General features: G+C 38.9%; 1 protein-coding gene across 1 annotated transcript; it reads right to left on the bottom strand.

Moving 5' to 3' along the window:
* Nucleotides 1–34,255: 34,255 nt before the first annotated feature.
* Nucleotides 34,256–100,615, bottom strand: TMEM200A (transmembrane protein 200A). Its single transcript, XM_081044378.1, has 2 exons — nucleotides 100,151–100,615; nucleotides 34,256–37,213 (listed from the first exon to the last, which is right to left on the bottom strand). Exon 2 carries the CDS (start codon nucleotides 37,195–37,197, stop codon nucleotides 35,725–35,727), a length of 1,473 nt encoding a protein of 490 aa, XP_080900504.1. The 5' UTR covers nucleotides 37,198–37,213; nucleotides 100,151–100,615; the 3' UTR covers nucleotides 34,256–35,724.
* Between the last annotated feature and the right edge of the window lie 43,564 nt (nucleotides 100,616–144,179).

Below are 144,179 nucleotides of genomic sequence, written 5' to 3' on the forward strand. Positions count from 1 at the left end.
TTCAAAACTAAGCATACTCTCTCTGTTCAACAAAATATACCATAAGCAGTAGATAGTGGTTAATGTGGGTTTTGACTGATAGCAACAACAGTTCTATAAAACAATCAGGATAACCAGTATAATTCACTGAATATCTGTAGGCAGAATAAGTGTTTGAAAAATTTATGACAGAAAAGATTAAAACCAGTGTACCACTGCTATCTAATCAGAAAGACTGCTGACCTGTTTTGTGAGGCCAGTTTCAGTTTACAATGTTAGGTATAAAAGTTACATATTCTGATGATTTGTATGATTCCAGTTTCACTAGGATGGAGCTATGTTTTCCAGAAGCCCCTTCTCTGAATAGTTCGATGCTAGCATGGGCCACAAGAGGTATTTGATTGAGATTGGGAAGGAGGAAGTGCAGCAGTAGCCAAATTCTTTTATGCTGGGAGATATGGTGACTCCAGCTGTTGCATATTCTCACTTACCTGCTGGTTCACCTTTGTGGTATGGGGCAGGCCTCCCTGAGCATGCAGCCTCTCCGGATCCTGCCAGATCCTACCTCAGTTTCTCTGACTTCTAGGCCAGGTGCATGTTTAGCTCTTAGTGGACACCCACCAGAGTTAGAAGCTTAGAGCCAGTGAGAGACCATCCCAATTTCTAGTCATCTTACGGCGTCCAGGTTTTCTTCTTTCTCCCCATATTCACATTCATTTTCCCTTCCCAGTGACCTCAACCTCTAGCACTAAATATGAAGATGACAACTTCACGTAGATTGTTTGACAAGTTCCCACAAATATATAAGGTCAAATTCTTTTAATAAATCCTAATGGTTCTGTTTCTCTGAGTGAAACTTGACTGATACAAATTTTCATGTTGGAAGTGTTTCCTCAGAATAGAACCTTTAGGAGAGACTCTCTGAATTAGTTTTACATTATCTGGAATTTATTCTCTGATTAGATTTAGAGTTATTAATGATCCTGTTCCCAGTGATAACAGCTGATGAAGTGAAGCAATGAGCTCAAGCTCATGGAATTCACTGGTAAGATTATATTCTTTATCACCCTGAAGCAGTTAGCCTGATGGAATGCTAGAATGGCTTTTTGAAGATTCCATTATGAATGGCAACACTAGGGGTGGGGTAATATCCTCCAGGATATGGTATATGCTCTACATCAGCAATCAATAAGTGGGGCCATTTCTCGCAGAGTGAAGATTCACACGTCTAGGAATCAAAGGGCTAGAAATGGGGTAGCTCTTCTCAGTAGAGATCAACTAGTGAAATTTTTTTTCACTATGTGAAAAAATGAAATTTTTCACGAAAGTGAAATTATTTTCCTGTACCATGATTTAGGACTCTGATAATCTCAGACAATTTAGTTTCCAAGTAAGAAATGCTTCCCCGAGACAGCATAGCAGTGGTTCCACAAAACTGAAAGTTGAGACTGACATCTACATTTTTAGGCAACTTGTGCCAGTAAATCACCTGGCAAAAAAAAGGGGGGGATTACTATATTGGCTGGGATGCTTGATCTTGATTATTAAGGGGAAATTGGCCTTCGATGCAATGGGAGTAGGAAGGGGTATGTTTGGGATGCAAGAGATTTCATAGGGAGCCTCTTAGTACTCTAATGTTCTGTGGCTAAGTCAATGAAAAACTATATCACCTCAATTCAGGGGAGACTGCTAATGGCCCATACCCTTCAATAATGAAGGTTTGGGTTACCCCATCAGGCATGGAACCACGGCTGTCTGAAGAGCTTGCTGAAGGCAAAGAAAAGTGGGCAGAGGAAGATAGTAGTTTTAATCACCAACTATGACCAGATACAGAAATAATGCAATAGTTTGAGTATTGTTCCTTATTTTGATATAAAAAAATATGTATTTGTCTTCCCCCTACCAATCTTCTAGCATATAACATAAGCCAGTAGGAGATGACTATATATCTTAGTATTTAAGTTACAGGATATCAGTCAGGGAATGTGACTCAGCTAGAAGAGGACTGAACACCACCTCAAGATAGGTAAATAGAATTGGTATCTTCTTGGGGGGAGAAGGTTACCATGTTTTAGTTATATAAGGGATCATTGCATTTGTTAAACAGGACCATGATCTTGTCTATATTTATGAGTTAAGTATGGTTAAATGAGTTGAGTATTGATGGTAAGTTAGTAATAGGTAGAATATAGAGGATTTATATTGTGTGAACTTAAAGTTGAGACTACATCTCCCAGGAGTCCTTGCATAGTATATTAGCATGAGTCACAAAAGATATTTTACCCAAGATTAGAAGGCAGAAGAGTCAGCCATATTCCTTTAAATCTCCGAAAGTAGGTGTAGAGGCACCAAGTACTATTGCAGCATATACACATCGATGCTTGTATGTTGGCTCACCTTGTTTTCATGGGCAACAATAGACACGTAGCTGCTCCAGCTGCCACTATCTCCTCCTTCACCTACTCTGACTCCTAGGACAGGTGTGTGTTTAGCTTTATCCTAGGACATGTCATCATCAATTCGGAGGCTTGAGCGTGTTGAGTAAGCAATATGGGTTCCAGGTTATCATGAATTGCAGTCTGAGCTTCTGGGTTCATTTGTCTTCTCTCTTTTCCTCACTTCACATTCTTTTTCCCTTTCCACCTGCCTGCCCTACTGACTTCAAACTTTAGCAGAGCTGTAAGAACAAAAGTTTTACTTAGACTGTTTAGCTATTTAGCTCTGATAATTGTGTAAGGTCAGTTATATATGATTACTACATGTATATGTGTATATATGTATGAATACATTTACACACATATGTAAATCAATATAAATACCACACACACACACACACACACACAGAGTTAAAACTACCAGCATCTAACATAACACTTGACAAGTAATAGGCAATCAAAACACATATGTTGAACTCAGACAGTAAATTGAACAGAATTGAAAGGATTGTTATGAACATACTTAACATTTTAAAACAATACAAGTTTCTTATCTCAATTTTGTAGGTTAGAAGTCTGGTGGGCTTGGCTGAATTCTCTACTCAAGCATCAGATGGGCCTGAACTATGAGAGTAATGCTGGAAATTAACAAAAGATTATGCATTCCAGAAGTATCTAGAAAGTAAAATTGCTAGGAGTTTGGATGTTGTGGGTAGGAGAGAAGGAAAGGGAGTGCTCTCAGGTAATTTCTAAGTTTCTGGCTGGCGGAAGGTACCTAAGAGCAGGATGGTGGTACTGAGACATGACATATAGGGGAGCAAGCAGGTCTTGGAGGGGATAGAAAGGGAATGAGAGCTTCCATTTTGGACAAAGTGCCTACTGTACTTGAGATTTACGGGGAAAATGCACATCCGTGTGTGTGTGTGTGTGTGTGTGAGAAGATTTTTTTTTTTAACATGATTGTGGGGTAACAATTTGGACGGAACAAGGGAGCAGATTTATTGTTGCACTTGCTTTAGCTACTTGGAAATAAACAAAAAGAATACAATAACCCCTAAAATGAGTTTGTACAAATCTCATACAGATTGTTGGCTGACACTTTGTTACTGATAATGCTTAATCAATTAATGGGTTTCATAGATTTTTAGATGCAAATTTCATCTGACTATAATATCAAATACTGTTTAGGTGTGTTCAGCTTTCTGACATTCTTGGAGAATGTTTACCTGCTCATAACTTAAGTACAGAAGTAATGGAGGTTAAAGGGGAGAAAAAGAAGTTACTCAATACATAACAAATAGGGCCATTCTTCTCCCTATATGCCACATTCACCTCACCTTCAGGACCTTCATTTTTTTCTTTTCTGGCATCCAGGGTGTTACATATAAAGAAAAAAACAGAAACTTCACAAGGAGATTTAGAGGCAACCGACACAGCATGTACCACTAGTAGGAGAATTAGAAGATTAAAAAGCAGCTGTAAAATCCTGCTGCCATTACCCATCAGAGGTTTCCTCTGAAGTAGAAAATTAATGGCAGTGGTCAAATTCAACCTTTTCCAAATCGGAGGCTACCATCGTTGATAATTGTGTCTATAAAGCATGACCTGTTTAATACATTTTCAGGAATTAGAATAGAAAGTGAGTGTAACTTAATTAAAAACATAATTGCAATATGAATTAATCGTGTTGCAAGAACTGGATTTTTCCTGCTGTGATAGGCATGATCAGAAACTTTAATTTTCTTGCTTTGTGCATTTTAATAACTCAAAATCAATTGTGCTATTTCATCAAAGGGATAATCTTGTAAGAATTGTTGCCTCTTAACTATATTTTTTTCCAGAAAGTTAAATATAGCACAATTCTGTTGCATTAATATATGGCACACACAGTCACACACATGCACCATAGAAAAGGTTTTTGTGCCCACAGCATCCACTTCACCTTGGCTTCAAACATGACCCATTCTCTTAATCCTCAGAGAAATAAACCAAAAATTTTCTGTGTGTTTTTTCCAATTTGAATTCTTTTTTATTACTTGGGAAAATGTTAATTACTTCCATTAAAAACAAGCAATAAGAAAGAGTTTTACCCTGGACCAAAAATGGGAAGAGATTGCTAAATTAACCATAAAATCACGAGGTGTTTTCACAGCTTCGAGAACAGTCCATCCAGTTTGTTTACCCATTAACTGAAGGGCCGATGTGCAGAGATGAGGGGCTTCAGCCACACACAGGCTCATTCTTTCCCAACTCCTCATTATCAGGGCCACCATCCTGGCCTGGCCCTGTCAGCTGGACGGTAGTAATAGCCTTCCAACTGATTTCCTTCAAAACAGTCCCCTCCTGAACCTGTGCCTGCAAGGTATCCCTGCAGGATTCATTTTCCTTAAGTGCTGCCTGATCATGTCCCTTCGCTGCCCAGAAGCTTTAATGTACCCCCACCACTTCTCAGATCGCACCCAATCTCCTCCCTCTGCTGCTGTAACAGCCGTCACAGCACCGTCCTACCTGCCTGGTCCAGAGTCCTCTCTCACTTCTCCCTCACCTCTCGGTATCAACCAGACTCGCGTCTTCCTCCTGCTCATGGAACTCCCTTCCCTCCCAGTCCCTTTCTTGCCTCCATAACTGTGCTGCTTTGTCCACGTCAGTTGCTCTCCCTTCTTAATTTATGACAATTTTTGTTCGTCAAAAAAATGCCATCAGCCATGAAAGCGTCTCTGCACCGTGGTCTCTTTCATGAAGCTGCTTTTTTCTGTCCACGTCCTTCCTCTACTTGAGCCAGATAAGAACTTTTTATGCCTCTTTTGTGGCATTTATCTTATTCTGCTTTAGATATAGTTATTTGTTTTTTTCAGAATAAAGTCTCAATGTCTTCAATCCGTGCTCCTTTATGCAAAAAAAATTTCCAATACCCTCATTGTAATGTTTTTTGGATTTTACAAGAAATTAATTATCATAACAAATAAAAAAAGCAATTATAATGTTGATTACACTTTTTAAAACTTTAATGGCCCCAACAGAATCCATCAGTTGATAATTATAACTCAGTATAATCCATGGATATAAAATGTATATAAAAGCGAAGCATAATACCAGTCATACAGTAAATGAGCAATAAATGTTAGTGATTTTTATGATTATGAATAGCTCCTCAAGAGCAGGACAGTCAACTCTTGGTTGTTGTGATAGTCACAACTGCTGGTTTATTAAGTGATATGATTTTTATTTCATGGCAAATTTAAGATCATGTCTTCTCCATAATGATAAGCAATAGCAAGAATCCACTCCACATTTCTTTGGCACGTCCATGGGCTTGAGGAATAAATGAAATAGTGGCTGAGAGGGGCCAGTGTAAGTTAGTGCTGTGTGGGGAGTACAGTACTGCTAAGTTGATTCTGGGCATTTCTGGGCATCACTGTGGGTTCAGATTGGATTATTTTCGCATTGAAAGACATAGACAAGATGCTCTGATCAGGAGGTTAGCAAATCAGGCAAATAGCCATTTCAGAACTTTAAATTGTTCAGTCAGTCACCAGTGTGGCATCTTGGGGCTTGGATAGGAAATATGTCACATGATTCAAATAACTTGTTGAACCCACACAAGAGAAAAATATCTGTGTTCTCAACTCAGTGGTCTTAAATGGGAGTTACATAACAAAAGGACAAATTAATGATGTCAAACACACACTTTACTGCAGTACAGAATCATCTGTGGTAAAATATGTGCCTAGAATCACCCAAAACAGAATTTTTCTGAAGTTTTCAGTTGTAATTATTAGGAAAGAAGGCTCAGAGATTGAACCAACATCAAAAGATAAAGTTGAAGACTAAACTCAATAATTTCTGTTTTCAAAAGATTGTGAGCATTTCCTTGTCAGATGGCTTAGAAAAGTGGTCACGCAGAGTACATTAAATGTTATTGAAAATACCATCAAACATTGCAGAAAATACTAAATTGTCCCCCAAAATTTATTTTTTGTTGTTAAAAAAAACCACCTGCATTCTGCAAGAAATGAGGCAAAGCATGTAGGAGTAAGTACCCTTTAAATCAGTGCAAACACTTGCACGGCTATGGCGCTAAATAAAGGACTAGGGCTTCAAAGCATCACATTAACTAGGTTTTGAATTTTATCAAAGAATTGAGTCTTCTACATCTTATTTTTAAATTGCAAAATAGTATGACAAATAATTTTCATTAACTGGATTAAAATTTTTAAGCAAACACCCACACCAGCTCCCAGCAATTTTACAATGTGTTATCTGTATTTCTGCTCTGACCACACATCTTCCAGTGGTGGGCGACTCATTTGTGGCAGCAGGCTGAGTTTGTAAAAAGAGCCTCTCTTCTGTGTCCCGCTAACAGAGGAGGTAGTCGTGCGGTCTCCAGTGTTTTCAGTTAGGAGGAACTAGCCTGGGCCTGGGGTCTGCGGGCTGGAGGAAGGCTCCCAAGGGGAGTGGACCTGGGAGCTGAGATCTCAGTGATGAGAAGGTGCTGGGGGAGCGGAGGGAGTGGGGAATGTACCCTTGGAGGCAGGAGAACAGGGAGCAGGAAGGTGTGAAGGGAGACTGGTTGAGAGGCTGGGGAGTGACAAAGAATCTCTCCTTGACCAACTTCAGTCAGGCTCCTCGGAGCCCTGTTCTTGACTAGTTCTTGAACTTGCCCTCCTCGCCTGAGTCCTGTTTTTGACCTGCCTGGCCCAGTTTTAGAAGAATCCTGCTAAGTTAGTTAAGAATCCCTCGCCTTTAATATCTGATCCCCCTGGCCTGCTTCTGGCAAGAATTCTGTTAAGTCAGTTGAGCATGAACCACCCCCACCACCTTGATATCTCCTCTTAGTAATTTCCTGTCACTGACCTCCTTAACTCTGTTCATGGATGATAAATTCTCACCGTACTAGTTGTTCTAAGAATTGAGACAGTTTATTGTGATATTCTTGCCTGTCCCCTACTGTGATAGTCTTGACACCTAATAAAGTGAATTCATAATTGGGAACCACAAAATGGAGGCCACCCCAGTGTCCAGGCCCACATCACGATGTACACACATGTCAGTCTGCACTTACAGGAAACACCTGTCCAGGAAACCTGACATACACTCGTCTCAACCCTCGAACTCAGGTTTCCCTTAGATAAGAGGCATTTCTAGCTTTAAAAGGAAATTCCCAACCTCCTAGCCAATCGTGACCTGTTTCCATGTTGCCTCTTCTAACATTGTAAAACTTTCTCTCGCCCAAAATCCCTTGGGAAAAATACCCCACTGCTTGTGAGGCACTGTACTCCCCCAAACCATGGATTGTTTTTCCTTGAAGAGGGAGAGAGTGAGGAGAAAGAAGCAGGGAGAAAAGAAGTTGGGGGAGGCAGCCTGGGCCAGATCAGGCAGGGGTTCCTAGGCCACATTAAAGATTTTGGTCTCTATTAAAAGAGATCAGAAAGGCACTGAAGAGTTTTAAGCCACATAGTGACATGATCAGATTTGCATTTTTGAAAGATCATTCTGGCCTTTAACAAAGAGCCAGTGTAAAAATTCTTTACAGTATATTAAGGGACATGAAAGAAAAACAAGCTCATTTATACCTATGCAAATCTGCACCACAAGAGGCAGGGATGTGAAACCTATGTCAGCCCACAGCTATCAGTGCTCCTCAAGGCCACGTTCCCTTGCCTCAGTCCACCTGCAGCTAAAAGATGTAGCAATGATTGGCCGTGACCATCTCAGCTACACATGTTCTCACGTGCTGGGAGTATATTCTGTCGGGGTATCTGCAGTCACTCCAACAGTCCCCTTTGAGACTGGTGGGGGGCTCTGAGGGATGGTGCTTGCTCACAGGACAGTTTATATCCCCAGGTTCTATTATAAGATGTGGTGACAGTAAGATATTATTTGAGAAAGTGCCTTTTGAACTGCAAATCAAATACCTAGTGGTCCAGGGGGTAGGGGGACAGGATGTAACAACACAGTGAAACCATTAAGGACCATTAACACTTTAGGCAAAATAGGTTCCTTGTAGTCAGCAGAATTAAGAACATTTGTTGACAAAAATAGAACATAAGAATCAAGTTTTGTGGGTGAATAAAAGTAAGTTTTGGATATAAGATGTCTCATATCATGAAACCGTGAACATGGAGAAGATGGGACAAGAGTACACCAGTATCTGAAGGGAGAGCCTGATAGCCCTTGACAGTGGACTCCAAATGTGAAAGGAAACCAGAGACCCAAAAGAACCAGGTGAAAAATATAACCTGCCAACTGTCAGCTGTATCTACAGGATGGCATGTCCTCATGTGAGTGGTTTATCAGTGATTATAAATGTATTAGAGAAACCTCTGAATTATCTCATTCCATTCTAAGATATTACTTCATCCTTATTTGCAGGGACAGATAAACTTACTCACGTGGCATCCCTTCTGCTTTTCAGAAGAGCACTTTCAAGTAAATTTTCTTCTGATGTTTGGAATTTGCCTCAAAAACATAAGTATGTCATCTCATAACTAAACTTGACTCACCACAACTTTGTCTCTGATTTAAAAAAATAAAATTATGTGTATGTATGTATGTGTGTACATATGTATTCATCTCCTTACATTACTCTGTGTAAGATTTTCCCATCCTCTGCTGAACTGTGGGATGTTGCTTTTCCATTCACTGTCAGCTAATTAGTAGAGCAGGTGAAATTTCTAGCATGAAAACACAGTTAAACATCTGGAGGGAAGCATTTTGCTTCATAATTTGGCTTCCAGCTCCTTTGAGATCTTAGTGTTTTATGACTTGGTTATGGTATGAAATCTTGTTCTATAAGTATTTGAAAATAGGATTGAAATTTGACCAGTAGGTACATGAATTGTGTCTGACAATGCTTTTCCAGTGAGCAATGGAGGCATTTGAAGAAATTGAGCTGGATGCACTTCCGAGTATGTACTCTCTGTATGACTGGGATAATGACAACAAACAAAAGGACTTGCTGTCCTGTAGCTACAATCCAGTATCGTAACAGCTAAAGAAGCAGTCGTTTCTAATCCATTATATTAAAATGGGCTGCAATCAAGGCCTCCTGGTGTAGTCAGCCCACAGACACAGGTATTTTAAAAAGCTGGAAAACTAAGCAAGAGTACCAATATCACATGAATTGTTTCCCCTCCTACCACTTTTTCTGTGGGTGGCAATCAGTAGTGGATATTGTGGGGCAATTGACCTTTATATAAATGAATAAGCATTGATTGGTAAGAATTTTGCTTTTATTAAGCAGTAGGAATTGTGGCTTTCTATTTGGGTCAAGCTTGACGCAATTAGAGTTTTAATTAGAAATAAGCCAGCTTTCATTAGCTGTTTGTCACTCTTGTTTGATGTCAGTGGAAATGGTCCCACTTTTGATTCACAGTTTCTAGTTCCACCTCCAACCCACCCCCTATGGTCTGTTAAATTGGTTGGACTAAAACCTAGAACATTTAGTATTGGAAAATCACCTTAATAGTGAAAAGAGACTGTCATAGGCCAAGCACACAGGTCATTATACTATGGACTTCAGAAAACCATCTCCTTTGGTGGGAAGTGGCTACTCAGAAGCATCCGAGGTGTCCTTTTGTGGTCCCACAGTTCGTAGACAATAAAGTTGAACTGCACAAAACAGAGCCCCTTCCATTCCTGCCATCGAATCCCCAAATGTGGCAGATTACTTCCTTCCCCAGTAGTCTCCCTGCAGCCCAAGTTATCAGCCTGCCCTGTGACACCGCTCCTCTTGCAGGCCCACTCAGTGCCCTAGATGATCTAGGGGGGTAAATAAGGCTACCTGGTGGGGTCCAGAAGGCCAGCTGGCCTCTGACGCAGTGAATTCCTAGAGGGAAGAAACCCTCACTGATCTGTGCCTCCTCACCACACATGTGCACACGTATAGGTGCGCACGCGCACACACACACATATGCACCCTGCTACAGGGCTTACTTCCTCACTGAGCACATTGAAGATATCTAATGCAGCGTTATAAATTGACTGATAGATAAGATGGGCCAGGGAAGGTCTTCCTGTCCCCCAATATCACCCAAATTATTTGTCATCTGAGAGAAATTCTGTAATAAGAGATCTAGTGTTTTGTGTTAAGGTGGTATTCTGAAAAAGCTCTTTAAATTTGAAATGACTTGAATGAAATAACACCAAGTCATAAGCATTCATTATTAATATTTACTGAGTGTTACTATGTGCCCACGCCAAACACTTTACAAATATTTAAATCTCATTCCTATTCCCCAAGGCTTTTGCTATTATCCCTATCTCATAAATGAGGAAACTTATTACTTTCCCCAGGGGAATTTGTATAAGACCACATGAACAGTAAGTAGCCACATCCTAGCAGCCCAACTCCAAAGCTGGACTTCTAAACTTGACTCTAATTGATGAATTCATTCATAAACTAGAGTACACAAGAAGTGACCCATGTTCCTAAGAAAGTAAGACAGGAAATGTGTCAAAAGGGGAGAAGGAGAGGCCTGGGCCATGCAGAGTGAGAGATCCAGGAAGGGAGGTCTGGGGCACCTGTGGAAGAAAGAGTTAGGTGCAAGTAAAGGAAGGCCTATGAAACAAGCCGCTGGTTCTTACTGGGACCTGTTTGATTTTTCACAACAGCCAGGATGTGGAAACACCTAAGTGTCCATTGATAGATAAACGGATAAAGAAGATGTGCCATATATATATGTTATTCAGCCAAAAAAAAAAGGAAATCCTGCCGTTTGCAATGTGGATGGACCCTGAGGGCATTATGCTAAGTAAAATAGACAAATAGAGAAAGACAAATACTGCACATCCTCACCTATACATTGAATCTAAAGTAACCAAACTCATAAAAATAGAGAGTAGAATGATTGTTTCCAGGGGCCAGGGTTTGAGAGAATTGGGGAGATACTGGTCAAAGAGTACAAACTCGCAACTATAAGATAAATTCTGAGGATCTCGTGTGCAACATGATTATAATCAATAATACTGTATTGTACACTTGTTAAGAGAGTACATCTTAAATATCGTCACCACACATACACACAAATTGTAATTATGTGAGGGGATAGAGGTGGTAACTAACTTTATTGTAGTAATCATTTAGCAATATATACATGTATCTAATCATCATCACACACCCCTTAAACTTAACATGTGTTATATGTCAATAATAACTCAATAGAGCTGGAAAACAAAACAAAACTCCAAAGAGATAGCTTGGTATTGCCAGCTGGGATTGGCTCAGGTAGATTCTTTTGAGGTGCAAAAGGTCTGTGTTTTAATTTCCTACTGCTACTATAAGAAATACACAATTTTATCATCTTACAGTTCTGGAGGTCGGAAATCCTAAAATCAAGATTTTGGCAGGGCCGTTTCTTCTGGAGGCTCTAGAATCCATTTGTTTGCCTTTTCTAGCTTCTTAAGGATGCTTGCATTTCTTGACTCGTGGGCCCATTCACAAAGCAAGCAGTATAGCATCTTCCATCTCTGTTTCAGATTCTTTCATCACATGGCCTTTTTCTGACTTTGACCCTCTTATCTCCATCTTAAAGGATTCTTGTTATTACATTGGACTCATTCTGATAATCTATCTGGAAGTAATCCATCTCAAGATCCTTCATACAAGATCCTTAACTTAATCACATATGCAAAGTTCCTTCTATTACGGTAACATTTATAGGTTCTGGGGATTAGGATGTGGACATCTTTGGGGTGCCATTATTCATTCTACCATAGTCGGTAAAAATCCAAAGTGCTATAAATCCAGTCTCCTGTCCGATTGGTAAAAATCAGATCGGAAATCATCTGTGTTGTTGAAAATGTGGAGAAATGAGAATTGTTCCATGCAACCAATAAGTAGTGATAAAGAGGAATTATGATCAAAGTTTTAAAAACTTGTATTTGCTTTTAGCCAACAATTTTAAAAGCATACATTCCTCCGATTGTTCTGCTGTTTTAGGTGCAATCTGCATGGAAGGGGAGGGAAAGGAGGGCATTACTTTCCTACCTCTCTCAGGAGGAACCTCCTCATCATTTCACCCCACTTCTCTCCATGACTTTGTGGCTTTGCTCCTTGTCTTCGCTACAAATCAGCAGCATTTTTCCTGCAGTTCTGTCTGTCACTGTTCTTGTTCTATGTATATACGAGTATAAAATCTGTGGTTTTGAATAATGGCATTGAGGTATAGTGTTCTCATCTCATTTATCCCCTTTTCCCACTTTAAACTATGCAAATTAGAGCCCTGTTTTAACACTGCTCACAGAGTCCATGTATCAATTAGACTGTGTTTGCCTACAAGCACTAGAACATCTAAAACTTAACCTAATCAGGACTTTGTCCTCCCCAACAAGGAGTCTGGGGCATGTTAGGCTGGACAAAAACTGAGAGATGCCATCAGGGCCCAGATTGATACTGGCTGCTCCTGCTTCCTTTGAATGTGGCCTCATGGTGGCAAGAGTGGTAGTGCACCTCTTGACTTTGAGTCTATGTCTCGGGTGAAAGGGAGGTGAGCTACAGGACAGAAGAGAACGCCAGCTTGCTGTCTTTTCTATAACTTGTTCCTAAAACTCCTCTCAGTGACGTCTGCCTGAATTTCACTGAGCAGAAGTGGACCATATTGTCAGTCCAGATACAGGAAATCCTGGGGAGGCGAATGTTGTAGTTTTCTAGATTCCTGTAGTAGAGGAAAAGGAAAGGGGGATTGTGAATGGCTGTGGTAGCCAAACCATAGTGTCTGCACCAGCATGCTCCAGACATGCTTTAGAGGCAACTTTGGTTCTTGTGTTGGAAAAATCTTTATCAGGATGGAGCTGCTCCGATGATGAATTCTGCCTGCATCATAGGTGTCCTGAAAAAGCTAATTGTTGATAATGAGCGCCACAGTATCTAGAAATTTGTCAGAATTACAATTCATTGAATTATGGAAAAGTAGAGTATATTTATACCAGTACAATATCCCCTAGATATCTTGGCATTACAGAAAATGGGGGGTGGGAGGGATTAAGAACAGGAAAATGCATGCAAGATTATCCAGATTTACTCTGATTTCGCAGTCGAGAGAATAAACCAGAGCAGTGGTGACAGGTAGCCATATAGTGCGTAGCACAAAGGGGCTGGTGTCCGGAGCACCTTCTCTTGCCATGAGCCACATGAGGTCAGCCCCACAAAGCAGCATGTAGAACTGCCGGGCTCCGCCTCTTACCCGAGGGCCCTGCCCAGGGAGCTACATAAACTGGTCTACACGACCTCAGTCTTTTTCTTTCGTACCCGGAAAATCATTTCGTGCAACTACTGCTATTTCAATCAACACATTCTATTTATATTTTTATAAATGCAAATTTGATTTTAAGGGGGAAAATTTCTAAGTTGGAAGTGAGGAAATTCCAGTGTTTGTGTGTATGTCTGAATGACAGCTAAAATATACTCCATAGACTATGTATCTACTTGTTAAAAATATAAATAGGAACATCTTGAGATGAGTGTTTATTTTTAAATATTGATGGTGCTAATATCGTCAGTGAACCACAAAATTAATATGGACAATTTTGCCAAGTAATGTTACCATAGTAACTTTACATTCAGGTTCTCATATGCTTAGAATTTTTTTCATTCTAGTAACCTTTAGTACTAATTTTTTTTAAAAGAAAATGTAATTCAATGCCTGCATGATATACCATCTAGCTTCCTGTCAGATAGTAAACAAATAATCATAACAGTTCTATTTTCTAAAATAATGCTCCAACCAATGTCAAAGTACTAATTACTGCTTTGACACATCATTTTTTAAAAGCAAACGAATTTGAAAGTCAGTAATTTAAAATATGGCTGGAGTCTTTGTTAAAAATAAACTTGAAACTATACAAGTCAGTAAGACCAGTGCTGCTGTTGCGCTTGCTCGTCGTGTAGCGATGGAACCTGAACGTCTCTGGGCTTCGATGTCCTCGTCTGTAAATGAGGCTGGTGGACTAGACGAGCTCCGTCATGTGACGCTCACAGTCTGTGCTTCAAAGCCAGTGTCTGGTTTGCATTGTCTTTTTGGTCCTGAGTACTGTTCTCATTGTATAAGTCTGGGAAGCCGAGACTAAGAATTATGAGACAACTAATTGATTACAGGAATTAGACTTTTCATACTTATGGGGAGGAGGAGGGCGGTGGGGGAATCTGTGGTCTCATAAGGAAGTTGGAGGATCAATGAAGTAACTGCCCGGTCAAGTTGAGAAGCCAAACACATGCAGCCGTGGAAGGGGGAGCTGGTGAAAAAGTCTGTAGTGGGTCCACAACCAAGTGTCCAGAGATGGGCTTAGGGCCACTGTTGGTCAGCAGGGTCAGAAGTCAATAAAAATGGCTGAAAGTGAAGCAGAGGAGAGGAAGCTGAAAAGGGGACCTGCTGGCATCTCTGACCACAGGACCTTCAGAAAGGGACACTGCTGCTTCACTGCCGCCCAAATCTTGTACAAAGTTCTCTGTGGGCCAGTTCTAACCTGGAACCACTCAACAGGGGGAATTCCAAATGGAGCTTAATTAAGTCGGTCACAGAACAATTTAATGCAAACACAACCCAACAATGTGGTGGGATCTTTGTTCTAATTCCCTCAACTATGTGTTCAACCCTTGTATATTCTGTGCATCTTTGTAAATACTTGATGCAGAAAGGTAAGTTACAAGTATGAAAACATCTGAGGGTTTAGGGACAATCTTAAAGTGAAGGTTTGGTCTAGAATTAACCTCATTGGCTGCTCACACCAGCCCCTCCCTCCTCACAGATGCCCCAGCTGTGGGAGGAAGAGTAAGTAGGAGGTTTTGAAGAAATGGCACACAGAGCCAGAAGGGCAGAGGAGGCAGTGGGAGGAAGTAGCAGGTGGAGAGACAGGATAGAGAAAGAAAAGAGAAATGAGTTTGGCAGAAGGGAATAGGAGGTAACAGAGAAATAGTGTTTGGAAGAAGCAAGAACAATGAAAGTTGGAGAAACAAACCCTAAATATACATCTGGCTGATCATAAGAATTACCTTGGGAATTTTTGTTTTTCATTACAATGACATATTTTATACATCCCCAGGAATATAGATTCCACATATTTAAAGATTGATGCTTATAATATAGCAAATACCCACTATCCAACTTAATAAAAAGAATATTGCCCATTGTTAAGCTTCCTGATGCCAGTCTCAGACTGCCTCTCATGCCCAGGGACAGTAGCCTCTATTCTGACCTAAGAGCCCAGAAATGTGAAGTGGTTTTTCAAAAGAAATGAAAAGGAGAGTAAATGGCATAGGTGAAAGGCGGGTGGAGAGGGTTTCACTGAGTAACTTTCCTTTCTCAAGAGAAAACATCAGACGGTTTCTATGTACTTCTGACCGTCACCCAGATCCTCAGGGCTTCAGAGGCCACCTGGATGGTCTCTGGCCATGTTGATGAGGTGTGAGTGGGCTGGCGGGCATTATTGTTCTTACTCAGAGTCCAGTAGATTATATTTCAATGTCTTTTGCATTTTTCCCCCCAGGTAAATTCTTATGCCTATGGTTATTACACTTAAGCTAGAAGAGTTACCTTATCTGCAAATAGGTACTTTCTACAAATAAGAAGCATTAACTGAGATAGTTCTTGTATATGGAAATTCAGTATTTAATAGTCCCACTGAAAGCTGTTATTTTGTAAATGATAAATTAGCAGAACATTTCAATAAAGAGGGGTATTGTTTCTTTGCCTTTTCTGGGACTTCTAGATTGGTCTCGTTGGGTCCTTTTAGCTTTGTCGGTTCTAAGCAGACAATAAATAGAAGTAAATCATAAGAAAGGACATTCTAAGCAGGTGACGAGGAAGCACACAGCAGAGAAAAGAAAGGTGGAGGGAGCTGAAGCTGCCCCTCCTTGAGGAAAGGATTTTCCAATTTTAAATCCTTCCCTGTGTGTTACAGTTTGCCTGGCACAGAACCGTTTGTTGAATTGTTGCGTTGAAATGAGATAGTCATAATTGGTCAGCAAAGCCTCCACAGCTTTCTGGTTTAACCATCTTTTCTATCATCTACTTTGATTCCAACTCCACTGTTTCAGAACTGCTAGCGGAGTTGAAATCCACAGAGAAATCTCTCCAGCATAAATGTGTCTGCCAAATTCAGCAGTGACTCAAGAGTGGCCACATAGCAGCCAATCATCGTCCTTTAAGCCTGTGATTATAATTGCCTCTAAAAGGTCAGAGATGAGTCAGCATTTTCCATCCTGTATCTCTGTACCCAGGTTGTCTTGATGCCGTACAGTAATGTTCTGAGACTGAGCCCACATGGGTGGGGAAGGTGGTGAGGAGCCACCTCGAACAGGCTTGGCTCATGGGGAAACTACAAACTAAAGGCAGAATGTGCTGTACTTTGGGCCCAGGTCTCGTTAGGTCAGTGTGGCATAGGGCAGGTTTTCTCAGCCTTAGCACCATTGTTAGTTTTGAGTAGATAATTCTTTGTTGTTGGGGACAGGCCTGTGCCTGGTGGCATGTCCAGCAGCACCTCTGACCTCTACCCACCAGATGCCAGTAGCGCCCTCCCTCCCCCCCCCCAACCCACCTTGAGAGTCAAAAAATACCTCCAGACATTGTCAAATGTTCCCTGGGGACAAATTAACTCCAGTTGAGAACAGCTGTTATAGAGAATGTGTCTATAATTTTTCTCAAAATATTATTCTAAACCACTTGTATCAGAAACACCTGGTATGCTCATTAAAATAGAGTCCTAGAGGCCGTTCCAGAATTACTGGAATCACTGTGATGATAGCATTTGCATATTTGAGGAGCACCCTGAGAAATTCTGAAATACTTGAAGCTTGCAATGCATGGCTTTCCCTGGGTGCTATGTGCCTGGTTAGTTTGGGGAAGGGGCTTATGCTATCAGTTCTGGGTGTAGTTATAGGGAGTGTGGCACACAGACATTCCTCTGGGCATTGGAGGATAGCAGCTGCCTGATAAGATGAGGAAGAACTGAAAGAAGAACAAAGAGTAAAAATGAACAGAGCCTCCCTTAAAACTTTCCTTAAGACTGACTACCGGTCACAACAGATAAGATTTGTAATGTACCTTCTACACATTTAATGGGCCTAACCTTACGTAATCTTCTCAACAGCCGTAGGTAGGAGGAAGGCACTCATCATTACTTTCCATTGCAGATGGGAAAACTCAAGTTTAGAGGAAGAACCATAACCTGAATACAGGTCTCTCTTCTCTAACTCCTGTTCTTACCATTACATGATGGGCTGCCTGGCTGCCAAAGAATTCAGTTTGAAAATACTCTCTAGGGAACAAAGGTTCACGTGCTTCTGTAGATCTTGCAGTTAATCTTTTATACAAGAATGGCTTTTGATTTGGTTCACGATGTGGGCTTCTATTGTATCAGCATAATATCTGTCTGCTATCTCTGTGGGCTAGTGGGTAAAGAAGCAGAGCTGTCTCAAGGGTAGGGATAGGGGGAAACGTGGATAGAGTAGCTGGACCATCCCCCAGGGGGCCTGCAGAAGTAAAGAGCCTAGACCCCAGGGACTGCGGGACAAGAGGCAGTTCTCCCAGCTGAAGCAAATGTAGACCAGAGACCTTTAAACAGTTCAGAGCCATCCGATTTCTTTCTCTATACTCTGCCCTTCTGCTGCGTACTCCCTTTTGCGCCTTTTTCCCCCTAAGACATTCTCTTTCATCTGAATTCACTCACTTAAAAATAAAAGCGAGGTGAGGAGAATGACTTCAAGTGATTTTTCCAACTCTGCATCCCTGCAGTGAAGGCAGAGGCTCCAGGGCTTTGCAGAGACCCCAGAGAGGTCTGTGAGTCACCGTGGGGGAGAGAGAAGGTCAGGGCTGGAGGGAAGGTGGCTTCTGAATAGAAGAGGCTGAAAGCTTGCTTTATTTAAAGCAGGAATAACGGGGGGTGGGGGGACAGAAGTACATGGTATTCTGATGGAACCACAGTCTTAATTAAAATCCGATCACGTTAACATTGGAATTTATTTGTATTGGTCTACTCTGTACTTCCATGATTCTGTTACCTGTTATCTTTAACATCTTTTATTTCCTTTCTACTTTTTTTCTCTGGAAAACACGGTGCCTTTAGAGGCAGGATCTAAGGTCGTGACAATGCATGTGACTTTACTGCTGCTGGCACATTGTATTTGTTTGTGGTCCCCCGAAATTCAGGTTCCCCAAGTCACATAGAAAATGCCAATCACAACATAAAATTGAGCTGTAGTTTGTCTTCAAAACACAGTCAGGCCTGAACAGTGGGACATGCCCGAGAGGGCCAGCACTTGGCCTCAGGCCTGGCCATAGACAGCTACCAGAGAATGGGGTCACCCTACCGCTCCTCCTTTTCCTTTCTGCTCAAAGTCATCCTGGAAGCCACCTGCAAATCCAAAATGCTGTCACTGAGGGCTTTTCTGTACTTGCTTCAGATTGCTGCATGTTTGTTCATCCTTGGAGGAGAACTGGCTAAAAGTGAGCCACTTAACACCTGCTTTTCCTGTGCAGAAGGCAAGTCCATGGGGAGGGAAAGGCTTTCATTCAAAAACAAACCATTGTGCCATGTACTTTATAAGAACTCCACTCCAACAACTGGCACGTGTCTTTGTGACCCTGTATTTGAGACAAAGAAATAGCCATTACACAATAAGAAAAATACTTAACGTTGAGTAGGGATAAAAGAAGTAGAACTTCCTTTGCTCCCACCCAAAGAGATTCATTTTCTACATACACACAAAAAGACAACTGAACGAGTGATGTCAGGAAACCCAGATTTCCGTTCACCCAGTAGAGAGCAGCCACTACCAGGAACCCAGCCTCTGTAGCTTAGTTTCATAAAATCACTTGGTTTTAAAGAATCACATCAATCATGTCTATTTTAAAGGCTTCCCCAACGGAGTGGCCACTCTCTGAATAGCCACCTCAAGGATAAAGTGCTCTCTTTAGGAGAACTGGACTAATTACATTCATGTCTAATTCAAATGATTCCTTTTATCATGATGACAGTGGACTTTGAAATCAGTTTGAGATTCTTTAGGGATTTTCCTCAATAGGAGCACAAAAACATGACAGGGAAGCAGACCTAAGTACTGTGTCCCAGTGCTGGCAATGTTTTTTGTCCCCATCCTCCCCTCCTTTTATATTGAAAGCATTAAAAGAAATAAATAGAACAACTTGTTGTTGAGTTTCAAATTTTGAAGGAAGTAACGGACTTAAATGGGATTCATTCTGTTTGGTCACATTTTCATATCTGGAGATACCCACCGTCTCTGAGAGTGCTTTTTTTTTTTTTTTAAACTGTGCCTTTTGCCTGGAAATAAGGTTTTTCCTTCCATCTTCTTGCACAGTATCCTCTGAGCACACAGTGTGTAAAGACCCCCTTCTTGGTGCTCACCTTCCCTAAACCTTGTCTCCTCTGCAAGCACCAGGCACCAGCTACGATGTCTTCTGAACTTAGTGTGGGCAGCTCTCATTACGGGACAGGGTGAGAGTCCCAGTGCCCACAGCTGCGTGGCCCTACTACGTGGCCAGTCTGGAATTGATGCCTTCACTCTCCTCACACTTCTCCCTCTCTGTCCCGCCACACGTTTCCCTGCTTCCTATCCCACAGATGATAGCAACAGGTTTCTAACAGGGCATTGTGCCATCCTGAGGTCCCATTCCAGTCCCTGGCAAGGGAGAAGATCAAGCCAATTTTGTACATGGGCTGAAGGGAAGATGCCTACATAGCATGATTTTTTTAAAAAGCCTAGAAGAGCTAGCATTTTAGTTTTTTAGTCTAATGGGTTAATCAGATATTTTAGAAGACACACAGGATAAAAAGAACTTGAAGAACTGTGACAGGGATACAAACACACGTTAATTCAAGGGCCAAGAGCCTATAATTTTGCCCCAGGCCATCTTTCAGAAAAGGCTTTCTTCCACCATCAAATCCACGGAGGTGTAAGACCATCTGCACACATCCATTGTTCCAGTGACTCTTTCTAGGAAATCTTGGTATCTGCTAAAATATTTATTGCTTCTGATGAAGACAGAAAAATCAGAGCCTTTTGCTCACGTATAAGTCACTCTGGAATTTTATTAATTTTAATGAAATTCAGAAACTTTAATGTCAGTTGAACTGGATTGATATCTCTGTTGTGAAGAATACATAAGGTTATATTTAATATTTATTTTATTTTTTCCTTGAGGGAGTTATAGCTAGACCTCCTCAGTCTATTTCTATGTAAATACAGTAATGATGTATTATGTATGCTTAAAGTTATGAAAATTTGATGTAACCAGGAGCTTCTTTAGTCAGCAAAAGCCCTTTGGACCTTGAATCCTGGTAACCTGTAACCAAAAGACAGGTTGACTCAGAACACCTTTGTAACTCAATTGTCTGAATACAGATTAATAGTTGGAAGTGGAGAACAGTTTTTTCTAACATCAACAAAGACAAATTTATGACTAAGGGTTAACATTTCAGGATTACTCTGCCATCCCACCTATCAGAGGCCAGCCTGTGCTGTAGCACAAAAATAAATATTACAGTTGCCACGGAAACTGAGATCACCTTGGAGATGATTAATACCAGCAGGGCTCACAGTGGAGTCGCCATCATATCATCGGCCCAATTAATCGTGATTGAACAAAGAGCAGCAAACACTTTTTTAATGAACATTAGCCCAAATCCTCTTTTCCAGATCATGTAAGAGTTATCGTGGAGTTTTTTTCTCTGTGAGTAAAGAAGGCTCTTAGTAAATCATTAGAGAACCAAGAGAAGGCTCTTAGTAAATCATTATGTTTTCATTTACTGAACTTTTTATTAGCTCAATTGTAGGATGTGTTGAATGACTTGTTCAGGATGCAGAAAGGAAGGTTTGAAGATGAAACTCCACCTTGTAAAAGAAAACTTAACAAGCATGTTTTTTTCTGTTTTGTTTTTTCTATTATTTTTGCCTTTTGCTATGAATCTTTTGAGACTCTGGTATCTCTAGATGATTATAATCTTTGAGGTTTTAAATGTTTGTGGTGTTTACAGAGCTGTCCTTGCTTGAGGGAGCTTTGCCAAACCATTAAATACATGATAATGTTGTCAAGAAAGTCTGTTATTGGACAGGAAGAAATTATTATTGTTGAAACAAAAGCATTCTTAATGGAATGCTGAGACAATAAAAAATCTGTTACCTGGCATGGTTGGTTGGAGATTAGCTATCCTGGCTTTAAAAGACAATAAAATCATTATCAACAAAGAGACTGTTCTAGTCACATATCTTGCTCAGAAATGTTAGTATTTGAAGGAGACATAATAGAAATAGTTATATATTTTCAGGTAAAGAGGATTACATTATGAAAATATTATTAAAAATTGATGTTAAAGATGACTGTTATGAGGCCTATAATTTATTTTATAATAAATATTTCTTCCTGTACAAAATGATATGACTATAGATGTATTAATAATGATGAGTAACATGGATTCTGTAGCAGAAAATCCCAGAAATCACAGAGGTGTAATTCTATAAAAATTATTTCTCAGTTCCAACACAGTCCAATTTTAACAGCCCACTGAACAACTTAACATCACAAAAAGAGACCTCAGAGCTTATGTGCCTCCTTACAAAAATCCAATGAGAAGTACACAATACCATCTACAAAATGCTCTTGCCCAGAAACTTCACTAATCATATAAACCTACATAGGGCATACTGGGTAGAGAAACTTGTCAGATAACACCAGAGGGATGCAATTAGTGAAATCTGGAATGTGGAACATGATAGAGGACAAATGGTCTGGTTTCTTCAACAAAGAAGTTGCAAGAAAATTAAAAAAAGGAAGAGGAACCTAAAGATTAAAAGAGACTTAACACACTTATAAATCAATGATAATGTGTAGATCTCATTTGTATTCTGATTTGAAGAAAGGAACAGAAAAAATGATGAAACAATTGGGGAAATTTTAATGCCAAGTGAGTATTTGATAATATTAAGAAATTAATGTTACTTTTGGTGTGGTAAAGGAGAACTCACCTGGGTGGTGAACACACAATGTGATAATAGACAATGTAAAACAGAATTGTACACCTGAAACCTACGTAATTTCACTGACCATTGATTGTCACCCCAATAAATTTTAATTAAAAAAAAAAAGAAATGAGTTTCCATTGCTAAAATTAGTAGCTTTCTAAAAGCAAAATGGTCTTGACAGGTAAGTTTCCACTTGTGAAATCTGTGGTATTCACGACAAGAGAATTGGCTAAAATGTTTTGGAGTTATCCCTATGCTTGTATAAATAGGTTTGAAAGTCCTGGAATCCCTTTTATTTCATTCTTCATCTTGCATCCTTGGGGATGATGCCTGAGGTTTTATTCCTAAATTGTCCTACATCCAGATATTGGTTCAGAGGATCTAGTTGCATCTGCTCGTTTCTGAATAACTGAATCCTGATTCTAGATCAGTGACTCTGAAAATATATTTCTGGGACCTCCAGGGGCCCTCAAACTTGAAAGAGTTTCGTGATGTTAAAATTGTTTTCCTAACAATAAGGCTATGTTTGCTTTTCTCAAATCTCATTCTTTCAGGAATGTACAGTGGAGTTTTCCTGAGGCTACATGCTATGTGAAAATATCATTGCTCTGACAGTTAATTAGATGTGTGTTTATTTTTTAAAAGTTTATTTTCCATTCATTTTAAAATTATAAATAAATACAACTTTGATAAAAATAAAAACTGAATTAAAAGTAGATCAGATAGAAAAATAAACAGATTAACATGTGGCCACACGAAACAAATTAAAAAAAAAAAAGTTTATTTTCCAATACAATAAATAGCCATCGATATAAAACAGAAGAAAATCTCTTTGGAGTTTTCAACAAATCTTAAGAGTGTAAAGGGATCTTGAGCCCAAAAAGTTTGAGTACCACTACTTTAGATTGTTATCATGTCATTTTTAAATGAAACTGCCATGCAGGATGTTGATTGGGTTCAGGACGTACTACCCCAAAATATGGCACCTTGGCATATTGAATATCTTACGCTGGAGGAGTTAGCAGGAAGGTCATTGTGACCTCCCCTCACACTGGCCCTTCTTCCCCTGAAAGCAGGAGATCAATTTCCCATGTGAAAGGTACCCTCCTTGTACAGGAGGAAGGGAGATGTCCTTATTAACAGAGAAGGGAATTTAGGGCAGAGATGGCTGTATAAACAAACGTTGTTACCTTTTCATCACGTACTACCGATAACCCAAACTTCTGTGTCTCGTCAATTCTTTACAAATTTATTGTTTCTTTGTCTAAAAGGCATAAATACTACCTGTTCTGGTCACTTCTTCAGGTCTTTAGTTTCTTGTGAAGGCTCCCATGTACATACAAATTTAATAAAATTTGCATGCTTTTCTCCTGTTAATCTGTCTTTGTCAGTTTCGTTTTTAGACCCAGCCAGGGACTCTTAAGAGGTTTAAGGAAAACATTTTCCTCCCCTACAGTGTAATAGGAGCATATACAAGTACATTTTTGGAGAATTAGGACTTTATCAAGCTTGCAAAACAAACTGTTTTTCTCCTAATTGCTTATAAATGTCTTTATTGTCACAGAATTTGGTAGCAGACTTGCCTTCATTATAATCTGGTAGCAAGGTAAGAGCCTAGCTACACTGACCTGTAATTATTGGTGAGTATTATAATCAATCAAAAAGAACTTAATGGTTATTTGTGCCTGCATTGGCTTAGGTCAGTTTGTATTAGTAATGAAAACCATAAAGCATATATGCTCAGGAGACTTGTAATAGAGGGTTAGGAAGTTGGGAGAGGAATGAGGCTAAACTAGGAGAACATAGAATGGAATCCAAATTCAGGCAGAGAGGAGAGGAGGAGGAGTTGGGAGGAGGGCTGGTGTAGAAGGAATGTAAAGGGCTAGGTGGAGAGAGGTTCTAGGTCCCACAAAAAGCAGGTGATACAGGACTCAGGTTCCTCCATTCCCAGCAGTGAAATAGTTCTCTGGCAGCTAAGCCAAACCTGGTTTCCCCTTCTTGCGAAAGGATTTTCCAGGAGAACAGTAGAGCCTGCAGAGGCATAAACTCCCCAGGTCCCACCTGCTTGGGAAGAGAACAAAGATATTCAGTCCATGTTTAGAGATAAAAGGCTTAAAATCAAAATGGAATCACTTAATCAATTAACAAGCATGAATGATCATTTTAGATCTTTTCCTCTTGGGAGCTCAGGGAGTGGATGGAATTGCTCCCAAAGGGCCGTGTGGAGAAATAGAATGAGTTGAGTAGCGAATTTTGAACTGAAAAGAGACATATGCTAAAAATTTCATTAGGGGTCTCCTCTGGGTGGGGTCGAGTACACTTCCTTGCCTGGAAAGGAGGAAAAACAAGAAAGTTAGAATATACTCAAATCCATTCACTTAGAGATGATATTACTTAATTTTTGAGTTTCTGGATCATCTCGGAAACAGTCTTTTCAAAACCGTTTGCCGTTGGTCTTCCTGGCTTCATCCAACCTCCTTATTCTGTGGCCACTGTTTCCACATTCTCATTCCTCATGTTGTGAGCAGGGTGCAGTGCATCTGCAGGCCAGACAAAGCCAGAGAGGCAGAGAGTGACCAGGCCAGAATGGATGGTTCATGTTCAGAGCGGTGTGTGCTAGAGGTCATTGCACAGTGGTTGTGCCCATGCACGAAAGGGGGATTTGGTTATGTGAGCTTTGTAAGCTGTGTAAAATACGGGCAATGTCTGATTTGGCTTTGTTTTTGCAGCACCTAACTCAATGCCTAGTATACAATGGGCTCTCAAAAAGTGATGGTTACAGTGGCCATCTAAGGTGGGATCATGGGGGATATTTCACTTTCTAAGTTATACAGGTCCATTTTGTTGAGATGTGTTTATTTTTATAGAGAGCACACATTATTTCTATAACTGGTAATGTCATGCAAATAATTTTAAATGTGTGAATCATAACTGAAGAAAGTCCTGAGAGCAAAGGTGAAGTAGTAGCTTGGAGTGTCAAATTGAAAGGGAAATCATAGACATGGTTGAGAGACTGGACAAGGAACAGTTAATGGCAGGAAAAGCGAGAGAGGGAGATGTGAAAGACATAGCTCTGATAAGAATCGGTATTCATTGTCCAAATGAGGCAGGACCCAGATGTAGATTCAAGCAATGCCTTGGGGGACTGGAGGAAGAAGAGGGTAACAAGAGACCGATTGTGTAGGGGCCTGCCCAGGGTGGGAAGCCATTGCAAGGCTTGAGACAAGAGATGTGATTGATCTGGCTGCTATGTTAAGAACAGACCCCATGGAAGCAAGGATAGAAGTAGGAGACTAGTCAGGTGGTTATTTTAGAATTCCAGGTGAGGTATGATGATGGACTGAATCAGTGGAAATGGTTAAGAAATGTTAGGTTTGTGGCTATATTTTGAAGGCAGAGCTAAAAGCATTTGCTGAAAGATTGCATGTGGGATGTGAAAAAAAAGTCTAGAGTCAATAATGATGCTAAGGTTTTGGGCTGAGCAACTGGAATGACTGCATTGCCCTCAACTGAGAAGGGTAATACTCCAGATGGACAAGGTATAGAGGGAAAGATTTGACTTCATTTGTCTATTAGACAGCCAAGTGGAAAAGACACGAGTCTGGAATAAACGGAAGAGTTTGGGAATCATGGCCATTAGATAGTTTTAAAAGCCAGAATAAGATGGAATGTTATTCAGCCATAAAAAGGAAAGAAATTTTGCCATTTATGACAACATGGAGGGAACTCAAGGGCATTGTTTTAAGTGAAATAAGTCGGAGAAAAACAAATACCATTATGACCCTTCTTATATAGAGAATCTAAAAAGAAACAAAAATGAAAAACAAAAACAAGCTCAAAGCTCATAGATACAGAGGCAGGTGGTGGTGGATGAGAGAAGTAAAAATTAAAAAGAAAATAATCAAAGATTGCAATGAATAGTGACAGGCTGCCTAATAAAATTGCTGTTCTGACTCATCATGGAGAAATACAAAAACTTCTCTTTCTGTCCCTCTTCCACCATCTCCCCTTTTCTCTTAGGTCACACTTACAGTGGATGTATAGCAGTTAACTAAAATTATTTCATTAAAGAAAAAAAACAGGCTGCTTTTTTAAATAAGCCACAAGAGGGATATTTGATTAAGTTATTAAATAAATAATTTTTATATTACCATAAACAGTGTATGAGTTTCAGTTGCTCTACTTCCTCATCAACACTTTTTATTTTCTGTCTTTCTTATTATATTCTAATGGGTGTGGTGTTTCACTGTGCTTTTGATATGCAGTTCCTTGATGACTGATGTTGAACATTTTTTCAGATTATTCGCCATTTCCATATCTTCTCTTGTGAAGTGTCTTTTCAAATCTTTTGCAAATTTTTAATAGGTTGCTTATCTTATTATTGAGTTGTAGGAGCAGTTTATAAGGAAAATATAAAATAAAATACTAGCCATTGGATCACCAAGTGAATGAGGGTAGATACAGAAGAAAGGAAAATCAAAGACTGAAGCCTAGAGTATTCCAGTGTTAAGTGAAGATAGGTGAAAACCAGCCATGGAGACTAAGACAGGACTAGTGAAGTAGGAAAAAAAAAAAAGCAAAAAACAAAACAAAACAAAAAACCAGGAGGCTGTGGTGTCCTGGAAACCAAGGATATGGGAAAGAAAAACAAAGGAAGCTGGTAAATTAGGTAAGATGATTACTGAAAATCAAATATTTTCCCATTTTCCTTGCTATTGCCTTCATCCAAGTCCAATTACTCTTTTTCTCCTTGCTTCCAATAGTCCCCAAAACACTCTGAAGATCACCACCAAGTTTGTATTCCTAGAAAACTTCTCTGAATGTATTTCTTTTATGCTTAGGAGGTCTCACCACTACCCCAAGACCCAATTTCTTTGCCTGGTTTTTCAAGTTACTGTTACTCTGAACTCCATGTTCCTTTCCAATTAATCTTCTGTTTCTCTCCAATTCAAACTCAGTACTCTTGGCTAGCCGCGTGGCCAGCAGGCTTTACTTTTCCTGATTCTAGGTCTTCACCGTGGCAGCTATTGTCCCATTCTTCTGGTATCTATCCCGTTACTTCACACATATAAAAGTTCATGAAGAGTAAATTCCTATTTCAGGTTTACATCTAGGAAATGAAAGTAATCTGCAAGCTAAGGTGATGGGATTCCTGGAAGACTAGAGAATGAGGAACATGTGCTATACCAATCATAAGACCTTCATAAATGGACTGTAACCTGTAATTCCCACGAAGCACTAACTGAACGTAATTATTTTGATACATATTCATGAAATTGAAATATTATGTACACCTGGGTAATTGTTTCATTGATGGCATACCTTCTTTATTTCAAATAGGGCTTAGGCCTTAATGTTAAAAGGAAAACGTGGGACAAAAAGATAATATAAAGTTAATGTTTCAAAAGGCCATTGATCAACTCTACAAGTACCAAATTCCTTTTGCATTTCAGAAATGGATTTTCTGTATTTTATATTTTTAAAAAGATAAACACAGCTTTTCAAATTGCTTTTCTTGTTCATCCTAGGATCAAATGACCAAGAGTACCACTGGATTAATTTCTCCTTTATCTTTCTACAATTGGTTTATAGGCCAGTCCATGCCTTATATTACAGTAAAATTGAAAATTGTATAACCAGCCACATATTTTCTCCCTTTCTTATCATAGAGAATTTTGCAAACTGACCCATAAGTGTAGGACAATAAAATATAGACTATTTTTCACCATGAAATAAAAAGTAAATTAATTCTACTAATACGCATTAGGAGCCTAATATGTACCAGCATTGTGCAAGACTGATGCATCTTTATGAATAAAGTCTGAAGTCTAGAAGAATAAAGTCTGAAGTTTAGAAGAGGGTCTACAAAGAATATGTTAAAATTAATTCCAGAATTTCCTGGAATTTCGAGGAAACAAATAATTCATTGATGTACCTGAATTTGATAACCTTCATTCTTATCAAGAATCAATTATCGGTTGACTAGAGCAACAGGAATGAGATAACCAAAATAACACATACAAAGTCTATACTTAGAAATACCCCACATCACACCTTTGCCGATACTCTCCCTTTTCTTCCATTGTGAGACCATGGCAGAGTTACCATTATGTTGTGGAATGGTCAGTACTCAGTTTTACCTCTCTAACCTGTCAACCAGAGAACATAGCCATAAAACTTGTTAACAAAAGTAAACAATGAAATCTATAAATAAGATGTTGAAAGAACTTGAATGAGCCATAGATTAAATACTAACTAATAAATATTTGAGAGCAGGCTATTCTTTTAGGAGTATATTCTTTTGGTTTATAAACATACAATAATTTTATATAAGAATTTCTTAGTGTCTGTCATTGCCAGAACTCTGGAGTAAGAAAAGAATGGCTTATATTAAATTTACTTTGTAAGTTGCTAAACATCTTGCCAGTCAACATTAAACACAATGTAATGTTCACATGCCAAAGAGAATATATTTCACTTAGATTACTTCATGAGAGAATTTTTTTCCTGTCTGTTAAATGATAATGAGCATGCCATACTGTAAAGGATAATTAATTATAGCCCATATTGAATGTTCTTCATATTTTTTGCTCATAGTATATATTTTATTTGACCTTTTTAATGCCCTGAAACAGTTACGGAATATAATAACGAATTCATAAAATGCAAGAGCCTTTGAAAGATATTTCCTTAACTCTTCAGCAGACTGGCGGAAATGTTAATTTGAGTTCTTGGGTTATTAACATTGTAAATGATAACACAAGGTAACACATTTGGAATTTGGAAAGGCTTTAGGGAAAAATACATATGTAATGAACACAGAAAATGTCTGAGTGTAGAAAAAAGTGACTTCCTTTTTTTAAATAACGGTCTCTGTGAACAGCTTTGAGCTATTGATGACTCATTAGTTGACAACCTCCTTAATGATTACTTCACTAACCCTTAGGGTGACTGACTCAAGCTGGCTAATAAACACTGTTCATGTCCACGAAAACATATTTTAAAATCAACTAAGAATAATTTCTCACTGCTTCAGGGATTAAAAGTTATGAGCTTGGTTTTATATCAAAATATTTATAAATGGAATGCCTTTGGCTGTGCATAGGTTTTCAACAAGCAAGAAAAGCTTAGCACATCCTCTCCTCTCTCTATCCCCAAAATCACACACTGCTTTCTTCCCTTCCCCTCATCTTCCTGCCTTCCTTCTAGTACATGTGGTTTATTGAGTAGGGATGCAAATGACTCATTTTAGTCCCATAGATCTTGTTCCAAGATAATATAATGGCTCAGAAGGGCATAATGGCATAATTTTCATGGCAGTTACGTAGTTAATATATCAAAACACAGGAAATCGACATATAAAATACTAACAATTCTTATTTCAAACTCTGTGCCTTCTCTAATGTCAGTCCCCTAGTATATGACCCCCTCCTGCCCACCACACACACACTTCTAAGCCGTGATGAAAATTTCAACACTATATTGTCTGCCTGAAATTTTAGATATTTTTCTCTTTACCAGTCCTAACAAGTCCATAATTGGTTCATCATATTTGGAACATATGGTGTTTTTTTTTAACTTTTTTTTTTTTTAAACCTAGTTGGTTTTAATTCATGTAGATACTGAGAATCAACAGTCCTGGATTCAAGTCCTGATTCTGCCACTAACTTGTGTGTTTCACTGGGTGTCAACTCTCATGTCCTTTTTGCTTCTAAATTCCAAATTTTTATGTTTCTATTAGCAAGTATCAACCTTTTGTACCACAAATACTGTTGCCTTGTCTAGATTATAAACAATTGCACTACAAACAAAATCTCTTAATTTGTAGACTACATGTTTCTGGGGACATAATTTATACTGTTTGGTTTGATGAGAAAGAACTAGAGAATTATTAGAATTCGCAATGTATTAAATAGTAAATCAATAGGGCAGGAGACAAAAATAAGTAATTTTTTCAATCATTTCTATAATAAAACACCTACTGAACCAACCAGTAGTAAAAGAAAGCAATAAGGAGAGAATATACAAAGTTTAAGATTATAGAGGAAACCAACTTGATGCTGTGAGAATGACAGGATCCCACGTGTAGAGATTTTCTGTATCTTCTTTATTACTTATGTTCTCCCTTCTTACACTGTCAGCAAAAGAAGAAATATAGACGTTAATAAGTTTACCAAAGATGTGTTTCAATAATAGGAACTGACCTGCCGACGTGTAAAGGTTGAGTAGACCTAATTCCATCACTTTAATGAACCCTGTTCTTGGGCAGGCCTGATTTTTAAATAATTGTCTCAGAATGGCATCAATGAATAAAAGGCACACAGTGAAGTTGGCATTTTTTCCCCTTGTGCCACCATACTGGGAGAAACAGCATACAAGAGAAAACTGAATTACTTCACTTTGAATTCCAGTCACAAAGGACTTAAAATCATTAAATGCGGATCTGATCCAATATCAAGGTTATATACTCTACTATTGAATAAGGTCTAAAATAGGATTGCACATAGGATGGGGGAAGGGTAAAGGGCAATCATTGCCAGTAAGAAACAGGATAATTCATGTGTGGCTACTCTTATGGCTCCTACATAGAAAACAAGTGATTGAGATCTTTGAACAATCTGAATCCCATAGCAAATTGAATGTGTATCACTGGGCAGGCCAAGACTTTAGTATTTAGGACACCATAGGTACAGTTTTGGTAAATTGATGGATTGTTTAAGTCTGTATTTCTTTCATTCATTCATCTTTATCTACTAAATTGTTAGTATACTATCCATTTTGATACAAAGTTGTGCCAAAAAAATTTTTTTTACTGATATTACCACTGTTTCCTTTAAAATTATGTAGACAGAAACACTAATTTGAGCCTGAAAGCTTTTACAATTGATGGCTGTTCTTGAGCCAACTGTGTGGTTTTACATTTTTTAGTATCCATCAAAACCAGTATTTCCTGCTTCATATAAGCTCTACCTCTTTTTAAATTATTATGCTTACATTAAGATTATCAGTGCTCAAGTAAATCTAAAGTGGATCATGCATCCTGTTTTGGGCCACTGCCACCATCTGGTGTGGATGCCTTTCACCCTGCTTATGAGTCAGCTGACAACTGGCTCACTGCTCTGGAAAAGCTCCTTTGGTTTTAGTGAGGATGTATTAGTTCCCTGTCACGGCTGTACGAAATCACACAAACATAGTGGATTAAAATAACATATATTCATTCTCTTACGGAAGTCCCAAATCAGTTTCACGGGGCTAAAGTCAAAGTGTCAGCAGGGCTGGTTCCTGTAGAGCCTCTGAGGGAAGAGCCCACTTGCTTTTTTCCAACGTCTGAAGCTTCATTCCGTGCATTTCTTGGCTCATGCCTCCTCCCTCCATCTTCAGAGCTGGAATCTTAGCATCATCCATTCTCTCTGCTTTGGTTACATCATGTTCTCCTCTGTAGTCAGATTTTCCTCTGCCTCCTTCTTATAAGGACCCTTCCGATTACATTAGGCCCACCTTAATAATTCAGGATAATCTCTCCCATCTCAAAATCTTTACAGTTGAAAGTCTATTTTGCCATATGAGGTAACATTCACAGGTTCTGGGGATTGTGACATATATATTTTAGGGGAACTTTACCCATTCTAATACAGGAGATATACTTGGGGATGGGGTGGGGACAGGATGAAGGTTGGAAAGCTCTTGGGTGACATTTTTAGATAGTAATAGCACATGTACATGTTAAATGCTTTCTGTGTGCCCATCTGGGGCACCATTCTGGACCATCTATGAGCATCAAGTCATTTCATTTACTGGAGCTGAGGAGTGAGGCTGGCACTCAGTTGCGACATGTGGTCTTCCGTCAGTAGTTCTCAGCACCTCTGATTAGTCAGTGCTCATGCCCAAGCCCACATGACCAGAAAGTAGAAGAGCCAAGTGCAAATACTGGTCCTCTGGCTCCAGCCTACATGTCTAACCACTCGGCTTTACCACAGCTCCTGCCCCTTATATCTTATGCTGCAAAGAGATCTTCATCCCAGGGCACCCAGAACCCTGCATTTCACAGTTGAGCAATCTAAAGGCTTTAAATTAAGAAATTAATTGAAACTGAACTAATTAAATTGAGAGACTGATTTACTCAAAGCTACACATCGAGGTTGGTAAAGCCATTGGGGGCATATTGTGCTCCTCTCACCTGCTCAGCTCTCCCACTTCTCAGTGGCATACCTCACGTTATGCGCTAATCTGTTGCCTCTCCTGTCACCACCACCAAATTCTAATTTTGAAATCTTAACTCCTTGTACCTCAGAATGTAACTATATTTGGAGATAGGTAAAGCCTTTAAAGGGAGATTAAGGTCAAAAGAGGCCTATAGGATGAGGCCCTAATTCAGTATGACTGGTATCTTTTTTTAAGAAAAAAGGCCATTGAGAACAGAGTGAGCTGGCCTACATGCCAAGGGGACAGGCCTCGGGAGAAACCAAACACCATGATCTTTGACTTCTAATCTCCAGATCTGTGAGAAAATTGTTTATTCTTTAAGTCATCCAGTTTGTGATATTTTGTTATGGTAGGCCAGCAAACTAATACACGCCAGGTAGACCAAAGGTGTTAGAAACTCTTTGGACTAGAGGCAGCTAGCCCACAGTCCAGATTCCTGAGGTTTCCCAGATGAAGAAATGGAGTTTCAATGTTTATGAAAGCCTAAGGGAAGTGTACAAAATATAGCCTAACTAAAATTCCAAATTTCACTGCTTTGGGGTGGACTTGTATGAAGTCAATGCAGTAATATCAGTTATTTTATATGCATATATCTTTGATTAATTTAAAATGAGACAGTTATTTATCATTTAATAAAGTTGATTTGTTTGGTAAATGAAAACTTTGGGCTTTTTGATGGAGACAGATTGAACAGGAATCACTGCTTTAAACCCTGATTCTTTTATTTGGGTCTTCCAAGACCCATGCTGTTTAATCCTCTTCAAATTGCTAGAGCTTTTTCAGGAGTGAACCAGGAAAATTGTATGGCTTTAGTCATTTGTCACATCAGGGGTATTAAGAGCCATTGTTTTTAAATCTGTATCACTGACATTTGTGAGACGCTATATATCTGGTTATTTTTCCTAAGAGTTGATGAAATTTTAAGTGAAAATGATCCCAAGTGTATGAGTCAGGGTTCTCCAGGGAAACTGAACCAATAGGATAGATATATATAGAGATAGAGGGAGATTATTATAAGGAATTGGCTGATGTGATTGTGGAGGCCAAGAAGTCCCACGATCTGCCATCTACAAACTAGAGAGGCCCAGGAAAGCGGGTGGTATAGTTCCACTCCAAACCTGAAGGCCTGAGAACCAGGGGAACTAACTAGTGGTGTAAACCCCAGTCCGTGTGCGAAGGCCCGAGGACTGGGAGCACTGATGTTTGAGGACAGGAGAAGATGGGTGTCCCAGCTCAAGCACAGACAGCTTGCCCTTTCATTGCCATTTTGTTCTATGCAGGCCCTCAACAGATTACATAATAGTCACTGAAATTGGTGTGGGGGTGATCTTCGTTACAGTGGATTCAAATGCTAATCTCTTCTGGAAACACTGTCACAAACACACCTAGAAATGTGGGCATCCCATAGCCCAGTCAAGTTGACACATATTAACCATTACACCAAGAGAACAAAATATGAAAATAACCTAATTAAATAGGTGACTGGACCTAGCTCTCTCATCTAACAGAAGCAAAATAAAGAAGCCACAACACCCAATACATGTACTAGAGTATCAAGCATCTGCAGTAGAATGTAATTGAAAATTTGAAAAACAAATTTTAGACAGAAATTTGCATCTTATTTAAAAAATAATAGCAAATGTATGAAGAACACATATTTCTATTAAGAACAGAAGTTTATTAAATGCTTTATAGTAAAATATTGAGCCCATTCTATTACAATACACGGGCTTGATGTTCTAACAAGTAACACTGCCACAAAGCTCCTGATGCCAACACAAGGTGGAATTGTAGGGACCTACAAATAGAAATATATCTTCCTTCTCTTCAACAACTGCAACGCTGACGTTCAGAAATGCTTAGGCATTGGGGAAAAGCTCTGAATTTTACTGAGTATCCCATTAAACAATTCTTAAAAAAATTGTTACCTTAATGGAAAACATGAAAATTTTCTCATGGAAACATCCATTTTAACATTTATTATCTTCAATAACTGAGGACCACAATCCTAAAAATGTATTATACCATTAGAAAGTCTTTGGAGTAATCATAAAGCTTTCCAACACAAGGTAAATTTCAAGGCAACTTATCAAGGACTAAATTTTCTTGAACCACCACGCTAGTGATATGTGAAGATAAAAGGAAATGTCAAGGTTAGCTATTATTTTCCATATAAGAGAATCTAAAAAATATTGGAGACAAATAAGGATGTGAAAATGAACGGACATTGGATGATAATAGAGATAGATGGCTCAAAAAAGGTACTGAGACTAGTTAGCATTAAGTAGCAAGTAATGTATTTTCATTCATTAGTCAACAGTTTCTTCATGTATATAATTGTATCAAGGTAGCATTTCTAAAAAACGTAATTGGTCCATTCATTTTTCAAGTCATTCACAAAGAAATTTCAGTTCTGAATATCTAAAGTTATAGCTGATAGCATTTTGATTATTTACCCCTAAGAATATCTCCCGTTCTCAGCCATGGCTCTTAAATACATGGTTTCTTGATAATATATCACTAAAACAGAACTGATGTTGAAAAAAATACTACATAACTACCAACTTAACTAATTCGTAGCAATTAGCTCACACAGAACTAAACCGTATTATTTAGCTGGGACAGAAGCTAGGTAGATCTTTTTCCTTTTAAATAATCTAACCAATCCTACATAAGAGCAGTTATTCAGAAAAATCACACCTACGTAAGATATGCACTCACACTCATTTATAAATATATATTGAGGCTTGGGCTTGAATTTGGTACTTCTAGTCCACACTTGGATACCCTACCTTTTCCAAACTGGACAAGTCATTCTATGAGTATGACCATTAACAAGAACTTACAAGTAAAGAAAAGGAGCTTTAATGCAGATGGAAGTATTTTGTATTCATTTTAAGAAAAGACATCATGCTTTCAAAGGAATGGAAAAAATAAAATCATGTGATAATAAAGAGTACTGCAATCTTAGTAACCCAAACATACAGCTGTCTCCATTACAAAATTAAGCAGCCATATCTAATACACTATAAACCATTTGATTAAAAAGGCTTATAACCAATGCTTTAACAATGAAACACTGGTGAAAATAGTTTTAAAATATATAACCTTGTAAAATGATATTTTTTTTTAACATTAAAACCTTGTTTCAGAAGTTCCCCGCTTTAGGTTGTTACTCAAAAACTCATCATGTTCAAAACTCAAATTATTGTGAGATCTTGAAATCATAAGAAGCTTCTCCTTATTGGTAAAGTCTTTTTTGATTGCAGCCTGGGGCACAAGCAACCTCTCCATGGGGTCCTCTTTGTTCTCTAGTTTCATATACCCTTTGCTATTGCTTCGATCCAACCGAGGCCAACTTGGATGTTTCCGCTGTTCTGCCTGAACAGTTAGGGTGGAGTGACCTCGGTCTAAGTCTAGGGATTTGGAATGTGACGAGAGTAAGTGCAAGGATGTGTTAGACCCAAACTGTCTTCTGGCAGCCCCAGGAGACAAGAGCTGTCCAGCCCCAGGTCCAAGGGCCACAGAAGACTTGTGACTTGACAGTGACTCCCCCATGGAATGATTCCGGGGAAGCACCATGCTGACGGGCTGGAAGGACGCACCGGTGTTGGGCAAAGGGACCACAAGGGAATCCATGGACAAATTCCTTGACCTACTTTTGAGGTTCTCAGAATCCTCAGTGATGTTATCTATACTGGGCTCATCAATAACGCAGTTGTTAAGTTTGATCACAGGCAGTGTAAAAGCGCTGATGGATGATGACACAATTGACTTGGTTTCACATTTCTTAGGGCCGCTGGTCTTATCTTCAGCTGTCTTGGAAGGAGGTGGACAGAGGCCAAAGACAGAGACAGAGCTGTCAGAGAGCAAAGGCGGCATAAGATGCCCAAAACTCTTACTTTCATTTAGCACAAGCTCATCCTCCTCAACAGAACTGTCCACCCGAAAACTGCTCCTAAAACCCGAGAAAGAGGCAATAGTATTTGCTGCCAGTCTGGAGGCACAGGAGCTCCCATTTTGTTTTACTTCTGTTTCTCCCATCAAACCAGTGTAGACGCCATTCATGTGCTTTTGCTCCTTGATTCTTAGCGTGTGGATGTCTATGACAGTAGAATAGATGTCCCTCATGTGTATGATTTTGGTTTCTTTGTCACGGTTCTCATGAAGAATGGCATTAGCACAAATGAATATAAAAATGCCAATTCCCATTGTAAAAGGGCCCAGCATTTTCATTTTATCAGAATGTAAATGCTGCTCAAAGAAGCGAACCACCACACCACCTTGCTTCCGCATGACCTGAGTTTCGTTTGTCGACAATGTTGTCTCAGCATCGATCAAATGTTCTTTTTGGGGCCAATATCCAAGGACTGCCATTGCGATTCCTACAATAGAGATAAGCACTCCTAAAATGAGGAAAAATCCAGATGGAGAATAAAGCCGAATTTTCCCTCGAACAACCACAACATCGGCGCGAGGCCGACGCCTGACTGGTTTCTTCTCTTCAGCAGCAGGAGATGGGCTGAGGTTGACATGGTGCTGGGATCTGGCCGAGTCTTGCCTTTTCAAGGCAGCCAGGCCAGTTATCACTCCACCCGTCGCTATCATAGCTTAGGCTTTTATTCTGAAAAGAAGGGGAAAAGATGGTCACCTAAGTATGTTCTGGTATATGCTCATCAATTCAACAATTTGCTTTCGTTGGGGCAGAAAAACATCTTTTTAATTAACAGTTTAGGTAGAAGTTTTATTTATTGACTAATGTAAAATTCTGGAGATTTCATTTTTGGCTGAATCAGTGTTTCTGTCATTAATGAAATGTTAGCTCAAGGTATATTTTACTTAAATAATTTTAACGCTCATAAAATAGTCCTCTGGTCATAAGGCGTGTGCGCGCTCTCTCAATCGCACGTGTGCACTCACTATCCTCATTATCTGTATTATTTTAAAGAAATGGAAAAATCCAGAGTACTTAATAGGCCCCAAATAAATAAACCCTAGACTTACAAAAAGAATACGTTCCAGCAGGTCACAGCTCTAAGACCAGTCTTGTGAAAGTCACCAGTGAGCTCTTAACTACCACATTTCATTTCTCCCTCTCGAGTCTCATCTTCCTTCCTTCTCCATTTCCATGGATATTACTGACCCCTTCTCTCTTCAAACTCTTGTCCAGTCTTTTATGATCCTAAGTTTTCCTGGCTCTTCCCTGACCTCATTATTTCAATTATGGCTCATCTTCCCTCACCTAAAAGTAGACCACCTTCGCCCAAGGGCCCTGACCTTGCTTATCTTCTCTTCATACTCTCCCTTGGCATTCATATCCACTCCTACACCTTCCACCACTTCCTTTATGCTAATGAGCCCCAAGTCTATATTTCAAATCATAGCCTGAGTTTCAATTTCACATTTCCAACTCTCCATTGGGAAACATATATACGTGAATGTGCTGCTAACAAAGCTGAACTCACCTTTCTACCTGCACAGCTTGACTTTTTTAATAGTGTCAGTTCTCACATTTGAGTCTTCACAGTCCTCTTTAAGTCCTCCTTTTCTCCTTCTTCTCATCTTCCAATCAGGTCCTGAGTCCTAGAAATTTTCACTTCACAGTGTCTCTCAAATCCATCCCTCCATTCCAACTTACTCTTTCCAGCCTAGAGCAGCTCTTATTATTATTCTTACTGGACCTCCCAACTGGTCTTCCAAACTCCAACTTCTCTTCCTCCACAATCAAGCCTACACGCTGAGGGCAGATTAACTACCCTAAAACACAGCTGTGAAGTTGCTTAAAGTGTAGAATAATTGATAAAATATCCCCCACTACTTACAAAGTTTAATCTGGCATTTCAAATCCATGGGATTTAGCTTTATATCTGACTGCTCCCTTTCATTTATATAAAATTAAAGCCAACAATATTCTCTGTACTCCGTATTATACTGTTTCTGAGACTTTGTTAATATTTCATCCATCTAGACCTCCCACCCCCCTCCTCCAATTTCACATCATAACATCTGGCTAGTCATCAAAGCTCATATTTTACTTCCCTTTATAAAACCTTCTCTCAGCAAATCCCACATGAGTTCATTCCTCAGAGCATTTTAGCAAGTTTTCTATGGCACTTGCAATATTATACTGTCTTAGTTCTTCCATGTCTTATGGTCAAACATCAAGATTAATTCATATTTGTATTACCAGAAACATTCAATATAGTACCTTGTACATAGCCAGCGTTCAAGAAATATTTGCTAAAATATTTAATAATGGAGTAATTCTGCTGAGATATGCTGAATGACCATCATATTACTACACTAAATTTCTAGTTAAAAACATCAACAAAACTAATACCAAAACAAAAGGCAACATTTTGTGAGTTGGTAAAATATTTGTCATTATTTGAAATGAATAGTTCTCAAGCTGCCAAATCTGGCTGGTAGGAAACAGGCTATTTTAAGACCCACAACATCTCTGGCAAATTTCTGAGAGGGTTTCTTCACGGTCTCAAATCTTGTCTTGCAAAATCAAGCTCTCCTTTTGAATTTCTATTTATGATTTCTGAATTGTGTTTAAGTAACAAGGTTATGGATGGTATGTACAGTTTTAGCTAGCTGAACAAGCTGGTGAGTAAACCCAGCCTTCATTGGAGTTATAATTAGGATTAAAACAGTTTAATGCTGGAAACACAAACTATATTGTAACCCATAGCTCTAGTCTATGAAATTAATCAAAGTATACATACTACAGTTTAGAACTTCCCCCAAACCTTGGCTAAAACAAAACTTAGTGTCAGCCTACATCTTCTTAAACGAAAACAGTTTCAAATGTCTAAATAAAATGCTTAGATTAGATAGCAACCATCTAACTCAGTTATTCCCATATGGCAGGATAAGGATTTAGTCTGAAATCCTGCTGAACTGAATAAAAACATGGGCAAAGGGATTTCATGTGGTTTAAAAAAAACCACCGTGAATTACCATTCTATACAAATTCTTAGTCCTCCCCCACTTGTTAAAACATTTTCTGCAGGCAGTGCCATTTTCTATTCCTGAGGCTGAGAGAGGAAAGGGGGCTGGAGGCGGAAAAACATGTTTTGAGAAAGATAGATGGGGACAGGAAGGTGAAAAAGAATGATGAGGGACTGGGCTCATTGGTGAGGAAGCACAGCAGGTTAGACCAAATACGAATAAAAAGCAAGAGTATGAAAATTTATTTAAAAATGAAAGAAAGCAAGACTTCTGGAGGAGTTCAGAAATAAAGAGTAGGATGGGGGGAAGTGAAAGGCTCGCACAGCTGCTTCGGCCAGTACGTGTCCACGCCAGATCCAGGCAGGGGCAACCCGGACTCCCAAGAATTAGCAAACTCAGGCTGGGAGCCATTGTCCTTTAGTAACTCCACTGGAAGCAATTCAGCACTAAGTGAGCCTCTACTGTGACTCGGGGACCCAGCCCTGAGGGGAAAGCAAAGATGTTTCCCCTCAGGAAAGCAAACTCGGTCCCTGCTTTCAAGAACTTGGAACCTAATGAAGGAGTTGGTATATCCACCTAAAACAGAACGAGATGACCTCTAGAATGAAAATTTCAGTTAGGGGGATCTTTACAACAGGCTTCATGCAGGTGATAGCATTCTAACATTTATCACAGTAAAAAATCAAGAGCATTTCAGGTAAACTCAAGAGAAAGAAAGGCTGGAGGACAGAGTTCGGGCCTACCTTTAGCACATTGCTCAGCACTGAGGGAGGAAAGCATGTAAACCTAGAGAGGAAAGGAGGGCCAAGTCTTGGAAATTAGGAAGTGTCATTCCTGAATACTTGAATTTTACACTTATATGCAATGGAGTTGGAGTAAGACTCAAATACTGCTACTGCTGTCTTAGGAAAATTAATCTCAACTTGTAGATAAAAGCAGTAATGCAGGACTGATATTGGGAAATAGCATGAGGACACCAAAGGCAGCTTTGCAATAAGAAGCCGAGTGAAATTATACAACCTAAGGGGAGTGAAGGTACAGGCCTTGCATCTACAAAGTGCAACGTCAACTTGGTCCAAAATGTTCAGTATACGCAGAAACAGCCTAACTCTACTTTTTTATGTATGCTGCAAAGCCACATCCTATACATTCATCACTAGTTTTCTGTTTTTTAGTGAGGGGCGGGCTTAGGGACCCGGTTCACTACAGTCTCCTATTGTAACAAATCACAGCATTCTTTTCTAAATTTTAATAACAATAGTAGTAATGATTGCTAACACACACACACACACACACACACACACACACACACACACACACACTGCTGATGACCAGGCACTGAGTGCTTTAGGTAAAACGGCATATTTATTCTCACAACAGCTCTGGAAATGCATATGATCATAACCGTCTGTTTTACAGATGAGAGAACAGGCTGAGAGAGTTTAGGTAACTGGCCTAAGGTCACACAGGTCAGGGTGGCGCCAGAGCCTGTGCTCTTACAGACTTTGAGATGAGGACGGGATGGCTCTAAAGTCTCTTTCCCTGAGGTTTTCTTTCCCTATCAGTTTTTCTTACTTTGATTCCTGTTTCCATCAGATCCTAATTAATGCTCTCTGTCTTTAAAACTGTGACAGTGGATGAACCCACTTCCATTTCTGGTCACACTGACCACACGGGAGAAGCCACGGGGAGCAGATAAGGGTGAAAGCGTGTGCTTGGGAGACCTGTGTAGGTCCCCTTCAGCACGTGAAGGTGCAGACTCAGAACAGACCACCCCCAACCTCCACACTTCTCTTTGATCTCTACTATCCATGATGGGGCTGGGTCGGGACTTATTTCCTAAACGATCCAAATGAAGAATTTTACCACACTGAATTTCATTTTGTTAATTTGGGCACCTAGTTTTGCTTATCAACCTCTGGATCTAAAGCTTCATCCAGACTTTTGGAACTTGAAGAAAGCCCTATTGTATTCTATTAGAGATCTCCTCCTGATTTAATTTGTGTAGATATTCATGCATGCAGTTAGTAAAAGCTGATGTCTGGCAGTGAGTGTAGTAGTTACAGGGCTCAAAATATGTTTCCTGGAATGAACAATGTAACGATCAGCAACTGTCTTTTTTGAGACGGCCTTTTGGCCAGTTATAAATTAAACTTAACTAGAGGGCCAGCCACACTCAGTTTCCATATTCTCCAAAAAGATACATGACTTTATCAAATGCCAAATTAAAAGCCAGATATGCATATATTCTGTTGACAACCAAAAAAAAAAATTAGTTTGGGTTAGCTATTGGCTACATATCATCCCATTTTCTATTCCCAGTGTTCATAAATCAGCCACAGCTATCAGACTATTTCACACCTTCTTAACTGCGCAAACCAGGGGCCTGTTGGGCTATTTCCAAGCCCTTGTCTTACCCATTCATTGCAGATCTCAGAACTTATCAGTAGGAATTCAGTCTCATTTGTTACCTTTATCACTGCAGATGTAGACTCCTGTACTCATGCAAGCACTCTGTTACGGTCTGCTCCCCTACCTTCGGCTCATCCTCCCGCTGGACCATATCTATTCTACCCCTTTCAGCCAAAAACTCTCCCTCCTTGTCTGAGATTTCTGCTAAGTAAGCCTCTATTGTGACTCAGGGACTCAGCCCTGAGGGGAAAGCAAAGACGTGCATACACAGTCACTGCTTTAACCTAATGAAGGAGTTAGTATGTCCACCTCAAACAGAATGTGATGTCCTCATTGAGTTGAAAATGAAAATTTCAATTAGAGGGACCTTTACAACAGGCTTCATGCAGGTGACAGCATTCTAAGTTATCACAGTAAATGTGATAGTGTGTGAACACTGCACCAGCCCATCTAATCGTCAGGCTTATCCTCTGCTATGTGTGTTATGATAATAATTTTAAAAGCCTTAGTGGTGTCGTCCTCTACCCTTTTTACAAGCTTAAGCACAGTCTGGAATTTGCTTTTCTAGCACTCATCCATCCCAGTAGTTAGTATTCACAGCCTCACGGAAGTTGATTCCTGTACACTTAGGTGCCCTCCTGACCACACATCAAACACAGTCACATCAGACTTCGTTCCGGATGCATTCACACAGTTGTATCTGACATGATGAGAAGTAAATAGGATTGCAGAGTTGAGAGACTTTAAAAGTCTTTGAATCAGACATTCCTTATAGGTAACTAATGATGAGGAATGTTGTCTAAGATCCAACAATGAATTAGCAGAAAGAAAAGGGCTCGGAATCAAGTTTTCAGACTCCCAGTCCAGTGTTCATTTGTGGTGAAATAGTCCTCTTCCTACTGGTTTTCACGCTACCCCAATGGCTCGCAGCGTGCCTGGCATGCAGTAAGTGCTCAGCAAGTTTACCTGTTCACTGTGAACTGGCTTAAATACCACTGAAATGTGCTAGACACTAGGGACACACAGCTAATAAAAGCCAGTTCTTGATTTCAAGGACTCTGGAGTCTAGTGGGTAAGCAGGTGAAGTACACATTTAAAATGAAATGAACTGACTGCTATGATGGAGTTACGGGGACGTTGGAAAATGCTTTTCAACTCTCTCTGGAGGAATCAGGAGAGGTTTCCCAGAAGTGGCAGCTGTTCATGGAGGCATATCAGTAGGAGTTGGCCATGCAGACGGATTCTAATTCATGCTTGTCCCTGATCGTTTCACAAGGGTCCTTGCTCTTGTTTCCTCTTCTCAGTTGAAGTGTGCAAATTATTTTAAATATATTTGACACTGTGTTAATTATATATTTGAATTTTTATTCTTGTCTCAAGATTTAAAAATTCACTAGAATGTGAGGCTATCTGCCAAAAGGAAGTAAAAATTAATCTATGCCTTAAAGACAAAACAAAAATATTACATAAAAACCCATGTGGTATCCACAAATGTGACAGATGGAAGTATTTTCTGTTTAAGCTAGAACAGTTTTAGGACTTTCTTCCCAGTAGAGACATTTAAAATTTTTAGAATAGGATTTCTAACCTATATCTTTATCAAAGTTGAACGAGAAAATGCCTATGAGTGACAGTTCAATCATATTAAAGTTTTTAAAAAGTAAGACCAGAACAGATTTTTTTAATGTGAAGCATGGTGGTTTTGCGTATGGATATTGGAATCAGAGAGACGGGGGTCACCTCCTTGCTTCACCACTTGACAGCCATGCAACCTTGGCCAAGTTGTTTTAAACTCCTCTTATCTGTTTCTCCACCTGTAAGATGGCAAAACCATCTTTAATGCACAGTATCTAGTACACTGGAGGCAGAAGACCTGGGAGGTCTGGAGTCCCTGCACACCACTTACTCGCTGCTGTTAAAGAACAAAATTCAGTGGATTAAATTGGAAGATCTAATTAGCTTTATTAATGAATAGGGCAGCATCCCACCTAACAACTAGAAGGGAACTCTGAGGGGTTATACAGGATGGAAGGTTTTTATAGGAAGAAGCGTGGGGCGAGAGAGCTATTAGCAAAAGAAAGGATTGTTTTTAGGTCAGGATATCTTTTGAGGGGAAGGGAAAGTCAAGGGTTTCATCATGCAGACTGCCTCTTTTTCTTCTGGAGCAGATGAGAGGGCCCCCACATGACAGACTGCCTTATTGGTGGTGACCAGAAAATTCCAGACTGGTTGATTAAGATTACAGTTCTGGTGAAGGTCAAAATGAAACTCAGGTCATGGGCTTTTGCACAAGTGACTCCATTTGGGGCCTGTGGTTTTCTCTTTAACAGTACACCTGAACAACTGACTCAACCTCTTGGAGCCTCAGTTTCCTCATCTGTAAACAAGTGCCTGTAGAGTTGTTGTAAAGCAAAGGAAATAATAAATGCAAATCACAGCTCAGTGTCTGGGAACTAACATCTACATTAGTGATGTCAGCTATGTCTGATTTCAAGGATTTTTTAAGGATGAAATGAAGTAATATAGTATATAAAGTGTTCACTACAGTGTTGATTATAATAAGTTCTCAATAAACAATAGCTATTATCAACTCTTCGTTGCTCAGTATTAACTCTTTCATTGCTCAGCTAGGCAAACCAAAATATATGTTTTAATATATTAAGTTAGATAATAATATGAAAAGGAAATTATGACTGCAAGTTTGTACTGGGATTTAGAGTCAAGACCTATCTGAGTAGAGTCTGTATTTTAGTGGCAGAGCACTAATTGGTAGTTGCAAAGAAGACTTGACTTTATAGAAGAGAGACAGGAAATATAGAAAGAATAAAGCGTGCCTCTTTTTAATTCATTCTATTTCTTCAGATTTGGAGACTTATGACAAAAAAATAATAGCAATAATGAAAACAAGGTAGAATAACATAAACCAGTGCCTCTGATGTTTTTACTTATCTTAATGATGTCAATGGATCAAATGCCCGAGTAATCTGATTGATTCAGCAAGCACCATTCTATTTCCACTGGGACACTTGGGTGTAAAACAGACTGAAAACAAAGAGGGATGTGGGGTTTGGGGATATGGGAACTAGAGAAGATGCCATAAGGGTGATATAAAGTGAAAATGTGCAAAATGTTAATTTTATGAGAAGTTTAAGCCATGGTTTTTATGCACATTCTGAAGGCCATGGCTGGTCTACCTTGGAATGAAGGGTTTCTTATTATTTAGTACTGTTATACATTCACACAAATGCTGGAACTAAAGGAAAATACAGATTTTTTTTTTAATAAATAGCAGGGTTATAGTCAAGTCATTAAATAGAAACTGTGCTTTATGGTCAAGTACATCCTGAGCATGCAGAAAATGCCAGGAGTAGGAACGCACTTGGAAATCTATACTGTATGCCTTCCAAACCTGCCAGCCTTATACACTGTAAAACATGGTCCTAAACCAATTATGAGCTGTGTAACAGTGACATGGAACAACTGCTCTCCAAGAACTAAAACCATGGCGTCCACAGAACACAAAAATCTTCGGGAGACCAAATAACAGATCTATAATGAGCTGTTAGAAAAAACCCTGCTAAGACCCAGTAGGAGACATATTCTGCAGGAAGAGAAGAAATTAGAAACCTATATCCCCTCAAAATAGAAATATACTTCCCACTCTATACCCCAATTTTTCAAATCTAGACAAGCTCTTACAATGACTGTAACACTCCCTGTTCACTGCATTTCCTGGCAGGAAGTCGATTTGAAATTGGTGTAAAGAAGCTACTCCTAAAGAAGTCACATATTTGCTAAAATGAGGAAATTAGCTGAGATATTCCTGGATAAAGAGCTAAAGCATTTAAAATCACAAACAGGACTTTTTATAGAGATCTCTCCTCTGCAGGAGAACATATACGGGCACTTCACTTAGAGAAGTGGTGACTATGTTTGTGGAGACAACATTGGAAAGTGAGACTCTAACAGGTATTAATATTCTTTCCAGTGATTGTAAATGGAAAATCCAAACACACTGCTGACATCCTTATTGGACAAGGGAAAAAGATGGAGGGCAATATTAAGTTTCAATTCCAGCTGCTCCACTTTCTGTCAAATATCTAATGTAAGCTATCAGTTTTGCATGTTACACATCCCTGCCAACACTGTCAAGCATGCAAAAGATCTTACTTTCTTCCCTACTGCAAATGAGGAACCATCGCTCACCAGAGCAAAAACACCATCTAAATTAGCACTGAGCTGGGTCATCTTTTAATCCACAGTAACATACTGTACATCCAATTTCTTACAAAGTTTTCCAACTGATGGTAGCTCCTGAATGTAATGGGAGTAACTACTGTTTCACCACTGAAGAAGCATCAGTCAATGCCTGCTTTACTTAGAGGTTTAACCTAGCATTTCAGGAGACAAAAGTAATTGCTTCAGAGCTGCTACTGGAAAGGAACACAGAAGAAGTGAAAGAAGGGAGCAGAAGGGCAAAGGTCAGAAAAGAAGGCCAAGAGGGAAAGGTGGGGGATAAAGCAGAGGAAGAGAAGAAACTTGTACTGGGGGAGAAAATTATGGATTATTATTGTAAACATTAATTATCTGAAATGATGCAAAACTCCTATATACTTTCTTAAAGATCCTTACTTCTTTCCAGCTCTTCCTTTTAAAAACATTTATGTAAGGACAGAAATTGTCTCCAGGGATTGCTGGATTACTGAATCATCTACCAAATCCTGACTCTAAATATGTTAACTGAAAGGGAAAAATTGAGAAGAATGATAAACTGCATAAGATACCAGGAATATAAAAAAGCCTGGAAAGAATGCTTAGCAGTAAAAATGATTTCAAGGAGGGTCTAACCTAACAACAGAGGATAAATCCCTGTCTCCAAAACACCGTATATGCCTGTTACCTCTTTCTAATAGGGGAGGGTATTTTGGGATTATGGCTGAGATATTTTTAGCTTCAAATACCTCTTATAATTTATAATGGTTTGCTTCACTGGTCGTTTCCTGTGAGAGATAGCAATCCAAGAGAAAACTGGACCACAGACATTCATAGTCAATTCATAGAAGAAAAATACAAATGTCCAGTTAACAAATGAAAAGAGTAATTCAATAGTAAGCAAAGAAATGTAAGCTAAAGCAGTTTCAAAAGTAACAAAATCACTTACTAAAGGACAATGAAAAAAAGGGATTGATTATGCTCATTACTGATAAAATGCAAGGAAATAAATTCTAATAAGCTATCAATGAGGAAAAATTGTTACTTTTTTAGGTTAATTGGGGAATGACTTTTGAAAGTTTAAATGCCCATCTCCTCCACCCCGATTTCACTTCTATGAATACAGCCTTTAGACGTACAGACATGTACATAAAAGCATGCATTCAGCGCTACAGTAATGGCAACAATTTAAATGCTCATCAATAGAAGGTTGGCTGAATCAATTATGCTGCATCTAATTAATGGCATATTATATAGATATATAAAAGGCTTAATATATGCCAATCAGAAGAATGGTCACATCGTATTTTTGGGATTTGAGAACAGAAATGAAGAGTAAGATCCTATTTATGTCAAACAAACAGAATATTTATTTGGATATGTACTGAGTGGCGTGGAATACACCATCACTGTAAACGGTGCTGATGATTAAAGAGTGAGACTGACAGTGAAAGAGAACAGAACACTCACTTTATATATCACTGTAGTGTTCACCTTTTTGCAAAGAGCATGCACGGCTTTTATTTCCACTTTGTAATTCTAATTACAGAGGAAAAAAAATGCTGAAGTTTGGAAGAGTAAATGGCAGACCAACCTGATACACATTTGGGTAATTAGGTGGGCTTGCTCATTTAGAAACAGGTGTCATGTAGCCTTTGAGGCAAAAATGCCAAACTAGTGAAAACAGAAAATGGCTAAAATCACTAACTAGACTAAATCAGAAATTTAGGAAAGACAGACTAACTTATGATCCATTATACTCTCGAAGCACAGAAAACAATTCTGCCTACCTGGGCAACACCTGCATTTACTGGGTCCAAGGTAACATACAGGATGACTTAGGAATTGGTATCTGCCTTTAAGAAATTTATACCTAGAATATGCTCAAGGATAATGCTATGCATTGTAAAACAAATCCTTTATCAGGATTGATAAACTTCGTCTGTGCTGGCTCACCCTGGCTTATTACTCACACAGCTCCCTTCTGGCCTGCGGAGAGAGTATGGCTTTATTTGTTTCCCCAAAGCTCAGTCCTCACTGATGACCCTCAGTTTCCTTACAACTTGGATTCACTTATGAAAGTGGGCTTCTTTCTAAGAATATCCTGCAATTTCAGAATTATTATTCTCATAAAGCATGCTGCCAGAGACTGGACAGGTATCTTCAGCTTCATTAGGAGAGGGAAACTGGGCTGCGGCTCCCGAAAGGGTTCTTCCCCTGAACTTGATACACTTTCATCTCAAGGATGAAGAAGCAACACTGAATTTTATTTGATTTGCATGCTCTGAAATTAAATCTCTGCTCTGCCTCCTCCATTTACCCTGTTTCATTCTTTGTGTGCAGCACAGCCGTGTGTCTGTAGAGACCCAAGGGTCATCCCAGTGGATGCGGGTCTGCGGGGCAGGGCCTTATGGCATGAGCCAGTAGGGTCGTGGGAAGGAAACAGGCCTTGGTCCCCTGCACTCAAGAGTTACCCATGCATGCCTTTCCCCTGCTGAATCTGAACCTAAAGGAAGTATATTTACATTGAACTTTCTTCAAGGCAGTAACATCCTTGGGGCTTATTTAAGACACGTTTAGGCCAAGGTTGAGCCGTCCTATAGAGTCATGTGACTTCAATCTGTGTTTTAAAATGCCTTCAATCTGGATTTTTTTCCATCAAAATCACATACTAATGGGATTATAATGATAAATTTTGATATTTGTGTGTTTTTTAAACAAACATTTAGCATTTGTTTACATTTTTGATGCTCAATGATATCAGACCCACAGAAAAACATAACTTACTATAATATTTTTTAGATTTGCTATAGTTACATGCTAAACCACAGGTTTTACTTGTAGCCTTTGGAGATTAATCAGGTATTTGTTGGATTATTCACATATTGGCTCATTAAATCCTCACAACTCTGAAAAGCAGTTACCAACATCCCCCTTATACTAATGAGCTGTGAGTCCAAGAAGACATGCAATTTGTATGTAAGTAACTGTTTTACAGGCCTTCCAACTCGAGTGCTGTAGCCATTATATTACTTCTGAAGAACTCCTTTCTTCAAAGAAGGGAGGAGGGAAGGCAGAGAGGCAGAGGGGGATTTTAAGCAGAGAAAGCAGAGAGATGAAGCACAAGTACCGTACAAATGGACTTGCATGAATTCAGACTGGTTGGGGGTTTAGACATAAGAAGCATAATTTTCTATCTTTAAAATGAAAATATGTAGAAAACTGAAGTAATTGCACACCTTGTTCAGGCTTCAATATTCTTTGCTTTAAATCATATATTTATAGGGTATCTGGATTATTTTTATATTACTTTTTAAATGCTGAAGAGGACTCTTCTTTCTTCCTAAATCTGCATAATGAAATCAAGTAATTAAGTAAATCAAATAACATTCCTAATTCTTCCATAAGGATGTTGATAATTGATTTAAATTTCTAGTTCACTTTGAAAAGTAGACAATCTGTCTCATCTCTATTTAGCTCTGCTTGGGCTGCTTTTAATCCAGATCATCACTTATAATAATTTCAACCTCTGTCCTTCTTTATCTGAGGAATCCATGCCTGTGATGTTTAACATTTATTTTTGTATTCAACCAGTATTTGTTGAATACTATGTGCCAGAGTTCCAAGGTGAATCCAACATCCTCTGTGCTCTTAACAGGCTGAAAGCCTAGAAGCAGGGAGACAAGCCAGTACCAAGAAGCATTCTAGGCACAATGATAGCTGTATTCATGGGAAGAGAAAGACAAAAGGAGACAGTGATCTTAGGGGGAAGGGGTCGGGACAGGGGTGGGGAGAGAGGTTAGGGTTAGGGATAACTGTAGGAATGAGCAGGACAGGTTTCATAAAGAAGGTGATCCTAGAACTGTCTTCAAAGGGAGGAGGAAAGGCAGAGAGGCAGAGGGGTATTTCAAGCAGAGAAAACAGAGAGATGAACCACAAGTACTGCACAAATAGACTGGCGTGAATTCAGACTGGTTGGGGGTTTAGACCTAAGAAGCATAATTTTCTATCAGTAGTCCCCAAGCAGAATCCCCAGTCAGTGGTAAAATCTCTAAGACTTACTTGACTGAGACACCATTCACCATCATAACTCCCCCATCCAGCCCTCCCTGTTTGGCCTGTGATCTCGGGTTGTAAGTCCTTCTCATAAAGTACTTGAGGGCTATGGACTGCTTAAAAGGTCATTTTAGGATTTGTTCACGTTTAAATGGAATAAAGTTGACTAAACTAAGGTCTACAGCCTTACTGAGATCAAAGTAAATATTAGTTAAATAGTGACTTTTTAATAATGATGAATTCCAGAAAGAAAGAAGTTTTATCCTGAATCTTTTCCAAGGTACTGCCAAGAAATTTGAATTATTCATCTGGAGACTTTGGAGGAAAGTAAGTATAAAAGTTGAGAAGGAAGAATGAAAAATTAGAAATGAGAAAGGAACTAGTGTTTACCGCATTCTGATTTTTTTAGGAACTTTACATATATTATGTTTAATTTTCAGTAAAATTCTGTAAGGGAGAAAAAACTGTACTATTTCATTGAGGCACAAAGAGGTTAAGTAATTTGCTCAATGCCACAGCGCCAGGAAGTAGAAGAGCAAGATCTGAAATCCAGATCTGTTTAACTTAAAGAACACGTGATTTTTCAGTCGTACTGCACATTAACAGAAAGAGGATTAGGGGCAAGAGGCATAATAGGAGATGTTGAGATAAAACAAGGAGACGACGAGAAAGAAGAGTTTATGATTACGAATTTAGAATGCAGTGAGGAAAAATGTATTTAAAGAAAGAACAAAGTATATTATTTAAAGAAAGAAAGCATATGCATCCCTGAATTGCACAGCAAAGTGTCATGCCCTCAGTAACTTCCAGTTGTCGGTGATGACAAAATCAGTTCAACTTCTAATATCTGTAAGAACCCAATTCTATAAAAATTATCAAATCTGTATGTGAGAAATAAGTTCCACAAAAAAAAACCCAAACCCCCAAATCATATCACCCAATGCATAGATAAAAAAATAAAGATCAAATATTTCCAAAAGCAGGTAACAGTGGCAACACTCTAAATCTCTTTACCCTTTTTCCCCCAAAATAAGACCTAGTTGGACCATCAGCAATACTGCATGTTTTGGAGCAAAAATTAATATGACTCGGTATTATATTACAAATTATAAAAGACCTGGTATTATATTTATTATATTATAATTATATTTATTTCATATATTTATCATATTATATATTTATTACATTACATTACATTACATCATATTAAATACCTGGTCTTATAGTAAAATAAGACTGGGCCTTATATTAATTTTTGCTCCAAAAGACGCATTAAAGCTGTTGGTCCGGCTGGGTCTTATTTTCGGGGAAACACAGTAGTTTCTTATTTATCTTATCTCTCTGAGGCATAATTTTTGGTATTTTATTTCTTTATTGCTACAGATTTGAGTGTCTCCAAAAAAGTAAGAGAAGGCTATTAAAAGAATGATTCCTATCACCCTAAACTATTTGATAATATTTTACAATCCAATCAGTTTGAAGATTACATTTTCCCTCCTAACCTAAAGTATCATATGAGAAGTATAAACTAAGGAAATAGGAAAAGATTTTTTTGTTTGCTATCGATGTTTTTATAAAAGTTTTCTCTCTCTTTCTATAGGGTAATTTGGCAACATGTATTTTTTTTGTTGTTTCAATTAACCCAAAATGGTTTGACCCATTAATGATGATATATTTAAATAAATGAATACTATGTAGTCATTTAAAAATGTAGAAAACCATTTAATGACAACAAAATTTTGATAACTATGTTAATTGAATATAAAATACATAATGCGGTAAGAAATGTCATTTATTTGAAAAATATTTTACACACACGCACGCGTACACACACACACAAAACTGGCGAACAAATACCAAAATGTACACACAGCTGCGCAGTCTTCTGCTGACTGAACTACAGAAGTGGCCCTTTTGTAACTAGAGGCACACTGAGAAAAGACATACATGGAGAAAAAAATCCACGTAAGCCATTTGGAAAAGAGCTCACTCTATGGTTTAACTAAATATAATTTTCTTTGCTCATCTATTAGTAAGTATCCCAAATAGAAGATCGCTTAAAGTCTGGACTTTCATATTTTTACTCGTGTGTCTTTATTTTCAAGTCAAATTACTTTGTTGTTATTTAAGAACTTGTAAATTTAGTTGTAATTTAAGAACTACAACTGTGAATTTATAGCTTGATTAAGTGAACTAAATGATAAAATTCCTTGTGAAAAATTGTAGACATATTAATTTTACCCCCCCCCCAACATCAATATAGCTGAAATAACTCCTTTTTAATGACTTCAAAAAAGCCAACTGGCTAACTAACTGGATACTAGGAGTATAATAAAAAACACTCATAAATTTCTTAAATAGTTGTTTAAGAGGTCCAAATGTCTTTGCTACAAGGAAAGACCAAATACAGCCCTCATCAGTGCAGGGCAGGCAACTCCCTCGGCTTTCTCTCTCTATAAGGTCTTCTAGGATGAGACAGTTCCAGTGCGTAGGAATTCATAATCCAGAACAATCAAAACATTTGGGCAGACACATAAAAGGAAACAAGAGTATTATGATATCATAGAGCAAGAAATAGAATCATTCCAACAGTTCAAAAGCACCATGAAAAACTAAATAAAACCAGTACCTGGAAAGAAATAGCACCGAAGTCTTAGGGCATGGGGAGGAAGGAGCACTGGAAAAATGCAGACAGTGTAATGCCACCCAAAATATGGCAACACTGGTATAACCTGTGGGCTTGTTAGAAATGCAAATTCATGGGCCCACTGCCATCTCCTGAATCAGAACCCTGGGGATGAGCCCAGCAGTCATTTTAAGAAACCCTCTAGGTGATTCTGATGCCGCTGAAGTCTGAGGGCCACTGAAATGGAGGAATTTCTTCAAGAGACCCAGCCTGGACTCAGATGTAATGGGGTGGGGGGGTGGAATGCTGACTGTGTGTTCTAAAACAGGATTCATCTTTGAGGGGTGGAAGGAGGAGGGGAAGGAAATGCTATTATTAGAGAAATAAGGTTCTAGAGGCAACAGTGCTGTAAGTTCAGGGAGACTCTTCCTTGCTTCCCCAGTGGTTATAGCCTGGCCATGAAGGATGAAAGAAATGAGTAGGAAGGAAAAGACATTTAGCATAGGATTTCAGGGGTTCCCGCGCTGAGAAAATTTCTCTTTATGCTCTATGCTTGGCATTCGTTTAAATGGGGACAGCATCTTTGCTGCACATTCATTCTGTTCTTCATTCATAGTGAAGACCCACTAAGTTCCAGATGCTGCTGGGTATTGGGTACCCAAGACTAAAGGATGACAGAACCTTCATTCTAGAGTAGTAGCCCACAGGCCAGAAAAACACATTGAAGATGAACGTGCCAACTGACATAACACATTACAAGTCCTTTATGGTAAAATGTAATCAATCAACCACCAATCAACAATGACCAATATTTCCTGTTTTGAAGGAAAGAGTGAAGAAATAAAGCCTGAGAAAGGTCTCCTACCAAGGAGAAGAAAAAAGATTCTAAAAACCAAGAGGACCTATTTTTGCCTAAATTGCTTTGACTCTGATCTGACCCGCTTCCTATAACCTGGAAGAATCTGTGATCCGTAAGCCAGGCTGTGTGTTTTACAGCTTACCATGCTGCACAGGAACATGCAGAAATTGTGCTGGACACGCACAAATCATGAACATGGTTCCATAAAATGAAACAGAATTCCAGCCACCTTTGTTCTTCAGTAGTTTATAAGTCACACATTTCCCATGTGAATAGAGAAGAACGACTGGCCACTGTTACATCTAAGTCATCCAGCTCATTATGCTGTCTGTGTAGGACACTGAGGCATTTCTGTCATGCAAGGTTAGGAAGCTATGAACTCCTACCTTTTTCTAGATATAGGCTTTATTTCAGAAGTTTCGTTTTCTTACTGAACTTACGTGCAACAAGTGGAAATAAGCTTCAAGTCATCGTTATTAATAAAGTTTGTAACCAATGTAAGTCATAACCATCCCTAATAGTTACTTAGTTCTTGCAAGGTACCAAGCATTGTGCTCAGTGCTTTGCGTTCACTAAATCAATCCTGATGATCTAATACGGCCAGCTGGCAGCCCTTCGGGCTGTTCACCAGCATTCCAGTTCTCCTTGCAGGCCATAGCCCATTGTTGGACTGTGTTTTCCCAACCCCATGAAGTTAGGCAAGAGAGGTGTTGCTTTGGTCGGTGAAATGTGAGTGACCAGACATGTGTCCCTTCCTGGCAAAAACCTTTAAGAGCCAGTGTGTGATTTGCTACGATCCTTTCCCCTTGCCATGAGGACTAACAATGTTCCAGATGGTAAAAAAAAAAAAAAAATTTACTCATCTCAGGTTCTCATATAAGGATGAAGTGAAAGAACTACTGGTCAACCTACAACAGACAGGAGTAAATGAGAAATACATCTTTGTTATTTTAAATCACTGAGATTTGGGGGCTGTTTATTACTGCACATGACCTCTTCTGACTGATATAGGTAGGTACTACACGTATCATTTCCATGTTGTATATAAAAAAAAACTAGCAGTGAGAGGCTAAAAAAAAAATAACTGAAACACAGAGGTGCGGTGTCACCAGTTAAATGTATTTTTGTTTAACTCCTGATCCTTTGGCTTCAGGAGCCCAAGGAAATTCATGAGCTGATTCCTCAAAGATTCCCTCTTGTAACTCCGGGGCATACTTCGCCAAACTAACGCAATAATATCACGTAACCAGTAATTGCTCAGAGATTGCCCTCAGCTAAAGCGATTATGCATGTTGTCCACTGTGACTCAGCTGGTACATAACCAAAGGAAGGATCCAAACCTACGTCTTCCTGGCACTACGGCTGTGATTTTATCACATTGCAACATCGCTTTTAAGGCTAAGTGTATCCAAAAAGACTCAAAAATTTCTGGTCCTTAATAGCTATAATCTTGAGGTCATAATGTAGATTATGGTTTCAGGTTTTTATTTATAAACTCAGAATAGATACTTACTCTCCCTTCCTCATAGGTTACTACCAGCTAAGTTGACTTTAAAGGGTTTGCAAACTACACCAAAAATAGAATTAGAACTAGTAGATAATAAAACTTCGGCTCTGGGACACTCCCTGGTTCATGAGTGGCTCTAAAAATTAAAAGTAATAACTTTGTATTCACCTCTTTTAGAAGAAAAGCTTTTATTTTCAATATTAGGGATGAAAATATTTCTAAAATATAATACTTCATTCCAAGCTCCTCAAACAGTATTAAACATAATTTAATTTTGTCTTGATGACTCAGAGTTGTTTTGCTTTGTTTTGCTTTATGAATATTAACTATGACATGGTTTTGTGTGATACTCTGAAAACCTTGTGAAAAAAGCCAAGGTCTTTCGTTAAAAAGCTTATGATAACGAATGGAAATGACTTTTTAAGAAGATAATCATGCCACGATGCGAACGTGGTTAGTGCTATCGTACAAGTAAGTTCCACAGGAGTTTGGAAGAGGGCAGGACCCTGCTGTGTCGGCCGACACTACCACTGGGAAAGTGGGTTACGACACTTGCCTTGGCCTGTGCAGTTCTTGTTTGGGGCATCAGCCTTCGAAATGAGAGAGTCAAGTAAACAGATTTACTGATGCTATGTGCAAATTAAGAGCACGCACAGTCGGAGTGGAGAGTTTGGGTATACATATGTTTTGGGCTCTATGACATCTATCGAACTTGGTTATTTTATGGGTGTGTGCTTACTTCCTGGTTTTTGCTGCCTTCTTCATAAAGTCTGGAAATTTCCAGGCGGTGTAAAGTTATTATGTTGGATCAGCTTTTATGTGGTAGAGAGCTGTTTAGATAGGGTATAGCATGGATACAAGCAAACAAATCTTTTCTAGACTCTATATTCCATTTACATTTTCATAAAGAATTCCTTCTACTTGTTCAGAACTTACCAATGTATTAAAATTTCTTCACCTGAAAGATTCTTTCTATTATGTACCCATACGCTGCCAAGTCAATTCCTCTGCAGACAAGACTATTGATACTTTCAAGCAAACTTTTAAAAAGCATCATATATTTGTGCTCAAATTTTCATTATTTGTTTTTTTCTAATTCGAACTGTCATAAGAATTCAACACCAAAAGTAAGTATTTGAGGGATACTCACATCAGTCTTTCATTCTAGTCAGTCACTCATTTCATTTATTCCTTTTCATTCATCCAACAAGTGTTTACTGAGCATTCACCATTGTGAAGCATTCTGCTGGAGACCAGGAATAAAATGATGAACAACTCAGACTACATCCTCACCTCCTTTGACCTAACTGTGGAGTGGGGAAGACAGACACTGACCAAATAATTACAAAAGTTGTATGTATTAAGAAGGGGAAACGTAGGATGGTGTGTGAAAGCAAATATCAAGGTAACCTACCTGAGTCTCAAGAGGTTTGAGAAGTGACTTTAAACTGAGATAGTATAGAGAAGGGAGGGAAGACAGCATGTGACACAACTCTGAAATGGTAGGGTCCCTGGTCTCAAGAGATGAACCCGAAGCAGTGTGATGTGGGCAAGGGTTTGAGTGGAAAGGTGGTAGGAACAAGATCACATGAGATTTCCTAGATCATATTAAGGGCTTTGAACTTTATGTTAGGAGACAGACTGAGTGTGTTTATGCAAAGACAGGACACAATCAGATTCATGTTATTATAAGACTCCTGCTGTCATATGGAAAGGAGACAAAAATGGGACCTGGGAAGACCAGTGAAGGCGCCCTATCACAGTCGAGTTCAGACATGATGGTAGCTTGAAACAGGGTGGTGGCATGGGGGTGAGCACAGTGGACAGAACAGAGGAGGAATTATGGAAAGCAGAATAAAGAGACCTTGAAGTTGAAGTAGATGGGGAAGGTAAGGGAGAGGAATGTCAAGATGATGCCCAGTTGCTGTCTTGAGCAATTAACTGGAGGATGGAGCCTTTTAGGGAAATAAGGAACAAATGAAAAGTAACTGTTTGAGGGATAAGTTTAGTTTTGATTATATTATTGGTTCTCATATTCCTAGAGACTTACTGTTAATCAATTATATGTACACACACACACAGAAATCCTATATTCAAAAGCTGAAAATTTATCCCACTGATGAAACAAGCTTGAGGCTGAATGACTATGAATCATATAATGTTTCTCTTAGTGAAACAGACTTTGAATCTTCACACTGGAGTCAAATACTAAATGATGAATGCGATTTTGGAACTAATTTCTGTTCTCTTACAGTATTATTTATTTTATAACTTGAAGGAGAATCTCAGTAGCAGTTTGTATGGAATAATTGTGAAACTTAATTTACTATTAAGTAAACAACAACCAAAAGAAGTCTGCTTCCAAAATAAAAGTCAATGTAATTATGACATTTAAAATATTAAAAGGAAAATAAAAGCAACAGTGTCTAGAAAATAATTCAGTTTCTGAAACACTTTGAAACCTTGGAAGAAAAGGCAATTCAAAGTATTATTATCACCTGACCACTGCACTGTACACCTGAAGCTGAAGTTGAATAATATTGTGTGTCAACTATAATTTAATATATACATAGGCACAGGATATGGAGTACAGCATTGGGAACAGAGTCAGTGGAATTGTAACAGCTATATACAATGCCGGGGGGGGGGGGGGCAATAGATTGGGGGAGGGGGGTTATCACTTTGTGAGAGAAGGAACGTCTATTACATTATTTTGTACACCTGAAACTAATTTTAAAAAAGTATTATTACCAAATTATTTCTAGTTTAATTTTCAAATGACTCATTTCAATAAAGATGAATTTTCATCAATGATGCTTATAAATACCACAATACTTTGTTACACATACATAGCACAGTAACTTCTTTACACATCAGATTGCAGTTTTGTTTTCTGGGTTGTTTTTGTATATTTTTTTACGTAAGGGTACAATTTCAGACATAAGAATTGTCTTGTGGGTGTCAGGGAACAAAGGGTCTAATGACATGTAAGTAAAGGAAGGCAGATCTCATGAACAGGGGAAGGGTGGGTAGATTTATCGTAATTCAGTAAACTATGAAAGTAAAGCTCAAAGGAACGCCAATATCCTTTCAAAATGTAGGAATCTATCCTGTTATGGAGACTTCGGTTGTCTTTTTTCTAACTACTGACACGCAGTTCTCTTTAAATTGTAAAGAGCTGATTTCTTCACCAAGAAATGATGCAGTTCATTAATAATGACGCTTGCAGTTGTCAAGTCAAGCCCACAGAATTGAGGAGAGCATACTAAACAATGCATCCCTTCAGGTTCCAAATTTCTCTCTCAGTCTCTATAGGGTGCAGAGGGAATTGCAGGTGGGAGAGGTTCCCTCACTCTCTTCTGCTCATCCTCCTGACTTGGCACCCTACCATGTACTTGGTAGGAGAAGAAAAACCTTCCCCTTGGGCCAGACCTTTGTTCTTTCCATTCCCCATGGTGCTAACCTGGCTCCTGCTTCCTCAGAGGCTACATTTGCCGAGTCCTTCCACTCCACTGAATTCTATTCTGGATGAGGTGGTAGGAATGGACTTTCCATTCTTGTGGACAGACTATCTACAAAACAATAAAATCTTTTATACTGCCTCAGATAATGAGTTAATATGGTTTTTCCTTTCCTTTGTATTTCATTTCCAAAGTTGGCTTGGAAGTTCGCTATGTTCCTGGTTCCAAAAAAACAGTATGTATGAGTAAGGAAAAGTATCTCTCCAACCACATATATGTGTTTGCTGGCTTGCTTGTTTATTATGTGTCTCCTCCATTAGATCGTGAGCTCTAAGAGAACATTTTTGTTCTCAAATTCCTGGCATAGCGCTTGCTGCACAGCAATCTTTATTGAATGAAGGTAGAATCTTGGCCAAGAGATGCTCCACAAGTCACTGTGCTCAGGAGGTTGGAAATTCAAGAGCTGCATGCACACGTTTTTGTACACTGAACTGTGTTATGTACATATAAGAAATTATTACAGTATTTAATAAAAATTCATCATCTTTACTAAAATGAGTTATGTGACAATTAAACTAGTAATAATATGGTAACAATACTTTGAATTCCCTTTTCTTCCATGGTTTCAAAGTATTTCATATACTGAATATTTTATAGACACTGCGGCTTCCTCCCCCCCCCCGTACATTTTAAATATTATAATTACATTGATTTTTTATTAAGGCTTTTATTTTGGAAGCAGTTTGAAGCAGAGTCTTGTTGTTTTCTCAATAGTAAATTAAATTTAACAACTATTTCATACTAATTGCCATTAAGATTCTCCTTCAAGTACCAGATAAATAATACTGTATGAGAATAGAAATTAGTCCCCAAATCACACTCATCAGTAAGCATTAGGCTCTAGTGTAACGATTAAAGGTTCTATTTGGAATAGGGAAGCTAACAATATTCTAAACAGATGATGTTCAAAAGCTGTAAAGTAGCGAAACACTGGATATCTTCCCAGAACAGAAAGAAGACCAAGTGCTTGGGGCACAGTGAGGGGAGAAGAGTACAGGATGGGCAGCTGGACATAAGAACTGTGGGATCAGTGAAGTGTGTTTACGCACGTTAGTGACGTGACTGGATGTGCACACATCACTTCGGCAGCTGTGAGGATAATGAATCACAAGGTGACAAGAATAAGGAAACCAGGTGAGAAATGTTAGTGGGCTGGGCTAGGGCTGAGACCGGAGGGGCTGAAAAGAACAGACCAGACCACAGAATGCACTGATCTGTCCTGCATAAGGGATAAAGGAGAAGAACCAAAGACACGTCCAGATCTCTGGCTAAGGAATGGTTGTGCCCTTCACTGGGATACGGAAAACTAGGAAGAAGATATGTTCTGGGCAGGGTGGCACTGAGAATCAAGAGTTCGGGTGTGAGTATGCTCAGTTTGAGATGCATGTGAGGCATCCAACTGGAGCTGTCGCACAGTTACTGGCTATAGGAACAGGAAGCCCAGGGGAGGCCTACTTGACATATCCATTTGGACAGCTCACAAGCATCTCAATGACAAAGTTGTAGCACAATTGAGACAAAAGCACAATCCAAAGTAGAAAGCTTTGAAGGTAGGTAGTTCCAGGGCCAAGATCTGCACTGCAAATATAAACATGGTGTATATCCCATGTGTAGAACAGGAAGAACCTTAGACTTTTCATCTGATTTCAAAGACCACAGATCTGATGGAATGTAAATGAGGAGCTGATGGTACTTGATTCTGAAGTTTTCATCGTGGGTTACTTTAGACACAAAATCCTCTGTGACTTACTCCTAAGTAATTAGCGCACATGTACATTTTGGAGTAGACATGCTATAAGTATGTGTTCATTTTTCATTGAATACAGAATCAATTAAACATCAAAACTTTGCCTTATTAGAATATGTATCTTCACATTAAAAACTAAATCTTAAAAAAATAAATTGACATGAGACTTAAGAAATCACTTCTCTTCAATTATATGTTCCAGAATCTTGGTTAAAAAATATGCCCACAGATCTTTTGAGTTTGGCAAATTAGGTTACTTCTACTAAATCAACATTTTAAAATGGCATTGAATCCCATTCCTCTTCCTCAATTCATTCATTCCTAAAGCCACTGGTGGGTCTGAGCAACACAGAAATCCATACAGGAGTAGGGGAGCCATGGTGAGCGAGAATGGGATGTTGGAGCCTGGCTAACATGAGGAAGATGTTCACTCAGAGGCGGGGGCAGTCCCAACTAGGGTGTCAAAACCTGAGGAGTAGAGAACGCATCCCCACAGGGTGGGGGTGCTCAGGCACAGAATCTCAGAGCCCAAGCAAAGCAAGACGCATTTTCATGATTGGTTGTGGCCCGGCACAGGGTGTCAGAGCAAGGTGAGACAGAACTGCTACGGGATGGGCAAGGCGGCCTGACATGGGTGTTGACACCAATACCAGAGTGGCATGAGGAAAGACAAAGGAATTGGGGCACTGACAGTGAAGAGGGTGTCCCCTTGGGGGGGGCTGGGGGCAGCAGTGATGAGAGATGGTTTCTCTACTGAGCAGGTCTGTGAGCAGCAGCAACACCCTGGTAACAATGAGCACATGTGTCTTTCAGATCTTGGTTTCTAAATACCATTCTCTACTAAAAGCAATTAGGGATTCTGGGAGAAATGGCTAATTCAGAGCTAGGGCAGGGACAGCATGAGATGATCTCAGAACAATGTGTGCCCCCCAAAAAAGGCAGTGCTCAAAGAACAATGAGGGTGTGTCAAAAGGAAATAGAAGCCAGCTTGATGAGCTGCCACTGGCCAAATATGTGCCAATTGAGCATCAAAATAAATAATGATAGTAACAGATTATGACTCATTAAACCATGAGACAATAATAATATAAATTAAAAATGTATATATTGAAAGTTTAAGAAGGAACAAGATATTTGCACAAATTCAAAGTATCCTCCTCACAAAACAATTAAAAATGGAAAACAATGTGAAACTTTACAGTAGCAGACATCCCTTAATCAAGTGATCAAAGTAAACATCATTATCATGAGATGAACTGAAATCATACACTAACTGACACAATAAGAATACAGCACCATTAGAATAAGCCACTGTGGTATAAAAGTTATTTTAAGCTAAGGGAATTTGAATTCCTGAAATCCCTTATTTGCCTAAAAATGGGGCCTCCCAAAAGAACTTTAAAAAATTCAATTGTCACAAATTCCACCCCTGGGAATAACTCTAATCTTCTCTTTCAGAGAGGAAAGTTGGCACCACACTCAAACACATACTGTCACAAAACTGTCATATCTGCCATCTCTTCTCCAAAGGGTCCATTTATCTTTCCAAAAAAAATCTTTCGTTTTTCCACAAGTGCCCTTTTACCCCACTTCGCTTCTAAGAAGTCATTCGTTCTCGTAGAAGTGCCTCTCTGGCCCTCTCCATTCCCTCTTAAGGTTGTATGTAAACCCCAAATCCTAGCTGAATCACATTTCTTTGTGAACTTCTGCATAAACATAATTAAATCTGTTTTTCTTTCTGCTTGCTAATCTGTCTTTTGTCAGTTTAATATGCTGGCCTCCTAACATTAAACTGAAAGGGTAGAGAAAAAGTTATTTTCCTCCCCAACAACCAATTCTGTGAAACTCCTGCCAAGCTTGAATCTAACAACAAAGAAGCATCAGACAAAACCACATTGAGAGACATCCTACAATAACTGGCCTTTCAAGATCATGAATGTCTAGGAAAAACTGAGGAAATGTTCCAGACTGAAGGAGACTGAAGAGACATGGCCAGTGACTCCAACACATGATTCTGAACTGAATCTTTTCTGTTATAAAAGACATTATTGGGACGACTGTCAAAACTTGAGTGGTGTTTGAGGATTTAGATGGTAGTAATGTAATGATGTAGTGTTTTGAATTTGATGGATATATTGTAGTTATGTAGAGACTGTCTGTGTGTAAGATATGCACACTAAAGTACTTGGAGGTGAGGGTATCATGCCAACAAGTTATTTTTAAGTGGTTTAGGGAAAAGAAATTCTTGGTACTATACTTGCAAAATGTAAGCATGAGATTTTAAAAAAATAACATTGAAAAACGACATTGATTTGCCTTAGCACTTCATCCACTCATCCCAGCACAGTCAATTACTGGTTTGAAACAAATCTCCAGCGTCAATGTGAGATGCCATATTGATTTTCAAAACCTTCCACTTGACGCGGACAGCTTCCCTCTAGTAGCGAAGCCTACATCTACTGTGATTTCCCCAGAGCTATGACAACATGCATAACTTATTCTTAATTTAATTAGAAGGTCATGCCCCCCAAATTCAACCTTATCAGAATTAAGACATAAGTTCATTAACATTTCACTTGGGCTTTTGAAGTAATCACTTTTGTCATGTTCACTGATTATCATTTAGTTTTGTTTAAACAAGGGATCCACCACACTGAACAGGAACATTTCCTTTGTGCACGGGTTCTAAATACTGCAAAACTACAGTATCACATGAAACCCTTTCATCAAGCAGACTTCCTAGCTCTATTAGACAATTTCACAAAAATAAGAGATTTTTCTTTACATGGTGCTTTTCACATTTAAGCAACTACTATGTATTCTCTTTAAATGAAAACTTACTAGAAAATTCCCACAATAATAATTAGATCATTTGGACTTAAAAGATACATATTTTTAAGCTCATGTTAAAGGCACTTAACATTTTACCACTCCACAGATTTTGAATCATTTGAATTTTTGCCAGCCTTTTGGTTGTCTCTTACTGCAAAGATTCTAATGTAAGATGAAAGCAAAGCACTGCAGCCAGAACCATGAGGTTGGTCCTCAGTCTCTCCCTAAACCCTGGACCACACTGGGAATTCCCGTTCACGGAGAACTCACAAAGGAGCTCTGATCATGGGGACATCTGGAAGTCTGCCCAGGAGATTAGATAAGGCTCAATTCTATATCTTAACCCAAAGTCATTCATTTTAGTGTCAGAAAACATAATACTCAACCTAACATTTTATTTTAAATAAATGTAGTTTACGATGTTGCTATTAGCCATACTGTATAAACGGAAATAAATGACCTTCTAAAAACTAAAAGTTAACTTTCATACTTTTCTGATGTTTGAAGATTACAACCTACTTCAAGAACATGGTTCTTTTTATTAAAGAGAAAGAGTAAGGGCCTTTCATACATAAGGCACAATATTCCAGAGAGAAAAACTGCCTCAAAAATTGCACAGTGGTTGGCTATAATTAATTTTGTCCTACCAAATGCTAGGCCACAGGCTTTTAAGAGGCTGAATTATCTTCCTCTTTTATCTAACCACCTGCTAGTCATGAGATATCAAAATACTTTATAAGAATGACAGTCAGGGAAAAAAATCCTGTCTGTCTGAAGCATTTCCTGTCCATCAACTCTTGGAATCTGAGCCAATCCTGCCACGATAGGATGTGGGAAGTACATTGCCAAGTGTAACTAAGCAAGGCTGGCTTTGTACACTAGTCTCCAGAAGCCTGTCGGATCCCAGGTAGTTGTAATGATAAACTTGTGTGTAGAATCTTGGCATGCTCAGGGGTCCAATCTGTCCTGAGATCATTTATTTAAGATTCCCTCTAACTTCATAAAACGTTTTATTTCATAAAAGGGAAAGCAGGATAGTTCAGAGGGTAAAACATAAATAACCACGTAAAGATATATACTAAAATTTAAAAATAGACTTTAAGGCACCATGTGTCAGTTCATGTCCTATGGGAAGCAGATGTCAAGACAGAATTAGAACTATAAGAGATTACTGGAGAAAACACCTGTGACAAGGAGTGGGAGGGTACAGAAATAGGCAGAGAAAGCCTCAGAACACCATAAACCCTTGGCACCCATGAAAGGAAAAAGAGAAAGAAGGATTGAGTAGGCGGAGCCTCAGACACGTGCAGTTCTGAGAAAGTCGCTGTCAGTCCAAACTCAAGCAAACACTGCCCACGAGGAGTCCTGCATTGGGCAGAACTGGCCTGGCTCAGGTTCCCTGCCATGCTCAGTTGTCACCTGGGAGCAGCCCAGAGAGAGTGTGGTTTGTGGGAATACTGTGACACATCAGAAGACGTGGCTCCTGCAGACTGCTGGCCAACTACTCCAGCAGCAGGTTCTCTTCTGAAGAGATGGGAGCAGCACACTCACCAATGGCTTCCACACAGAAACGATAAGACAAGCTAAACAGTGTGCATTTACTCCACGTCTTTTCACGTCAGTCTGCTACTGGAAAGCCTTTCAAGTTCCCCACGCACACCCATTCCCCACATAACAACATCCCAATCCCTGAGCAAAGCACGTATGTTATTCTGGGTCCTGGATTGTGCTTTTCTGGTCACCCCCATTTCCTACCTCTCTTTCATGAGCGTCCTACCTATGCTCAGGCCACACAGATTTATTCATGCTCCCCACATGCCTCCAGCCTTGTTTGTCTCCCTGACTTTTCACATGCTCCTTCTTCGAATGTGTCTGATTCCCCGACCCAGTCTAAGCTGCAACACCTGCCCAATCCCTTTCAGGCTCTACGGCCATCCAGAGCCTAGAGACAGAGATAACAGAAAGTAGATATGTAGACTGCGGATGGGAGGTGAAAACAAGGAATTTCAGAGCTCATCACAGGGTCTAGAAGGTTTATCACGTAGACTTTCTCCGGCCCCAGGTATGGTTGGAGAAAAAGCCTAGAAAGGTGCCCAGCTGAGCAGAAAAGCTCGAATGCTCTACTACTTTGTTTCCCTGCTAAATTTCCATCTTCCCACTGGGTCCTGAAACCTGTGCAATCTGCTCTACTTACCTCATAGTCTGACTTCACACCTCCCTCCTTTGGGCCACTACAGTATTGTACGCAATGGGGCCCTTTTTGTACTATCCTGGGAATACGGTTTTCACATCTGCCTTCTTACAGATCTGAACTCCTCAATCACATCTTACCAGGTCTGGTGAAGAAACTGAAAGTATCACACTGTCAGGATACACAGGGTACGTAAATGAAATATCAATACAGTCATATATAAATAAAAAACATGGAGGATAGAAACTTCAGAGATCAGGTCTGAGAGCAGTCTCTTAAATCTTCAAAAGAGAACATTTGTACGAGGCAACTTTCCTTTTCACATGAAATGTTAGATACTGTGTTTCCTCAAAAATAAGACCTAGCCGGACAATCAGCTTTAATGTGTCTTTTGGAGCAAAAATTAATATAAGACCGGGTCTTTAGTATAATAAAATATAATATAATATAATAAATATAATACTTGGTCTTATTTTACTGTAACACCGGGTCTTATATAAGACACTGTCTTATATTAATTTTTGCTCCAAAAGATGCATTACAGGTGATTGTCTGGCTAGGTCTTATTTTTGGAGTAACGGTACCTTTTCTGTTCCTTAAATGCCATGTATAGTCTGATTTGCAGTATAAATTATTTGACTATAAATTATTCGGGGTTTTTCCCCTCTAGATGGGAGACAAGTTGAGGGCTTTATCTCCTATTCATCTCTGAGTTCCTTGCAGCGATCAGTGTTTCAGACCTAGTAGACATTTATGATATTGACCAAATCGAGCATCTTCGTGTACAGGGAAATGGGTAATTAATGTTAAATTATTCAGATAATTATTTGAATGAGATAACTGAGACAACAAAGGTTTTGGTTTTGAATTACCTAGACCATTACTTCAATCCTCTTTGCATTTGCTAAACTTTGCAAATGCAGGCAAAATATACCTGCTGAACATCACCAATTCTACTATATAGTAAAATCCTGGCCCAAACAAGAAGCTCTTGATCCTGATGCCAAGCAAGTGTGATATTTCACAAACTTGACGCCTGAACCACATCCAAAGTGAATTGAATCCCTGAATAAAAGGAAACATTGTTAGATTTTTTTTCCAACTAATTTTGCTTCTATCACTGTTATTCAGAAGCTACTTAAAATACATTTAAGCAGTTTCAGATGCAAGATCAAGTTTCTCCGCCTTCTCCCACCCCCTCATCCACAGAGGCTTAATTCAGCACCATGAGACTGCCAGAGCATAATTATAATTCCAGGAGTCTCTACATTGTAGAGGAAGTCTTCACTTTATCCATATGAAAATAAAAGGAATGCTACATTAAAATCAGGTACAGTGTGCTCAAAACCAGATTATAAACCATTTGAGGCTTACATTTAACATTTAGCAGATGGAGAGAAAAAAAGAGGCTGTCAGAAGCTTTTAAGAACACAAAAGAAGAAAGTTTAAAAAACATGGAGAGGTCGACCATCAAGAAAGCAAATGAAAGGGCGGCGGGATGGCTCAGTTGGTTAGAGCACAAGCTCTGAGCAACAGGGTTGCAGGTTCTATTCCCACATGTGCCAGTGAGCTACGCCCCTCCCCCCGCCACTAAGCTTGAACACGGCACCTTGAGCTGAGCTGCAGGGGAGGCCTGATAGCTCAGTTGGTTAGAGCGTGAGCTCTTAATAACAAGGTTGCCGGTTCAATTCTCGCATGGGATGGTGGGCTAAGCCCCCTGCAACTAAGATTGAAAACGGTGACTGGAGTTGGAGCTGAGCTGCGCTCTCCACACCTAAGATTGAAGGACAACAACCTGACTTGGAGCTGATGGGTCCTGGGAAAAACACGCTGTTCCCCAATAAAGTCCTGAAAATACACACTGTTTCCCTTCCCAATAAAATCTTTTGAGAGAGAGAGAGAGAGAGAGAGAGAGAGAGAGAGAGAGAGAGAGAGAGAATAAAGAAAGCAAATGAAGCCTGGATGGGAGGCTAAGAAATAAAGAGTCAGTATGAATGACCCTCACTAAGATTTTAGTCTTGAAGGAAAAGAGAAAGAGCATTATTTAGATATGGATACACAATTAAGGACAGGGGATTGGGTTTTCTGTTTAAGACAAAAGAGTTTTGCTTCTGGCAACGAGGCTGACAAAGTGAAACAGAATAAGCTCTTTTCAGGGAATAAAAACTGAAAAATGAATTTATTTTGTTTGGAATTAAGGACATTATACATCAGATCAGGTAGACAGTCTACGACAGTACATCTGGAAATCTGGTGAGAGGAAACAGCTGTAACATGTTAACATAGATTAATCTTACAAACATAATGATGAGTGAAAAAGCTAGTTTTAGATTATCTATATTATGATTCCATTGATGTTAAAAAATGTGAGACTAAATGAGACTTTTAAGGAATACATACACGTGATTAAACTAGAAAGAAAAGCGAGGACAAAAGTAATATAATATTCAGGATATTGTTTAGGGGAAGGAGGGAGAAGGGATCAGAACACACAAGACCTTCAGATATAAAGGGTCTAGTTTTAAGCTGGGTAGTGTTTGTCATACTATTATTCTTTAAACTGCACAAGCACAAATAATTTATATTTCTCCTTTATTCATGTGGTATGCTATATATAGTCTTAAAAATCAAATACAAAGACAGAAATCACTTGACTATATGTTAACGAGAAGGAGCCAATGCAAAATGTTAGAAATGGAAGATACCGTGTTTCCCCGAAAATAAGACCGGGTCTTACATTAAGTTTTGCTCCAAAAGATGCATTGGGGCTTATGTTCAGGGGATGTCATCCTGAAAAATTGTGTTAGGGCTTATTTCCTGTTAGGTCTTATTTGGGGGGAAACTCGGTATGAAATGACAAGGATAACTGTGGGAACCATATCCTAGAAGAGAAACCATTTATGGTTTCTGAGGTGGAAGAAGGTTATCTATGCCCAGAAGTCATGGAATGATAGAAAGATGAAGAGGAGAATACATTTGCTTAAAGGAGATGCAATTGCTGATTTGGTGAGTCAGAACTGGTCAATTTGGCAATTTCATATGGGTCCATTCAGCCTGTGGAGAGTCCTGTTAGGTGTGAACCACTGCCGCCAGTCTGTCATCTGGATTAGGAAGCAGTGGGTAAGGAGACCTGGGAAGGGTGGTGCAAGCCAACATAGAGAGAAGACAAGAGGCGCTCAGAGGACCCAGCACTGAAAGCATGCTGGGGGCTGAAGCACACTGTGTAATGGCACCGATCCACAAAGTTGCGCCTTTTGCTCAGTGTGCTGAGCAATCCACTAGTCAGAGGTGAGTGACCGTTCACATGGATATAAATGCATGTAGCTTCTCATTCTCAGTTAGAGTGACTCTCCTATCATGACACAGTCCACTGATGGAGAGTGAACTAAAGAAGAAATAAAAACAAACTACTGCAATAGTGGATTTAAGTGAGAAGAGCAATCCTTAAAGGTTTCTGATATAAGAAGGATTCACTGAAAACCCAGAGGATGATCCATGCTTTTTCACTTAAAATTACAAGTTATCAAAGATTGTACGTTTGTCAATCAAAACTGTAATTTTGAACATATAATTTGCTTCTTCCAATAATGCTCTTACTATATAAATGATCACCAATGTATATGATCAAGGAAAATTTTCTTGTTAAAAAAGTTAAAAAAAAAAAAACTATTTCTGGATACCACTTATCAAAACCATAACAATAATGAGGAATTCATCATTCCAGTATTTCGAATTTACTTGGTATGAAAGTGGTATCTTCTTTGGTCATTCTGTCTAAACAACTGGAAAGGAAGTATGAGACTTGTTATCTTCAAAAAATAATCATAAAACATTCTTGGGAATGTTTTGTTACATTTGTAAATAGAGTTCAAATTAGTCTGTAAAGTTTCATTAAGTGTATACATTTTTCCCTATTTATTCTGGGAAACGTTATTTTTACATAATGCTCCATTTGCTTACTATATGAATTACTCTGATGGCAAGTTAGAATTCTTTCCAATTAAAGCACTTCATAAATTCCTCCTTTTGAGTATTCTAATCATAGTGATAAAGCGAAATGCCAATACGTGTTTTTTTTAAAAGGAAGCTATGGATGCTATATAAAATTTAAAACTCTTGTAAGTCAAAGCCACTGTAAAATTTAGAAGAGAAACTACAAATAAAGATATTGCGACATATACAACAGGCAAAGGAATACTGGCCCTGCTATACAGAATTCTCAGAAATGAACGATTTAAAAATTAACACTCCAATGGAAAATGCAAAAAAATAATATTACTTGCCTATTTATGTCTTATTAACACAAAAAAAGTTACTCATCATATTAATAAAGAAAAGCCAAGTAAAGCAATGATATATTTTTCACGTATCAAGTTTACACAGTTGAAATTATTGACAAGACCTAGTGATGGCAAAATATGGAGTAAGCATGGAGCTAGGAGTATAACTGCTATAACCTTTCACCTAGTCCAGGCAAGGAAGTGTGTGGTGAGCCTGTTCTATCATCATTACCAGCAAAACCTTCTCCATCTGACCAGTGAATTCTAAAGCAATGGTTATAAACAGAAACTTTGTTCATTAACCTTTTATTTGAAAAAAATAATTACTTCCTAATACCGGGTTTAATGAGAGCTTTTTAAAAATGACTTGAGCACTTAGGATTCTCAACCAGAACCTGAAATAGTTTCTGAGTTACTTTCACTCAAATTAGTTGTTTATATAGTCATCCCCTCTGAAGAAATGATTTGTGAGATCCGTTCTTCCTGAATATGCCTTCACAAATCTGCTATTAATGTTTCAGAAAGTATAATAGAACAGACCGTCCAGGGCAGACTATTGGAACTGCTTTTCCACAGTCTCCAAAAATCACAGATTGATTTTGACATGTTTCAGCTGGCTGGCATTTCAACTAAGGGTTCTAACCACTTGAGAGAGGGGAAAACTACTGAAGTGACCCCTTTTCCAGGCAATTCAATCTAACTGCAAGAATTATAGCCAATCCATCCTGTATGGCTATGTAACTACCAGACTTTTTTTTAAAGGGAAAAGAGAAGAGATTCTATATTTTTCCATCCTATGTGCAGAACGAACTATGAAGATAGATATTTGATATACCTAAGACAATTTACTGAATGTCTACTACTTTCAAACCATTGAGATACAGTGAAAAGCATACAGGACAAAGAGCGAAGACCAGAATTCTGGCATGGGCTGTAGCACTGGCCAACTGGGTGGCCTTGAGCAAGTCACTTAAGTGCTCCCAGCCTCAATTTCTTCAGTGGGAAATGAAAGCAATAGACCACACAAACTTTCGAATCTTTACCCACTAACAAGTTTAGGATTCTGTGATTTACTGTTCACTAAATGGTCTTGAGACTTTTGCAAGAAGTCAAGTAAATCACACCTACTGTTTTCTATTTACGCAGTACCATAACCTCTATTCCAAAGAAAGAACTTCTGACATTTCAGACCCTCTAGAAGCTCCAGAATTTAAATTCAGCCTTCACTCCAATGCTTTGTACATACCATTTACATCTTAACAAATGCATAAAGGATGCCAAAAAAATAAATTAGCAAGGGTGCTGTCAGCCAGACATGAAGAGGATAAACTGTGCCAAAAATGCCCTCCCACATGTAAAGAAACTGGTAATTGGAAGTTAAAGGAATCCCCCACCTCCCAGAGCAGACCGTGCAGAGGCGGGACGCCCCTGCCAAACCCCAAACCTTTGCCAGAAGCAGAAGCAGCACGGGGAGGGAAGAAAGCTCTTCCACCCCTGCTACTCTGTGTATTTACAGGGAGTCATTCCAATTCCTGGCAGAAAACTGCTGGCAGAAGTAAGTATTCCCTTCTGTAGGAATGGAAGGGACTTTCAAATAGACAGTTGTCAAACAGTAGAATCATACCAAACCTTGACAAAAATTCCTTCTTGCACATCAGTCCAGCCTTTTCCTCTAAGCAGTCTCGGGCTTACAGACTCTAACCTGGATTTAGCAGAAGGGTGTTGGCTCTTTGAATACAGAACAGACAAGAGCCAAATCTTCCAGGGTTAGTATAAGGATTTTGAGAAATGGACTAATACTGACTTCAAACCCTAACAACTGACTCACAAGTACAGTTTACTGAATCACTAAATACGACCAGGAATGTGATTCATTGCTATTTCACCTCAACACCAAAGCAGTGTACAAATAATGAGAATAGAAACTCATTGATTATTCTAAGTATGCTATAATCTGTAAGATCAAGAAAGAAAGTCCTTTCTCAGGAGAGAGAAGATTCCAAATGATGAAATGCGGTGAGAAACGTTTCAAATGTAATGATAGAAGCACATATTTGGGCAATGTGGAAACTTGTTCCCTAGACCAAGGAGACCAAAACCATTCCTCCAAAGAAATCATGTATTAAAATGGTTAGTGATGTCACTAAATGATGTTGGGGTCATCTCCCTAGGCCAGAGGAAGTGGACGCCGTGTTTCGTAGCTTTACATGACAGGCCTGAAAATAATATTCCTGGAAAAAGGACTGTTGAGACTATTGCTGTTAGTAGTAAAACTAGTCTAAGAATGCTTCGGTAGAAAATGACAAAACCCTGGCAGTTTTCTTTTGCGGATGAGGCCAGGTAATCCCGAGACAGCCTGACCTGTTGAATGTGATCTTTGATCAAGCTCATCATAACGTGAAGCTGTAACTGATACTGAGGCTTGAAACTGATGTAAACCATCTGCCCACTGAATATCCACCTCTGATGTTTGAGCTGGTCATTTCTGGCCCTCAGGCAATGACATGACTCCACTTATTGAAAAAATTACTTCGTCTCTATTGCCATGATACTAAATACGTACTTTTTAAAATAGCCCTCAATTGTAGTAATTGATTTTTTTTTCTTCTGGTGTTTCTCCCTTACAAGGTCCAATTTCCTGAAGTCCGGGACAATAAAAGGAGGCAGCATGCCTTACCACCCAGGCCCCTTGGTATTCTGCAAACTTATTCTGATTCAATTTTGTTCCTACAATTTTGTAATTCTATATAGCCCAACTCAATCTTATGAAATCCTAGCTTTATTCAATCTAGGAATAGTTATTAAATACTTACTATGTGCTAAGAAATGAGCTACTCACTATACAAACCAAAATGGGTGAGAAATCAAAATGAATTCAATGTCAAAAATTCACAATTTAGTGGGGGACACAATCAAGCAACATAAGTTACATATGGCAAGTGCTAGAAGATACGTATACACAGTGTTGTGTGGTAAGAGGACAAGCATACAATTTCGTACAGAGAAGCAACGATCTCAGTGAAGGGTGGCCATGCGTTGCTTCAAAGATGAAGAGATTATGGGGGTTTGTCTTAAAGAGGAATAGATGTTCTTCCACAAAGAAAAAACCAAGGAAAAGGGAATAGACGGCACAAAGGCATGGAAGCACGGGATTTGATTGCTAAAGGAGGTAAGGAACTGTCCATGGTGAGACTGGAAGGTAAGCAGGAGGCAGGTCACAAAGAGCCATCTACAGCATGTGTGAGAGGCTGATAACCTTCAGTACAAAGCCAGTGGGAGACAAGGAATGTCTCCACCCAGGCAGCAAGACCATGGACAGATAGGCTGAAGGTGAAATTGGGGACAAGAAAGGCTGGTGAAAAGACTACTGTAGCAAACTGGACCACAAAGGATGAAGGCCTGCACTGAGGCCATTGCACGTGGGTAAGACTGGGCCCCACTGACTTGAAATGGGAAATAGGGCTAACAACATGTAGGGATTTGTTCCTTGGAAAACAGGGAAACGGTGAGGGATGAAGTAAGAGATGGTTCTCCGGTATCTGGCTAATGCAGAGTTTCAGACAATAACAATATCTACCATTTATTAAGCAGGCCAGACCTTTTTTTTCTAAGTGATTTAAATGTATCATTTAAGTAATTCGCATACATTATCTCATTTAACCCTCACCACAACCCTGGAAAATCAGTATCTATTTGGCAGATGAAGAAAATGAGGGAACAAGAGGAGACATGATCTGCACAGGGTCACTGAGTTATCAAGTGATAAAGGAAGACTGACTCCGGAGCCCTGCATGATTCCCTGGGATAAAGAGTCCAGAAGGAAGTTTAAAAGGAGCAAAAGAAGGAAGCGGATGAGTTCAGTTTTTTCATACACAGAGCTTCTGTTTCTGGAGCCTGGGAAATGCACAAGAGGAGCTCTCTTGTAGTGCTAGAAACCGTGGTTCTGGAATACGGAGGTACTAAACTAGAGATACTTATTCTGGGATCTTCAGGGTGTAGATGGTAGTTGGGGTTTAGATGAAGAAGGTGTTAACAGATGTTGTGGGGGAGAGGAGGGAGAGGTGCTTTTACTCTCTGCCAGAACCGTGAAGCCTGAAGCCTCAAGGATCCAATCCCACATTATCCTCACTTTGGGTGAACACGTTACATAATTCTGTCAATGACCAGGGCATGGAGGAGAGAAAAGTCTGAGAAGAAGGTGATAGCATTAATTGTTGCAGAAAAGAGACTTGAGGTTATAGAAAGTCTTTGCTTCTTTGATCCTGAAGAAAACAAAATATATATATATATATATATATATATATATATATATAGAGAGAGAGAGAGAGAGAGAGAGAGAGAGAGAGAGAGAGAGAGAGACAGAGAGAGAGAGACCAATACAATACTAAAACTGATTAATTCTTTAAGCATATTTTCCTTTTCTTCTTTCCATATTTGTTGCACTTATACCACGTGTGGGAGCTGTAGCTCAAAGAAGGACACAGCACAATCCATTAAGGGCTGGCAGTGTGGTGGGGAGGGGGCACAGGCTAACTGATCATTATCATCTCAAAGCAGGGAATACTGGATGACTGCTGTAGACAGTGGTTCTCAACTGGAGGCCACTTTGTCCCTCCCAGACTGGGCTGTGTCTGGAGACTTTTCTTTTTATTGTTATAACTTGAGGTAGCGTGTTACTGGCATCTAGTAAGTAGAGGCTACAGCTGTGGCTGAACAGCCTACAATGCACAGGACAATCTCCCACAACAAAGAATTAGCTGGTCTGTTAATAGTGGGAAAGTGGAGAAATCCCGCTGTACTGAAGGAGAGCCAACAAAGACCAGGGCAGAGGAACACCAAACATTGAAGGCTGCCCGGGAAGGTCAGAGCAAGCTCATAAACACTGTCACTGACTCGAGAAGGAATCTGCCAGGCAATGAGCCGGCATCTGCTCCTTGCTGGGCAGTATTATTTTTTTCACAGCCCCAATTCGTTCATTTATTAAGCACTTACTATATGCAATGTGTTCCCCCATGCTATGAAGGAGAAGTATTCATGAGAAAGACAGGGTTCGCACTTTTATGTGTATAAAGAATACTAACTCTTGTCAAACTTTCTCACATACTTGATCATTTAAACCTTAGAGCAATTTTATAAAGTAGGTGGTACTAGTCTCACTTTGTAAATTCAAAAATGGTTGACTGTGATTAAATGACAGACCACACAGAAAATGGTAGAGCTGTTCTGTACGCAAGTCAGTCTCATGCCCCTCCTGCCCTCTGCATAACAGCACCCTCCATAATGTGTGTCACAGTCACATATGACATGATAAAAGGCATTGGTCACTTCACCAAAATGGGACACATGCAGATTTTCTCTACAGCTGCTAAAGTTCAGAACTATGGAACGCTTCTTGGTTAAAACTAGACGCCTGAGAGGTATAATAATAAGATCTCATTGCTCCAGGATCCAAACAACTGAGATAAAATAGAAACAAAACTGTATGATTTATAATCAGGCCATGCGATTTTGTAATCAAAGAAAGATTCAATTATAGTCAAAAATAGACTGTGGTTGCACATACCGTTTTTTATACTTTTTCTGAAAATTTGATAAAGCATTTATAGCATCTTAGTGAACCAGAACATCCACGAAACTAAAACACTTATTTCTGGCATTGTGGATAAGTTCTGCATGCAGTTAGAAGCAGAAGAACTTAAGTGTCAATACGAGCAATTTTCACGTGGCTAAACCTTCTTAAGCACATTAACAAAGCAGGGGGTGGAGACCTTCTAGTGTTAGAATACCGGGAGCCCATGTAATGAAATGAGAACGTGGAACCTTATACATATGTCTTTTTCTTAGCATGAATGATCAGGACATTGTACTGAGGAACTTTGAAATGTCGAAGAAAATCTGAAATTCAGTGAATCCTCAGGACCAACTAATGGTGTTAAAATCTGGCTTGTGATCTTCTCTGTATCTAAAATTATTGGTTTCTCAAAATTCTGAATTTAACCCTCACCACAACCCTGGGAAATCAGTATCCATTTGACAGATGAGGAAAATGAGGCAACAAGAGGAGACATAGTCTGCACTGGTCACTGAGTTACCTAGTAGTAAAGGAAGCCTGACTCCAGAGCCCCGCACCGTTCCCTGGGCTTTCCTCCTATCGTATTAACTTTGTTTTGGTGGAGGGCCCTGGGATCCATATAACTTTCAAGGTTATAACACCTTTTTGTCACTCTCTTTATACATATATATTTTAATAATACGGTAAGAGTTGAGGGAGGGAATATAATGTCAGAAAAGCAAGAGCTCCGCTGACAAACCCTGTGCTTGGTAAGCAGCCAAGGCTAAGTTCCTTCCCTTCGCTGGAATATTCATGGATGGAAATTCAAATGAAAGGCATGAACGAAGTACCTCACAAAGTACAGAGTACACACGAACAAATGTTAGGCATTTTCCTTCACAGCAAGATGAAATTCAAGTTCTAAAGAACCATTTACTTCCCATAGCCTACGCTTTCTATTTGAGAAGGCACCTTGCAGCGGTCTCACATGTACAGGGTTGGCTTGGTGATCTAAGATCCCGGTCCTAGCTCTCCTCCATACGTTGCTGCATGCTCCTGCCTCGCTCTTCCCCTAATTCTACAAACACTGAAATATCTATTCTCATCATTATTCCCAGCATGTGCCTTCACTGCCCATCTCACAATCTATACTTGGCATTCTAGACACTGCATACAGTCGTACATGGCCTAGGCTGAGAATCAGGAGACACCCCCTCACCCCAATCTGGCTCATGCTTCCACTAATATCTTGCTGTATGATTGAGTCCCGATTCTAAATCTTTGTTTCCTCTTATGTAAAATCAGAGGACTATATTAGATATTCTACAGTCTGTCTAAATCCAACAACCAACTAATCTATAATTTCATTCTAAGGTTCTAATTTGTTGAAAGGCAAAGAAAATATTATTGATCTAATTATCTAAAGATATTAGAGCTAGAATATAGTAGCATTTTCATACTTATTTATTTTATATTTTATATTTATATTCAATAAATCTTTATCAGATGAATGATGAAGCACCGCTCTTTTAAAAAATAAATTTGCTTGTCTTCTCCTTAAACGGAATGATTAGTGTTAACATTACTGCTATTTATTGATATGCCGCATGCCATGAGTTACATGGTCTTATAAGCACCCATACCTGCAGTGGTTCACGTAATTCACATAAACTGAAATAAATATGCTTTAAAGAAGGACATACAAATGCTTTCTTTTTACATCCTTGGTAATTTTAGTGTCTGTAATTGAGTGATGCATGTAACTGTTTAAGTACCATAATTATTTTAAAAATCAAATCTATACTTACAAATATAAAAATTAATAGTCATTGTTTCTGGTGTCAAGATTGAGAAAGCACTGATTAGCTAATTATGCCACTCACTAAAAGAATCAACCACCTTATCAGAAACAGATAAAACAGTGATACGTAAATTTAGATTATTAAATACTATACATGAGTGAAAACATACATAAGCAAGAATGCACATATAAAATCAATAGAAACAGAACTTACCTAAGCAATGAGTGGTCACACCCAGGGGATAGGTCCCATTTTCTCTAAGGACAGATACAAGACCTCTCTTGATAATTCATTCTGGGAGTTACCAACTTAGTTAGGAAGCAACTGTATATAGTTAATTTCCTAATGTAGTTTAAGCACATTTCCTTTTAAATTTGTTTTCCCTAAAGAGGGAGCTATGTAACTCTTCAATTAAAAACCAGTAATAAGAGCCTTCTCTTTTCCAGAACAATCCTAGTTCCTTTCACATTTTCCAACTTATTGTTCACCTAAAACTTGAACTCCTTCACTTCTCTTGATAATGTAGATTACAAAGTGGGCATGATAATCTCCAAATGACCTCCACTAATATGTAATAAAGTTAATGAATTTTAAAATTTTACTCTCCTCTTTCCTAAGTGGTACTTGCCATTCTCCCTTTCACTCCCATAATACTCATTATGGAAACTTCCACCTGTGAAAGGAAAATTGTTTTGAGAAGCAGAAACTAACTGTAAATTTTCAATTCTTTAAGACATTGGAATACCTACCCTCACATTTTCGTGTTCCTTCCTCCCATCACAAAAGGCAAACAAGACTTTAAAAGCTTCCAAACAGTTAAAAACAAAAACAAAACAAAACAAAAAACAGAAATTGGACCGGGTTCTAAACCATTCTAGTCAGAAATATTCCCAGTCCAGTTGCCAAAGAGCCTCTCACATGACTATTCAGGGAAACATACTTATGGATACAACAACTGTTGCATGATTTTGGTCTAGAATTCCCTCTACAGATTTGAGTCCCTTTGGCTCAACCAACTGCAGAAAACTTGAGAAGTCATGTGGTCAAATCCACACATTGCACTCAAAAGATACAGGGTTTGTCCACCCTTTTAAACACCCCCCATGTAAACAAAAATATTTGTTCTGCTACAAAGGAATTATGGGAGTTTTTGCAAAGGCCTTAAATTTTGTCATATTATTTTTATTACAAACACAAGAGGGCTGGGGGACAGTTACAGACAAGTGAGCCCCTCATGCATTCTTTTCAAGCATTTCAGTGTTTCACACCACTACCTTCTAATAAGAAAGACATACTGTTATAAAATGTTAGAGCTAAAAAGAGTCTTAAAGGTCAAATCCTCTTAAAATTGATAGATAATTTTAAAAAGAGCCTCCTTCTACCCACTCACTCTAATAGCATTAAAGCATTATTGATGAATGAGCTACGTGATTGCCTCCACCACAACTGAAAGGTTTAGAAATAGGTTCTCTGCGAGGAAGTGCCTGGGAGTCCTACAGGGTCATGTATAAAAGGATCTGGCTTTCAAATGCTGATGAAGAAAAAGGAGCACATACTGCCTTTGGACAGTTTTAAAACAATAGTATTGAAATGCGAAGAACATTTGTTACATTAGAAAATGTTCCAAGGTCTTTATCTGTTGATACTACATTTGTACTAGTTTGTTTTTCCTTTTTTGTGTGTGAAAAAAATATTGCAGGGTTAACCACCTAGAGTAGCTTTTAAAGACCGAGGGTTTCCTTGATATGTGAACGTGATAGAGATTTGGCAATGCTGGCTGCATCTTTGGGGGGTGGGGGGAGGGGCCAATGACATCTGAGATGAAAAGCTTAGAAGCCTTCTTTAAACCACTTTCCCAGATTCTCTAATGGTCTGAAAAGATCATGGATTCCCACATGCCAGTCTTTATATCTGACAATAACATGGTTTCCGTTAGTAACTAAAAGTAGACAGTAAAAGGTGCTCTTTTAGGGCAGCCCTAGCTTGCTCCAAAAGGCAGAATCGGAGTCCAGAGCAGCTTCCAGTTTTGCCCCAAGCAAATGCGGGGGCTACCCTTTCAGGCATTTCCAAACACTCAAGTGCTGCCAAACAATCATCGCTTACCCTTCATCTGAGCTTCAGTTTGAGCTCGTTTCACTTTGTTAGAGATCATTTACCTTTCAAGGAATGGGGCTGGGATTACCTCCGAGAATGGAAAACAAAAAGCTCTTTCAATACTTTAGATATTTTTAATAATGACTGTGTATGTCAGTTGTTGTATAAACCCAGATACGTACGTACATACAAGTAAAATAAAGAATATAGGAAAATTCTAGATAAATCAAGTTTAAGAAACCCCCCTCACAAATATATAAACAATTTCCCCTAGAGTACCAATATGATTTCAGAAAGAGGAGTTTCTTCCTCAGCTGAAGGATAATTTTCTCAACTGTCCATCTGTATTTCAAAGCATGGCCAAAGGGCAAAAGGTAGCCCCTAAACACGCATCTGAAAATTCTTCCTGTGGTTTATTTATAGTAATATGAGATTACATAGTGTTATGAGTCGGTTAATGCTCGGACTCTTAGAAAAGGTTTTCAAAATGGAAAATGGGATGAAAGATGACTGGTTACAAGGTTATAAGCCTCCTTTTATTTCAAGAAGAACATGATGTAAATTACAGAGGTTCAAAGCAATTAATATTTTCTTTAGACAATGAGCTTCTAAATAAGGGCATTTTCTTGGGGAGATCTGGGTGGAGATGAAAGGACTGGAGGAATGGGGAATGACCTTGTTAAATAGCCTCCTCTACAAAATGATCTATAAACTTACGTTTACAGTGAATGCTTTTACCAAGGTAGTGACTTATCTTTATTGTGCATTGAAAGTAATTCATTGGAGGAACTTTGATTTGGCAAAATAAGACAACTGCTTTATGTAATAAGGTTAACAACAATAAAAAAAAATGGCCGGACAAATCCCCGACAACTCTGTTTAGAATTGAAAGGAACTCTGTTAGATCACTGGAAGAACAAACAGATTATAAATATGATCACAAAAGCCCTCTTCCAGATGACAGCCCATCCCCCAGAGCTCTGACTGCACCCCGTTTTGTAGTTACTCACTCACCTCCAGGCACAGGATCCCAGTGGGGAGCCTCGGCCCCCCTCAGCCCTTGCAGTGGCTCCATGCCATGAGAAATGAAAAGTTTCATTATGTAATCTCCATAATTAATAATGCCCCAAAAAGTGCATGTATGTAGCATAAGGTTAACAAAGCGAATCCCCTTTCTAGATAAATACTGCTTTTTTTCTGACTATTTTTTCCACATTTATATCCAAAAGATTGTATTAAAAATGACTGAATGGTCTTGTGTTTCTCTCGACCACTGGGATAGAGATAAACCCTTTTGCAAAGAGATAATAAATAAAGGTACTACAAATGTAAACTTTTGTTATATTAGAAGAAAAGCAAAAATCATCCCAAACTGTCTTGACACTGTGAAGCTTCTAAAAAGAAGGAAAAAATTCCATTGGAAAACTTTGTAGTTATCTGTCCATTGACAAATTAAATTCAGCATGCTCTGATCATCACTTCAAATGTTACGCTTGATAAAAAATACCAAAATATCCAACAAACATACGGGAAACATGCTTTTCTTTTCTGAATCAAAGAAGGAATGTTCTAAATGTATTCATTGAAACTAATTTGAAAACACAGGTAACATCATCATCCATGTATCCTTTAGAGAGGTATATTTACAAAACCTTCAGGCACATGAGAAATGTATATAATAAACTTAAAAAAAAAATTCTTTAAGGGTAAATTTATTTTATATAAAATACGGATAAAAACAATTTCCAATGTTTATGAGAAAGTACTTAAAAAGGGACTTTTTTCACATTATTTGAATAAATTATTCCTATAGACTTTTTGGGTCCACTGACCCTCAAAGTTTTAATAATTGTCTAAATTATTCAGAAAATTTTTAAAAAAGAAAAATAATCCTTTGCACTTATACTGAAGCCAATATTTACCATTTTATAATGTTCATTTTTATCTCTACACCAACCAAATGTGATTTATTAAAACACTAAAAATTAAAAGAAAACCAAACATACGAAGTCGGACAATTAACTTCGTGAACTTGTTGCAACGATGTTGCTAACCATTTTTGGTATCAGAGGGATCATTCATTATGAATTTGTACCAAGTGGACAAACAATTAACCAAGTTTACTGTTTGGAAATGCCAAAAAGGCTGTGTGAAAAAGTTAGATGAAAACAACCTGAATTTTTGCCAACAATTCATGGCTCTTGTATCACGACAATGCACCAGCTCACACGACACTGTCTGTGAGGGAGTTTTGGGCCAGTAAACAAGTAACTGGATTGGAACACCCTCCCTATTCACCTGATCTGGCCCCCAGTGACTGCTTTCTTTACCTGAAGATAAAGGAAATATTGAAAGGAAGACATTTTGATGACATTCGGGACATCAAGGGTAATACGTTGACAGCTCTGATGGCTATTCCAGTAAAAGAGTTCCAAAATTGCTTTATAGGGTGGACTAGGTGCTGGCATTTCGGTGTATAGCTTCCCTAGGGAAGTACTTTGAAGGTGACCATAGTGATACTCAGCAATGAAGTATATAGCACTTTTTTTAGGATGAGTTCACGAACTTGATTACCTGACCTCATACCTCCTGGGTTTTGAGCATGACAGTTCATCATTTATTGACCAGAATTTTCAGAGACCTGGAAAGCAATATCTAGAGACACGGCTGAGTTATGAGTTTGGGGAACCAGAGTATTTGCCACAGCCAGGCATTCAAGCGTTCAACTTTCAATTCTATTATAATGGCTTCACGGATGCTTCAAAAACATCAAAATGAATAAGGCCAAGAAAAGAACTGGATTATCTATTATCATTTAATACTCTCCAGCTGGATACGTTTTGGAATGCCAGCATGCCCAGACTTTGCCGCCTCGTTCTGTTCAAGATGACACTGCTGACTTCTTAGCAATCATGAAGAAAACTTCTAAATCTAGGATGGCTATTCCTCTGAACTAGTTAATACCCTTGCTTGATAAGACCCACACCTAAATCAAGGTGACACTATTGTACCTGATGCTAGGGCACCGAATGAAATCCTTGGAGCAGCTGTCCTAATTCCATTCAACTCAACAGTTTAGGAACGACTGAGAGGAGTCAAAAACACAATAGAATACCACACCTAACCTTAAGGAGCTCACACAATTCATTAGGTGAGAGGGTTTGCGTTTGCTCTGGAGTCACTAAGCCGCCAAAACAGGTGCCTGAGGAGCCTGGCCACAGAATGACTCAACAGAAGAAACTGAACAGCAGAAACCTGGCAGGCTTCGTAGCAGAAATGTTCCTGCTTAATGCAACTACATTGCCCTTTCCCCAAGAAGATGGAAGAAGTTTCCTGAGGGGCAGAGAGAGGGTACTTCTAGTAGGGCTGCAGCCTTTCTTCAGAACGCCTGGTCTCCAAAAGGTCTGCATCCTGAGAGCGGAAGTGGCCTCTATTTTTGGTAACTTTGCCAGTGGTAACATCACTAATGGAAAAAAACAAAAGAACTTCTCCTTCCAGTCTCCGTTCAACTTTTTTTGTTTTGCCCTGAGGGAGACGATAGGTCCATTTTTACTACTTACACCCCTGAGTGTCAGAGACAGGAACTAGACAAGTCACTCTCAGTGCATCAGGCTTAACTGCTGGCATGAGCAAAGTACCTTGAAAGTGCTGGGAGGTACAGCCAACTCTCCCAGGAGAGGCAGGGGGAGACTCCACAGAAGAGGTGCAGTCAAGATGGACCTGGAAAAGTGCTTCCACCAGCAGATTTCAGCTTAGATAACAGGCAGAGGTAAGAGCTGTTTTACACAGAGCACATGTGCAACGCGCATCCTGGTGGGAGTGAATGGAGAGAAGGGACCACACTGGGCAGTGTCCACTTTGTGCCACACGCTATACCAGATCCTTTACTTACATGACCTTTTATAACCCTCAGCAACCTTTCTACAGCGGTCATGTCCCATGCTAAGGATGAGCAAATTAGGGTTTAGCAAGGTTAAGTAATTTGACCTAGGTCACATAGCTCTTAGATAGTAAAACTCAAATTCTCCAGTGATTTTCAAATTATCACTGGTAATGGGACTCTTTTATTTCCAAACAAAATCTCATTTAAATCATAATCAGAAGTTAACTCTCTCTTTCTCTGTATATATATCTATATATACATATATAGATATATATATTCTTTCTTTTGTAACATCTTTGAAGAAGAGCCACTTCAGCCTGACAGCCAGATGGCACTGGGTTCCGATTGGCATGGTGCTAACTCCCAACGGACTCAAAGTCCAGAAGAGGTTTTATTTTATACTTTTCAATCATAACTTAAGAAAGTACTATGGACACAATAAGCACTGTTGAGTACTTTGGTAACTTCATTTTATAAATAAGATTATTGTTGAATCTTAAATAATCTCTTAATATAATTAAAAATATAAAAAATGAAGACTATATTAGAAGATTAAAGAATGGAAATATAGTTCATCACCTCTAATTTGACAATGCTTCACACAAGGATGATTTCCGATTTTTTTGTACATTACTGTCATGTACTACCAACAACCCTCCACTATGTCTTCCTCTGTAGGAAAATAAGAACAAAGATGTGATTCTCCCTTAGGGTCCATCATCATATATGACCTTTAGTAACAGGTGTTTGTTCTTTTCCATTTAAATGAGATAAAATGCATTTATAATAAGAGCCAGGGTAATCCTCTGAGTCATTTGTTAGCTGTTCAAGCACTTCTTTTTTAAATTATATACTTTCTTTGTAGTGTCCTGGAAAAGAATATAGCTTAAACCTCCATTGTGGTTTTAAAAACATCTATCACAAACGTGACATACTAATGCTTTAAAATAAAATTATAAGACAAGTAAGTCCTGGGGATATAATATACAGAATGGTGACTATTATATATTTGAAAGTTGATCTTAAAAGTTCTAATTAGAAGAAAAGTAAACTTTAACTGTGTGGTGATGGATATTAGATTGTGGTGATCATTTCGCAATATATTAATATATATTGGAGGAGGCAAGAATGCATGATATATCAAATCATTATGCTGTATACCTGAAACTAATATAATGTTATATGTCAATTATGTTTCAGTTTTAAAAAAAGTATATTCAAATGCTTTAAAAAGTTAATGACCTACTAAATTGAAGGCAACAATGGAGTTGACAGGAGGAATAGATTAGCAAACAGCATAATGAAATTGACCTTAAGATGTGCTATTCTACCATTTTATTGTAAAGATATGACTCATACATCTATTCTGTTCTCATTCAGTATCAACAACTATGACATGAAATTCAAAAAAAAGATTTTCTGTAATTCCTAATCTCATTTCACCCCAAAGTTTGAAGGCTATAGTACATCAAGGTTGCACTGGTAGATTAAACTGGAGAAATTGAACCCAAATCTTCAGAAAGGGCTCACTAAGGAGCATGTGCAAAGCAAGCTTTACTGCTAATACCACGGACCTTTCATCAGTGACATCACACCCCTAGCTCTTCTCCCACCTCCAGGGCTGCTACTCCCCATATGCTTCTCTAACGACCAATATATGTGGAAATCCCCGAAGCATACCCCTAAATCATCTCCTTTGCTCAGTCTCTATTCTCTCCCTGGCTTTCTTACCAACTACATGGTAATGGCTCTCAGATTCACGCCTGCGTTCCAAATGTCTCACCTGAGCTCCAGACCATCTCTCCAAATGTCTACTTGCTCTTTCCCCTGAGATGTCTCACGGGCATCTCAAGTGTAACACGTCCAAACCTGAACTCATGAACCTAACTTAGGTAAAGTCTTCCTCATCCATGCAAATGCTACCAGCACCCATCTCATGCTAAAATCTTGGCATGTCCTGGACCGCAATATCACACATATTATCAGTTACCAATGTCTGCTGACGCTGCCTTCAAAACCTTTTTACTCTGTCCATTCTCTGCCTTGCCACTGCCACCACCCAATCGGATGCCCTGTTTTCCTTCACGCATTCTTGCCTCCTCCAATCCCTTCACCATGAAACTGCCGGCCAAAGTAGTGGCTAACTATAAATCAGTTCGTGTCAGTCTTCTTTTTTTCAAAGACTGCTCTTTGGATCAGGTATCAAACCCTCACCATTTCCCACACAGCAGTATATGAGGCCACTGCCCAGCTTATTACCTTTCCTTCCACCCTCTCTCCCCTGCTCACTACGATTCAATAATAGGGCTTTCTTTCTGATGCTCGAAAACACCAAACTCCTTCCTTCCTCCCTCAACCTTCCTGCATGGACTTTCCTCTCTAGCATGTATCTCCTCCAGACAAGCTCCTCTGGTCTCTTTCCCATCTTACAAGACATTTGCTAGGGAAGCATTCAGTAACCCCCTGACTCACAACCCTCTCTCCTAGCAACCTGTATGTCTTCATGGCACTAATTACATTTATTATTTATGATGTAGTTGTTTTTGTCCCCACTATCAGAGTATAAGCTCTTTCACCACCCCTTGCACAGCTTTTCCCCAGCATCACACAGTCAGTACCCAGCTTTTCCCCAGCATCACACAGTCAGTACCCAGCTTTTCCCCAGCATCACACAGTCAGTACCCAGCTTTTCCCCAGCATCACACATAGTCAGTACCCAGGCTTTCCCCAGCATCACACACAGTCAGTACCCAGCCTTTCCCCAGCAAAACACAGTCAGTACCCAGCCTTCCCCCAGTATCACACACAGTCAGTACCCAGCTTTTCCCCAGCATCACACAGTCAGTACCCAGCTTTTCCCCAGCATCACACAGTCAGTACCCAGCTTTTCCCCAGCATCACAGTTAGTACCCAGCTTTTCCCCAGCATCACACAGTCAGTACCCAGCTTTTCCCCAGCATCACACATAGTCAGTACCCAGGCTTTCCCCAGCATCACACACAGTCAGTACCCAGCCTTTCCCCAGCAAAACACAGTCAGTACCCAGCCTTCCCCCAGTATCACACACAGTCAGTACCCAGCCTTTCCCCAACATCACACACAGTCAATACCCAGCCTTTCCCCAGCATCACAGTCAGTACCCAGCTTTTCCCCAGCATCACACAGTCAGTACCCAGCTTTTCCCCAGCATCACAGTTAGTACCCAGCTTTTCCCCAGCATCACACAGTCAGTACCCAGCTTTTCCCCATCATCACAGTTAGTACCCAGCCTTCCCCCAGTATCACACACAGTCAGTACCCAGCTTTTCCCCAGCATCACACAGTCAGTACCCAGCTTTTCCCCAGCATCACACAGTCAGCACCCAGCTTTTCCCCAGCATCACACACAGTTAGTACCCAGCCTTTCCCCAGTATCACACACAGTCAGTACCCAGCTTTTCCCCAGCATCACACACAGTCAGTACCCAGCCTTTCCCCAGCATCACACACAGTCAGTACCCAGCCTTTCCCCAGCATCACACACAGTCAGTGCCCACAATAAACTATGTTTCCCCAAAAATAAGACCAGGTCTTATATTAATTTTTGCTCCAAAAGATGCATTAGGGCTTATGTTCAGGGGATTTCCTCCTGAAAAACCATGCTAGGGCTTATTTTCCAGTTGGGTCTGATTTTTGGGGAAACACGGTAATAGGTACTCCATGAGTATCTGTTAACAAATGAATGCTGATATTTAAGGAGATTTTTCTGGGCATGCTGCAAGTTGTTCACCCTGACAGCCTGGTTCTGATTAGGTGGCTAATTTCAGTACAAATTTCACAGCTTTCCTTTTCCTTAACACATGTATGTCACCTCGACTATTCAAGGGCCAAGATCAGGAGGAGAAAAGCCTGGATTTTCATACTGTATCTGCACCTAGTGCTCAGTAAGTGGACTTTAGAAAAAGTGAACTTCCTTTCCAGACCTCAGATTTCTCACTGTTCTTTGAAAAACATCTCCTCACAGCTCTCATACTCTGAATCTGTGAATGCACACAGTTTTCAATCCACAACAAAATTTTGTTCACACCCAAAGTAAAACATCCGCTGTTGGCTTTGGAATTCTCTGGGCTATTGCATCAAGGTCTTTATCAAAGTCACTTTCATTTGATCACATGACTTCCGAGAACCTTGCATTAGAGTTCAGGCCCATCAGACAGGGCCTACAGGTGATGAATGCAGACAGTGGGCCTCCACTCACTGCATATTTCCTTTTGAGACTAGTAATGACCTTGAGGATGGAGCCCCGCAAAGCCCCCACTGTAGGTCAGGATCCCTGCAGGTGCTTCCCAGGTTATTCAGAATAAAATCCAAAATTCCTTGGGCCCCAAGGCTCTCTAAAAGCTCCTGTTTTGTTTTAATCACACTGGCCCTTTACTATTCAAAAATTTCAGGCCAACTCCCACCTTACCCACTGCCTCCTCTTGGCCTTTGCACTTCCTGTTACTCCTGCCTGGTACTCTCCTCCTCCAGACAGTCTAAGGATTCCTTCCCTCCCTCCATTCAGGTCTCTGCTCAATGTCAGACCCTATCAGAGGGGCTTCTGTGACTATGCTACACCAGTCCTTATCCCAGTTGTTCTGTACCCGAGCCCTGCTTCATTTTTATTATTATTTGTCACAACAAATTATATATGTATTGTCTGTGTCCTCCAGCTGGAATGTAGAGATCATAAGGAGAGGGACTTAATTTGGTTTCCTGTTATATACCCAGTCCCTAAAGTAGGGACTCAGAAAATATTTATTGAATGAATATATAAAGAAATGAATGAGTGATGCTCTAGGAAAAATCAAGAAGGAAGTAGGATTGAGAATCTTCTAATCGAAAGCTGCAGAACAGGAAGTCGGGAAGAAGAGGTGCTGAGAAGGACTTGGAGAAGGACCTTAGGTCCCTGAACCACAAGGCAGGAGCGTCAAGAGGCCCCCTCACCCCCCACCCAATCCCTTCCAGGAGGCGGAAGAAGGGCCGATGGGGTTCATGGGGGTGCAGGTGGGGTTGAGTTCCCTGGGGCCTGCCGGTCAGTGGGTTTTTGGCCAAATGAGCACCGAGCCTCTGGCAGGTGGGGCAGGAGAACAGGGAATCCCCGGGATAATATCTGCAGATAGGAAAAGCAGGATGTAGGTGGCCTTGTTACCTGGAGATAAATGGCATGCTGCCTTTTTCATCTTTGTCTTCTTTTTGTAATCTGTGTCTTAAAAATCACTTAACCGAATTCTGCACTTAAGGCTCCTGTGAATTAATCCACAATTTCACTCACTACCATTCCCTTTCCCCAAACTCAGACTCAGGAAGATCTACAAGGATGTATCATCTTATTTCAAAACTCGCACCCTCACTCTAACTACTTCCGGTCTTACCCGATGGCGATGGCCCTATAGACTGCAAGTCCTTTGAGAAAAGCCTGTTATGCTCCCAACACTGACCACAGTGGCTGCCTGCCACTTAGCATTCTCTAATGACTCAGTAAGTATACTTTGAACTGGATCTCCCAGAAGACATTGAGTTAAATATTCATTAACAAACACCACTAATTATATGCTGTTACCATTTTTATTCAACTACACAGGTGTTGGCAGAAGAGTTCTGAATAGAGGTTAGTTCAAGGATTGAGAGACTCACAGGATAAGTAAGGTCTTTCCACATTTGTCAAGTAAGATATGATAAGACTAAGGTGATGGTAATGAAACCTCCATCTAACATGTGGATTTTCCAGAGATTTCTACCTATAGGGCTGGGAAATATATAAAGATGATTATAGGTGGTGTGTATTATATTTTAATTTTCAGTATTTCACTTTCTAACACTTTGAATATAATTTTAAAATATTAATAATATTCACAGTTAACACCTTTTTCAAAGAAATTATTTGATCTTTTCATTAAAATTCTGTGTCTTAAATGTGATTTTATAACCTGGGGTGATATTGTCCTAACATTATAGAAGATCTAATATAATTAATTCAGTAAACATTTCCTGAATGCACACAACATACAAGTTACTCACAGTTAAAAAAGATAAGCTTCCCATAACAAAAAACTTTGCAGTGGACTAAGCTGTTTATATTCTACTGATAAGACAATATATTAACATTTAATGCTTTCTTTTATATTAAAAACCTTCTGAAGAAGGACATACTGTATACAGAATGTCTGCAGCCACATAATGATGTATGGCACATCTTGAGTATAACTACACAGAGAGTTTTTCTAAGGTGAATGTTGCTTTTGCTTCCAACCCCGGTCTCATCATCACAGTGAAGTACTACTTTGCATTCCTAACCTCAACTCCTATTTTTAATAAATTATCTCAAACATCATTCTCCAATAGAAAAACCTCATTGCTTCTCAGTACCCTGAGAATAAAGCCTACCTCCCACTCCCACCCAAATATGTAAGGCTGGCTCCTTACTATCTTGCAGGTCTCGGCTCAAAATGCCTCAAACACAGAGACGCCTTCCAGGATCTATAGCGCCCTCCCATCTGAGCTATAGAAGCCCAGGCTCGCTATTACATCAGATTCCTTTACTTTCCTCTGTCTAAAACTGCCTTGTCCATTCATGCAATTAGTGTTTGTCTTCCCCATCTAGAATGTACGCTCCACCACAACCTTTGTTTTGCTTCCTACCCTATTTCCAGCTGCCAGCACATAATATTTATTGAATCAATTATTAATTAGTGAACTTCCTACAGAGCTTGAGTTTTCTATTTTATGCATGTTATGAGAATTTTTGCACGTCTTCTCATGAAAGCAAGTAATACATGTATAGGACATGCTTTCCTACATGGTTTTCTACATTATCATTGTGTAAGATGTGCCTCCCATTTGACAAAATGCGTCATTAGTATAATTTAATAGCAAATACTGAAAGAATCTCACTACACAATGATTAGGTGAAGAAATGAATGAAAACAGTTTTGTTCAAAATTACTCACTGAGGCCATAAAAGAAAATGGCTTTATAACACTATAATAATATTCTCCTTAAACTTTTCAAAGAAAACCAAAATTATTTTCATTTTAGTAGTGAATTATTTTTGTAAAAAAATAGCCTTTATGGAAAAATTGAAATTGGCACTCAAAACCCACCTCACGTTGACTGTTACAGTAAGTTTAATAGTTCCCTTGTAGTCTCAAGCAAAGTTTTTTTGTTCCAAGGTTTAAATAAGATCCAAGTTCCTTGTTCTTAAGCAATGAGACAAAGTTCATCACAATGAAAACTAGATACTGTGATGGGGTTGACTTTTCTTTGGAAAAGAGGAAAATCAGAAGGTTCAAAATTCAGGATCTTTGTCTTGTTTTTGGGGAATCAGTGGAGAGGTCCTTCAGGCGGGAGATGTCAAGCATTTTTATGCCCTGCCTTAGAGCACATCCTACGTCACATTCTGCCTACTGGCACAATCTGATCCTGGGTGACCTGCTGGGAATAAAACAGACACAGGCCTGCCCTTACTTCGAATCCTGTACAGACCATGAGCACAACGGTTACAACATTCCACGACTGCAGGGACCCACCACCAAGCCACAGAGGTGGGGGTGGCAGCAGGTTCGCTCCACCCAATAGGACACTTACCCTGCATCACCTTCACTCATAGGTTCTCAGCACTAAACACCGCTGACTTTAAAACTCATTCTAATCTTCTCTCTGTCATAGGCCCCCATCTGCATATTCAGGAACACTTGTAAATAAATTTTTTAAAATTGAATGGTTCATCACAATGTTTTACCAGTCTACATTACATTCTAAAAGGGAGTTTTTTGTAACAAAGGAACAAAAGCAGCAGTGAGCATAAACTGGAACTCATTTTGAAATGGTAGCTTTTCTTATTTAAAAAATAAGTAAATAAACCCCCAGTGCAGGCAGGGTGAGGGGGCATTTCCTACACTCCTGACCACAAATTCACCTATTCTGAAAATCAGTTTTGCATTAAGCATCAAGAGTCTTAAGACATTCATTACCTTAGACACAGTAATTACCCTTCCTTGGATCCTGCTTCAAGAATTAATCTTTTAGCAGTGTATGTTGTCAGAATTTCCCTGGTTTTGTTTATTTTGAAAATAAATCATTAATTTTCTTCTTGAAAAAAAAAAAAAAAGAATTAATCTGAAATCTGAACAAAGATTTCATCAAAATGCCATTTGTAATACCAGATACTGGGAAACAGCCTAAAGGTCCAGGTTTTATGAATGGAATGGGTAATAGGTTATGGTGTATCCATACAATCAAATATTATATAGGCATTAATAAAGCTTGCCTAGAAGTTGGAAAGTATTTAGGACATCAGAGGTTAAGCAAACAGAGCAGGCTGTAATATGTTATTGACCGTGGAAATATTCATTAAAAATAAGGGGAAAGAAAATGCCAAAATATTATGGGTGCCCTTGGGTCATCAGATTATAGGCAACTATTCTCTCTGATTTTTTTTATACTTAATATATTTTCCAAAGTTTTTATTGGGAGCATGCATGGCTTTTATGATTAGAAATAGTAACATATCTTCAGAAACGCTAAGTACCTTGACTGTATTACAAATACTTGCAGATGTTTGTTCACTGAGCTGATCTGATATGTGGTTCACCAAGTGAGTGACAATCTGTGCCTCTCCTCTGGCAAAATCAGTACTGAGATTCTCTGGACTTGCCCCCCGCATTTCAGCCCAAAGATGCTGATTCTCAAAAAGGAATATATTATTTAGCAGGTGCCGACCTATCAGTACCTCTGTGATTAGCTCACTATTTGCAAAAGAGCCTGCTCCTTCTCAGCATTTCTTTGGTCCCAAGAGACTAACATTCTGTATCTATTCTAGTATCTTTAACCAGCTGTATTTCAATGTATTGTAATCATTGGTTTACATCTGGTTCTCCCATTAGATCATGAGATTCTTGAGATCCTTGTCATCCTGACATCCCCAGAAATCAGCACAGAATGCCTTCATTCAGAGGGCATTTAATAAATGTTAAATAAATTATTAACAGAAGAAAATTACCTCATTTATCCCACCCCCCAAGAGAAACATTCACTAATAGGATTCTATTGCAATGGACATCTTGGTTGGTGCATGGAATAAGACACATTCTGGAATATATTTCCAGTTTATGGAAGAGCAGGGCAGCCCCTAACATCCAGGAGATGGTCTGGACCTCACAGCTACGCACCGTGTTCTGTGATGGAAACAGTATCCCAGAACATCAACTCTTTATATCCACTACAGGTGTCCAAGCCATCATTCTACATCAACTCTCAGACAAGGCCACTTTGCAACCATGATGAATCAGAACAGAAACAAGACCACTACGTACTCATATCTGAACACAAACAAAAACCCGAACATTGCCCAACCCCAAAATGACCAATATCCCCCTAATCTGGCTAATGAGAGCCTGCTGCTTCTTTGCCAATTATAGTGTTGGCTTCTCTAGTCTTGCCTCCTTCTAGATAAGATTTATTAAGATACCAAATCACAAGATTATCCCTGCTCCAATCCAGAGCAAAGCCCTGGGTCTTTAAACCCTCTCTCAAAGCACTTAACACAAGCCCAAACCCATAATTTCTAACACCCTCTTACTGATACACCCCACTTTTCTCTATGGTGTACATTCTCCCTTGCTGTAACAAAATAGCAAACCTAACCTGTTCCACCACAGGTAACTTCCTGGTGGTCTCTGGCTGGAAGGCAAGGATTAGTTCTCAGGCCTACCTGCAATGCCCTCCTCCAATCTCTCTGCCCATACATACTCAACAGAACTCACTTCCTCCTGAAAACCTCCTCTGTTGGCCTTCCAGGTTTTAGATGGCCCCATTTCTTTTAGTCTCAGCTGCTACTATTAAGTTTATATTTCACAGTACTAGATAGCCCTGCAATCCTGATTACTCTCTGAAAGACCTTTCCAACTCTAGTATCATAATTATTCCATTGTGTTGCTTTATAAGTTTTATGCATAATTGTTTAGCTTCCCAAATAGGCTAAGTGTTCTCATAAATATGTCTCAAGTATGTTTTTTCTTATACCTTTTCATTCTCCTTCCTCTTATTATATATAAATACAGTTCACTGCACACGGTGAAGACCTATATCCAGTCATACATCTCAGGCAGATACAAATTTGACCTTATATTTGTTGGGGAATGATATGATGTTACTCACATTCCATTAGTGAATAGTTTCATTCAGAGCAGCTTCAAGTATATGCCTTTATAGCTGGAGTGTGTTCCACATATTTACTGCATGCAGTATGTGCTAGTGTTTTTGCTCACTATTCATCTATCTACCTACCTACCCACATATCTCTCTAGCTCTAGCTCTGTATATCTTTCTCTTATATATCATATTTCAGGGCCAAGTACCTGTACGTGTAAAGGTAAATTAAGGCCAGGGCAGCTGGCAGAGGTCCCTGAAATCAGTGATTAAAATTAAGCTTCCCAAACATCCGATTTGCTGACGTATGTATCTTGCATAATGATAGAGATCCTGCACTGAGTGGGGAAAAAAACCTAGATTATTAGGTTTCCTGCCAAAACCAGATATAATGCTGCCGGACAACTGTATTCAGATGACCTGATCTCCTCTCATATTCAGATTTCTGAAAGTTAACTCACGGGCTCCCTTCACTACCACACACCCCTGCTGACTTCCCTATTTCTATGGCCCAGAATTTAAACTGACGTTGCCCTGCCAGGATAAGGATGATGCCCTGAAAATCCAGAATGAGATCTAGATTCAGAGAGATCTGGGTTTCCATGCCCGCTCCTTCATCTTCCAGTCTAGCCCCAGTGGCTCAGGCAAGTAACTTAACCTCTCTAAGCCTCCATTTCCTGGCTAAAGAAAACGAAAAAGGGATATAATATTTACCCTCCCAGGAAAATATATATATATATATATATATATTTACCCTCCTAGAACTCTAATGATTTGGTGAGATTATGTTCCTAAGGTGCATGGCAGACACTCTACAAATGATAGCTCTTTTTCCCCGGATAGTGCCTGACAACTAACAGAACCCAATCCCCTCTGAGGAGCTGCCCATTCCCTGTTCTGATTGACTTACACTAGGAAGCGTAATTAAAGCCAGGGCAGATGGAAGAGATCCCGTTGTCAGATCAATAATCAAGCTCCAGTTGTTCTACTGAACTGCCCACCTGTTCAACTTCCTGATACCACTCCTATCCACTTTCCTGGCTACACCTCAAACCCCAAACCAAGAACCTATTCTTTGTTGGGGTCTTACGTTGGCACTGCTGTCCAGTTTGTCTCTGAGCACGGGCGCTCTGCACGATCACCTGATAACCTCCATTCCATCCTCTCTGTCTGCCCTGGATCTCGGGCACTCTGGTTGCCTGTGAGAAGGCTCAAATTGCACCTGTTCCTCAATTTGTCTTCTAGCCTGGATTCAACCTTGGGCTTGAGAGGTAGTGTCGCACAGAGTATTAAAGCACAGGCTTTTGTTTTGGACTGCCATGGTGTGAACCCCAGCTCTGCCACTTAATGACCACATAACCTTGAGCAAGTTATTTCCCTCCCTAATTTTCCGTTTTCTCACCTTAGAGGCTTATGAGATTTAATATAATGAATTTATGACATTTAATATAATGAATTTAAAGCAGCATGTAACATGGGGCCTGGCTGAGTAGGTAGGTCTTCAATAAATGTCAAGGCTACACATATAGTTTTGCCCCTAGGACTCCTGGTGGCCACAGGCCACCTTTCTAAACAGTCCCGGTGCTGTGAACATACCCACAACACACAGCCGTTTCACCTGCTGACCCAGCCTACCTACTTTGCTCTGTCTTGATCTGTTTCATCACATAAATGCTTCTGTCGACGCAGATGCTCCTTCATCCTGACATACTACCTCACCAGCCTTTCATAACGTTGTTCACATAATGTTGTAATTTGGGACCTATCACCTTACATCCCTAAGTGATAACCCTAAGCTGAGCATACTGCCTTCCTCCTGCCCATCTCTCACAAACGCAATACATTTGTATAAACAATAGTTCTGTGTTCATCACTTCACTTCCCTGTTCAAACTTCCACTGGATCCATCATGCCCAAAGTAGGGGTCTCCAATCTCGTGATCTCTAGGTGACCAGGGCTTCTGGAAATGCAATCCTTACTCTGGAAGTAAGGCCCAGTGGTATTTGCTAAAAGTACGCCAATATAGATAAATGGTGGGCTCCTCATACAGTAACATTCTGTGAACTGCAGTCCTCCTAGGGAAGTTTAGACATGAGGGGCATTATTTCATCACAGGGCTTTGCCTTGGCTGGGTAGAGGGTCCCACTTCTGGAATTTGCATGGCCTGGGGCATCTGAGTTCTCTCCCTATGCAAACTTCACATCATAGTGTAGGGGTCGACCCTGAGAAAGGAGGGGGCAATTCTCCTTAATAGCAGACATGCTGTTTTTGATTGGCAGCATGACCAGTGTGGGAGAAACACACATGTACATGAGCTGACAGAACTGTCCATCATGGCAGCACTCTCGGTCTCCTCCTCCCCACCCCTCCACAGTCTAAGACTATCATGGGAGCGCTCTGCGGACCCAGGGACTGGGTCAGTGAACACCGAAGCAGCGGCAATCGAATCCTTTCCAGGAGATTTCCAACAATGGAACCTAGAGGCAAGACCTCTCTTTCTTAGGGTTCAAAAGCCCAGAACGCAGGCTTAGAAGCAACAATCATCTTTCTCAGGATGTGGAAAAGGTCTCAGAATGAAGCTTACTCAGAGAGAAGAAGAGCTGACTCAGAGAAAGAGAGAGTGTGTGTGAGGGAGAGAGGAGAGGAGTGAGAGAGAGAGGAGCGAGACACGAAGTCATTTGTCTCTGGGATCCAGTTATGACTGAAGCAAAGTCCATCTTTGGACTCCCCAGTCACATGAGCCAATAAATCTTCCCTTTTTGCTTAACCAGTTAAATGTAGGTTCCTCAGATGTATAACCAGATGAATCCAGACCAGCTCCCTTCCACAGGAACACAGGGTAGGGTGGTGGGGGACAGGAGTTGTCCCTCTTGGTATGCTTAATGCTTGCAGCAGATGACTAGGACACTACAGGAAGGAATATACAGATCCACATCTTCTCACCTTGCTCACATTCCATGACTTCTGTGTAGTTTCCCCTCTGGTGACAAAGTTTCCAAAGCATAACGGCTACTGGAACCTATCACATTACTTCACAGCACAATGGCCCAAGCATCCCCACCTTTAAAAGAGGATTTTCTTTTACCAGTTGCACTGAAAACTCTTGAAAAAGTCTTACCAATGACTGTAATAATCAAGTCCCCCAGAATTCCTGCTGGGGAAGGGGAGCACAGAAGGAAAGAAAGCACAGAACAGGAGTAATCAGACTAAACATCACCGATTTTCGAATTCAAGACATTCCAGGAGGTCTCAATCTCATCCTTGGAAACTCTTCTCTTCCAGAATGTAATCTAAATTTTTACTCAGAAATTTGAACCTTCGCTAAAATCTGATGCCAGCCTTCTCTCTCCATTCCATTTACACAGGGTTTCCAAAGCATGTGCTATTGAGCTTCTCCTCTCTCTCCATAAATCCTGCAAAAAGGCAATGAAGTGTACTGGTGCAAGCATGCTTTGCAGCATCAGTCCTGGTCTCATCATCTTTCTGCTCTAATTATTTCTTGGGGTTGTTATGAAAATCAATTGCCATTATTTGTGAAAATTTACCGAAAACCATCAAGTGCTAAAGTGAATGTTGGTATTTATTTTATTCTATCCTGTGCACTCAGACAATCAGTGACGGGCCAGATGCCCGAGGTGAGATCTCCACCTCACCTCCTTTTATCATCGTATTACCCTTTCCCTATGTCTAGTGTGGCCTCCAGCTGTCCCCCCCTCAAACTACTAATCAGACCATCACCACTGCATGAAATTCTGATTTCTCCCTCTCCTTCATTCCACCAGGATTCATCATGCATCATTTTTTAAAAAGGGTGGAAAGATGACAGGCCAAAGTCCTTGGTCTGTCGATGAGGGCAGGGAACATATGCAAGGCCACATAATCAGTGGCTTGGTCAGGATGACAATTTGGGTTTTCCAATTCCCCATCCAGTGCCCTTGGCAACCCACAACACAGCTCCCTACTGTGCACGAGTCCCCTTATGGTCAAGGACACCTCGGGTGTTCAGTGACCTGTGGCCCAGTTTCCAGTCCCCTCTCCACCAGCTGGTAAGGTCCCACAGAAGAGGCTACCTTGTCCTGCATTAGGCACAAATGTTCACGCATGCTCTCTGAGTGCTTGCACACATATCACACCTTAGCAGACAAAACAGATCTTAAGTCTTGAAATGGATATGCTTGGATATGGATAAAACTGCAAATCACATATTCCTTAACAAAATGAAGGGCCTATCTCACTGCAGATTTGGTTTTTCCATCTCTATACTAAGTTCTTATTCCGAATGTGTTTTGCTTGGCGAAGACTCCCCAGGCTGTCTCCTATTTAGGGAGAGTAACACTAAATGAAATTTATTTTAAAACTGCCTCCTCTTTTAGACTCTACATTCTAGTTGATAAGTAATATGCATTACCATGAGGACTTATTAGTTTATCTTCTACTACTAATTTTGCTTAAGAAATGCAAAAAGTGACATCTGCTTTTACGTTTTTTCTTACCTACTTTCCAAAGCTAAATACGAATTTTTCCTTTAAGCTGAGAGTTACTGTGAGAATGAGATAATTTAAACAGTTCAGATTTGCTCCCTCTGTGTGACAGTAGTTATCTTTCTCTGCCCAATGAGTTGTTGTCGAAATTCTGAAAGTACACAAATCCCACTACCGTGAAAATAAGACCTAACTGGAAAATAAGCCGTAGCATGATTTTTCAGGATGCTCGTAATATAAAATAAGCCCTAATGCAGTTTTTTGGAGCAAAAATTAATATAAGACCCAGTCTTATTTACGGGAAAATACGGTAGGGCTTATTTTGTTACTAGCATCCTGAAAAATCATGCTAGGGTTGATTTTCCAGTTAGGTCTTATTTTCGGGGAAACACGGTATCACAATCTAGCTCTTGGAGCATTCAAAAGCTTCGCTAAAATTTTCTCAGAGTTAAAGTAAGAAGTGAAGCCACCCTTCTTTTACAATGATCTTTCCTGCAGAACTCCCTTCTGATTCTGGGTGTCTTTGGGATACTACATGCATTTACCTGTAACTGACTCATAAACAACAGGTAAAACATTCCTGTGCCAACTGCCTGAAAATTGTGCACAGAGACTTCCCACACAACAATTCTCTTTCACTGAAGGCTTCCCCAGCCTAGGATACAAAGCTAAATATAACCAAGGTTACAAATTATAGCTAAATCATCTCACAGGCATGAGCTCTCCAGTAGGACTTCCTAAGAGAAAATCATTCCTAACACCTCAGGATACATTTTAAAGAGTAAGCAAATCTCATACATAACATTAAATTGCTGAGGCATTTAACTATAGTTTCCACTTAATAAAAATATTATTTTCTGTTTAGGACTCTTATTCACTTAAGTTGTTTGAAAAGCATGAAACTATAAGCAGATGCTTCTGGATGGGTAAATAGTAGTAGAAAAATAAAGTAAGGTTTAAGAAGTTTGAAAATTTAGTCTACTTCTTACAAAATGGTAATATATTCTAATATCAGTAACCAAATAATAAATTAAGGTCATTTGATAACAAGTATTTCCACAAAGCAAGACATGAAAAACCATCAGAGTAAATACCGTGTTTCCCTGAAAATAAGACCTAGCCGGACCATCAGCTCTAATGTGTCTCTCGGAGCAAAAATTAATATAAGACCCAGTCTTATTTTAATATAAGACCGGGTCTTATATAAGACCCAGTATAATATAATATATAATATAATGTAATGTATTGTAATATAATATAGCATAATACCGGGTCTTATATAAGACTGGCTCTTATATTAATTTTTGCTCCAAAAGACGTATTAGAGCTGATGGTCTGGCTAGGTCTTATTTTCAGGGGAATACGGTAAGTTTTACAGGAGCCACTAATGTTTATGTATAAAGCACTACAAAGTATACCTCAGAACTTGATTTGACTGTAAAACCGAAGAGTTTAATATTCTTACTGACAAATAAGAATAGTTGTTGACTCTTGAAATGTTTTCTATATGTACACTTGCCCACAACTACTTGTGAAGGTCTTCATTAGAAAAAAAACAAGGTAAGAGACACTTGAGTTCAACATATTCTGAAGTACACCAGACTAAGGTGTAGTGGGGTTGACTACAATTAGTAAATTACAGACATGTGAAGCATATGACTTTCGGACATTACCAACTCCTGGTACTGAACAATGAATTGTTTTTACTACAAATCAATCTCTCTCTCTCTCTCTCTCTCTCTCTCTCTCTCTCTCTCTCTCTCTCTCTCTTTCTCTCTCTCTCTCACACACACACAGACACTTCTCAATTTAAATCTAAGGGCAGAAAATACAGAGAGCTTGCAACCACACAATGTGAAATACTGACTTGGACAATTAATTACAGCAAAACGATTAACGAAGCAAATCTTTCAAACCCTCAGCCCTTTCTCTACTGCACAGGGAAAAGAGTGATGAATTTGGCGAATAATTGCTTCACCTCTCTATTTTGCCTATGGAGATACTACAACATACAGCTGTGGCTTTAGAAAACCTTGACCACACTTTGTCCCTGCCAAGGACTACTATAAATCAACGCTATGGACATCTTTACAAAGAATGCTGACTCTCTGGAACGGAAACAAAGGAGGGTGTAGCTTGGAGAAACCCAGTCAGGTGTTCCAAGGCTCTGGATTCTCGAGCTGCCCCACTGGGCTTCTCTTGAACTCCAGGGACTGGGGAGTCCGGACTTGGTTTATTTCCCAAACTTCAGAAGGCAGTGTTTACCCTAACTCTGGAGGCTGGAACAAGGGAAGAGGAAAGGGGTGCAGAAACGCCCCGTTTCGGCTGCAGCGGTTGCCCATCCACCTCCCCACCCCGATAGCACCCTTTCCTTAATCCTCACCTGTCCTGAACGCGGGGACTCAGAGGTCCAGTCGCCTCCCAGGGCTGTCACTCCTGGAGCTGTTGGGACGTCTGGCGCCTCGGGAGACGAGCGAAGGGGGAGGCGCAAGGTCCCGGGCGTCAGCAGGAATCCGGGCAGCCACCGGCAGCCGCTGTCGCCCTCCCCATCCCGGCGGGGCTCGAGCAGCGGACTCCGCGGGCGAATGAGTCAGGCGAGGGGGCGGGCGGCGAGGGGCGCGGGACCGTGGAGGGGAGCGGGGGCGTCCCTACTCCGGCACCCGAGGGGCGGCGGCAGCCTCCGGGGGAAGGGCGCGCCCTGCCGGTGCCCGCCGCGGGTCGAGGGGCCGCGGGCCGCCGCCATAGGACGCCCAGCGTCCGAGACCTCCTGCCCTCGGAGGTCACCGGACGCTCTGCGCCGGGCGGGGGACAGGCATTCGCAGCTCAGGCGTCGCCACCGCTGCCAAGAAAGACAAAAGGGACCGGGGATTGGGAAGAGAAAAGTTTTCTGCTCGGCTCCAGATGGATCTCATCGAAACCTCACGCCCTAAGCGCCGAAGAGGCGGGCTGGTGGGCGGGGTGCGGATGCGGGGCGGGCTTCCAGCAGCGCCGCGGCGAGCCCCGCACCGGGGTGGGAGCCGAGCTTGCGGCCGCCCACGAACGGTGGGAACTCCCCCCGCCCTGCAGCCCCCACTCTCGTGGCCCACCTCCGCCTCGAGGATGCAGACATCTGCTCCCCCCATCCCGGGAACCCCAATCTCCCCGACCCGCGCCCCGGCAGCAAAGTTGCACTTCTAGGGCCGGGATCACCGCAGACAAAACCTATCTTTGGGAACAAAATACCGCTTTCAGGAGCTCTTTTCCAGGCTGGGAAGGCCAGAGGGTGGAAACGGACACACCCACCGCAGGGCGCGCCCCTTCTGCGGTGGAACCGGGATCCCCAAGCCAGGGATCAGGGCCCCGCCGGTCCCCCGGAGCAGTCGGGGGTCCTCGGCCGACGCCGGTTTTCCCGGAGCAGGAGCCTCGACTCCTCGCCCCTCGGACGCATCTGAAGCCTGCGGGGCGGGGCGGGGTCCCCCTGGCGGGCTGCTCAGGCGCTGCGCCAGCGGAGCCCAACCGGGCCCCAGCCGACACTTCGAACGCCCGCTCCCGTCTCCACCGCGGTGGGCCGCCCATCGGAGAAACCGCGCTCTGGCCCAGCGTGGGGCGAGAGTCATGCGCAGAGGCGACGAGGATGAACCAAATAGTTGAGGGCTTCTGTGGACAGCGCCGAGATTCAACTCTAGACACCAAAGCCAAATGGGGATACAGTTTACTGCCCCTTGCCCCCAAGCATTTAGTGAGTGGAGACTGTGCCCTAGTCATAGAGGAAACCAATATGATAGCTACCTGCAATTGCACAGACACAGAAGTGGTCATTGTATATATGCTGGTCCGTTAAGCAAATAAAGTTTCATGTAAAACTGCAATCCTGGCTGTTTCAACCACGACATTGGCATGTGCAGTGCACACCAGCTCCCAGCACTGGGAGTGGGGTGCACCTGTGTGTCTTCTGAATGTATTTTAGGTGATGGACTAGAAGGCAAGTATGGCGTTCCGGGACAGTGTATTTGTGTATTTCAATGTGGAGTCTATTGATCTCATTTTCAAGAAGAGTTTGTTTTTGGAGGTGGAAAATATATGAGAGAAAGAGAGACTTCTATGCAAAACTTTACACATTAAAAAAAATCTGGGAGAGATACAACTAAAACCAGCAAGAATAAAAACAATCAAACTCAAAAAAAAAAAAAGCCTCAAATCAGATAAGAGACTAGAAATGTGTTGCCTGTGGTACAATCTTCCTGTCTTGACTAGAAAAATTTGGAGAATTGGCACTTTTAGTAAAAATTTAACAATCAAAATGAAAAAAAAAAAGCTAAAGGGATTGGGAGGGAGATGGAGAAATGAGTCACCGCTATAAACCATCTGTAGTGTTATTTTTACCCCCCACCCCCGCATCTAGTACTTTTTATCTCACAGCCACCTGCTCAACTCTCTTACGTTTCCTTACACACTTGTCCACACACCCCATCAAGAGAGTGTGATTCCAACAGACCTTCCATCTATAGTTGTAGCCCCTACATTTTATAAGGAAATCTCCACGGGCCGCCGGCTCAGTTGGTTAGAGCGGGAGCTCTGAACAACAGGGTTGCGGGTTCGCCACCCATCCAGAAGCCACCCTTCCCTAGAAAGCTTCTGAGAATGGACACCTCTTGGTTAGGATCACTAGCTTCCCAGGGAATGAGGAATAGGGAATGGGAAGCAGGCTCATAGTATTCTTGGAGATCATTAAACATGACATCCTATCAAAGACAGACAACAAAACATTTAAAATGGTCATCTAACCATTTTAGACTTTGAATGACTGAGCCTTCCTCAAAGAAGGACTGATGAAAGAAAGAACAAACACATTCTTATGGGCACCAATATTAATGAGTCCTCATTTCTGAACTTAGATTTCAGTGATTCAACCACAAAGGAAGCAGCAGAAAGACGAACTACAGAAGACCTACAAAGTGAATTATTTACATGTCTTTTTTAAATAATTACTACGAGTCTCAGTACAGACTGGGGTAACATGTCCATAAATAAAGGATTATCTACAATTCAGTAGACCAAGCAACTCTCAAGGTATTAGTTACTAATTCTTCCTTGGCACTGAGTGCTCAAAGGCAAGCTCAGGTAAATTATTTAATCTTTGTTAATGGCCAGTATCTCTCCATCTGAAAAAAGCCCAGTGAATATACCACACAATAATAGATTTTTGAATTTAGCTCCATATTCACTTTTGAAATAAAGGATAGGGCCTCTCACCCTTCCAGCTGCACTTCACACATAATAGTTTTTGCTGTGTCTTTCTGAGATGTGTAAATTTCCACTAGGAGAAGCCCATCTTATAAGTGTGCATAGTGGAAGCAGAGCACTCCTTCCTATAATTCAAGCTCAATTACCTACTAACACAGGGACTTTGAATCTTATTTCCCATTCCTTAAGTAGGAACAAAGGACCTATTTCAAAGGGGTTTTAAGCAAATTGAATGAAATAATGCATATAAGACTCTTTTTACCTGTGACATAGATCCTCAATGCATAGTTAAACACATACACGAGCACACACGCACATGCACACACACACCAAAATTGTTTGAATTCTATTAACATAGTAAAAAAGAAGACTTCCTCTGGAATCAAGAATTAACTTGAGAAAAATGTTGAAATGCGAAGATTAACATTTTCACTCTTGGTACACTATAAATGTAAACCCAATGATGGCAACACATTTTTAATGAATTACTTTTGAAAACATATATTGGAATGAAAAACGATAAGTATTCTTCAGTAAATAGTGTGACAAGGCTAAGGGAAGGCCTATTAGAAAAGTTTTTGTGGGATTATATGCATTTTCTTTTGCCATAAATGTAACCCACAGCATCTCCAGACCTGAGAAGAGGGTCCTTTACCAGAAAATAAAAATGTCTTCAATGGAAAACAAATGGAATTGTTTGCCAGACTCTTATCTGAATCACTTTGCCCCAGCTGTGAAATAGATTGATAGTCTTAAAGCCCCCGAGGTATCTCTGCTGGCAGCCATAGTTGCTGCTTCAAAGTAGGGAGTAAATAAAAACAACATCAATTAAAAAAAAAAAAAAGATCTGCCTGATTTTATCCTTAAAATATAGAATTTGATGGAAGGAAAACAACAGAAAGAAAAGGTAGCAGAAATACATTTAAAAATAAATTTTAAGGTCATTTTTATTTCACTCTGATTTTGACTAGCACTTTGACATGTTTTTTTATTTTTTCTATGTCATTATGTGCAATTGACTAATAGTTCAGTAGATTTAGCAGCAGAAAGATGTTGCTAATTTCTGTTCATTAAATGTGTAAGTTAGAGTGCTACCTCTCTGAAATAAGTATTTTATAATATTGAGTCTGATAATATTACTTAAATATCTAATGAATTCTGTGTTGACTTCCTTACTTGACAGTAAACCTGATTAAATTCTTTTTGCCGAGGAGAACTATCAGCATACCTTTAACACATGCAAAAGGGGTACCCTCTGCCCTGTCTAAAGCCCCAGTTCTCTTCTCTGGATAGATTTATACTTATATGAAGGGAAGGATCACCATAGAGCTGTAACAATCCAAGAAATAATTTTTTAAAAAAAAATTCTGTGTATTTTGTTACCAGAATCTACCCACAGAAGATATGGGTAAGAGATTTGAATGAAATAGCAGAGAAGATGGTAGTAGAATCGCACCTGTTCCACTGTCCATGGTACTGAATTAATCACTGGGCATTGGGACTTGGCTACTAGAAGTGTGGTCTCAGGATTGGCAACATTGCCATTCACTGGGGAGGTGTTAGAATAGCAGGCTCTCAGACCCTCACCCCACCTACTGTATCACACTGCAATGAACTACACCCTCAGATGATTCATTTGCTTTTTAAAATTTGAGAAGTGCTGCACTAGGACACAGCTCGTGTTGCCTGGTGACTTTCCTGGTGCTCTGCTGATATCACCCCTCATCGGTCCCCTCCGAGGCAGAACTCCACTGCTGCCTTTTTAGCTACATTTAATTTGGTGATGGTCGTGCGATGCTACACAGACGGCATAGCCTTTGAATCAAACAACTAGGTTAAAAATCTGAACTTGTACTGACAATTCTGAGTTTCATTGTCCTCATCCATAAAATGTCAACATTATTATATATCCTTAGCATGCTGTTTTCAGGAGTCAATGATAATAAAATTGTATTTGTAAAGCACTTAGCCTGACAGATAGCAGATGTTCAATACATCTCTCAACCACTGTGTGAGTGCCACGTCCTCTACCAAGGAGGGGTGCCCTCTCCGCACAAGACTCTCAGGCATGGTAAAACAATTTAATCTCAAATTTATGCTCAATCAAGTCAACAGTGCATCTACATTAAATTACTTAATAAGATAAAAACCTAAAACCCAGCAAATATGTCAGTGTTGTATTTCTACAACCACATCATTGTAAACTGGAGTAGAGAAAGATAAGGTCTTTCTTGAACAATTATATTAGATCCGTTTTTGTTAAATGAGAACAAGATGACTTGGTATTTTGAATTGTAAAATGTTTATAAATATCTGGATGCCTTAATTCTATAAACAGGAATCTACATGTGCAGTTTACTTTGTAAACAGTAATTATTTACACTTAGGTATAGACCCTAATTAAGCCACAACGTTGGTAAAATATAATGCAGTTTAAATGGTGCTATTTAGGATCCCTGGGAATACCCTGTCAGACATTTATTTTAGAACATGAGGAAATGTCACCACATTCATTTTCCAAAAGAAACATCAAATCTGATAATCTGTTCTATTACGATCGTCATTGAACACGGTTTGACAGTAGGCTCATTGCTCATTGCACCACTACTGATCTGAAAACACCTATTTCAACAAGGAAGTGAGCTCTAATGAACTTGAGCAGGTCAATTTTTTTTTCGGGCACTACATTCAGTTTTTAAAGTTCCTGGAAAATAATCTTCAAAATATCTTAGATACCACTTCTTTTAGCTTCCTCGCTTTTTAGTTTATGAACACAAGTTAAGTGCCTATCTCAGGATCACATAACCAGAGTTTGACAGGGCCTACGCTACAATCCAGGCCTCCCTATTTCTCATTTAGTGCTTATTCAACACTCATAAAACTGCCTCATATTAGCCTTCTTTGAAGCCACCAGGTGATTGTTGGAGAGTTTTTAACATATCCCTGGAAGTAAATACATTCTTACCACACCTCTACACCTAAGGAAACAGGCTTATGGTAAAAATAAAAGTAGAACTTCAGGTTTAAAATGGTCATTTATGAATTCAGAAAGCATTTATAGAATGGATGTTATATTCAGTTAGGACCATATAAAAATGAAAGAGTCAGAGCTTTTTTTCTTCACATTTATCGTGGTTTGGCATGTTTGTTACTTTCCTAAGCCTATAATAACAGTATGAAAAGTGCCCTAAGAGGGGTACAAAATGATGATATGAAGTACGCATCATCAGAAATTCTTTGGCAATCTATAGTTCAAAGGAGATTTCTAAGACATGGCAATACAAGATCACGGCCTTAAAAAACAGGGAGGCTTCAGAAAGTGGACAAAGAGGGGATCGAATTCAAAGACAGAGAAATGTGTGTGCAGAGGCGAGAACAGGGGATGTCAGAGTGTAGGTAAAGCCAGTATGGTGACAGTGTGGAATTAAGACAAGAGCTTTAAAAAGGAAACTGGAGAGATAGCCCGGAGCCAGCTCACAGAAGTCCTAGTATTCCAGGTTAGGGAGTTTAGGTTTTGTCCTGGAGAAATTAGGGAACCATTGAAATGTCCTTTTGGCAGCAGTAGCAGAGGTTGGATGGAAGGGATGAGGGACTCCAAAGCAAGCAGACAAAAATATTAGATTTTTGTAATAGCCCTAAAGGAGATGACAGACTGAGCTAAGACATTGGGAATGGAGGTGAACTGGAGAGATACATATGAGTAATGTTTAGCGTTTGCTGATTGGGAAGAGTGTGGGATGATGCCCAAGTTTCTGGCGTAGGTGATGGATTTTCCTCCTCATGCCTCCAACCAAATCCAGTAATTCTACACAGAGTCAGTGTAATCAAATCACATTTTTCTACAGTTCAATGGACAGTGCATTACAATGATAATTTTCATGTTTAAACATAAAATTAAAAAATCAACCAATAGTTTAAAACTTGTAGTAAATTGAAATCTACTGAAATTGACTCCATTTCATTCTATTCATTCCAATTTCACACTGGCCACTTTTCAAGATCTACCATCACTGTCCCTGAAGCACTTTATATTTTTCCATTATGGGTTCTCACTGTGTATATACTGCTGACATGCGCAATTGTTACTTTTATGTTTCCTCCATTATAATGTGTTGAAGGCAAGCCCTATGTCTTCTACTTCCTACATAGCTAAAAATAATACTTGGGATCTAACTTATGTCTGAAGGTGTGGCCTCACTCTGTGAATTCTCTTTTGGGGGGAAGTAATGGATGTAGCACACTGGGATTATATGAAAAAGGAGATTGTGTGTGTGTGCATATGAAACGAGCTATTTCTCTGGGCTGGAATCACTTTCTAAAAGACTGAATAAGGCCACCCAATCAACTTCTAGATCACTAATGCTGGAGACTAGTGACCACACATTCCAAAGAAGAAATTATTATACATGGTCTGACAATGGAACCTGAAGGTTGTTCCAGAAAATCCAGAATTGCCAGAATTTGCGCTCTAGGTAATGGCCCCCAATTTTCTCCAGGCTTGTTATGCTTAAATTGAAAATAAAAAAGACCCTTATATACCTTTGTTTTATAAATATAATCTTAAAATTATGAATCAAGTTAGGGGGGAAATACCAAAACTCACATCAAAACACAGAAATTTACAAAATAAGTATTTTTATTTACAGCTTCTAGTACTAGTATTCAACAAGAAGAGCAATGCACTGCCTTTTTTATTCATTCTACTTTTGCTAAATAAGAAATGAAGACTAAGAGTTCATTGGCTGTTTTCACCACAGTCTAATTCTGTGTCCTCAAAAACATCAATTTCATTCAAGAGTTAAAATTCAGAAATACGTGAAAGCAATGGGTTGCAGTATAGTCCATAGTAACAAAAATACCATAGCAAACCTTCCCATGGTAATTACTATGAGGTAGGCACTATTCTAAGCATTTTATATCCAATAATTCTTCACAATAATCTAGAGTTAGAACTACCCCCCGCCCCCATTTTACAGCTGAAATAACTGAGAACTAAGGAGATTAGGTAACTTATTCAAGTTAGTAAGAGGAGGAGCTAGGTTGTTGAACCCATGCAAACTGATACCAGAGTATGGATGGCTCTGAAGAAGTATGTTACCTGTCTCAGTGAGAACTGGAAATCACCCCTGCGCTCATCAATAGGAGAATAGCTAAATTGTGATATGCTCATACAGTGGAATACCATGCTACATTAAACAGAAAAGATCTCTATCCAGTGATATGAGTAGATGTCAAAGAGACACTGGTAAGTGAAAAAAGAGGCTGTAGAACATCTTTTACAGGTGATTCCACCTTTGTTAAAAATGGGTGTGTGTGTGTGTGTGTGTACAAGGCATGGAAGTGTATGTATAAAAATATTAACAGAGGCTACCAGTACAACATGAAATTAAAGAACAAGGAAATTATTTTAATTATTTTCTAGTCCTGTGTGACTAGAAAGCATCCTCTTCATTCTCCTGGTCATGACTTATGAAATAGATAATTCACTTAAGATTCCAAGCTCTGGAGATTTTGGGGCTGCCTGGAGGGATGGCAGGGAGAATGTCTGAACTTTCACTGAAAGATTTCAATGAGATCTCTTCTAAGTTAAAAAGGTTATTTGAAAAAGATTCTGAAAGTGATTGATAATGCATCCTTGACATTGCCTTTTATACCAGCTTCAATATGAAATTATACAAAAAGTACATAAAAATCAATAAAACTAATCCTAGAAATAATTAAATCCCATTTTCATTTCCAAAAAGTTACGTCTCCTTCCATAACTTTTCTAAAATTACCTACTTGATTCCATTGTAGAAAATTCAAGTTTTTTTCCTAGTAGTTTTGAATCAAAGCCACCCCAACATAATCTGAATTTTCTAGGTTCACCAGCTATGCCGCTTCCCAAAGCATGTAACATTTCATTTTACAAAGCCTTTGATAATTTAATAAAAATTTTAATAATATTTGTTACTGCTACCTTTCAAGAAAGCTATCTAGCTTCCTACTGTAGGTCAAGAATAGTTACAATCAATTAAAATACGGAGTTACATATGAAACTTACTATATAATTAAGTATTGGGTTAAATGATTAATTGGGTTTAATCTTTTTGTTTATTTCTTTTAACAATAGAGTTTCACATTTTAAGCTATAATTAAAGTAAAAGATGTGTATATTTCCAGTATTATGGAATTCTGTCAAAATGAGATGGTGTTTCATATTTTTAAATGGAGATAAATCGTTGAAAAAACAAAACTGGCTGTAAGGTTTGCAGAGCCTCTAAAGTGAGTTTTAAAACAATCAACTTTAATTAATTCTAAATATGATTGTAAGACATTAAAATTCATAGCCTAATTCTTAGCTGAAATTAATTGAAAATGATGCTTAATGCACAGGTTGCTTAGCAATTATATTTTTATGTTTTCATATTAATTTTCCAAAGCTGCTGCTCAGTTTATGCATGGTAGCCAAAAACAGCTCATTATAATGCTAAAGAATTTTTTTCCTGAGGTTCATAAGCAACATATTGTAAAAAAAAATTCTAAATCTCTGGTCCTTAACTGCTTTATTTTTTCTGTTATTACTTATTAGACACAGGGTTGTTTGAGAATATGGTAAAAGCTGTGGCTCTTCATTTCAGAAAAAGCCACCTGCAAACACAATTTTTCCTGTTTTCCCTACGCTTATAGAGAATGCACTGGCGGCCTGATATCTTTTTGGACCACACAGTTATCCATTGACCCTGGTTCAAAAGCCAGGTCAACGTTTTATGTTAAGATTAAGAGACGTGTGTGTTTTAGCTTTGTCGTAACTCTTTTCCCTGCCAAGTTTAAGCCATTGATTGAATAACATGAATAGTTTATGAATATTTGAAATTGACTGAGTTGAATTGATTCAGGGGTTGGGTGTGGAAAGCAATTAATTACCCATTTTAGTATTTTGACCAGTCAGCAGGGTTAAAGTAGAGAAGACATAGTGAAATGTCATGAAATATTTCCTGAAAGGTTCCCAAAGAGTTTGTTTAATGTGTTTAACAACTTGCTACAATAACAACAAACTTGTCACTCATAAGTGTTGCCACCATTCCCAGTGAACCAATTCCAAGGCGCCTGTCCAGGTCTTCACTCACTGACAGATGGAAGTCACTCCGCACCAACACGAGGTTCTCCTATAAACACGCTCTTATTGCAGGAGCCATGGAATCTATTGCCCCAGAATATCTTGACTTACCTCTCTGTAATTTAAATGTTATTGTAAATTTTAAGTCAAAGTGGGTTTCAACTAACTAGAGTGGGGTTCATTTAATTTTGAGGCAAATGAAGCCTGCTTTTATTTTATTTCTTATTTAACAAATATTATAGGTTCTTAAGTGAGAGAAAACAACCAATAAACAAAACTAAAGCCTGAATTAAAAGCAAAATTAAGAGTGAGGCATTCCCACTGCATCTTTATTTAAAAAAAAAATCCTTACTGTTTGACCATTTTACATTGTACGTAGAATAGTCTAAGTTGCAATTACTGAAGAATTCTAATGTCATGTGTTGTGTTAAAGCAAGGAAGAGTGATAGACCATATTAGTTATTATCTCTCAGTCTTCTCTCTCTTTCTCTCTCTCTCTCTCTCTCTCTCTCTCTCTCTCTCTCTCTCTCTCTGTCTCTCTCCCTCTCTCTCTCTCTCTCTCCCTAGCAAGCTGTCAAACAATACATGAACATTGACACTGAGAGTATGTAGAATTTAATGTCAATACAACTCAGTCATTAGACACACCTAAAACTTTATGTGGTCCAAATGTATTGGAAATCTTTTAAGGCTTCTGGGATCATTTTTTGCTTTCTGACAGATTTCGCTTAAGGATGGCATACTTGTTTGAAGGCCTACCTGCATCAGGAAAATTAAAAATTATCAGAAAGAAACAAAACAAAAAACACTTCAAGAAGAGACTGAAGCACAATTTGAAACAACATAACTCTGAACTTTTTATAAAGGATGCCAGATGGCTGGCTACAATAGCAGAAATCCTCATATTAGGTGTTGTGAAAAAGGTCTCAAAATGATATAAATACGATCAAACTATCGATCAGATATACCGTGTTTCCCAAAAAATAAGACCTAAGTGGAAAATAAACCCTAGCATGATTTTTCAGGATGACATCCCCTGAACATAAGCCCTAATGCGTCTTTTGGAGCAAAAATTAATATGAGACCCTGTCTTATTTTCCAGGAAACACAGTAGTGTTTCTTCCTTTTAGAGTTTCCAAGGAATGTTAGTAGAATTAAAAGACAAGATTTTGAGAATCCATCCTGATTTTACCTTAACCCTTTCTATTTTTACTTAATTTATTTGTATTTGTGGTAGACAGAGTAGTGGCTTCCCAAAGATATGCATAACCCAATCTCCCAGAAACTGTGAATATGTTATGTTACATAGCAATGAGGAATTTAGGTTGTAGATGGAATTAAGGTTGAGAAACAGCTGGCTTGTCATGGGCAGATGAACCAGGTAGGCCCAATGTCATTTTTATAAGCATCCTCATAAGTGAAAGAGTGGTGAGAGAGTTGGAGTCAAGAGAGAAATTTGAATATGCTATGCTACTTGAAGATGGAGGGAAGGGGCTATAGCCAAGAAATGTTGGAAAGGAAAGAAAACTGATTTTCCTCTAGAGAGTCTGTCCACAAGGAACTAGCCTTATCAACCACTTGACTTTAGCCCAGGGTTTAGTATTTTATAAATCTGGACTTCTGACCTCCAAATTTATAAAATAATAAAAATTTGTTGTTCAAACCACTAAGTGTGTGTTAATTTGTTATAGCAGCAATAAAAAAAAAAAAAGAAACCCAAGTACAGTATTATTGAACACATATTGTGTGACCATCTCTGTGTTATGGATTGGGTACATTTTAAGATATAAGTCATGGTCACTACCTTCAATAAATTTAGTGAAGGGTGAGATAATATTTACAAAATATCTCTTCTGCATACCATGTAGTGAGTCCTACGCTTCTTGGGACATTGCCACAATATTAAGAGTCCTCTGACTTTTAATGGACTACATTAGGAGGATAAACTTGAGCATATAAGCTAAGAGATATAGACTTAGAAATTTATGTAGAATTTTCTAGCTGGAAAAGCCAATATCTTACATTTACTCAGGACTGGTTCCCTGATGTTCTTTCTTCTATACACAACCATCTGCTGCAGAAGGTAACAGTGGGAATTAATTCTTAGAAGTCCTATTTTCTGAAGGAAGGGCTTGGGAAGGAGAAATGTCATTGTAGATTTAGGTGCCCAAGTGTACTCAGTGCAAGTGGCAGATGGTGAATGCTGGTGGCGCTGAAAGTCAACCTTCCCCAGCTGGTGGTTTGCTTCAGGCTGCTCTTACAGTTTCTGCCGGTATTGTTAAGCATCTCATGATCTAGTTAGGGTTTGATCATAACTTACATTCGGGACTTCCCATAGCTAAGTGGTAACACATTTTATAAACCCTTTTGAGTACAAACATTTTCTAACATGTGAGGTGGCTTGAAACCAGTCCTTGGCAAAGTCCAACACAGGATTGTCTAGCAAGGTGCAAATTCCACATCTTGCATGAACGGGTTGAGATTCGAAAAAGAGTACATTACACATCCAGGTTCTGATATAAGTACAAGGAAGTACTACATCCTCCTCAAAGGGTCACAACTTACAGCAATTACCATTCCCTTCTGGCAAAGAGACCCAAAGAATCATCAACGAGCATTCTCTCAGGCACTTGGGCACAATAAAGAGTGTGGAGGACAGTGGTGGCAGATGCTCCCCCTTATTAATGTGAACAGCTGAAGTTCTAGGTGCTACAGTAACTTGATAATGACCAGCACTTTAGATATTGAGTTGTCCAGCTTAGGAGGCATCATACATGTGCCTTTTAGAGCACTTGTAGAACACTACCTACTCTAACAAGATGAATGACTGCATTCTCAGGAGGAAGTGACTATATTATCATAGGTGCTCCCACAAGCGTGCTACTTTGTGGCATATAGGAAAATATGAATTTTTCCTCTGAATACTTCTGAATAGAAATCACTATGAGATGCCTGCCCATTGTACTTATGGGAAATGCACAACTACGAAGTCAGTTATCAAAAAAACGTTACTTCCACTCACCCAGTATATCCTCTACAACGGGAATCAGTATTCCTTCCTCCTGTTTCAGAATGAAAATTTCCCAGAGATAGTCCCATGCACTAGGGTTGGAGCCCTTGAACGTCGCATTATCCAGTGATTAAACACAGAGAAATCAGGATTCAAATCCAGGTTCCAACACTGTGTGGGACCCTAGCAATCTGAACCTCATTTTCCTCATCTGTAAAGCAGGGATACTAGAAATTAGTATCATAGTTTTTCTTTGATAATTAAAGAGATAATTAATGTAAAGTGCTTAATACATTGTATTAACATTAGCTCTCATTTTAATAGCTGAAGCCCAGAAATCTACTGACAGAACATATGTTTGATAATGTTAGTTTACAAAACCCCAGGCTGGTTGAATGAATAATGAATTAATGAATGTGTATCTGATTTGCTTAAGTCTGTAACATGTAGTAAGAACGAGTACACTGTTCTTCACTTAGCAGGATATGAATTGTCCTCTCTCAGGAAGATTCACCAGTGGAATTATTTCCTTGATGGTGATTGGCTTGGGCTGATTTGCCGCATTCTTTGATTCATTTCTCCTGGGGATTGGTCATACACATTAGACAGTTGTTTGGTCAGAGTCAGGGCTGGAACTCATCAGTCTCCGCATATTGTTTTCCCTTTTGTAAGTGTACCTACACCTAAAGGGAGAGAGCTCACAACCTTGGCCTCATTTCCATTCGCCCTGGAGCATGACAAATGCTGCTAATTGCCTGCCTGCTGACCAATTGGCTCCTCTTTGGGAATAGGAAAGCCAACTTGAGAGAAATAGCAGCTTGGGAGCCTGACTCTTTACTATTGTCAGGCCTTCGTCCATCTTCCGCAGTTTATAGACAAAGGCAATTGCTGTTGCCAAGTGTTTTCGCAAATATTATACATCTTTTATATGAAAAGGGTTGATGGATAAATGGCATGTTGTCCTTTTCACACTGAGCACGCATCCTACCTGTCTGCTGGTAACAGATTTGTCTACTGTTAATGGCCTGGTTGTTCATATTTTACTGCTTTTCTCAGATGACCACACTAATGGTGTGATATGAAAGAACTGGAGGGGAAGGAAAGCTGGGTGTTTATTGTGAGAGTGCTCTACATTGCACATATATGGTTTTGAACAAGGGGGAAGAAACCAGCATTGTTAAATGTCTGCTATATACCAGTCTCTGTGTAAGAGACCATATATGCATGCAAGCTCTTTTATTTTCCCGATGACCCTGTAACGTGAGTGATGAATAAGTTGAATCTCAGAAAGACTGTACAACTTGCCCAGATCTTTGAACAGAATTGGGAAGCCAACTTAGTTTTTGTGTTCTTTTTTTTAATTGAAGTATACTTAGCACATCATATAAATTTAAGGTGTAAAACATATTAATTTAATACATGTATAGATTGTAATATGATTGCCACTGTAGTAATAGTTAGCACTTCTACACGTACATAATTAGCATTTCTTTTTTTGTGAGGGGAATAATTAAGATCAAGTCTCTTAGCAAGTTTGATGATTATAACAAAATATTGTTGTCTTTATTCACTACATTGTGAATTAGACCTGCAGGACTTATTTGTCTACATTACAAGTTTATACCCTTAAACAACATCTCCTATTTCCCCAACCCTTAGCCCCTGGTAACCATTATTTTACTCTCTCTTTTTATGAATTTGGCTTTTTTTAGATTCTACATATAAGTAATACCAGGCAGTATTTGTCTTTCTCTGTTTGACTTATCTCACTTAATATAATATCCTCAAGATCCATCCATGTTGTTGCAAATGGCAGGATTTCCTTTTTTCTCATGGCTGAATAAGATTCCATTGCATAGAAATATACCACATCTTGTTTATCCGTTCCATTGACAGGCACGTAGGTTGTTTCCATATCTTGGCTATTGTGAATAATGCTGCCACTCAGTTCTGCTGATTGCAAAACCTCTGCTGCTTACTACACCACGTTGCCTCTTTTCATCTGTTGTAACATCCCGAAAAGAAGGAGGTGAACTAGATGAGGCATCCACATTTTCTCAGTACAGAATCACACAAGGTCAAAGCCCAACGCCATGTAGGCCACAATCTTTTTTTTCTTCTTCTTCTTTCTTCTCTTTTTAAAACATGCTCTTTAATAACATGCCTGTGCATTATGTAGAAATATCACAGGATTATTCACTGAGATAGTAATTTGTTTGAACGTGTTTCTTTCCTCCCTTCTCTTCCCACTGCCAATTTCAAGCAGTGGTCAGGGCTATGCTCCTTCGACTCAAGGTATTTGTGGCAGGATGGAAAGCAGAAACCACTTGAAATCAGAGAATGTACCCAGTTTTTGTAAAAGCCTAAACTCACTGATGTTATTAGAATAAGTGTTCCAATGGGAGAGGAAAGAGAACGCAGTGCCCCTGAGGTCAACAGAAGGAGGTGGAAAGATATTAAGAGAGAAGGAGAATGGAGTGGAGCATGCAGGAATCTACACAAAGCTCCAGGACAGAGTCCCAGGGAAGTGGCAGCTCCACAGAGGGGTCTAGCAGTCCTGTGGTCTCATCAAGGCTGGGTCTCCAGAACAGGCTTTGCAGGCTCCTTGTATGGAAGCAGAAAGTGCACAGCCTTACAAGCATGAAGATAGATGACTACAATGATCTGGAGATGAAACAATTTCCCCCGTTAGTCAGTCCCACATACACTTCCTTCATTCTTACACACCCTTAATGACTAAGGCTGGATTTCTCACCTGCCTGAGAGTGTCAGATCTTAGAGCAGATTTTATGTGGATTTACAATAATAAATAAACGTGCTATTTCCTGCCACCAGAGTTTATAGACTGAATCACACCTGCTCTGTAATATTGGATGTGACTTAGACTTGAGCCCAGTGCCTATAGAAGTTTTATTCGAACCTATTTTCCTTTTGTTTATAATCTCTCATAAGGCCCCTTTTTCATGGTGTAATTTTAAAGGAATTAAATATGAGCTACTCAGAATTCTATATTAAATGCTACTCAGCTTCCCTTAGAATTGCTAATTGATCCAAGTCTATTTAACGATATCATTGCTAGTCATGGAACAGTTATGCACGATGGGGTTAGGACGTACCGGACCACTAGCTCATACTTAGGTTACAACATCCATTTATGAATCTTGGTGAATTCTGGGGAGGAAGCGGAGCAATAGGATCAGGGAGGAGCACGCAGGGACGTGAGAGGTTCTGGTCAAGTTCTAAAGTCTAGGTCGTAAGTGGGTGGTAGGAGCATAAAGCTTTCCTTTATTATGTACACTGCATGACGTACACATGCATAACAAATACTCTTTTGCATGTATCAAATACACATTAAAATATTTTTAATGCTGAAAACCTCTAGCAAGGCCAAAGCCATGATCCTAATACACATCCCCAACAGGTTTGCTTTTCTACTCAGCCAGAAGGCTCTTGCACCCCTTCTTAGCCCTCCTCAAACCTGAAACCCCCTTATCACACACACACTCACACACAACTGTGGCCCTCTTGGACTTCATTGAGGAAGTAAGCACAATGATATGCATCAATCACTAAATCTACAAAACTGATTGCATCTGACCTTTATTTCTTCCCTCTCTCCGGCCACAATGGAAAAACTGCAGTAGTCCTTCCTGTGTCTAGATCCTGTTTCCTCAAGCACACCAAATATTTTCCCCGTATCAGCCCACAAGGACTCTCTAATATCTTTCCCTAAAACAGCCTCCCATGACCTCAAGTCCCCTTCAGCTAATTCTTTTTTCCCTTTCCAGCAAAACTTCTTTATAAAAACCTGTCCATCCTTACAGCCTACATTTTCTTATCTCCTAGTTTCTTTCTCCTTGACCCACTTGGCTCTCTCTCTCCACTGAAACCACTCACGTCAAGTTTCTTTTCCAGATCCCTCAACCGATGTCTTCTTTAGTCCCCTTTCCTGACAGTTTCTCTGGCTAATCCTAAATGTTGGAATGCTGGGGCATCTTCCTGGGCCCCATTTTTATTCTGCAATCCCTCCCTAAATGATCATCTCTCATCTCATAGATTTAATAGTATCTGTTTATCATGATTCCCAAAGGTATACCTCTACATCTGACCTCTCACTTCTGCTTCAGACTCATACATACAGATTCCTTCTTGACATCCCCATTTGAATATGTAACTTACCTCTCAAACTTAGCGTGTATCAAGCATAACTCCTGCTGTCCACCCCCCAAACTGTTCCTTATCTAGCTTTTTTCCTTATCAGTAAGTAGCATCAACTTTTACAACCTTAGTCACTAGAAACAAAAGCCTAAAAACGATACTTCATTCCCCTCTTTTTCCTCTTCCATGTCCAAATTCTCAAGTTCTGTCAATTTTACCTCCTAAAAAATACCCTAAGCCTATCAACTCTGTTCCATTTCTGCCACTGCCATCCTTACCCAATCGCCACATTGTGTTTTGGTCCCCACAGTAACCACCAACTGGTCTCTTGCTTCCACTTTTACAACCCCATAAAGCACCCTCTACATAACAGTCAGAGATGCTTCTGAGTATAAATCAGATCCATCACCAGAAGGCCCTCCGATCTGCTCCTGACGATCTCTGCAACTTCATTTCCAACCATTCTCCCCATTTTGTTTTGCTCTGTTTTGTTTTATATTTGTTGAACACACTAAGCTTTTCCTACCTGTAGGTCTTTGTTCTTGCTGTTTCCTCCACCTGGAATGATTGGCCCAAATCATTGCAGGGCTACTTCACGTTGACGTCCAAATCTTGTCTCAAATGTCACTTCCTAAGGAAGGACATACTTTGCCACACCATGTGAAGCTGTAAACACACACACACACACACACACACACACACGCACGCACGCACGCACGCACGCACGCACACGCGTAAAACAATCAACATCTGTCTAAAATCTGAATTCTATGATATCAGAAGCCTTGATTTCTGGGCTTCAGCTATTAAAATGAGAGCTAATGTTAATACAATGTATTAAGCACTTTACATTAATTATCTCTTTAATTATCAAAGAAAAACTATGATACTAATTTCTAGTATCCCTGCTTTACAGATGAGGAAAATGAGGTTCAGATTGCTAGGGTCCCACACAGTGTTAGAACCTGGATTTAAATCCTGATTTCTCTGTGTATAACCACTGGATAATGCTACGTACTACGTACTGGATAATGCTAAAGTACTTAATATTTAGGATAGTACCTGATACATAACCCTTAATATGCATTTATTATAAATATTAATATCAATATCCATTCCATACAGATTATAAATACCAGCTGTAAATTTAATAAGTCTGCACTAGGCTTTATGCCGAGATGACCATTTACCCAGTTTTTATCTGATACCTTTTTGATGCACAAATCCAACTGCTATTTTTACTAGCTTCATTTTCTTGAAAAAGTTGTCTGGCTTATTGTCCATTAATTTATAATTTGCTAGTTACTAAATATGGAGTTTCATGGTTTTTAGTCTTATATTCTCTGAGTTAAAATTTCCAATTTCTTAGAGAAAATTATCTTTTTTAAAGCTAAAAACCTGAAATTTAATGATAAATTCAATTATTGAGTGTAATTCTAGAGTTTGGAAGATGATAATATCTGTTTACTGGCAGCTTTCTTTAGCATCAACTTCTTTATCCTCTGATTAAAAAAAATAATATATATATATATATATATATATATATATATATATATATATAATGTTCTAACTTTTACTGATTTGTTTGATGAAAATAGCTATTTTACAAGCCAATGCTTATTTTTTCATAGAGAATTCCATTGACTTGTATCTGTCCATCTATATAAACTTTATGTTCCAGGGGTTGCAAATTCAGTCAAGGAAATGAGGACATGGTCCAGATAAGAAAGGTAAACTTTTTCATAATTTATGAAGTGCATACTGGGAAGAAGTATATCATATGAAAACAAATGTTTTCTTAGAAACAGACTCATAGATACATGATAGAAAACAAACTTATGATTACCAGATGGGAGGGGGCATGGGGGACTGCGTGAAAAAAGTGAAGGGATTAAGAAGTACAAATTACTAGTTACAAAATAGTCACAGGGATGTAAAGTACAGCATAGGAAATATAGTCAATAATATTGTAATAATTATGTACAGTACAAGGAGAGTACTAGACTTATGGGGGGGAAATCACATCATAAATTATATAAATGTCTAACCACAACCTGATACTAATATAAAATAATGTTGAATGTTAACTAAAATTGCAAAAACAAATTTAAAGTGGAACAAAAACAAAACAAAAAACAAATGTTTTCCTATGAAAAGAGACAGTATCAGATAAATAATCCCAGAATTCTTTTGTTTAGTGAACATATATCTGATTTTTAAAAACCAAAAGTAAATTTCAATTTAAAATACAAGTTTCTTAGAGTTCATTATAGTTGCTGCTGTGTCCTCTTTATCCATCAGGGCAGCTGCCTGCAGTTGGGTACTTCTACAATTTACAACTAAAGGGGTAGAGTGGACATTCAGAATAGAATCTATGATACGAGTACCTACCCCCTGAGTTGTGCAGTGTACAATGTATGCAAATGTATGCAGTGGCTCTAGACATGTTAGACACATTTATAATCAGTGGCAATATTGAATTCCTGTTTGTTCCACAAAAAGAAAAATACAAGTATCCACACTTCAAATTAACACATATTTATGAACTACCTTTTATGTACCATTGAAGTTATTATAATGCCTAAGAAAGAATTCCTTCCAGAAGGAGTACACAAGGAAAACCAGATTGTTAAACAGTGAAATAGAATATAACAGATGTACTCAGTTAGGGAAATGCACAAGGTACAATAAGAATAAGTATTCAATTAGGAAAATACACAAGGTATAACAAGACAAAAGAAAAGGGGCACTTAATAAAACCTGGAACTGCAGAAAAGAATTACTGGAAAATATGTCACATGGACTGAGCAATGACAATGAGCAGGAGTTTGCAAACAAAGTAAAACGACCAGACACTTCTAGAGACAGAAACACCATGGGTAAAGTCATAGAGGCAAGAAATAAAATGACGTATGCCAGGAGATATAACCAGCGCTATACCATTTAAGCATAAAATGTAAGGTCAGGAGTAAAGAACAATAAGGCTAGCCGTAAGGCCGGTGCCGTGAGATATGAACAGAGTCTGAGAATCCAAATTAGAAGCTATTGCAATAGTCCAGGTATGACTATGGTGAGTGCCGAAACTAAGGTCGAGATGGCAGAAGAGGAGAGGAGGGGATAGAGTAGATAAATATTCATAACTCATATAGTCCTTAAATATTTATTGAGTATCAGGGACTGTGCTGCCTCTCAGTTTACAAAGTCCCTGCCTCCATGGCAGCTGCAGTCAAATAGGGGAGACACACAGGAGACAAACTCCATCATTAAGTGTCTGGTAAATGTGAGCAAGGGAAAGCAGTGCAGGCCGACTTCTGGGTTTCTGATGGGCAACCAGATAGATGTAGCCCATTCCCTGAGATCAGTCACACTGAAAAAGGAGAGGGATGATGATGAGGTCAATAATGAACATATTGAATTGGAAGCTTTTAAATCATGACGTTTAAAAAATAATTTCAGTCCTGAACTGTGCCCAAAGTACAAAGACATTCATAAATTCTAAATGAATAGATAGCAAGGAGATTTCTGCTAAACTAAAAAGCTGCTGGGTATAGTTCTTGTTTGTGAATAGATACATTTCTCCAGGGCTAAATTGCACCTGCAGTATTTCATTTAAGATTACACTGATATCGATGGCAACAAAGAGATACTTTACTTAAGAATGACAAGATTATAATTTAACATTTAAAAAACAAAAAAAGACCCCCTGACTTCTTGGCAAGCTTGCAATGTCGTGTCCCAGTATGCACAGGAAAGGATTAATTCTTGTATATGTAGGCTGCACCCAGACCAGATTAGGTGATTGTGTTTGGGCAACTGTTGTGCATGAATTAACATTTTTCTGTTCCAAGAAAATTTCTCCAAAATATAATTTTTGTTATTTTAATCCCAGCTATTTTAAAGAATGTTGTTCAGATCTTCTGAGTTTAGGAATTTACTGATATATTTAAAAGATCGTTTGTCTTCCTCTGAGACTAATAAACAGAGCTTATTACTCCTGATAAGCAGAGCTTTAACATAGTGTCTTCAAAGAAGGAGAAATTGTTTTAAAGGGAAAGATAGCACATCGTAAACTGGTACAAACAGTTCAGAAAGTGCTTCATACTTTGAAAAAGGCTAAGTACAGATCTAAGAATAGAATTGTATATTTTGAGAGCAAAGAATCCAGTTTCAAAAATAATTAGGCTTCAATATTACATAAGTTGATACGATCATTCAAAAATACAGAATGTGAAAAATATTCCTCACATACATTTTCAACAGCAAAATCAACCACAATACACATACTGATCATACAATAAATTGGCTTTTATCAAAATGGGGCAGTAATATGTTTAAAAAGAAAAAACAAAGCACTATATTTAAAGGCCTGATTTCTAGTCTGAAAATAAGAGTTAACCTAATTATCTCAAAGGCAACTTCTAACTCTGTTATTCTAAATCAATACTTTGAGATTCAACTAATCTCTCTTGACTATTATCTTAATGTTTAAGAACATTTGATCAATCTAAAATGTAAAGAAAAATTTAAAGGATTATTTATGCTTAAGGTGTTCTATTTTTTAATCATGAAAGAATAATATGTTCATAAATATATTCCAAATGTTAAATGCTAGATTGTATTTAAATGGTCCCTTAGGTATGTCATGTGCACACTATATTTTAGCCATTCGTTTATTCATTTGTTGATTTAAATAGTTATTAAGCATATGTTGCATATCCAGCACTTAAAAGACACTAATAAAAAGGAACCGGAAAGTTCAGTTTCTTATCTTTTCCCTTACATTCTGGTTGGGGAGCAAACTATCATGTGGCGTTTACCACGTACCCCACCAGTTAATACAAGCACTCTTCTTGTATTAACTCATGTAAGCCTTGCAATAACCCTACGAAGTCAGTACTATTATCAACCCATTTTACAGATAAAGAAAATGAAGAACAGAGGGGTTAAGTAACTTATCTAAAGTCACAGGGCTAGCAAGTAGTGGTCCCAGAAATAAGAAAGAAAAAAGAAATTTTATAATGCAAAATGTTAGTGTGTTTTTCCACATAATTTCAAAGGAATATAAATGAGGAGAGTGAAGTAAGCTAGTCCGAAGGGGTGACTAGTCAGGGATTTGTCTCCAGTTGCATCTCAAAAGAATAAAAGAGAATGTGGATTGGATGGTAAGGAGGAAGTAGGTCCAGGGAACTGAAAAAGCCTGCTAGGTATAGGTAGGGAGGCTCCCTTTTGTAAGGGTTGGGGAAATGGTATCCATTGTCCTGTTCTCTCACCTGTCTATATTTTAGATATGTCTAACATACATCTATCGGAAGAATCATCGAAGAACATAGCAGACATTCTTTTCTGTTTTGACTGTTATAAAACACTTCACTGTTAACTACTTGTAAAGCAGTTTTATTTCATATGTCAATGGCTGTTCACATGACAGTCACTGTTTGACTTTTCAGCTATTATTCCATGAATATTTTCTATTGTAAATGTCTAAATGTCAGGAGGAAAAAAAACACCTAGTAGCTTGCGATTCAACCCTAGTCATTCCGTTTTCTGTGTTAACCAACAACTCACGACCACACTGCCACCTAGTGGGTCTTAGCAGCAGCCTCCATGATTGACAGAAATTGTATTTCAAATATCTCCACCCCACAATTCTTTAAAATTTCTGTTTTTACAAAAATCTGTTTTTACATTGGTGCCTTGGAATATAAAACTCATTTTAATACAGATATCATGAGTGGTTGTTAAGTTTCCAGCTCGTTCACAGAATCATTAATCCTATAATGTATTTTGAATGAATACTTTCCAGTTATGTTGAGCCGTCTGCAGTCAGTTTCATGGTCTTTTTGGATCGCGTCCCATGTTCCTTCTGCTTTTACTGTTTTGGTAGCTCATGAGAAAATGCCCAACTCTCAGCCTTCCCCTCCAGCCATGTTGTCTCAGCCTGTACCCTGGCCTTGGCCAAAAAGAACCCTCCCTGGGAGCCAATCTTTTCCTCTGAGTTTGCTGCTGGGTTCCTATGCTGTGACTGAACCACCAGGTGGGCCCAGCTTCTGTCCCTGCCCCCACTCAGAAGAATGGAATTTCTCGTTCTTCTGGTTTCCTAGGAAAGACTTCCCTTGAGGTGAGATCTATATATGTCTATGAGACTATTAGTTAAGGAGAACCTGCCTCACACTCAGGACTTTTGTTTAAATTCTATGTAAGGTTTTCAAATAGGTTATTTAAGTGCATTGTAATCATTTGGTTACTTGTATATGACTACAGTAGAGACTTTGCTATACTTCATTGCATTGCCAGTGCCTAGAATAGTGCCTAACACATAGTAGGTCTTCAAGAAATACTTTGATGAATGTTCAGTGAGCTCTTTCTGATTCTTTTTGGGAAGATGTTCATAGATGCACTACCAATTGAACTAAATCTGGACAGTCTTTCCATCAGCATTTCAAGACTCCAAGACAGGGTTGGAATCTGCCGCTGTCTTCATTCTCCCACTCCCTTGTCATCTAGTGGCTTATGGTTGCTAGGAACATGACAACTCTAAGACTCTCTAAGGACAGTGAGGCAGAGAGCTGGTAGTAGCCGTGAAGGAAAACCAAATTGTGTTTCTGAGGATTTCTCATTAGTCCATCTGCACAGGGTTCTTACCACGTCAGAGACCAGGAAGCAGAAGGTCTGATGGATGTTTAGTCTGCTCTATAACGTGCTGTCTGTGCAAACTTGGGAATTAACTAACGTTCTGAAGCCATTTTCTCCTTTATTCAATTGGAATGATAATAATACAGATTTCCAATTTCTATTTGCAATTCCAAAATCCTAAAATATATGAAAACCAAATGCTTTTTCATAATTTATTTGGCATCAAAATGTGACCTGAATGAACTTCTGTGAGGCTATTTAAAATTTTTATGTATCCCATTAAGATCATGAGGTACTTTCTCAGAACCTGTTGGCTGTATTGTTTAATGGATGGTAACGGCATTCACTTACCTTTCTAAAAACTTTAAATTCTGAATTCTACAATCTAGCTTCAATGTACACACCATAACAGAGCATCTATTTGGGCCCAAACATTTTCTAACAGGGACTTTCGGTCTTTTCATATCTGATGTGAGGTATAATAATATCATGAATGAAAGCTGTTATCACAGTGCCTGGATGTAGTAAGCCCTCAGAGAATGTAAGTTATTATTATTATTATTATTATTATTATTATCATTATCATTAAATTTTAACTCCTTTTACCCCAAAATAAAAGATATTTTCTCCATGTGTCCAAGTTTCTTTTTCCTTTATCTTTCTTTTTTTTCCCCCTCACATTTTCTTCTACTTTCTTCCTTTCCTGTAACATCCATTCTTTTCATCTCTGAAAATGTAATGAAAGATATGGATCTTGCTGTAGGATAGCTATGATCTCCTCTCCTCTCCCACATTTTCCATTGACTGTCCATCTCAGCACATTTAGGTTTTACAACATGCCATTGAAAGTCAACAGATAATGAAAATCAAGAACACCATATTATTTCTCAGTGCTTGTTAGTTTGAAAAAACAAGGTAGTACATAATTTTAGCAGGGACCTTGTGGTTTGTCCATATTTTGGGGATAAAATAAGTCATAATACAATGGAAATATTACTTTATATTTAATAACATGTACTAACCAAAATTGTTTAAAGAGCTAGTATTCACAAAGCACTGATTATTCATAGAAGTAGATGGAGGGTATTTTGTCAAAAGAAGTCAAATGCCAGGTCCAAGTTTTATTCATCTGAATAAAACTTAGTCCATTTCAGCCGGGATGTTTCTACAACTCCCCTGCTTAGAGAGATTTACTCCTGAGGGATCCAATAATTTTCCCAAAGCCAATTTGTATGCCAGGTATTTGTATGTGAAGAATTTCTACTTGTCATTTCGTTAATTATTTAAATTCAATGTCCTCTTTGGTTACTTCTTATGGCTAAATGCCACCTGACCCCCAAAACTCAGGAGTTGGGCTCTCTCTCAATAATAAGAGGAGTTATACATGAGCACGTATGATTAATACCTAAAACCACTTTCAGATTGCATTCAGATTTCAGATTGCTAATATTTGGGAGAAGCAGCCAAGTGGTTCCACTGTCTAGGATATTAATAACAACAATAAACAAAAAAATATCTCTAAATTCTTCAGGGGGTTTTAAACTCACTTTTAAGCTACTTGGATTAGTGCCAGTGTTATTTTCAAAGTAGAGAGCAAGTCTACTGTAAGACTATATGGCTTTGATTTTGTGGGTAAAAATTAAGATCTATAATCTTTATATTTTAATTGGGGAATTATAACACAACATAGGTGTATATTTGAAATTTATAAAAGGTGTTAATTTTTTTCTTTTTCTTCTCAAATATATCTGCTTTTTTGGGTTCTTTCATTTCAGAGTCTCTTAAGAGCTATATTTTTCACTTCAAATGTTGGTTTTATTGCACAGACAATAATGAAATATAACAATCATGGCTTTAGGGGAAAAATTGAATTATGAGAAGAATGTATTTTGTACGTTAAAATTTTGTTGTTGTTCATCTTTAACCAAAATCATCAGTAACACCTTTCCAAATCATATACCTTTAGCCCCTTTCCACCCTCCCTGTTACCAAAACCTAATTTCGAAAAAGCATCTGAGAATTCTGGTTACACACAGCAGAAAAAAAAACACACATGTTTATTGTTGCCCCTTTGTAATGCGATAAAATGAAAACAAAGTCTTATAAGGACACAAATCTACAAAAACAAAGAGAATGGGAGAACAGATAACAACAGATGAAAGATGTCAACAAAACTTGGGACTCAGTAAAGCAAAGGGAAAAACAGTGAATGATGTGGCAGATCAGAGAAGACAGAACTGTGAGCTTCCAGGAGAGGAAGCTGCTTAGAACGGGTGATGAACCTCAGAAAGACTGGAAACCGAGGTACGTATTTTGAAAGCAGAACTTCAGAACACAACTTCAAGCGGGAGGGTAGGTTGAAAGTTTCTGTGAGGGTCAGCTAGACCCCCAGTTTGCCTCACTAGGAGGCGGGTCCTTTTCTACCTCTATGAAGAGATTTATCTTTGGAGAGATTTACAGATGAAAATGGAGAGTGGAGCAATAGTGACAAAAGTCTGTCACTGCTACAAGATTCTCATTGCATGCTAAACCCACTCTTCCCATGCCCTTACATGAGTTATACGAGACAATAGAATTGTTCTTGACCATATCCTAGCTAAGCAAGGTACGGTTTGCTCTGTTGTTAATAACTCTCGTACTTGGATAAAACACCTCTGATAAAATAGAAATAGATTAGATAAAATCTGGGCACAAGTCAAATAATTAAATGCAGTGCCCACTAATACCTCACGGCTTTTTAATCCCTTCAGCTGACTGTCCTCAGATATCGCCTTCTGGTGCAGATCTACTCCTCAAATTAGACCTAGCATTTTGTTTATTATTTTTTTAAAACAAGAAATTGCTGTTACCTTTGTTGTGCATAGTTCGATGTTTGACACCACTCTGATAATGGTTACTCAACATTTTGAGATGATCACTAAGACCTATGTGGCTTCATATGAGAAACCCCAAGAAACTTTGAGGCTGCCGTCACAGAAATATGATGAGAAAGCCTTACTCTGTTCTGGCACTCTTGTTGCTCAACTGTGGCCTTAGGAAAGAAAAACAGCAAACCAGTTTCACTCCTACATGGAATATAACAACCCAGGAAAAAGTCTTCTTGGTGACAAGTGACTGACAATGGCATGACGTACCCATCAGGAGTGACCTGACAGTGAGGGACCAATGATACTTTTAATAACTGATCAGTGCTGCCTTCTGATGATTTATCAGGAATGATTTCAAGGAAACATCTTGATGAAAGAGGGAAATGTCAAAATAATTAATTAGAGCCACTTTAAAATGGAGCCAGAACTGCCATCCCAGAGGAACTGCCTCCTACGCCTTATGCCTCAAATCTTTGGAAAGCTAAAACAGGGCAAAATAACCTTTGGACTGGGCCTAGGGCAACATTGTGTCCCAAAGAACTGTTTGCAAAGATAACAAGAAAGAAGTTATCATGACTACTGGACTGATAATTACTGGACTGAAAATGACAATATGGTTTAGAATTAATATCATTATGGTATACTATCTGCACCAATAGAAATGTCATCCTTCTATTGATGTAATTTCCCTTCTCATAAGTATCCATTGCCTTTGTGTCCTAACTGGAATACTGTTCAGCTTCTGTCTGAATCAGTGTATCCCAAATAGCCACTCTTATTGATCTCAAATAAACACATTTTGCCTCTCCCTTTGAAAGGCCTTTTGTTTTTAGGTTATCATATCTCACCAAAATAAGGTAGGTTCCAAAAAGCGAGGCACAGAATTAGCACAGGGAGCTCAAAAGTAAGGCCCAAATTACCACAAGAAGAACTTGACACGGAGTCCCAGAGTGAACGGGACTTCACCAACTTCTATTGAAGGACTGGGTTGGTCCCAGACACACATGTGGTTCAGATGACAAGTCTCCAGCTCTGGTTGAGAGGAGTGCAAAACTTAGAGACCAGGAATGTCTTTCCTGACAAGGAAAGAACACTTTGTAACAGTATCTTAAACAAGTATGACTCGGGAATCAATGCACAATCATTTTTGTTTTCCACTATCATTTTCAAATTTGTTCGATAAAAGCTGTCTTCTCCTGTTTTTAAATGAAACCTTTTGCAGTTTTATGAATTCTCACTCTTAAATTAACAGAACATCCTACCATCACCTAATGTCACAAAACACAGTCTCAATTTACACATTAACAATGTCCAGCCCAATGTATCAATCAACATATCTGTATATTTATTTGTAGTAAGGCTTCTCTTCCCTGTCTTTCAGCTACAACCCACACAGCTAAGATCCTGTTTTTTAAGAAGAGATACATTAGCTGTGGATTCTCTTTGTCTTGTTCTGCTTTTGCCATCATTGCTAACTGTAGTTTAGCCCCTCAGGTCTGAGAAGTGGGGCAGAAATGGGGAGAAGGGACACTCTCTGGCTTGATGGAGGTTTCAAGCAGTCTCATTCCTCCTCAAACACTTCCTTAGGTTCATCAGAGGCCCCTTTCCTGGTGGTGGAAAGATTCTGTGCCTTTAGTTACCACTCTACCCTTGATTTCTGGTTCTCTGGTTGTCCATTCAAATACAGATGTTCTCCTGAGGCAGTTGCTACAGGACAGGCCTTTAAACTGCTCCAGACCAGCTTCTTTAGCTCTTCCTCTTCTGTCTCCAACATGACTGTCATCTGGCTACAGAAAACCCTTACATATCATTTATCCTGATAAACTCAGGCATGCCAGACCACCTCCGTGCCGCCGCCTCCATTCTGCTGCCAAGGCCTCAAACTTTCTCAGGTTGACTCAGGTACAACAAGCTCGCTGAGGGGTCCCCTCACTCACCAAGTGTGGGGCTGGAGGTCAGCTCCTCCTCCTTCTGTTTGGGTAGGGATGGGGGCACTCATAATATAACAGCTTTATCGAAAAACTTCCCCTCTCTGGAAACATGGGATGTATCCAGACCAGAACCTAAGAGATGAATTAGGAAAGACACTGAAAAGCAGCAGCAGTTTTATAGATGTCTCCACAAATTTTATCTTCAACACTTCAGGTGTCCCCCTTGCTCCAAGTCACAGCCAATTTTTTAAAAAAGTGTAGGAAGACTAGCCCCTGGAGGATGCCCTCTCCGCTTTTGCAGAAAGGATCTGAACAGTATTCTGCGGGCACTCTGTACCATGCAAGCACCTGCAGCACAATCCAAGGCAGGTGGGAGGCTGGAAGGCCTGGCCTGGCCTCTGGCCTTGGCTGGACTCAGAGCGGCTCCAGGTTCCAATTCCCCACATCTCTCAGAAAATGCATCTTTAATAAAATTTAAACGATTTCTCAATAAACTTCGAGTCCTGATACGTTGTAATTCTGGCCACATAAATAGAACACTATTATGGTAATTGAATGAATAAAATCGATATTCACAGTAGAAAAGACTCAATTATCATAAAAGATGCAATGCAAATAATAATTCAAATTCAAATTTGAAATTGATTCCAGTTCACTTAAATAAAATTTAATTCTAACATCACTTCTCAAAGTAGGCAAAATAAAAGAATGGGTGGGAAGTTGATCCTGTTTTCGTACCTTATCAGTTTTCCTCTTTAAATATTGCTTCTCCTGTCTGTCGCTACATGATGTGGCGAGGGAGGTGAGATGGTGCACCAACCGTGTGGTTCTTTGTCAGAGCTCCCTGGCTCAGCTTCAGTCTTTATTCACTCCTCCCAGCACTGCTCAGCCTGAGGTCATGTACCTAAGGTACAACTCTCTAGTGCCTAGCATTGGGTTTACCATTGACAGACTCCCTTCTTAATCCCCAGGGGAAGAATATTAGCTATGTTTTAGTTTACATTTCTTAATATCTAAACCTACTAAATACAACACATGACTGTGGTTATTGAATACCTCATGCAGTAGAAAAAATTAGTGTTAATAGACATACAGTTGCAATCATTCTTCAACTCATTATTTTTACAATATAATTCAGATCCTTAAGTCTCTGAGATATGTAATGTACAATTGTAGGGCTTGGGAATTTACAGGTGTTAAATTATCTGCACAGAGCACATTTACTGTGATTTTGAATTCAATAGAAGTACATTATTTATTGCCAGGAAAAATTTTAGCAATAAAATGGCATAGAAAAATTATAGCATTCAAGGAAATTGTGTTCCCTAGCTCGTAACCAGAACTATATATATGCACAATATATTAAGATTTTGTTATAAGATGGTATGTTGTACTTTGCTTTTTATACAAAAAGAGTTTAATTGCTATTAGCCAACAAATATGTTGAGAAGACAGAGATAATTAACCTTGGAAAACATATCACTCTTTTGGTCCATGATGAAATAAAATATATGAAGTTTTTCTATTAATACAAATTCTACCCATGAAAGATTCTAAAACTCATTATATATGAAATGAAATCTTCTCAAAAGCCAGTATAGGTTTTATTAAGACTACATTCACATTACAGACATTGCAATATATATAAAGATATGGAGGCCCAATTTTGGTGATGATGTTTTACATTCTTTGAAGCAATTGAAACTGATTCTGTGACTCAAATGGATAGGCATGCCAGAAAATTCTGGGAAAATATTATTTCTAACATAAGAATAGAGATATCATGAGTATACTATTCTTGTCTCATTTTGCTTCTCTCATGTGTCTGCAACGCATTTAGCATTTCTGTTTAGGATAGGAGGCTCAGAAAAAGGTATTGTCTTAATTGAATAACAGAATTACCTGCAATTTTATAAATTGGAGAAAGGTTTTTTTCCTTCATATGGTATTATTAGGTGATTACTTTCTGAGCCGGAAGAAGAAAATTGAGAAGGCAGAAATACACAATTAAAAAGGAGTTAAGTTTGGACTTTTCCTTCCCAATGGCACGGGAGCTTAGAGGAAGATAATCAAGACATCAATTAACAAATTCAATGGCAGTGAAAGTGGTCTGGATTCTGGCTCCCCTCTCAGCATAACTGATACCCCCGATCCTGCAAATCTCCTTCCTTCCTCTGGCAGGGTGGGCGCCAGGAAGCTCATGTTTCTTGGTGACTTTTAGGCTCTTGCTGCTCTTTTTCAGTTCCTCTGGTTGGTGGCTGTACTTCTTGGTTAGTCTGTAGCTTCTGATGTCAAAGATTTTTAAAGCCCTAACTCTGACTTTGTAGTTCTAACACAAACAGCAACAGCAACAGAAAGAAATTCAACAATAGCTACCAACTTCTTGAGCAGTTTGTTGTGTGCCAGGCATAGTGCTAACTAACCCCGGCACCATCTTATCTGATTACCACAGCAGCCCTACTAAGTGAGGAATACTATTGTCCTCATTTCGTAGGTAAGAAAAGTGAAACTTTCTAAAAGTCATACAACAAGCTATATCTGCATTACAAATGCAGAATTTAGAACATAACACCTAGTTTTTATCCCTTACATTCTAGTTTCCCACATCATAAAACGTAGGATTTTCTGACAGCTTATAACATGCCAGCCATCGTATCAAGTCCTCTGCATGTATCTTCCCATTTGTGACCCCAGTGCTTGAAATGCTCTGACTTTACTTCAGTGAACTTGGAAAAGTCTCTCTTCCCAGGTAAAGGGAAGGTAAAAATTAGACTAAAAGATTGTTGAAATAGTAGCCAAGTCTCTATACCAGAGATAAGAATATGAGTCTTGATTTTGCCACTTACTAACTTTGTAAATTTATTTAAACTCTTCAAGCCAATGAATCTTTGTTATTAAAATAAGGATAATGATTTTATCTGTTTCATTAGTTATTCAGAGAATTAAGAATTATAACATATAAAGAGCAGTGTATCCTCATATTATTCTCTCAGTAAGTGTTGGCTATTCTATTAACATTGGTATTTTTCACCTGAAAGTTTCCCTTATAAACCTCTCTCCCCAGTTCATTGGGACATCTTTACTTGGAGTTAAGTCAAATAGCCATTGTGAATCAGTATTTAAGAAGCACTTTCAGCACGTTGATTTGTTTCTATGTCAGAGTAACTTCACTTCTCAGAAAAGAAATTTCTGCCTTCATTTGAGGCAGACTTTATCATTCTCTTATTTTAGGTTCTTAGCCTAGTTATCTAGGACCTATTCACCAGTCCCCAAATTCATTCCACCAATATCTAATGTGACACCATCAAAAAGGGGTCTTAGAATCTTTCTAGGTTAGTTTATAGATGAAGTTTCTCTCCCAGGACTACCTTTCTTACAAACAAACAAAAAAAAAAAGAAAGAAAGAATATAAAGTAGCATGAAACTTTGAACTGGCCAACTCATAAAGGTTGAGATGGAATGAGGGCATCTTGACCTACTCCAGGATTTATAAACATCCAAAAATCTAAAATCTTCTGGGACTTTATCTTAACTTTCTGAAACACTCCCAGGAATTTGTTGGTCATGTTTCTGGTTTGAGCAAGACTAACATAGAGCTAAGCCAAGCAAACCCAAACAAATGAAACGAAAACCAAATTAAACCTTGTTTGATCAGAGGCCAAATGTGGAACAGAATAAGAGAGAACACTCCCAGGAATATACCATATATAATCTCATTAAGTTCTACACGTTCAATAAAAACAAATTTTAATTATTGGGTGGGAGACCCTTGGGCCACCTATGAGATGAACTCTTCTACTTCATGATCAGCCACTTACGTCAATGTCAAAAGATGTTATGAAAGCAGAGGCCTTAACTGGCAATGTGGAAAATGACTTTTGACAAATCTTTAGCTCTGAAACAACCCTCTCATATTTGATAGATGCTAAACTCTTTTAGAACTGCATCTGTCTACCCATATAAAAAATTGATTAGAATGATAAAATTAAATAAAGTATCAGCCAACTACATTTTGTAACCAAACTTATTTAAAAGTTATTCTAACTCATGGGTGTAATCATTAACAGCCAGTTAATGTAAATTAATTCTGTAGTAAAAATCTTATAAAAATTCACTGAGGATCAGTTATTCGATTTTCAAAAGTAAATTTTCTGTTTCTTCCTCAGTTTGTGGAATGATCCATGTAAATATTAAGCCCATTTATCTTTTATTAAATTGTAAACCTGGATTTCCTAAATCAATATTTTAATTCCTCTCTTAAATCATATTTAAATTTACTTTTTTAATAAGTCCTTAAAAGAATACTTATTTTTCACGGTTAATGAATACTTTTTAGCAATTACCTAAATAAATAAATAAATAAAAGAAAGCTTAATTTCAAACCTGTCCTCTAAAACTCACTAAAGGACGAGCTACATAACTTGCAAGCCTCAATGCAAAATTAAAATGCAGGGTCCCTTTTTCAAAAATTATTAACAATGTCAATACAGTGGCAGCAGAGCAATAAACCAGGAGTGGCTTCGTGGGTTTCATGTGTATGAATACAGCATGTGCACAGCTGTATTCATCCCAGATATGGTCTCTCATATTTAGTGAGTGCTTCTTCTTTCATTGTATGTGTAGTTTAGATATGTGCATAAAGTTTGAGCCTTGTGTATTCACAAATACTATCTTACAGACTATTTTAGATACATGAAAATAAATGTGTTCAGAAGCACAGAAAGTGGAGTGGGAAATGGATTAAAATAATTTTTAAAAGTTAGGGGACAAGGCCGGCCCGGTGGCTCAGGCGGTTAGAGCTCCATGCTCCTAACTCCGAAGGCTGCTGGTTCAATTCCCACATGGGCCAGCGGGCTCTCAACCACAAGGTTGCCAGTTCAATTCCTTGACCCCCACAAGAGATGGTGGGCTGTGCCCCCTGCAACTAGAAAACAGCAACTGGACCTGGAGCTGAGCTGCGCCCTCCACAACTAAGACTGAAAGGACAACAACTTGAAGCTGAATGGCGCCCTCCACAACTAAGATTGAAAGGACAACAACTTGACTTGGAAAAAAGTCCTGGAAGTACACACTGTTCCCCCAGTGAAGTTCCTGTACCCCTTCCCCACCAAAAAAAAAAAAAAATCTTAAAAAAAAAATGTTGAAAAACAAAATTCAAGGTTGTCACAAATGACACTGAAAGGAGCATTTAGCTACTTGGTCTTCCGAAGGTCAAAACCAAAGTACACTTGAACTACTAATTTAGGCCGAATCCAAGACCACAACTCAATGTTACAGCATAAAGTGTTCAGGCAATGGAATCATTTAGGCTAACGATTCCAGTCTTTTTCTCTCACTCTCTCTACCTGCTTAACCTTGGGCAAGTTACATAAGCTCTCAGGCTTCAGTTTTCTCATGAATAAAATGAAACAATAAAGCCAGAAGACTGAATGAGGCTCTGCAGATGAAGCAATTAGCATAAGGCCTGTCATGTAATATGCATAAATCCCAGTTATTATATCTATTGTAGTTATCACGATAGTCACCATTAATATTAGAATCTTAATATCTACTTCAAGAGTTGTGAGAATTAGAGACTACCTATAAACAGCACTTGAAACATGTGCTCATTTTATAAATGGTAGGTGATATTATCCAGGCATCTGCACAACTTTGCAAAATGCTGTAAATAAAACCATAATTGTGAATTCAGAGAAAATGCAACTAACAGGCATATACTCAGCTGAAATGGACATGTCATTTCTTTTTAATGACCCAGTGTTGTCACCAACTTCCTGTGCATAGAGAATTCTGCACCTTACAAGTCCTGGGGAAGACAGGTTCTGTCTCTCACCCTAGAAGCTGAAAAATACTAGAAAGCTGCTTTCACAGCTCCCCTGGGAGATAAGCCTAATAAACTAAGCCGATCAGATGCACCCATCTGAGGTTTTTGCATCTGGAGACAGGGAGGTAGTGAAACAGGAACAGGAGAGCAAGCTGAGGGACACGGAAGAAGCACTGACATCCATTTTCCAGGTACAGGAGTGGTGCTGCAACAAGCTCTGGTATCTGCTGTTCAGTGGCAGTGGCCTCAGTGGTCCTCGACAGTGTGAGGCTGTGACAAGAATTTGCTGTGGCTCTGATGCGCAGCCCCTTTAGCCTGTTTTCCAAACCTAGTACTCCAGCCTTCCCAATGATTCTGTGAGCTCCCCAGCACCTTTTCAATCAACTGCTATTCTGCTTAAATTAACCAGAGTCATGTCTGTTGATTACAACTAAGACTGACACAGAAATTGGAATAGGCATTGGGGTGCTAGGAGCAGCAGAGCCCCAAAGATGCCCAGGCTGAGTAGAGGGATTGAGGGAAGGTAGTGAGGATGCCAGTATTCCTTGCAGGCCACAGAGCACAGCTATGCATTTGAGACTGATTACAACATGAATGGCACCCTCTCGAGTTGTGTTTGCAGACTGGTTCTCAACTGGAAATGTTGACACTTGTTTTGTGTCACCTAATAATGGGTTAGGCTGTTGTATATTGTACCTTGGGACACGGACTCCGTGTCTATAAAGGCTCTAGTATTGGGAAGAATTCGGGATGTTGGACTTTCCAACCACCTTACGATCATAGCAATCATAGTACTAGGTAAGACCATTTTTACATTTGCTTCTTTAGCCTACTTTAACCTTCATTGGGTAATTAACTTTTCCTTTTGTGCTCCTCCAATTCTTCCAATAACTTTGTAGTAAATATAACTCCCTAAATTAAGTTTCCTCTTCTAGCAATATCTAGAATGGCCCTATATTTTTCTATTGGGAGAGTGACTTATTCAGTGCTTAAATCATCAAGGTAGAGTTTGAGAGAGAATCAAATATTCTTCTATAAATGCAAAAGTCCTAAGTAAAATATCAGCAAATCAATCTAGCAATATATTAAAAAAGATAATATGTGATTGCCCAGTTGTGTTTATTTCAAGATTTAAAAGTTGAATATTGGCAAATCAATCAACCCATTTTATGCTATTGATATTAGAAAGGAGAAAAATCAAATGTTTTTTATAGATTCAGAAAACACTTTTAACAGAACTTATTATCTATTCATGATTAAAGTTCTTATATAACTAGGAATAGAAGGCATTATCCATAACCTTATAAAGGGAATCTACAAAGGCCTTATAATTTTCATTTCTATTAATTTCAAAATGTTATAAACATTCTCTTTAGAATCAGGAAAAAACACAACGATTCCCACTATCATAATTTCTAGTCAACCTTTTTCTGGTGATCATAGCCATGGAAACAGGTAAGAAAAAGTAAAATAGAAGGACAGAATATTGAAAATTAAGAATGAATACTGTAATTATTTAGATGATATAGATAACATAGTTGATTGTCTACACAAAAAAAACAGAGAATCTGGAGGGAAAAAATTAGGATTAATAAGAGTTTAGCATATTTATTGGAAACAAAATCAATGTAAATAAATCAATTTCATTTTTTTACACTAGCAACAATTAGAAAAAGCAACTTTACTATTTATAATAGCAACCACCCTCCCCCCCAAAAAAAACCTTATAAAGACGTGTAAGCACTTTGCAAAACAATTATAAAATTTTATGGAGAGATATTTTTAAATACCTCAATAAATAGAGCAATATAGCATATTCTTGGAAAGAAATATTTAATATAATAATTATATAATTAATATATATAAATATTTAATATATATACATCGTTTTAATCTCAACTTAAAATTTGGATAGAATTCTAAAATTTCAGCATGATACTTTTTGTGTGGAAGTTGGCATAGTGACACTGAAGATCAAAGAGTCCTGAGAAGAGCCAAAACTCTTGAAAAGCAAAAGAATAAATTGGGCAGATTTGCTTCAACTGTAGTAAAAAAGTTATAAAGCTCTATTAATTAAGATACATTTGATATTAGCATAGAGATAGGGAATTTGGCCAAGAAATTAAAGAGAGATCCCCCAAAATAATCCACATATTATAGAAACTTGATTTATGAACAAATTTGGCATTTCAGACCAGTGGAGAAATAAGGGAGTATTCAACATTGCTGACAGAACATCTGTTTAACCACATGGGGGGAAAAAAGAAAATTGATAGGTACCTCACATGATACACAAAAATCAATCACAGGAGACTTAAAAACTTGACTTTGAAAGGGAAGAAAAACATTAAAACATTCAGGAGAAAATATGGAGAAATATGTTTATACACTCAAGTTGGAATTGATTAAAGAAAAACAGAGATGACAAACTTTAAAGGAAAAGATTGATATATTCAACTGCTTTAAAATTAAAGCCTTATGTTAACGCAGTTTTAAAAAATGAAAAATCAGACAGAAACTGGGAGAATGCACTTGCAACACATAAATATTAAGAGTTAAAATCTAGAATGTATTTTGGTGGGAAGTGACATAATTTTACACATGGTTTTAAAAGATTAGCAGGCCATTGTTCGCCCAATAAATTGAATGGGTGCAAAAGTGAAAACTGGAGAGCAGTTAAGAGGCAAGTTAGGTGAATAATGATGGAATTTTAGACCGGGGTAGCAGCAGTGGAGAAAAGAAAAGTGGACAAATTCAAGACGTATTTCTTGTATGTACAGCCAATAGAACTTGCTTAAAAATTAAATGTGTGTTTTGTAGAAATAGAAAAAAATCTTATTTGATTCCAAAGTTTATGGTTTGATCAACTGAAGAAATGGGATTCTATAAGTAAGTATATTGTTTCTATTCATGGAGGTGACCTGGGAGAGGAAAAGTTTAGCATTGAGGAGGAATCAAGAGTTTCCTTTCGGTCCTGTTAAGTCTAAGGGGTCTATTAGATATCTAAATGGAGATTTGGGGACCATTAAAATAGGCCTTGGCTGCTTTAGCTCAGAGTTCCACAGGGAGATCAAACTCAAACAATTAATTTGGAAGTCACTGGTTACATATGGTATGAGGGTACCCCTGGACTGTGACCTGAAACAAAGAAGGTTATGACTTTTGACTTTGGGAAAGAAAGACAAAGTGAAGAGGACACCTATTTGGATGAGACATGCTGCCCTGGATGATGGAGGCAGGAAAGGTACTAAAGACAGCATGTCCAGTAGAGTCTCCCAGGGAAGGTATTCATTGGTCACCTCCAGGAACAGTAACATGGGACATTGTTTTATTACCCAAGTGATGGTCTCCTAATGTCTTCATTGACACACTCATGGGGGGATAATTAAACTTGCTGTTATGTCCATGGCTAGGGCCAAGAAAGGGAAAGAAGTGACACCAAACTGGGGAAGTAGATACAATGCAATAAAGAAGCAACAAGCAGAAAATCCCAGAACATCATCCATGGCGGCATGCTATGGAATGACAGACAACCCATTATCCATTTTCTACCCTGTCTGAGGTAGGGACTGGGGGAACGAGGGAAGAATCATTGATTAATATGGGCCAATTACAATAATTCTCCTTTGTTAGAGGGTGTTGGTGGAAATGCTTAAGGCAGTTTACACCAATGAGAAGAAAGGAGAGTTTTGCTGGAGTCTTCTGGGAAAGATATGTCTTGACTATTAGAGGATGCTATAAAAAGTCAACCTCCTTCACCCTAGACTTGAAAATGGAACTCTAATTCCAACTGCTACTGACACCCATCCTATGAACACAAGGGAAATTTGGAATTAAATTGGTCCAGTGGATGTAATGAGTAAAGACAGAAAGAACCACGTCCTTCTCATAAAGCATGACTCTGAAGTATGCCTTGCCCCTGGAGATCCTCTGATGTGAGTCAATACATTCCTATTGTTTTCGGCCCAGTTTGGGTCAGATTTTATGCTAGTTGAAACTGAAAATATTTCAACTGATACAAACCTGGTATACAATAATCAGAAAGATTTATAGAAAAATCACACATTCCTGGCATTCAAAAATATTAAAGGAAGGAAATCCAATAATAAGAGATGAACTACCTGCAGAAATTCTAGATGACTTATTGGACTGTGGTTGTTGGATATTGAAGAAAAAATTGATCCTAGAGGTAAAGAACTTGGGGACATTTGGGACATTCAGGATACTCAATAATGTGTAAATTTCTATAGAAGCAAAAATCGGAGTTATATAATTTTGAGACCAACCTAAGTCATATTGAAAAATAAATAAATCATTGGAAAAATAAAACAAATCCTTAAAATTGGAAACATTAATAGATGTGTAATAGTAATGATGACTGTGTTCCTTCCTCAGTTGAAGGCAATGCAAGATTAAAAAGGGATAATAGCGTTTTGCCTTGGTACTTATTCAGTCATTCTTTCTGGAGAGTCTAAAGAGCTTCACAAATGAGATGAACATGAATAACTGGATATCGAGTAGAATTTTTTTTAAAAAAAATACACACAAATTGTTTGGGCAAAGTTTTCTTAGATTAGTTGGAAATAGTCTGAAGAAAAGCTTATTCAAAACTCTCTGAAGAATTTTCAGAGTTGTGTAGAATGCTTAAAGCTCTTTGAAGTCCAGTATTATATTATATGACATCCTTAGGCTAATTCCAATTGAAATACAAAAGAGAGAGAGAAAGAAGAAAAAAACATTATCTTAAGTAAGCAGTTTTCTTAAACAAATATGAAAATATGATTTTAAAATCAATAATGACTTGTTTACCAGCTCTTCAAAGCCGTATCCCTCAATCACTATTGCGGCTCCCAAAGAAATGTCTTGAAAGTGAAATCTGTGTCCTTTACAGCATATGGACAATCAAGAGGTTGTCTGCCCTCTCCTGGTCATTCTTGAGGCCACGCCAGGCTAAGGTCCCACTGCTATAACCTCGTATGCACAAAGCCCAGCTGTGGGTTTCTCCTTGCCCACCTAACAGAAGAATTACAGAAAACAAATTCAATATTTATGTAGAAAAATTTAGAGACTTAAGAGACAAACTACGAAGTCTTTTGTAGTATGAAGCACTAAAAACAAGTTTTCAGCATAAAGTAACATGGAGTGCTCTGAAATCTATAGAGACAGTCAACTCATTTTCTGACAATAAAATAGAATCAGTCTTCGTTACATTAGTAACATGTCGATATTAATATATTAATGCTATATCTTTACGGAATGTTTTCTGAAAATTGTTTATGGAGACCGTGGAAACACCACATTCTGGGGCTATTCTTAGGACTATAATATAACTCAAGAAACCTATATCTTACTTAAGGATAATGTCACCTGCCAGAAAATTATGGTGATATGGTTATCTGTGAAAGAGAGTAATTGGTTGGATAATAAGATTTTTTTCAATCTTTGTCTAATGGAAATAGATAATGTATCTGGAAAACATCTGTATTCTAATGACTAGAGTGAAGAAATGTATTGTGGGTCAAGTATAATTGTCAGCTTTTGTTTAATAGCCTAGACACAGATGGCAGATACAGGACATGCTTGATTCACACCAAAAATCTTGGGCAGATGTAAGATGCTGTCATTCAATCATAGCATTCCTTTTCAGTGGCCTCAAATGTCATCTCAAAAGAGTTTTCAACCCAGCACCCAAGAAATAGAGTTGGCCCATAATAAAGGGGATCAAATATATGGTAATGGAAGGAGAACTGACTCTGGGTGGTGAACACACAATGTGATATATAGATGATGCATTACAGAATTGTACACCTGAAATCTATGTAAATTTACTAACAATTGTCATCCCAATAAACTTTAATTAAAAACAAAACAAACAAACAAAAAAACAAATTGCTCCTCTGACATAGATTCAACTTTCCACCTTTCTTTACTTTAATTATGGACTCTTGAAACAGAATTTTAGATACTAATTAAGGTTTTCAGAGACTTTGATACTGAAACCGAGGATTCTCATAATTTTGATTTGATTTTTAGCCTTAGTTTAAACATCATTTTTTTTTCTCTGTACATTTCACAGATCTTAGCCTTTACTCTTGATAATCACTAACCCCTGAAGCAGCAGATGACAATAGTCTGGTCCTGACTAATGATCAAAAGTTTTGAGCTAAAGAGAAAATTTTGACCTAAATTACGTTTCAACTCCTGAACCCTAAGGAAAAAGTACCCTCTTGCTGACTTATCTCTCCATGAAACTAGACAGAGGGACACGGGCGCTGGCCCCACAGCTGTCCTCAAGACCTGAAGGAATGATTTACTACTCTTACCTCACCTTTGATCAATCAGCTCTTAACACGACCCCCAAATCCCTAATCCATGGTGTCTCATGATTTTGCCCTTATAACCTGTTAGTTACCTGTCATAGGGCATTTAGGTCTTTTAGAGCACAAGATCACCCAAACTCTGGACTGATGTCGATCTTAATCAACTCGTTCTTTTCTCCACTGTAAACTCTTGCTCATTCATCTTCTTTCTGCCAGTGTGTGCAGCTGGACAAACTCATGTATTGGGGTTCCATAACAATACCAGATGGAGGTGGTACCCTAGATTAATCTTTGGATAGAATCAGCCTCCAGTGTAAATGAATAAACCAACGTTTTTAATTATATAGCAATCGTTTATGATTTTGATTCTTAGATTTGTTCCTGAGAACCAGCTTGACTTAAGGGCCTGATGAAATTGAGGTTCTAAATGTGAAAAAAGCAGGATCCAGGCCCAGGGTTAGAGTGGCCCTGCCAACTCACTGGCAACCTGTGAGAGCCTGCCTTGGTAGCCAGTTCTTCGTCTATCTCTGTAAGTATGAAAAAAATTGACTTCTTACTCATTCATAATGTAGTAAATCCATATTGAAATTTTATCTCAAAAACAGTATTAGATTCGCTCTAATAATAAAGGTCACCTAATCAAACTTTTAAAATTTTGAATTCCTTTTTTAATTTTCTATTTTCTTTTCCAACTTAAATTATTTTTATCTAAACAGATCTGGTGTAGAGATACATTAAGAACCCATATATCTGCCCCTATACAGTTATTCTGATGGAACTAGAACTTACTAAATATACACTTACATGACTAAAGGAAAGCCCAGTTAATTAGGTAATTCAGAAAAACCAATAAGAGTTGGAAATGATAAAATCACATGAGTATTCGCAAATAAAATCATATAGCAACAACTTGTTTTAGATGCTGCTGCTATGTTCAGATGCAGAGAAGTAAATAAACTATAACCTTTTGAGATTATGGCAAAAAAATTAATGAATAACTTTGCATGATATTAAGAATCCATCCCCAAGATACTGCCTACAAAGCAGCAAGGCTTTTTAGCTGACAGATGGCTAATTTGCTGGTTCTCTATTAAACTACAGAATAGACCATGAACCTGAGTAGTGAAGCTTAACTACCATCTTAAAAAGGTCAATTATCTTTAATATTTATGGCATAAATATTTTGTAAACCAAACATCAGAATGAAAGTTCTGAAAAATAGAGTGTGCTAATGGTGATAGTGTGGCAGGATTGAAACTGTGGCATCCAGGATGGTTGGTTACTATATTTATACCTGAAACCTGAGGAAAAGAAAAAATAGGACTAACAAACATAGGGAAAAAAAACAACTTATTTCCCATTTAAAATGTTTGTGTTGTTGTATTTCCAGATTTTAAAACAGTGCTAATAATAATGTATGCCATAATTTTCTGCATATTTCCTCTGTGCTACCCTATTCTGAACACATTACAGGTATCATCTAATCTCATAACAATTCTGTAAGGTACTTTAACAGATGAGAAGACTGAATCACAGAAAGGGTACAATATTTTCTCAGGGAACTCAGTTCCCAAAATGCAGAGCTGGATTTAAATCTAGGCAGCCTAACACAAGAGCCAAGTATTAATTATAATGCTGGATTGTGATGGTTAATTGTATGTGTCTACATGGCTAGGCTATTACACCCAATTGTTTGGTCAAACATCAGTCTTCATGTTACTGTGGAGGTATTTTTTCAGATGTAAGTAACATTTAAATCAGCAGACTGTGAGTAAAGCAGATTGGTGTACCTCATCCAATCAGTTGAAGACCTTGAGACCAAAGACTGGTTTACCGAAGAAAAAGCAAGTCAGAAACCCTGTCTGAGTTACCAGCCTACAGATATAGGACTCAAGATCACAACACCAGCTCTTCCTTGAATTTCCAGGCTGCTGGCCTGCTCTGCAGATTTCAGACTTGCCAGCCCTCATTGCTGCATGAGGCAATTCCTTAAAATAAATCTCTCTCTCAGTCTCTCTCACAGAATTATATATAGTTATATAATTGTATCCTAGTTGTTCTACTTCTACAAAGAACTTTGACTAATCATGTATATTGGTATAATCTGTTGTTATATAATGTTATTTCATTTAATCTCATTCATAAATTTATGCCCCAGGTAAAACAAATATTATTAACATGTTAAAGAAAAGGAAGCCAATCAAGGTTGGATTATTTATCTAAACCACAGCACTAGTAAGTAATAAAGCTTGAACTGAAAATGTAAGTCAGAGATTATGAGATCCCTCAGCAGATGTGTTATGTCTGGCTACAGCAGATGTGTTAGATTTATGTAGGGATTGTAGTTTGCCACCACCTAGTACCTAGGTTATCTGACTCCATGGTTTAAAAATATTTCCTCTACTTCACACTACTCAAATGAACAAGTACATTTGTCAGATAATTCAAACAAACACAGCAAGAGGAGAACAATGAATCAACAGCTTTAGATAATTTTTGCCTCCTAACCACTTTCTGGGGCATGATATGCAAAGAGGCAAAGATGTAGAAATAGACATAAGAAAACCAATACCTTCCTTTGTTTATTCAAATACACAGAGGAGGCCTATTGCACAGTGTGTTCGCTTGTACTTTGAAAGATGGCATAAGGAGTGTGTTAATATTGAGCCACAGAGCAATGGGTCTATACTAGAAGCCTCTAAAGTATTTCTAGCATTTAAATTAGTCCCAATAGTCATATTCTCCTTAAACCGATACACCATGTCACCTGTGCACCACTCTAAATTTTAGTATTTATTATATGCATAGTGTTACAAGGCAAACAATACTCAGGTCTTCAGACAAGCAGACCACAGCTGACACTACTTAGGGCTAATAGACGGAATAAGAGATTATGTATAGTAAAATGCCTAGCAGTTAAGAGAAGAGTGGTGTTTGCCAGCAGAAAGTAAAGAGCATTACTGGGTAAACACTTATAAAGATATAATCTTAAGTAAAGTGGTATAGCTAAGCAATGAGTACTTATTAAGGAGTTTGTACTGCTCATAAGATTGTGATTACCAGCCCTTAGCTCTGCTCAGCAATTTTACTCTATTTCACCTGGCAGCTCATTTTCCCTTTCACTGTAGAGAATTTTGCAATCCTTATCTACTATCCTCAAACCTTCAATCTCTTCCTCCCAGCCCAGGAGATCTCATTTACTTCATGGAGAGATAGAAGCCATCTGATGGGAATCCCCTATTCACCCACATCAAGACCCACCCTCATTTCCCGTTAATGAGAAGGAGCTGACTCACCTCCTACCTGGTTCTCTGGCTTCCATTCTGTGATAATGAATTTTATACGTC

This window comes from Rhinolophus hipposideros, assembly GCF_964194185.1.
Source record: "Rhinolophus hipposideros genome assembly, chromosome: 3".
Lineage (NCBI taxonomy): Eukaryota > Metazoa > Chordata > Mammalia > Chiroptera > Rhinolophidae > Rhinolophus > Rhinolophus hipposideros.

What these genes read in the sequence shown, in the direction of transcription:
- TMEM200A (XM_081044378.1), bottom strand. Translation starts at nt 37,197, where the DNA reads ATGATAGCGACGGGTGGAGTGATAACTGGCCTGGCTGCCTTGAAAAGG.